Source organism: Phalacrocorax carbo, chromosome 3 (genome assembly GCF_963921805.1).
Source record: "Phalacrocorax carbo chromosome 3, bPhaCar2.1, whole genome shotgun sequence".
NCBI classification, from domain to species: domain Eukaryota; kingdom Metazoa; phylum Chordata; class Aves; order Suliformes; family Phalacrocoracidae; genus Phalacrocorax; species Phalacrocorax carbo.
The window spans coordinates 36,816,814-36,944,226 of NC_087515.1; the positions used below are offsets into that span (position 1 = coordinate 36,816,814).

Here is a 127,413-nt window from a genome sequence, read left to right on the forward strand (position 1 = left end):
AAGGCAGTTGGAGACCCAGTGCTCAGCTGAACACAAAGGCAGATACAGCGTGCGGTGCCTACCCAGGTGCAGCGTGCAGCACCAGGACCAAGAAGCAGAGCCCAGCCCTGCACGAAGAAGCTGGAGAGTGCAGACATCTGCCGTGCAAGGTCTGGCTGCAATGCACAGCGCAGCACAGGGCATGGCTGCCACACGCACGGTGGTGGTGCACAGTGCAGGAGCACCCCACAGGGAGTGGGCATGGGGGTGCCTGGTGCCCCTCCAGGCTGTCTGCCCAGAGTGCGCGGAGGGCACGCTGTGTTTGGCATCAGAGAGCCAATGCCTCAGTGGTACTGCTCAGAGCCTGGCATCTACTGCAGAGTCAGCTTCCTTCTTCTCTGGAGACTCCCTGCCACCACTGGTACAGTATCACACTGGGGCAATCAGCAGCAAAAGAGATCATTGCTCTTTCTGGGTATCCTTCCCTGCTAGTGCCCATACTCTCCTTTTCACTTGTCATTCGCCTGCCCAGGCCACCAGTTGTCCTATCCACAAGGGTTTCCTGCTCAAGGCTGGATTTCAAACCAAAGGAATTCAGTGCTGTGTTGATACTGATTAACACTGAACTTTCCTTGCCATTTGACTCCTCTCCTGCACCACCAGTCTGCAGTGTTTTTGCTATGTGCTTTGTTCCAGAAAGTCCTTCCTGACGAACATCCCCATCATGCTGGCTTCTTCTAGAAGAAGCCCCCCTATCCTAAGGGGGGACTGACGGCTTCAGGACCAAACCCTTCCATCCCCTCCAGCTTGGTACTGATGCTTTAGGTTCGGTGTCCACATGTGGCAAAGGCCCACTCATGGGCATACAGTTGCCCTGGGGGGAAAAAAATGAGGAAGTTAAGAAGCCTCCAGCTCTCACTTGACTTCTACTTCAGCTCATCAAGTGGTATTGCTTTCTCCTTCCAATTAAGGTCAAAGAGACACAAGTTGCAACATAACTGTGATTGCATGAAAAACTGCTTTCCTGGGAGAGGGGTTGAGGAACCTAGAGAGGCTGTGGCCTCTCCATCCCTGGAGATCTTCCAAACTGGGCTGGACAAGTCTCTGTTCTAATTCTGAAGTCAGTCCTGCCAGCAAGGCAAAGCCCTCCCCAGCCAGGGCCCAGTATTGCGGTACCCAGGCAAGGTGGATGCAGCAGTGGTAGCCAGGTTCAACCAAGAACCCAAGTCCTCAGGCAAGTTTGCGGTGATGAGGCTTGTGGAGGGGGTCAAGCCAGACAGTCAATCTACAGACCAGAATCAGGTCCAGTGATGGTAGCCTGGCTCAGACACTGTCCAGTGATTCCTGGGCAGGCCCACAGTGACAAGACAGCTTCAAGCTCAAGCAAGGAAGTCCATCCACAAGTCAGGGTCTATGGAAAGGTACAGCTGTGGCTGAGCTGGAGATCAGCACAGCATTGCTCAGGCAGGGACTGAAGACTAAGCTGAAATGGAGATCATGGGCCCATGGGCAGGGTGTGGGTAGAGCCTCCAGTGAGGCTGGTAAGGGCCATTAAGGCCTATTAGTACTCTCAGGACTATGACAGTCTCTTCCAACCCAACTCTGCTGCTGGGTCTCTGCTTGGCGCAGGACCCTGCCCGCGGCCACACGGGCTCCTTCCCCCCAGCAAGTGCCAATGTAGATGTTGGCAGCAGAACATGGCATCTCTGGCTGGGAGCTCCTCCCCTGGTTGCATCCCTCCATGGGGAAAAGCTCTGCCAGGACCTTGGGCATATCTGAGAAGCAGCCTGGGAGAGCGGTCTACAGCAGAGACGTCTATGGGGCAGGTAGAGTGCTGAAAAAGAGGCCTGAATGGCACTGAGAAGCATGTGAGGGGGCCTTTGCAGGGGAAGAGAGTTCCCCCAACTTCTCCCTTTGCTTTGCCTGCTTCCCTTGAGCCTTCTCAAACCCAACACCAGGGGCCAGCACCCAGGGACACAAGTGATGGGGACTAGCCTTGCAGCACAGAAAGCGCATGCAGCAACTGTCAATCATAGACCTAGAATGACAAGGTCCAACTGCCTGTGAAGGGTTGTGTTACACCCTGGGACCTGGTGGATGAGCTGCTGCAGGGCTGGAGACTCCCTGGAGCCTCTGCAGGATGCTTCCACTGAGCAAGTCCTCAATGCAGTGGGAGCAGGGCCACTTCCAGCCAGCGGAGAAACATCACAGGGGCCTGGTAGCCCTGTTCCTCTGGCCTGAGTGGCTGGGGGTGGCCATGGCTATGGTGGATCTACCTTTGCATGTCAATCTTCATAACGTATACCCTTCATTACCACCCTGGCCCCAAGGGGCTGCTTTGGGAGGGAAAGAGTCCTGGCTAGGAGGCATGTCCCACAAGGGACTGGGGAGCATCACAGCCCTGTGGAAGCTGGTGTGACCTCCCACACACGAGATCAGCAGTGAACCTCCAGCTAGGGACCAACAACTGTTTGGGTCACTGATGGGGACAGGGAGAAGACATGGGTGCATTGCAAGTCTGCTGAGAGGGTCTGGGAGCAGCACTCTCTGCAGTGCGTTGCGTGAACGTCTATAGAGCACAGGACAGTGCACATCCACAGTTTGGGGAACAGGTACAAGTTACTGCTGGGGATATGGGCTATTTGCAGTGCACATCTGGGATGAAAGGGAACAAGAAAGCATAACGGCACACACTGCACAGCACATCCATGCTTATCTGCACTCCGAGTACAATGTGAGTAGCAGTGAGCTGGAGCATGGAGGACAGCATGTCCCTGGAGCACGGGCACAGCTGCGTACCTCAGGGTGGGGGAACAGGGAACTGCCTGGGGACAGGCGCAGTGCTCAGTGCATGCAGGGAGAGGTTCACTTGCGTGAGCCATTTCTGCATGTGGTGCAGTTCTGGTTAGCACTGGTGCTCCGCCTAGCTGTGGACTGCAGAGCCTGTTCCCAGGCCTGGCAAGGCAGGACCCGGCCCTGTGCAGATGGGGATGGTGCTGGTCCTGGCGGTGCAGTGTCTGGCCCAACGCTGGTGGTGCTGGTCCCGGTTCCAGCCCAGACTGCGCTGGTGCAGCCACTGGCAGTGTAGTGTAGTGCACCAGTCCCTTGCTGGTGGTGCTAGAGCTGGTCCTGGCCCTAGGGCACTGGAGTAAAACACCCCTGGCCAGCACAGCTGCGGCTGCCTCCACTGCCAGCTGAGGGCAGTGCCAGCCCCACACTGATGGCACCGCCAGTCCCAGTGCAACACAACGCCCAGCCTGAGACACGTATGCTGACTCTGGCCTTGGTCCCAACAGCACTACACTGAAGGTGCTGGTGACAGTCCCAGGCCCAGTGGGACAGCCCTGGTGGGACAGTCCCAGACCCAGTTTGGTCCCAGTCAAAGCGCAGCACCTGGCCCTTTGCAGACGGTGCCAGCGCCGGTGCCAGTCCCCGGGCCGCGCAGCGCCCAGCCGCATGCTTGGAGATGCCAGTGCTGATCCCAGCAGCACAGACACCGGCCTCGCAACAGACCCCGTCCCGGCAACGCCTGTGCTCGTGCCGGCGGCGCCGGCGCCGGTGCCGGGGCGGGGCTACGCCGTGCCCACCCCCACGCCGCTGTGCTGCCCAGCGCTCGTGTCCCGGCGCGCTGTAGTGCGCAGCCCCGTGTGCCAGCAGTCGCGGTAACCGGTGCCGGTGCGGCGCCCAGCCCCTCGCCGGGGTCGGTTGCCGGTGGCAGCGGGGCGGGCCCGGGGCGGGCCTGGCCGGGCGGGGGCGGCCCGCGGGTGATGTCAGGCTGATGCTGTCTGTGCGGCGCGCGGTGCATTGTGGGCGAATCCCGCCGCCCGCCGCGGCTCCGAGGGGGAGGATGCGCCCGGGGCCGGCCCGCCCCATAGCCGCACTCGCAGCGCGCCGGGCAGGCGGCACCGAGCCCGGCGAGCCGCACTGAGGGGCGCGGGGCATGCGCTGCCCGCGCCGGCCGCAGCGGGAGGCGCCGGCGGCGGCGAGGCCAGGTGAGGCGGGCCGGGCCGGGCCGCAGCGGCCGTTGCGGTCATTGGCGGGGGATGGGGCGTCCCGCTGGCGGCGGGGGAGGTGTGGGGACGCGGGCCGGGCCGGGCCGGGCCGCCCCGGGGCTGTGCGCGGGGTACTGTGGGAACTGTAGTCCGGCCCTCCGCCCGGCGCCGGCTGCGGAAGAGGAATGGTCCCGCGCGGAGGACTCAGATTCCCAGCATGCCGACGGGGCTGGGCGGGCCTCAAGCGGAGTGACGGGCGGGTGCCACCAATGAGAAGGCGGACCGGGGTGGGGCGAACCATCTGCCGAGAGGGGCGGTGGGGCGGGGGGGGCGGTGTGCCGGCAGCTGCAGTGCAGGGGCGGACGCGGCCACCTCCTCGGCGGGGGGAGGCGGGGCGGCCCGAGGTGAGGGGCAGGGCGGGGGGGGCTCGGCGCGGCGGCGGAGGCTCCCGTTCCCGGCTCTCCGCGCCCTGCCGCCGCCCCCTTCCCGGGCGGGCGGGTGCCGGGGCTCAGGGCGAGGCCCGGAGGGTCGCCCGCCGCGGGAGGGGAGAGGAGGAAAGGGGCGGGCGGTGGCCTCGCAGGGGCGCGGGCGCCGGCAGCGCGGTGCGGGGCGGCGGGCGGCCTGGGCGGGGGTACCCCCGGCCCCCCGCGCCGCCAAGGGCTCCGCAGTGGGGGGAATGGCCCCGCCGGGGCGTGCCGGGTGCCCCCGCCGCCCGCCCGGTGCCGGGGTGAGGGCAGAAGTGCGAAGGCAGCCGGCGGCCTTGTGCCGGGCGGCCGGGCCGGGCCTGGGGGGACCTGTCAGGGGAACCGGGGTGGGGGTGGGGTCAGGTATGTCGGTGAGGCCCCGCTGCCACCCGGGGCTCAGGGACGAGCACCCTTCCAGGGGTCACTAGGTGGTTGTTCAACCGAACGTTAGAAAGCCAGCCTGTTTCATAGGGGCTTTTGGGGAGGGAGCATTTTTGTTGTGTTATTTTGGGATAACTCTTCGGTCCTTGGGTTTGAGGCAGGAGGCTGAGAGTTTCTCCTCATGAGCTTTCACAGAATGGGAGATTTTACTCCTGTGTGCATTGCCGTGTCTTCTGCAGCTTTTTAGCTTGAAGTCTCCTGCCATTGTGTCTTCATTGCTTGTGGTGCCCAAGTATGCACTGGTGACTGTAGTCACTGCGCTTTCCAGTATCCAGTAACCGGGGTCTGACCCACTGAGGACTTCCAACATGAACACCATGACCTTGAAGTGCATCGTGTATTTAGCGAGGAACCAGTATGCTATATGAAGCACTGGAGTGACACTGCCATTCCATCGGTGTTGCTGAACTACCTGCATGCCAAGTTCAAGACCCGCTGTGGTTTTTGTGGGGTGCGGATTTCAGTACCTGTTGGTGTCGTGTTTCTGAGCAGTCCAAACCAGCTGTATATTAAAATCTTCCTTCTATATTTTTGAATTTCCTTAGGCTTTCAAGGAGGAAGTATAGACAATTTGATTGATAAAAGGTTTCCTAATTTTACCACTGCACATGAATTTCTTTATATTGCTTGTACTATTGCTGAAAATGCTACCTTTTAGCAACAAGCTTCTCAGCGAGTCACAACAGAGGTTTTCAGCCTGAGAACTTCTTTGTATGAGTGAAATTTAACCTCATGTTGCATGTGAAATAGGGCATGCTAATGCTCCCTCAACACTAATGCTTGTAGGTGCTGTGCCTATACAGGGTGCTATGACTAAAGGGCAGTCTGCAGCAGTACTGTCTCACCAGTAGTTACTCACCACATTTGAGCATATCAGCTTCTCTTGAGACTATCTCTTGGTAAAAGAGGGGCAAGTTAGGAATTATGTGTCAATGTTTTGTCTTTTTTTCCTTTGTGTGCCAGTGATCATCTAGCTCCTAACAAGCATTCTCATGCTAATGTACGTGGGATCAGAAACTGTCGACATGGGATGCTCGTGAATGGTGTATGCGTGTCCAGTGCTGTAACTTTTGTGTTCTGTGTGCTTTTGCATGCTTTATGATAATCTCATTCCTTCAGGAATGGTCAGAGTTCCTCTTTTCTGACTGACAAAAGAAAGACACTGGAATTATCATTGCCTTATGGGACAGTTTTATCAGGATCAGTCTTGGGGATACCTGCCTAACCATTTTTTGTTGGAGTAGTTAGCAAGAGGAAGGTCAGATTCCCATGAGTGCTCTTGGTCCTTCAGAAAGGAGTGTCTCTGGTGTTAGGAAATCTGTTTCGCCAGCTCTCAGGGTTGACGCTGATGAAGTGGCGCTCATGGCCCACATGTGGATTTCTTTCCCCTTCCCTCTCTATCCCAATCCCAGTGTTTGGTGGTGAAGGCAAGTGTATCTCTACGCTGCAACAGGCAGCATGGAGCTGTCCTCCAATGGAAGCAGTGGGTACTTATTTGTTTTCAAAAGCAGGAGTGATCAGACAGATCTGAATCCGTCTTTCTTCCATATCTTTAGTGCTGGGATCCCTTCATGCTGTTTCTTGCCATCTCTTACAGAAAGATTGCCATATTACTTTATTGCTTATTAGGTATATAGCCCACTACTCTCTTGTGGGCCTTGTGGGCCCACCTCTTCAATTGTGTCCTGTCAGTTTTCTGCCTTGGTCTTATTTATGTATCTGTCAATGTGCAGGGTCCAGATAAACTCTGCAGGAATGTCTCCCCATCCTGGGAAGGTCCTAGGTCAGATTCATTTGCCAGAGCTCCATAGTGACCTTCCAGTAACATTGGTTCACGCTGAAAACAGAGATATGACTGAAAATAGAGCCTTTTAGAGGAATATGTCTCTATAAAGTCTTCAAGGGCTTTGTAAACTGTTCCCCCCTTTTTAAGGGTTTGTTGGCTTTGTTGGTATCTTCTCCTTTGAATGTTGCAAGGCACAGCCCAATTTTTGCTGGAGTGATTGTGGAAGCATTTACTAAAAGGGTGTTTAAGCTCTGCTAGTTTACTGAATAAGATACAGAATGGGCACAGCTAGTGCCTCCCTCCCCTTCTTCCATCAAAAATAACCAAAAAGCGGGTATTCCTTTGAAACATCCTGAAATTCCCTTAAATGTCATTATGGGGCACCATCCAATGGAATAAAAGTTGAAATTACTTTGGGAGAGAGTAATAAGGAAGGCTAGCTATGAGGCCTCCCTCCCTAGGGCAGAGGGAAAATGAGAGAATTATTGAAGCATTAGGAAGGAGAGGTGGGAGGTGAGGGAGATGCTGTGATTTTTACACCATGCATATGAACCCAAATTGAGTGTCCCTTGCCTTCAGGAGTCTTATCAGCTACAAACTAGGCAATGGCAGTCCTCTATGTCACAAAAGACCAACTCTGGGTCTTCTCCACAACAGTGCCTGCATACAGCCTGTGTATCACACTGTAGAGACCCACGACAGTTATCCCAGAAAATATGGGAAATAATCTAGCAGTAGCAATGTGACTTGGAGCTCAGTGTATCAAGTCTTTTTTCAGACTAACTCTTCCATTTTTTAGAGACCAGTAGATAAATCAATATATTAGGCTTGATGTGGGGAAAAAAAATATGCCACGCTAGCTTTTTTTGTCAGACTCTTTGGTCTTGGACTCCCTTTTGGTCTTACCCAGTTCCACACTGTTTTCCATTAAGTCGTCTTCACTACTCAAGAGCCATTTACATGGTAAAGGGGTTTTTTTTTGAGTTGAGAAGGAAGATGTTGACAGCGTAATGGGTTGTAGATGTAATAAAATAAGACTCACTTGGAAAGCCTTTCCTTTTGGTGTCAAGCTGTGTCATCTTTAATTTGGTGAACAATATGAAAGGAACAAACTGCAGATCATGGGCTGGCTCCAGCTGTAAAGGCGCAACGGAGAGCAAAGAGAATGCTTGTGGGCGCAGATTTCCTCTTCTCTGGAGAAATGGGGCAGCCTAGCGTTAAGAAAGAGACTGTGTCAGCCATGACAGATGGAAGCGGATTCCTCGCTGTCTGTGAGACAGTAAATGTTAGGAGGCTCACCGTCAGCCTGTGTAGAAAGCTTTGGTGGCCTACGAATCAGATATGAAGATTGCAAAAGGGATAAGGAGAAGTTGATGTCTAGTGAAAAGGTTTTGATTATAGGATTATAAACCCAACTGCTCAGGCCAAAACACTGTATTGCTCCAGTCCTTTTTCGAACAGTGACCAAAAGATGAAGCTTAAGGAAAGGCTAAGAGGACACAAATAACGTGCTTACCCTAGTTAAACCCTTCTTGGTGTTGCAGCCTTATTTGTTAGCCTGAATAATTTTGTATGTACACAAGGTGTGTCATTCCACTGGTAACAGCACTCTGTTGTGAAATCTAGCTATGCATTCCTGTGTGTTTTCCTCTCTCTTAGCCAGTTATTAGTTTTACAGAAACTTTAGTTTTATCCTGGGACATCTTAATTTTTAAGGCCTTTGGTCTGATACCACACCAGAAGGTTTTGACTGTCCAGAGACATGGTTATTAGTGAGATGGCCCTATCTGTGTGCTTGTTGAGTCTTCCTAAAGGCACCTAGCCTTTCCTAATAGGTCTATAAACCATGACTCCTCCCCCCACCTGCCAGTTAGTTTTCTTTTTAATTTTCAGTTTTCCAAACATGTCTGGTGCAGAAGTGAGACTCTGGTTTTCCAGATCCTCTGCAGAGCTCTTTAAAATAAACAACAACCCAAAATTCTTGGCATCTTTTTTCTTATATTTTCTTTATTCAGTCTTTCTATTTCTTCTCTGTCTGTCATCCAGCAGGCTGGTTGGCTGGCCTCTGGTCAGGTATATGTGGAAAATATGTAGTTTTTATCTGTAGAAATTTGTTTCATCTCTTTAAAATCATCAAGGAAAAAAAAATAATCATATTTAACCTGGAAGAATTTGTGCTGGTTTCTCCTTTTGCACAGATCTTCTATTTTTGAAAGACTTTACTGTCTTTAAAAGACTTTAAAGTTTGTACAATAAGTCCATTATAATTAAAATGAAGCAGTTTAAAGGACCAAGCAGAAGTTACACTGGCCAAATATTTTTTTAAGGGTGATATATTTCTCTGCTTACCCAACAGAGTTGAGTTACTGTTTAGTTATAAAATTACTATTTAAAATTTCATCTTGGTGACATGTCCTGACGTCCATGAGGAAACTGAAGTTCCCCGTTGCTGCCTATTTTCTAAAGGCACAGCCCACCTCTTCTCCCATTGCAAGTCACCGTTGCTGCTTTATTCTGGTCTGATGGGGTAGTTTTACCACTACATTTTTTCCATATAGGCTTGATAGAATTCATTTATCTATATCCTTGTAGTCTATTTTTTTCTTTTCAGCATGTAGTACTGTTCCTCCCATTGAGTGACCTGGCCTCCTCCTGTGTACCTTGTTCCCTGGAGTGCCAGAGAATGCTGCCCTGTTAACAGGTTCCTGGGGTACATGTTACCTCCATGTTCGCCCTTGAATCCATGCATCCTACTTCCCCACCTTCTGAGACCTATTTCATCTCTTTGTTTTTTTGGGTCCCATTTAAATATCACATACCCCCGAAACTGCTCTTTGGCGACTGGGGGGTGGGGCGGGGAAGTGTGTTTCTTCTAAAATTCTGCCCATTTTTTCTGTACCCTGCATCAGAAGTTTCAGAACTTGGGATTTTATCCAGGCTATCGTTCTTGGCCTTTATACCATTGAAAGCCACATGGATCATGCTTGCCAGCTTCACCCTGGGGTGATATAGAAATGGCTGTTTTAGATTAGGCCAGGTGGCATGTTACCTGTGACCGTGACCAGCGCTGAATGCCCAGGGAGGAGCTGGAGGTTGGAGCTTGTGGGCAGTACCATTTTCCTGGAGTGCACTTCCAGTACTTAGTCACTTTCAGTTCAGCCATTCTTTTGGCAGAGTATTCAGTTGTCCAGGTTTCGGTCAGAGTATTTGGTCATTGCATTCAGTTGTCCTCCACTGGCTTATTTCGGGGGTTGCTTTGTTTTGTTTGTTTTTCTTAGTTGTTTTTTTTTTTTTTTTCTGTGAATTTTTCCAGTTCTTTGGACTGACTGTAAATGCTAACCTCCACTGTGTCTTGCAGCAGGGCATTGCACAACTCCTCTGTGCTCTGCATTTGTTTCAAACCTGCCACATGCTAGAGTTGCCTGCTGCTGCTTCCTTAACACACTGGAAAAAGCGGTGAACAGTCATTTCTTGTTCAACTTCTCCATGCAGAACCTGGTTGTGTAGACCTCAATCATACTGTGCCTCAACTTGTTGTTCTTTGTAAGAATCTGTCTCCCAGCACCTGGTGGGGCACTTTTGCACCAGACAGACAGCTGCCGCGCTGTCCTTTCACCTCACAAATTCAGCTCTTTGCTTGACCAGTATCTGAGTTGCCTCTGTGGCCTTCCTTTTCCTTTGCCCAGCAGGTGGGTATTTCTGGTGCAAGAGGATGGGATACTGCCATCCGGTGAGGAGGTTTCACCAGCAGGGTGATTGCTAGTCACCCTAAAACCTATTTCCCCTCTCAGTAGGAGAATAGTCTGAAGGCAGGAACATATCTGAAGTTCTTTTCTTCCCCCTCCCCAACCCCAATTTGTGCAATTCATCCATCCCTAAACTGAAAAAGCAGTACGTTGCTTTTGAGGACCATGAGGTATGCATACATCTATTCAGAGGTAGGCAGCTGTAAATGCAGTGCTTGAAGCAGACCATAGTCCTCTCACCTTTCTGTTGCACTGCTGCCTTCTTCCCAGCTTCCAGCCTTCTTGGGGGTAGTGGACAGCAGTCAGTAGGTAGTTCTGTTGTTTCCCTCTTCTTTTTGCATAACTTTCTTCAAATTTTACTTCTACATTTAGGGACTAGGAACTTTGTAGTCTTGACATGTAGCTTAAGTTCTTGATACACGTTCTGCTCACTCAAACAAGGGGACGGTGTAGCTGTCTGATACTTTCACCTTCATACAGGCATCAGCGCAATGCTCCTTTTGACTGGACACTCCATTAAATTGTGTTTTGTTTCCCTCATTTCATGAAGAATAGAATAGAATTATTAAGGTTGGAAAATACCTCTAAGATCAAGTCCAACCGCCAGCCCAACACCATCATGCCTCCTAAACCACGTCCTGAAGTGCCACATCTACACATTTGTTGAATGTCTCCAGGGATGGTGACTCCACCACCGCTCTGGGCAGCCTGTTCCAGTGCCTGACCACTTTCAGTAAAGACATTTTTCCTAATATCCAATCTAAACCTCCCCTGACACAGCTTGAGGTGATTTCTTCTCATACTATCACGAGTAACTTGGGAGAAGAGACTAACACCCACCTCACTGCAACCTCCTTTCAGGTAGTTGTTGAAAGTGGTAAGTTCTCTCCTCAGCCTCCTCTTCTCCAGGCTAAACAACCCCAGTTCCCTCAACCTCTCCTCATAAGACCTGCTCTCCAGACCCTTCTCCAACTTTGTTGCCCTTCTCTGGACATGCTCCAGCAACAAAATGTCCTTCTTGTACTGAGGGGCCCAAAACTGAACTCAGTATTTGAGGTGTAGCCGCACCAGTGCTGAGTACAGGGGCACAATCACTTCCCTCCTCCTGCTGGCCACACTATTGCTGATAAAAGCCAGGATGCTGTTGGTCTTCTTGGACACCTGGGCACACTGCTGGCGCATGTTCAGCTGGCTGTCGACCAGCACCCCCAGGTCCTTCTCTGCCACGCAGCTTTCCAGCCACTCTTCCCCAGGCCTGTAGCGTTGCATGGGATTGTTGTGACCCAAGTGCAGGACCTGGCACCTGGCCTTGTTAAACCTCATACAACTGACGTTGGCCCATCGATCCAGCCTGTCCAGATCCCTCTGCAGAGCCCTCCTACCCTCAAGCAGATCAACACTCCCACCCAATTTTTTGCCATCTGCAAATCTACTGAGGGTGCACTTGATCCCCTCATCTGGATCATTGATAAGGATATTAAACAAGACTGGCCCCAAAACTGAGCCCTGGGGAGCACCGCTTGTGACCAGCTGCCAACTGGATTTGACTCCATTCACCACAACTCTCTGGGCTCAGCCATCCAGCCAGTTTTTTACCCTGCAAAGAGTACACCTGTCTAAACCATAAGCCTCCAGCTCCTCTAGGAGGATACTGTGGGAGACAGTATCAAAGGCTTTACTAAAGTCCAGGTAAACAACATCCATAGCCTTTCCCTCATCCACTAGGTGGGTTACTTGGTCATAGAAGGAGATCAGATTGGTCAGGCAGGACCTGCCTTTCACGACCCCATGCTGGCTGGGCCTGATCTCCTGGTTGACCTGCACATGCCTGGTGAGCTCACTCAAGATGTATCACTCCATAATCTTACCTGGTACTGAGGTCAGGCTGTCTGGCTTGTAGTTCCCCAGATCCTCCTGGCCCTTCTTGTAGATGGGTGTCACACTGGCAAGCCTCCAGTCACCTGGGACCTCTCCTGTTAACCAGGGCTGTTGATAAATGATGGAGAGTGGCTTGGCAAGCTCCTCCACCAGCTCCCTCAGTACTCAGAAAGTTGCTTGTTGAATGCTTGTTGAAGTACCTAAGTCAGAGACTAGAAGTCACCTTTGTGCTGACATTGTGTTAGGAGACCTAGAGCTTTGTGGTTTAATTTTATCTTGAATTATTTAAACAGAATCTAGCTGCATTCGACTCTAAAATTTACTAGTTTAGGGGTTGTGTAAGTAAGTTATCAAAGCTAACTGGTTTCTTTAAATTTTGCCTTCCTTGAAAAAAACCTTGGCCTCAGGCAGAGTTACTCCACTGCTTTTAAGCTGAAGTGGCTTATCACAGAATCCTGTGATCTCATGGAAGGCCAAGGGCTTCCTGCTGTGGAGACGACCAGGGAGCTCAGGTCGACTGAAGCTGAAATGGATCTGAGGTACCACTCCTCTACTGTGCCAGCCACTTGCATTTGACTGACCCTACAATGAACCAGTTCAAGGAGCTCTTAACCAAGCAAATCACCTTATTTATTAGGAAGAGGGATAGTTTTTGTGCTGGTACAAGTCACTGAACTGGCCCATGGGGAATCCTACGTGCAGGAGTTCAGAGCTGACAGGACAGAGTGGAACTGTTTGTCTTCATTGCAGGTAGGTTTTTAGATTGGCTAACCAGGAACTTGAAGCTGTGGATCCAGGATCAGCATTTGTTTGTAGGCTTTATGGAGGACGGAATGTAGGTAATGTGGTGTAACAGTGCTTCCACTGATTCTCAGCTTTCATTCATTAGTGTCTAAGCACGCAAAAATGTGAGTTTTGGTCTTGGTTTTTTTGTTTGTTTGTTTTTAGTAAAATTTGCAGTAGCTAAAGCATGCCTTTTTACAGGTGCCAAGCCTTGATCAGGAAAGAGCATGCAGTGCCCAGCCTTGATCTGAAAAGAGCAAGAGATCTAGAATGCACCATCTCCCTTGTTGTAGGTCCTGTCTTTAAGGAAAACTCCCATGAACAACCAGTTTGCAGTTGTCAGGCTTCAGCTTCTGGCAGAAGATGAGCTGGTATGGGAGAGCCCCTCAGTTCCTTAAATTCTCATCATAGGGAGATACTTCTACGCTACATTAATTTGCTTTTCAGTGTGCCTTTTGGATAAGATACATGCATTTTAAAGAGTTTAGTTTTCAGGTGGCTGGAAGGCATCTTTCAGCCTTTTTTCAGCTCCAGCTTTTTTAGTGACCATGAGGTATGGATGCTGGCCCTTTATCAGACTCCACTGTCTCCACAGTTGTAGACAAGAACGGAATTGCCTCCCTTTTTTTCTGCTTCTCTCTGTGGCAATGCTGTGCTCTGTATGTATGAGCTGTATGACTTATTCATAGGTGTCTGAGCATGAGTTTGGTTGTATTAAGAAACATTTTGTGGAAGACGTACTTTTTCTTTCTGCTGTTCTCCATGTCTAGAGAGGATCAGAGGCAGTTGCTTATCAAGCAGAGATGAGGCTTAAGGGGCTTTGTCCATTGAGCTGAGGGGAAGAAAACCCACAAACGTAAAAGGTGCAAATGCAAAGGGCAGGTGATCAAGTATTTTCTCAGTCTTGTGACAGTTGATGTGCGGGAAATGGCAGGAGGCATTTGGGTTCTAGGACTCAGGTCACGTAGGTCTCTGCAGCCTATTTTCAAGATTGATGACAACTCAGAAGCTGGTATTTTTAGTGTGGTTGTTGCTTCTTTTGCAAAACAGATTTTTTTTGACCTTGCTACCTGTGTTTGTGATTGTGATGAAATTATATACATTTTTCCCCCTCCAAACATCCTAGGCTGGACTTGAACCAGTAGTTGTTCTGTCTGTGGAGTATTATTAGAAGCATTTGCTGGCAGCCAGCTTACTCTGGCAACCTGAGCACGGAATGCATAATTACACATTTCAGGTTGAGATCAGTTTGAAAAATTGTTATGAGCTTTGGCCAGCTCAGGTACAAAATTCAGTTTTCCATTACTTTATTACAGCTATGAATAGAATTAAGGTTATTTTTACATTCAACATATGACATAAGGTTTATGATGCTTTTTTATAGAAACAAATTCTGACCATCTGTGTTCTGTAATAGGAAATTGTCAGGATCCAGTTACCTGGCATAGCACTGGCAAATTAAGGATCAAAGTAGAAATATGGTTTATTACAATGAATCTGCCCTGAAGAACACATTTTGAAGAGGTTTTTTTTTCCCCCTGAAAATAATATTCAAGTGATTTTTCTGTCAAGCATAACAAGCTGGTGTAAGGTCTGATAGCAGAATGAGAAGACACATGCCTAAGTCATACATCTGCCTAATTCAACAGATAGATAGGAAAATTTATGGATAGGAAACGACTGTTTGTGTGGGCTGGCAGAATGCAAGCAGATAATGACAGTTGTGGACTAGATAGCATCGTTGACACAAGTGGACACACATAGACACAATCCTGACCAGCTTGTAAAACTCTTTCATGATCTTAGTAACACAATTTCTCCTTGGAAACTGACTCACACAGCAGTGCAGAAAGAAATTAAACAGACCAATCTTGCATATACAAGAGTTTTCATATATCTTTCTAGGATGTTAACGTATAGAGAGAAACAGGTGCAGGCAACAGATAATCTGCCTTGATGTTATTGTTTCCTTTGTTAATATTGTCTTTAGTTATTAACTACCAAGGAAGCAAATTCCTCTAGAACTGTAGATAATTCAGATAACAGTGAAATTTGAGCTTCTAATCTAAAACCAAGTTTTACACTTCTGGGGATTTTTGTCTTTGAGAAAAAGGCTCAGGGAACTATTGAATATGGTTGAGAAAGCTCTGGGATTTCCCAAGGGTAGAAGAAAAAGTGGGTCAGCCATGAGGACATCACCTTCGGGCAAGTCACCAGCTGTCTGCAAACTAAAAATTGGTGAGGCTGCAGATCAGAGAATGAAACTGTAGATTTGTAGGGGCAGAGGAAGGTTGAGTATGCTCCCTGAGCATGCTGCAACTAGGGGCGAGAGTTCCTTACAAAAACGGGACAAATGGCTACAGAAGGGCTGGCTGTACAGAGATTATTTAAGTGACTAACAGTTGGCATGATAAAATGTTTTTGTCAGTCCCAGGAGATCTCTTCTGTGTAATTACAAACAGAATCTCTGCTGTTATCAGCAGTGGACTTGAAAACATAAAACTTTTGTCCCATTTAGTCTCATTTAGTCTGACATGACGTATCAGTGCAGCAAGTGGCAGTTGCCCCACTTATGCTAATTTTTATTAAAATTCAGAAAGTGCTTGGTAATATGAAGCCTATCTGGCAAATCTATAAATATGTGATTTTCCCCTGCAAAATACTCAGTCTTCCAGAATTTGAATAAAAATATCAAATCTCTGATCAGGAACTTACTGTTACGTTCCTAACCTCTGAATAGTATTTTGACAAGTTTATTTAATCCTTAGTAATTATGGTGACTCTGTCTATTGTAAAATTATTTGAATGGGTAACATGAGCATCATTTCGCCTGGAATGGAGGTTTAAAATGATTGAACTGAGACTGTGGGCCTTTTAATAACCTAACGTAATAGGTTATGTACAAGACCATTGAGCAACAGGTGTTAGTTTGCTGTATGGCCGAGTTGGTTATTCAAGGTGAAATACTGTTTTCCCAGAATAAGGACTCAAGGAAAGTACTGTTGACCACAGCTACAAAAAGCAACTTGGAGTGGCCATGTTTGAAGGAAGATGAGTAACAGGCTCCCCACAAAAGCATCTGCAGGGAGAAGGGAGAGGACTTGCTTAAGAGGGACACTTCATGTTACTTAAGGATCAATTAAACAAACTGGTCCAGCATCAGGTGATGAAAACATACCTCTGTATGGTGTTTCTGGTGGTGTCAGGTGTAGTTATGCTATCAGACTCAGTCTATAACCTCTGCTTAGTTCTTGCTTTTATTCAGGTATATTTGTTTTGGCTACCCACAGACTACTCAAGGTTTGCAAGTAGTGGATCTATATTGACTTTGCAGGTAGATACACTTAAGATGCAGTTAACTGTTTATTGTAAGCAGACCGTAATGTTTGCCTGTTAAATTAGTAGAGGTTAAGCTGGTTATGATATTAGAGGGATTTCCTGGTGTTGGATTTAATTTTCTGCTTGGATCAATAATTGGAGGGACTCTGTCAAGGAGATTGGTGGAAGGTAATGGATTTTTCTCTCAAACTCTCCTGATCCCTATTTTTTTTTTTTTTTTAGCTTTGCTGCTGAGATGTAGTTGAAGAGGATTAGGATCACATAAATTGCAGGCATGCTTATCTGGTGTGCTTTCCTAATGATTTGTTGTCATAATTAACTGTGCTGATTCTCCCTGTAGATAGGTGGTTTTGGCACAGAAATCACTGGTGTGTCTGCTCTGTAATATATGTGAATACAGCCTCTGGCAGTATGAAATTATGTGTTTGGGGGTTGTGTTTGTTTTGCTTAGGTCGTATGCTGTTACTCATAAGTCACTGTGCAAGCAATAATACATTCAGTTGGCTGTGCAGCCAGGTAGCCACAATAATGCTGTCAAGGTGCATCTGTTACCATACTTAAAATATTTATGTATGCTCTGTTCAATGCAGTCTTGTGTTAGCAGAGAATCCAGACCTGTCTGTCTTGATTGCAGCTTTTTTTGGGGTGGTTTGTTTGTTTTGTTTTTTTTTATTTTTCCCAGTCATAGCTACATGACTCCTTAATGGTCATAAACCTTTCAAAGATGAAAAACAGTCCCAGTGTCTTCCAACCTCACCTTTAGATGTTTTGTTTTTTACAGAAATGAAATGCTGTGAATAGCAAATCCAGAATTTCTAAGGCTGATGCCCTTGCATGCCTATAAGAAGAGTATGTCACAGAGGAGACTTTAAGCCGCAACTGCTAGGAGTTGAGCCTGCTCTCTAAGCAGGGTTTGCTACAGCAGAGGCAGGCAATGAAGGAAGATATGTGTCTTCAAGGAACAATTCAGAACCTTTCGAGCTCCTGCTGTCAGACCTACCCTAACAGTGTATGACTTGTTTTTAATTGCTGTTTCAAGTTCAGCAGGAGGTATGACGTATTCCAGGGCTGAGGGCCTGTTAGTCCAGTGCATTCTATTTTTTTAAATCAACTTGTTTCCTGTACTGTCTTATGCATTTCTACCCTAATAACAAAAGGCTCGTGCATGGTACAACTTATTTATGCAAAGATTTAAGGGGGGGTTTGTTTGTTGTAATGTGAGGGATTTAATTTTTATAATTGGAATTGTGCAGTGGAAGCAAGTGACGTTTGTAAAACCATGAGGGACACTGAGCGCATGCAGTTAATGCTGCCATTAACTGTGCCCCAGTTCCGCTGCTCAGTTGCACTTGGAAGCTCCACTGTTTTTCTTTCTTCTAAGCACTGTTAATCCTACTTGTTATATTCTCCTCTTATTCCCCACCCCATCTGTTTCATTTTGGCTTAATGCCAGTAAAGTTCATGCTGGGAACAGCTAAGTTATGCCAAAATTAAAAACTTATTTTTTGTTTGTTCCTGCCATGCAAGTATTGGACAGGGAGATTGATCAGATTTCTAGATTGCAGATTACTGGGTTTACTTCTTTTGTTTTTGCAGATGTCCAGCGCTGTCTCACCTAAAAAGCTGTAGTTTGCATCAGCTTTCTAAAGCACCATTGGGATCTGCTCTTAAGGTGGATCCCCTGTTCATGGTGGGGAATTTGATGAAGTAAAGAAGGACATGGGCTATAGCAGTCTAAATAAACCTTACTTTTTCCAATTGTTCTAATTTGTAGGCTTCCAGAGGTGAGGATGTGGCCTGAAATAAAGTGGGATATTGCAATGCCTCCACAGTGAGATTAAGACACTTAAGATTATCCAGGACCTTTAGTAAGATGGTGAGAGACAGACCTCCATAGCTTTGTTCTGCTGTTTAATAACCACCTTGTGTCTGATGAGTTTTCAACTTGATGTTTTTTGAGTTTGGCTGTATTCTGAACACTGCTGCCACAGTATATTGAGACTGAAGTAAGCTAACATGGAAAAGACCTCATATATACATTAGGAATTTCCACAGGGAATGCTCCATATTTTTAAGTTTAATTTTAAGAATGCCATGATCCTGTAAAATTAGGAAATAACTTTCCCAGTAAAACTGTTCAAAATGTTGCTTGCATGAAAGAGAACATTGTAAGATAGGTAACTGGGTTGTGTATATGAGACTTTTTGATTGATTCTTTTTTTTTTGGTCTCTGACCTCCTTGAAGGGATAAAGGAGACATGTACCTATACATACATATATATATATACACACATATATATACACACACTAATTCATTTGAAAGTAACTGATAAAAACACAAGTCTGGTCATACTGAGTCATATCACAGGCCCATCTAGGCCAGTATCCCATCCTAAGTTGGCCAAGAGTGGATATCTAGGGTAGAGAATAAGAGCAGGGAAGGTATATAGAATGGCTCCACAGAATGCTCTTAGCACCTTCAGTGATTTGTAAATTGAAGGCTTCCTAAGCTAAAGATGGAATATTTGTATGTCACTGCTTAATGGATTTTTTATTATTATTATTTTTAGTGAATTTGTCAAGTCGCTTTTTGAATCTATGTAAGCTTTTAGCATTTGCAGCAAAGATTTCTTCAGCTTAACAACTTGTATGGAGTTACGTTTGCTTGGTCTAGTTTGTCTCATGATGAACACACATGTGAACAAGGCAGATGCATTTGATGTAAGACTCTGCCACGCTAATTGCAACATCAGGCCTTGCACTGAAATTCTTGCAGACTTTCCTCTGAAGTTTGTTACTGTTGCCTATCCCAGTCATGCTTCTCTGCCGACTCTTGATCTTCATGTCGGCTAAATAATTGCTGCTATAGTGCATCAGATTTTTGTAAGCTGCCTTAAAAATAAGGAGACTATTTACCCATGAGTGCTATTGACTGGAACTGTCTTGATTCCAAGTAGAAGGAACAGCTAGCAGAGCGCTGTGTCAGAATATATAGTGGGGCTTATTAGCCTGTTAAAGCATGGTTGTTTGGATTTCTTGTGGTTTTTTTAAAGGCCAAGACTAAATTTATAAAACTATATAGATTCCCCAGTATGGGCTGGAAGAGATAGCAGTATGCAAGAGCTGGTTTCACACTTCTTCATGCTGAGTTGGCCAAGAGATGGGACCTGGTCCTCTTGTTGTCACTGTTGCTTTCATTTCTGCTTCACTCGCTACTTCTAGGAAGCCAGTTTTACAGTATCTTAGGATTGCTTGGCTTTCTTGCCTGTCTTCATGGGAGAGGGGTACAATAATTTCTTGGCATCCTGTATATTTCCTATAGGAAAAGACAATCTGAAAGTCCTTGTCTTCTCAGTCACTATCTTCAAAATTATGTAACTTTACATTCTACAATCTGTACATTTTAAAGCTAAAAGCGATGCAGATGTGACAAAGTTCATACGCTTGGTCACCCTCTGAATCAGGAACAGCTTTACTGGAGTTCAAGAGAGATATAATCCCTCCATTTCTCCTCCTGTTTCCCATAATGGCACTTAACATTTAACATGCAGAAATGATGTTCTCTGCTGCATGTTGGGGAGGAGATGGTAGTGCCTTACCTTTCCCCCACTGACCATCCGTCGCCACCTCCCTTCTGTAGCTAAATTAGCAAATTCAGCTTGAGCAGGGGGCTGGCTGAAGGCCTTGATGCTAGTCAAACAATATTTATACTACATTTTGTTGGTTTAGAAGGAATTACAACAATGCACAAGTTAAAAGAATCATTTAAATGTGCTTATGTTTTCTGCACAAAGGCAACTTCACCCTTTCTTTTGCCCTTTTTTTGTGATGCCTCTGGAGATCTAAGTTAACACATTATGTGACTCCTTTAAATAACAAACATGTTATCTTTGTATACATGTATTATAATATTGATGAAGGAAAGCGGAATACTGCACGAGGGAAAGCAGTTCTACTTTACCTAGCTTTGAGTGCTCATTTGTGCTCTGTTTCTCTTCTAAAATTATTCCTCGGGATTGCTTTCCATGACTTGTCACTAAACTGAAATCTTATTATGCACATGCATTGCTAACGCATACATCATGTACCATACTTTTTAGGTGTTTTGCCTCAAAGTGAAAAATAGTGCATGGCTGACTTTCTCTGGAAAACTAAACTTCTTTCTATGTATCTTGTTGCTACTGCCACCACACGTACTGGATCTCTAGCTGCCTTTGTATCCCCTGCAATCCAGACCTTGCATTGTGCTGTACTTGTCTTCATGAAGTGATGACAAGAGACTTTCAAGAGTAGGGAGGGGATACCTGCCTCCGTACCTGTGCGTTAATGTTGTGGGTTTTATATTTTTGTAATGCTGAGGGTTTGAGACAGTCTGTAATTAAATGACTGTACTTTAAATAATATAAGAAAAGCCAGCCTTAGAAGAGATTTTTGCAGGGATTCTCTCTCCTGTGCAGTCTGCGGTGATGTGCAGCAAGGCTTGGTGCAGAGCATATGCAAAGCTCACTGGTAGCTTAGGGGTGGTCATTTCAGATGTTCTGGTGACCATAGAAGAGCCTGGGAATGGCATTAGACTTGCTCATTAGGAAGAAGCTGCACAAATGTGCTGCCAAACACAGCAGGTACTTTCTCGTTGGAGAGCTTTCCAGGTTCTTACTTCAATACCTGGTGACTGAAAGGGCTGCTACTCCATACAGATGAAGGCTCTTTCCATGAGAATTCAGAGCATTTTGCAGCACCTTTCTTTGGAATTTCTTTAATATTCAGTTTCTTCTTATATCTCTTCTATCATTTTGCTTGTACTTTAGCAGATGTTGGGTAGTGTGAACATTTCTCAGCAGCCGCCTTACTGCGTTAGTCTGCTGCTCCTTTTTTCTATGTAGTTACCTTCTATATCTAGAATGCAATCTTTTGTGAAGATCTTTTGAGAATATCTCTTTGAGATCTTTTGCTCATGTTTTGTTTGATCATCCTCTATGTCTTGCACTTTTGATATACTCCTGTCTGCTGTGTCCTTGTGCACACTCCATGCTGGTCACTTCCTATCCTTCCTTCCCAGTCCTTTTATTGCTAGGGAATGAGCTCTTTTCTCTACTTGAGCTCATAATTCACTGGTGACTTTTTCCCTTTTTTGGGGGCCTGAAGAAGTGTGATAGTTGAATGTCCAGCTCTAGTCTTTTTTTTCTAATTTGGTATTTATGTTGTTAATCTTAAGTCTGCAGTCAGTGCTACAGTAACACCCATTTTTAGGAAGGAAAATTTTTCATGTTTTGCAGGAGGACAATAGAGCTGCCAAGAAAGCTTAATAAAAGATCCAGCCTACTTCTAAAGCCAGAAAAATATCTTCCAGGAAGAGACGAAATGCATTAGGAAGATCTTTTATTTGTCCTGTTTCAATTAATTTTCTTCCAGGAAAGTAGAGTTAATGTGTATCTGCAAGTCATTATTGTAGAAGAATTATAAACAAAAAACCTCAAACCAAAATTAATTTTGGCAAAGGCTATCTGGAGCTCCCTATAAAAGCAGGAAAAAGGGGCGTGAGGTAGAATGTAAACACCATAGGAACAAGATATCTCTCTGTATTTTAATTTGATAATTTTTAGCACTGTGTGTATGCTATGAGGAGGACTAATTTTTACATGGCTGAAGCCCTTTCTAACCATCCCCATCTTCTTTGCTTGGCTGTTCATCACAGTGATAGTGTCTGTAATCCTGGCTCTGTAAAGGCCCTTCTACCCTATTCAGATGCTTTTAGGCTTATTGAATGCAATACCTGGCAAACCTTTCTGATTCGTGTTGGATGTTGTCCAATGAAAACCATGAAAACTGCCTATTTAGCAGCTGCTCTGTTAAAGCAAGACCTTTTTGCCTGGTAACAATAACAGCTCTTGCAGAATTTGGCATTGGATTCTCTTTGACTTGTTGGCTGTCAGGCGCAAGAGCACTGGACTCCTGCATGGTATAGCCAGTAATTGTCACCCTTTTAGTTTGTGCTGCTGACTTGAAGCATGGTTGCGTCTGCCAAGTTTATGCATGGAGTGAGCTCAGGTGTTTGCAAGGTGAGTTTGCCTTCTTTCCTAAGAGACCGGTTCTGATTTAGTCCTAAGCAAAACCTGTGGAAATGTATCGTGTACTTCTGCTGTGACCTGTACTAATTTTGTCATTCCTTCCCCCTGCCCCTTTTTTCCCCAGATAAATGGCTCATTTAAATTGGGAGCTACTAAAATACTCTCTGGCTGGCAAATGCAGTGCCTAGCAGCAGTCATCAAGGACGAACCAAACATGAGTGGAGGAGGGGAGCAGGTCGACATTCTTCCGGCCAATTACGTGGTCAAAGATCGCTGGAAAGTGGTGAGTAGCTTTGGCTTTGTGCATCCTTTGGTGGCCCAGAAAGATTTCTTCCTCTTGTAGTAGTGTAGAAACTCGTCTAGTTAATCCCAGGCTCCAGCAAGCAACAGTGGAGTGGTGTGGTTTGACATGTTAGTAAGATACCGCAAGAAGATGGTTAGTATTGCTCTAGTGGTTTTTAGACTGTCTGGTATTTTTAGAAGACTAAACCTGCCATGGATTTTTAGGTAGGATTGAACTGTTGCAGCAGGTTTAGTAATCTTTTAGTTAGACACTTAGATTTCAAGTTACTGTAGCAAAGAATACTACAGACATGCCTATAAATAAATTGCATTACAATAAAATAATGTAAAAGCAAATGTTTAAGGTTGGAATGTCAGCTACTTCAGAAGTCAGAAATTCCATAATTAGCTTGTTGGTACAACTTTTGTGTAAATGTATTAGGATACTTTTTAAAATTCTATCATCACCTGTTAGGAGTTTTAGCTCATCATGGGAAAACCATCTCATCTGTTGTGCAAACTGGATGGGGTACACTGAATTAGTAACCATTTCCTCTTCTATGCATTCATTGTATGGCTGCAGATCTCACTGTCCATTTAAATTCATGGCATGAGTTTGCCATTTCAACTCAGCTCTTTGTGTTTCTTATTGCTGTATTATCTGTGTCAAATATTTTTTTTTAAATTCGTGCTTTTACCAGGTGCTAGAAGATAGAACTATTACCTCGCTTTTACAGATAGGGTTTCAAATTCAGTTAGATCTTGATTTTTATTATATTTTACAGACTGCTTAATATTTATGACCAAAGTACAATTCTGCTAGACATCATGGGCATCTAGGCATGCTCATCACTTCTGCAGATTGCACCTGGCCCACTTGCCTTACGCACTCAGCAGATGAGCATGTGGTTAGTGATGGCTTGTGAGCAGAGACTTCAGCAGCTTGGCAGAATCACGCCAGAATGCTGTGGCAGGGACATGGGGAGAATCTCATCCACTAGACATGTGTTTCATTGCCACCAGACTTGTTTGGAGGATGCGGTTCCTCTTGTGTGTAAGGCTTTCTCTTTAGTCATAAAGTGAGGTCTCTGGGATGGTGGGGGAAGTAGCATTACATTATCACCTCAGTTAAAGACACTAGAATATAACACATGAAAGGATCAAGTGCCTTTATACTTCTTGAAATGCTGTATGTTTTTTCTGAGGGTTTTTGTTTTCTGGTTTTAAAAGCTTTGCTTTTAAAAAGCTGAAAATATGTTTAAATCCCATATGTGCTGTTGTGTCCATTTTTAACTTGGATTACCAGCAGTGTCTGAATCATTAAACTCACAGCAGAAGCCTCCCTAGTTTGAACTGCAACTAATTTGTAGTAGTAGCACTAAGTTGTTTCTCTGCTAACTAGCTGTGGTACAGCTGCCCTGTGCATTTCGCAGTGGGCTATGAAGACCAGAGGACTCTGAACTCGCTTCAGTTTCAGGCTGATAGGTTGTTTTTTTGGTGTTTGGTTTTCTTTTCCTTTTTCAACAGCCCACTTCAGACAACATATTATCCTTTCATTAGACTTGCTATCACCCTGGACAGTTCCATCTTGCTCTGTTCTTGCTACTCCCCCATTGCCGGCCTCTCTTCATCCTAGCACTTTGCTCCTGCTTTCTCCACAGCCTTCCTTTTTCTGCCTGGCCTATCCCTGAACAGCCTATTTATATTTAAGCAATTCAAACTGTTCTTCATTCTCCATGCTTCCTGAGAGCAGATGGAGAATCTCAATTTTCTCTGTGATTAGATACCAAAACGGAGACAATCCCTATCCCCCTCCCAAAGCTTTCTGGCACAGTTGAAGGAAAGTCTTGCTGTGCTCTTGCAGCTCTGGGCTGGAGCGCTATCCTTGTTTTGGCAGGATGAGGCATGTGCAGGTTAACTGACGTATAGGACTTGAAACATGCTCTGTGCTTATGGACTTCTCAGGATATAACACTTGCAGCTTTTATCTGACCCTCCCTACACTAATGGAAATTTCCTCAGAGCCTACATTTGGTCAGATTGGTGCATGCTCTTTGCAAAGCTGAATTTAGACCCTCTCCTGATGCTAAGCCATTGCTTCAAGTGCATGGTTGCAAATAGTCATTCCTCTCCATTCTCCTTTACCCTAGCTAGCTTTGGCTTGTAGCATTCCTAATATTCATCAAATTTTGAGTTTCTCCTTCACAGACAGGAGTAGTAAAACTTCTGTAAATGATGGGAGTATATTTTTTTTAACACAGTCTAAACAAAGTAACTTTGTTCTTGGAAACAGCAGAACTCCAAAACTCCAAATAAAGCCTAAAATATGCTCAGTTATGCTCATAGGGGAACATTTCAAACTAATTTTAAATCTGGTAGAGGCACTAAATGTGGGATTCAGTGACTTCATTGTTGCATGAATCTGTGACTGGGGACTGCTAGAAGCTCTGCCCACTAACTCTGCCTTACAAATACAGAAGTGTGCAGCTATATTGTCAACAACAACTACCTCCAACTAGAGAAACAGCCTTTTATGTTTTCTAGTGTTGGCTTACAGTAGTCTTCAATACTGCAGTGAGGTCATTACCCCACTTGAAGGCCCTGAGAAATTACATGACTTGCCAAAGGGCATAAACAGCAATGAGAAAATCTTAATTTAACCTAGTGCTAGCTGTGAAGTGTGCTGTGAACCTTCATTGAACAGTCATATCTGCCTCCCAAAAAAGTGCACGCACTTTAGGCAGGCTTTCTGTGCTGTCCCCTTGGAGTGCTTGATGTTGGTGTGGGATCAGTCAGAGCTGTGAGCTGTATGGGGCTCAGAGTAGTCTGGGGAAAATATAAAAATACCTCTGTTGGCCCAAGGAAATGGATAGCATAGGATCAAGTGACAGATAAAAAGGCAGTGTACCTTAAAGTAAGCATACAGCTGTAACATCAGTAGCAGCATTTCTTTCTTTATCATAGACCTTTCTGAATCTAACCCATAGCATGCAAGCCAGACAGTCCAAGCTTTACTGTGAGTGATGGATCCTGCTCAAGCAGGTGTGTGGCATATTTATGTGATGCTGGGGTTCAGCTGCCAGAAGGTTTTTTGTGTAATTTGTCCTCCCATTGTGACTGTCTCTGGCTGGGCATCTGCTTGAACCTTGTAGTTCTTAGTGCTGGCATGCTTCCAGTATTGAGCCAATTTCTAATTTTGGATTGGTGTAATGTATTCCTTGAATTCCTTTCTTCCTCTCTCCTATATGCTGGCTGACAAAGTTCTGACAAATGAAAACGTTGATTCTCTGCAGTTAGCCCATTGGTAGTTCATTTTCCTGTCGCTCCAAGTCAGTAAAGTTTGTCTGTCTGACAGCAATGATATTTTTGTTCTTATTTTTTGAGAAAGGCGTGGACAGGGAGTGGTTGTGCTTTTTATCAAAACTTGGACTTGAAGAAGCATTCGAGTCATCATTCTTTACTTGCAGATATTTTTGATGCTTTGATTGGATGCAGTTTGGGCAGTACTGGAACCATGTGGCTTTTACTGAGACCCCAGAAGGGGAATTGATCCACACGTGCTCTGAATGTTGTGAACTGCTTTGTTCAGGAGAGGGAACAAAGTCAAACATAACTTGTACTTGCTTTGAACTAGGTACAGATGTTAAGGCTGAATCGATATATCTCCTTACTTCACCTAAATGCTTTGTATTGGGGATTCACAGCTGAGACTTATTAGCAAGACAGATTTGGCAGCTCCTGCACTGAGCTTTGAATACAAGCGGTGACTCGTATACAGATGTATGCTCTTTTGTCAGGTGCAATCCATCCTTTGGTTTCTTCCAGGTTTCTGAGGTTCTCGAACTGACGTTTTGGTATACTTGTCCTTTTCCTGTTTACTTCGGAAACCTTTCTTGAAGCCCCACAGACTTTTGTGGACTCTTCACCCTGTCTTGATCACAAAGGCCTTTTACTGTTCCAAGAGGGAACTTTGGACGAGGAAGGTGCTTTGTCAGTCTTAGGGCCTGTTTTGGTCTCACTCTGCAGAATTGCTTTATGTGGGCTTTGGCAGGTGTTCAGGTGATTTAGGATGTGGCTTGTTGACTTCTTGATTGGCTTCTCAGTTCGTGCCTGTTCTATATGAGTTAGTTTTCCCTTGAGATCAGTATAAGTCCGGTCCTCCTAAGCAAGTTGAGTGGACTCTGAGAGTTTAGTGAATGTAGTTCCACTCTTCCTCACCTGTTGTTAAGTCAGATGAGGCCTGCTAGCTATTTCTGGGTCAAGTAGCCCATTGAGTTGGGCTGCAGGAGTTGCAGGTTTGACTATACAAGTGCTCCTAAAAAGCAGTCACGGTAGTCACTGTTTGACCTTGTCAACGTTCAAAGCCTGTGGGTGATAACCTTTAGCCTAGCTGAGTTCACCATAGGTCGCTGGCACTCGGTTTGGTCCTTCGCTCTGGATTCAGAGCACATGTTCTTGTTCCTGACCTTGCCACCAGTCCTGAGACTGAACCACTTGTGCTTTAGTCGTGGAGCATTTTCCTGGGAAGGTCTAGTTTTTACATGATATCCTTGGAAGGCAGACTTTGTTTAGAGCAGTGGAGTCTTATACGCTTGCTGAATAAAAGATTAAATTTGTAATTGAAGGCTATTTTTGTTTGGGGGTGTGTGTGTTGCCTTGGTTTTTTGAAGTGATCAGTGAGTACTGATTTCTGCTTAGTGGGAAGGCTGTGTGGTGGGTTTTGTTTTTGTTTGGTTTTTTTAATAGGCTCTGGAGGATTGTGCTGCAAGAGTCTTTTCAGGATAAATCCAAAATATTTCAGGCTATTTAGAGGAGGCTTCAAAGGGAGCCATCTGTGATATACTGAAGAAAAGGAATTTTCTTCTAAGTAATAACAATGAACCACATGAGCCTGGCAAAACAGAATTTGGTGGCCAGAGAAGAGAGCTGAGAGATAGAGAAGCATTTGTTTTACAACTATATCCTTGAAGAAGAACTGAGAGACTCATAAAAGGGAACATTCCACCTCAGAAGACACCGAAAGCTGGGTGATAAAGTATATGGTCAAGGAGAACAACTAATTGGGATGTTGATAAGAACTAAAACTAAGTGTCCTTTAGGTGAACTATCCTCATTATAATACTAAAGATCATGCTCATACGCCAGAAAAACCCCTCTCAAATAAGCCCCTTACTCTCTGAGCATGCGTGGCAAATTTAAAGGCAGCTGTATCTTTAAGGTGAAATGCAAAAGAAACTAACCAATGATTAGCTGAGGGACATGAATATGAGCTGTTAGTGACACATTTAACTGTGTGAATACCTTGTAGTTTCTTGGTGTGGTGTGCTAGCTTTGTGGAGCTACTACCTAGCACCCATCTTTGCGCAAACATGAATTTAATAAAATACCTCCTCTCTTTGTGTAGTTTGGCATTTTGCACAGAGGGTGAATGAACCCGCTTTTCAGGAAAACATCTGTGTCCTGTGTAACTACTGATATATCCAGAGGGGCTTTTGGGAGTGGCTTCCCACATCAGGACATGGATATTTTGTGTCGGTAGTCCTGAGGGACAGTCCAGTTTGGGGAATTCCTGGAACCCCCTAGCTGGAGACTGACACAGAGAGAGGTCGAGTAGAGTGACTTTTCGGTAACAGTTAACTCCAAGGGCCTAATGTGGTGTGAAACCTCTTAGAACATGGAAGAAGCACTGCAATGAGCTGTATGATACCAAGCTGGGAGGAGTGACTGATACGCTGGGAAGCTGTGCTGCTATCCAATGAGACCTGGACAGGCTGGAGAGCTGGGCCAAGGGGAACCTGATGAAATTCAGCAAGAGGAAGTGCAAGGACCTGCACCTGGGGAGGAACAACCTGCACCAGTACAGGCTGGGGGCTGAACTACTGGAAAGCACCTCTGTTGAGAAGGACCTGGGAGTGCTGGTGGACAGCAAGCTGACCCTGAGCCAACACCATGCCCTTGTGGCAAAGAAGGCCAATGGTATCCTGGGGTGCATTAAAAGGAGTGTGGCCAGCAGGTTGTCGGAGGTTATCCTCCCCCTCTACTCTGCCCTAGTGAGACCATATTTGGAGTACGGCGTGCAGTTTTGGGCCCCCCAGTTTAAGAAGGACAGGGAACTGCTTGAGCAAGTCCAGCAGAGAGTTACCAAGATGATCAGGGGACTGGAGCATCTCCCTTATGAGGAGAAGCTGAGAGACTTGGGTTTGTTTAGCCTGGAGAAGAGAAGACTGTAAATATCTAAAGGGTAGGTGTCAAGAGGATGGGACTGGCCTCTTTTCAGTGGTGCCCAACGACAGGACAAGGGGCAATGGGAACAAGTTGGAACACAGGAAGTTCCAGCTAAGCATGAGAAAAAACTTCTTTCCTGTGAGGGTGACAGAGCAGTGGAACAGGCTGCCCAGGGAGGCTGTGGAGTCTCCTTCCCTGGAGACATTCAAAACCCACCTGGATGTGGTCCTGTGCACCCTGCTGTAGTTGCACCTGCTCAGTCAGGGGGGTTGGACAAGATGATCTCCAGAGGTCCCTTCCAGCCCCTACCATTCTGTGATTCTGTGGTTCTGTATGGTCGTGTGGCCATTAATGGGATGCTAAAAGGACTGAAATCATGCCTGAGATGCAGCTTACTTAATTTTAGTTGTCTGTGTGCAAGTCCAAATAGATACCTGTGTTTGATCAGATGAGTTGTTCACTTGACTCCACAGGCTGTGATGGAAACCGGGACATTCAGCTCACATACACACTCGTGCATTTTGATAGAATGAGTCCTGTTGGTGTTGTCAGCCTGTATCCCAGTCTTAAGAGTAAATGGACTGGTGGAAGGTAGGAAACAGGATGAGAAGAGAATATTTCCAGAGCAGTGAGTCTTAGCATGGGCTGGTGACTCACGATTACCACTTAGGTGATTCTCATTAGGTGTCCCCTTCTTTCTTAACTTTGTGTTTAATGGTTTAATTATTAGTTTATTTTCTGGACTAGTATATGCCCATCTCTCCTTTGTGTCCAGCAGAAGGCTATGCTGAGTTCACCTTAGACACTGAACTCCCACAAAGTACCCAAGCAATGAGGAAATGCCTGTGTTAAGGACCTGACCTCAACCAAGACCTTGAGTTGCAAGATAACAACTTGCTCTAGAACAAAGACAAGGAAATGGCTGCTGATGGCCTCTGGATGTTGCTGAAAAATCAAGGAGGATGGCAGTGCTGGTAATAATGAATAGGACCATCTGGTGTGCTGGGAAAAGTATGCCAGAGGATAATTTCCATAAGAGGGTGAGAAAGGATGTGAGGAAGCAGAGGCAGTTTGAGGGGTCTTGGACAGTGAGGTGCATCATTGGCTGGAATGTGTGTATAAAATCAGTTTTCTGATTCAGCAAGAAGCTCTGATCTTGATCTCGTGTCATCTCACATTTGTTGCTCTTTAGACTTACAGGGGTCCTCCAGTTTGGCTGTTTTCCCAGTGAGCAGTCTCAATAACTGTACTTTTCTTCCTGAACCTGCTTCTCTGGTGCACATGTTTGCTTGTTCTGAGGTAACAGTCTTAGTCAGTCCTTGGTTTTTCCAGGCTCCTGATCATTCTCGTCATCCTGAAATGAACCACTCCTAACTCAGTGAGAGCCCCTAGCAGGAGGGTGATTGATATTGTGCATGACTAGACCTCCCTACAGATCCTTATAGTGCTGCTATCCTTATCATATTGCAGTGTTGTTCCATTTATATTGTAGTAGCTTTGCATTTTTACAACTGTGTTGGACATGGGAGCTGTCCCTGTTAACGCCAGTGAATGGAAAAGTATAATTGTATGCGTCTGTGCTGGCTCAGCAATATCTCTCCCCAGATCCATTTCTTGAATTTGCAACCCAGTGAGATTTTGGGTAGCCTGTGTTTCTTCTCCATCCCAGCTATGTTGTGCTATATTTATTAGTGTTGAGTTTTCCTTGTTATGTTACCCATTTTCCCACAGAGACTTTTAAAATCTTCCTCAAAGTCCTTCCAGACCCCAAATAAACTTTTTGCCTTCTGCAGCTTTTACTGTCTCTTTCCTGTCTGTGTTGTTAATACATCAGGCAACAGAAGATCTTGTGTACTGAATCCTGAGGTGTTAGCTGGCATGTTGTTACTATGCTGAATGTAGCATTGTTTTGATAGAAAGATGTTTAATAGCCAGCCCACTTATTGTGAATTTCCAAGTAGAAGTAGGGCTGCACTGAAATAATTTATGAATAATATGTGGTGACCTAGTTCTTGGGCTGTTTACTGTACGAATATGCCTCTTAGCCCAGTGGAAGGTTGTAAGGAAAAATAACAAGTAAAAGGAGAAGAATAATGGTTCTGGACAGCAACTCTGAAAGGGTTATCAAGCTTCAGAGGCAATAGTTGGGCTGTTAATACAGAACGTACTACATTCTTCATGCAGAGCTGTTTTTCTTGACCTGGGAGCCAGAAAAGCAAATGGGTTAGGTTGCTTTAAGAAGAAGAAAAAACTGCCCTTGAGAGGTAGGGCCCTTTGTTCAGTAAATTGGACAGATGCACAGGACAGGCCTTCTGTGGTGCAGAAGACACTCAATTACCATCAAAAGTCATTAAACATTGTGCAAGATACATATTTGGCTATCTGCCTGGTTCAAATTTCTTTTTCTCTTCAAGTGTTATTGCTGCTGTTGGAAAGAAGCAGTACTGAGGGCTTCCTGAGCAGTTGCGAACACAAAATGCTGAAGGGAAGGGCTGCAGCTAGGTTCAATGACCAAGTGCTAAGCAGATCAAAGGAGCTCTGATCTAGCTCTCCTGTAAACCTGAACTTGTTCCTGGGCAGCATAGTACGCTTTAAATATATCTAAGAGAAACAAATATAAAATCATTTTCCTGGCATAGACATTGACACTTGCAACACATTAGGAGTCTGTCTTATACATGCATATGTATAACTATATGTGCATATGCTGTCAGGTCTCAGCAGAAGGAGAATCAAGGAATCACATTCCAGGAAAGGCAGAGGATCCCAGCTTGCTCTCTGAGTGGGTGGCTACTCTAGAACACGTAGACAATCTATCTCTAGTAGGTACATATCAAATATGCTGAAATTTAGTCATCTTTAGGTTTGAGTTTATGTCGATTGAAATGGTTTTGATTTTTAAGTAGTGTTATCCTTCAGTTATGAAGCAGTCTTTAATTTTGCTCAGAGACACAAAAAGCATCATTTTGTGTGGTTTAAAATTAAAAAGAAAAAAAAAGAGAATGAGAAACAAAGGAGCTGTACTGGTGGCTTGTACATAACTGTTTTGACGTAATGCAGTTGGCAGTTCTCTGAAATATAACACTTAACCTCACTAGCAGAGCAGCTCAAGCATCTTGTAAAATATTCCAGTGGATGTTTTGTTCTATCTTTAAAATCCTGTGAATGAGATGTAAACTTCATTTAACTTATTTCCTGAAAGCATTAGTTCCAACTACCACAGCTGTGGTACTGGTTCTACTACCTCCTTGAAGGGTCTTTCCTTGAATTTTGGCAAGAATGTTATTGAGGTAATAAGCATTATCATTTGATTTTAAATGTATCACATGTCATCACTTGCTAGGCTTGTTCTTTGTTGTTGCAGCAAAGAATTTTATACATAGCACAGTCAAGTGGGTAGCTGGACATTTGCCTAGCTGTGCAGTGAAGGGATTCAGGCATAGCACAAATTGGGAGCTGAGTTTGTTCTCCCTATGCAGTAAAGAAGCTAATGCCTGGCTCTGTGAAAGCTAATCTGATGTTGTCTCTCTTGTACATTGTACCAAAACTCTTTGTACTTTTCTAGTTGAAGAAGATTGGTGGTGGTGGCTTTGGGGAGATCTATGAGGCAATGGATCTGCTGACCCGTGAGAATGTGGCCTTGAAGGTGGAATCAGCCCAGCAGCCCAAGCAAGTTCTCAAGATGGAAGTGGCTGTCCTGAAAAAGCTACAAGGTAAGGCAGAAAGCTCTTTGAAAGTGCTAAAGGTCGCTCTGTTAACAATTAGAATCCAAAGTTGCAAATGTTTTGTATGATTTTCTCTTCAGCTTCCATCTGTATGTGATGTTACATTAAGTCATTCAGCTCAGAAAGTTATTACATTCTGCAAAGCGTCCTACTCCAGTGAGTTCCAACTACAGGGCCTGTTTGTGTCCAGCAGGCTGTAAGAACAATAAGGATACTTAAACTGAACTATTGGTACACTGGTCTGTGTGGTCTAGTGATACTCATTAGATAATAAGGAATAGAGCAAGCAATGTCTGACTAAGAAATGAAGTTAGCTGGTTGCCTCCCAGAGGACCAGAAAAATGTTTGTGACTATAGCACCGTGACCGTGACTGAGTGTCCAAGTAAGATCGTTGACTAGTAGATGAGTGCAAAAAGTGTATAATGTGAAGTATAGGCAAACTGGCAGTTAGTTAATTTTTCATGTACCTGACTGTCCTGAAGGGAAAGCATGAAGTGATTTTTAGGTCTTCTAGTTTTGGGAGTGGTGGTTTTGAATTATGTTAATTTGAATGATATGCCTATTCTTGATTTTCCCTAACACAGCTTTTTATTGGTTTGGGTGTGGAAGGTCAGCCCTGGGACCATCAATTCCTATGGTGGAATGTGGCAAAACTTATAAGCAGGTTTCAAACTGACTGGGAAGCAGCAAAATGGGAGCCTTCCTTGATGCATGTCCAACCCTGCTTCCACTTAAGAAATTACACTGAAGGGGGATTTGCCTTAAGCCAGGATGCTGTTTGTTCAGATGAAACTATAAATAAGGCTAAAAGTTAACACTTCCTGTGCTGATCTTTGAAGTCACAGTCATTCTCAGGAGCGAACTAGTAGAATAGGGTGAAAGAAGCCAACAAATATCCCAAACTGATCAGATACAGTTTAACACCAAAGGGTGCAAGGTAGCAGTCTTTCTGCAGTTGTTCCTTGCTGAAGGAACAGTGAGGGGGCTTCTACTAAAAACTGATTCCTAGAGGAGGATGTAAACAAGGAATTTCCAAATCTGCCTTTGAGAAACCTAGAACTGCTGCTTTCTGAAGCGCATGGATTTCCTTGTGAAGGCAAGACCAGCTACTGACAGGTACAGTTTACTTGTTCTAGTATAATATACCTTTGAAGTGATGTTCCTTTTCGTAGGATTCCCACTTGGGCTGAGAAAACACCTTCCCGTGAAGCAGTGAGTAGTATCCTTATCACCAGTGCTCATGCTTCAGAGGCAGTGTTGTGGCCTTGTGTCTGTGTCTTTACCTCTGCCCTTGCCAAATCTCCAGAGAGATGATTGTATTAGACGGTGAGACTGTTGCAGGTCTTGTGAAAGAGACCCAATGTTTGTGGCAGATCGCCTCTAGGTAGAAATCAGTGAATAATTTTTGAAGGTCAAATAGCTTTCCACAGTTCAGCTCTTCTAAGAGGAGGACTTACAAGGCCTTTTTTGAATACACTGTATTGTAATAGATTCAGCTGAGCTGAGTGAAGAGAATCAAATCAAAGGAGAAATCAGCACAGGTCATTAGGAGGAAGTTTGCTGTTGATCTGTGAAAGGCCTGGATGCACAGAGCTCCCAGAGAAGAGCAGAGCAGGTGGCTAAGGTCTTAAGCAAGCAAGGCAGAAGTTTAGATCTTTGCATTTGGTTGTACACTTGGAACTGCTACAAATTGAGTGAGGATGTGACTCTGTAGAATGGTGGATTATTAGAATACCAAGAGCCGATGCTGTCGTGCTGGCTAGTGTCAATATATGTTACATCCAGGGTAGGGAATGCTTGAAAAGCATGACTTGAAGTCACCAAATCAGAACTAGCATCAGAAAATGTGCAAGGAGTTGACTAACACTTGTGCTTTGTCATCAGTGTTTATTTCTGGAAAATAATTGAGAATACCAAATGCTTGAAAACACACCCACAGTTGGACACAGCATGATCCTGGTAATTGGGAGAGAGAGTGTTGGTGTGTGGAATTAGGAAAGTCCCTTGGCAAAGCAGTTAGCAAATATTAAGGGACAGAAAAGACAGAAGAAGCAGAACTGGCTCTGCATCAGCTAGCCTGCCTTTGAGAATGACAAATTATTTCAGTTGTATTTTTACAAATCCAGCTGTTCTGTGAAGAATTTAACTTTTTTTGGTTCAAGGTTATGATAAGGTTAAAATAAGAAATAAGGTTGAGAGATTTGGGAATAATGCATTGTGTATGTTTTCACTGTGAGCTGTTGTGAAGAGGTGAGAAACATTTCAGAAAGGGAGATGCTGACTTTATCCAAACAGGTGGTGGATGGAGAAAGTTGGTGGTATTACCATAGGTGATATAGTCGGTTCATGGTTTTCCAGGTAAAAAAGCAAGGCACCAGTGTTGTCTAAAATTCCTCTGTACTTTTCTGGTAGAACTGAACATTACAGTCGCTCTGAAATAGTACAGCTTTATTGTTTTCTATTTAGGTATTACACTAACATTAAAAGAGTAATGAGCTGCTGCTCTTTTCAGAGCTTGTGATCAGGGTCTTGCAAGTTGCTAAGAGCTTCACAGAATTTGGGATAGAGAAGGCTGGCCATTAGCCCATACTGCAGATCTACTTCAGGACCTGATTTGGGTGCAGCCTGACCTCTCATTGCAGTAGCTCCTGATCAGTTTGGACTGCTGGCTGTTGCCAACAGTCAGACTTTCTGGGACACTTTCTGGAACAGCCACATAAGGAACACAGCTGCAGGTCCCACACAATGTCCTTTCTGCACTGGCAGTCCACAGAACACACTGGGGAACTAATCAGTTTATGACTCTCTAGAGAGTGTCTATACCTTCTAATAAACATTGTGTAGTTTTCTACTGGGAGGGTGGTTACCTTCTGGTTTTTTGTTTGTTTGTTTTTACTGTGAGGGTGGTCAGACACTGGCACAGGTTGCCCAGAGAGGTTGTGGAGTCTTCATCCTTGGAGACATTCAAAAACCAACTGGATGTGGCCCTGGACAACCTGCTTTAGCTGTCTCTGCTTGAGCAGGGTGGGTGGACTAGATGATCTCAAGAGGTCCCTTCCAACATAAATGATTCTGTGATACTTGTGCTTGGCTATGTGAGATCACTGCCACTTCAGTATCTCAACTGCCTTGTGGAGTCAATCTGTTCTGCTCTTACTTGATTTGATTTTTCTAGATGTATAGGTCTTTTTCTTTATCTGTTTAGATATTAATGTCTTTGTCAAAGGCAAAGTTCTTTCTGACTTCTATTGTCACTTGCAAGGATTGTAGATCATCTTCTGACCAACTTTCCAAATCATTATACTGTCCTGGGGCTGGGAAGCACTAGCAGTCGTGCCCTCTTAGGCTTTGGGTTTGTCCTGTTGTTGCACATTTACCCAAAAAATTGCCAGCAGAATTTCTGTCTTTTTCTTGCCTTCCATGGACTATTTTAGTGAAAATAAAAACCTCTTGGTCCCACAGAGTTGCTGTAGAGTATTTCCTTGTGCAGGCTGGGCTTAGGATCAGTACATTCTGTCTGGGTGCTACTCTGTCTGGCCAATTTTAATCAGAGTACCACAAGATAACCTTTTTCTCATCTTTGTCAAGCACTGTTTGGCTTACATTGTCCTGTTGCTCCCCTCTTCGGGCAGGGCCTTGGCACTGTTGGACCAAAGCCATTTTCTCAGTGTGTGTTGGTAAGCTTACCTGGGGAATAGGGAAGTTGCATTCTCTTTTTGGTACCATTAGGAATGTTGACCTCAGTATCACAAAGTGTATTACTGTCCTTGCTGCTCAAGTAGGCCTGCACCCTCCATAGTGCCTGATTGTACCCGTATCATTGCAGCATGAGCAGCTGGCATCCTCCATGATGCCAGGCCTCTTCCATGAGGAGTCACCATTTGAAAACAAGTCTTTCTTTACAAATCCTCACTACGTGGTGGCATTCAGGCAACCATTATTTGTTGTAGAACCAGTGGCCACTGCAGATTATGACCTTGGACCTCTCTTTTACTTGAGATCACACCATGTGTTTACCCACTGTCTGCTGTAGGTAAAGTCCTCTGCAGTTTATCAGCACCAACCTGAGCAACCCTTCTGGCCTGACTACAGGAGTTGCTCACCACTCCTGTCGAGCTTGATTATCTCTGGCTTATCTGTCTTTTCCATGGATGAGGGAATATGCAGGACTAAGTTTACCTGGAGGATCTGAAAATTATCCTTCCTTGAAGAAGGCTGCTGTGCAGTTCCCAGCTACTGCAGTTCCCCAAGGAACCACATCAGAGAGTAGACTTTTGCAGTAATAGATTCTTATGTATGTATTTATATCTAAAATATGCAATAAGTAACAAGCAATATGGAAATGATGACAAATTAATGGTGGACAGCAATAAGAAATGTATGTATGTAGTTGGTAAGGATAGGGATAATAAAGTAATAGTATGAAAAAAGATAATAAAAATTATTTTATAGACAGCTAATAGAGAATTACCCTACTAGGGACAAAAATCTTACCTGTAACGAATTCAGAAACTGATTCAGGGATAGTTTGGCACATCTGCACAGGGAACTTCTGCACAAATACAGCTAGAAGAATACTATTTTAGTGCCAAGCCCTCATTTTATTACCTGAATCACTACTGTATAATTATCTTTAAGGAGATAATTGTATGTGATAGTGCCATTTGCACATAATTTTAACCTATTGGGCTTTTATACTTTGCAGTCAAGCATTTTGAAACTAAGCCTAAGCTGCATTGGTAAAATACCAGCAGATACAACTGGTCTGCAGCAGAGAAGGTGGCTGGTTTAGTTGTATCTGCAGGTGTTTTGCTGTGTAGATAAGCCTTTTGGTCACGTACGTTAAAAAGCGAATTGAACTAAGGTCTGTATGGCTAAGTGAATTAGCAACTTGCTTATCCAGAGAGCAAGAAGGGCCTTTGGATTTTCCATGTTTTACCATCTTAAGCTATGTCTACATCAGTGAGCAGTACAGTACCAGCAGATCAGTGGATAGAAGCAGTTGCTCAGGCCTATGCATCTGCAGCATATATGACTTGGGGATTTTACACTATAAACAGCATGTGTTTGGGGTACTCTGCTTTACATTAGTTTTAATCTGTTGCCCCTGTCTGAGGGACCAGTTGTTGGTTTGGTCTGTCTCCTTTAGGATTTGGGTACTACTTGCTGTGCACCTGGGATGGAGCTTCTGGGTCTGTTTGCTCAGAAAAGTTTACATGACCCAAAGCCACTCTGTGAACAACACTGACACATGGTAATTGCAATGATTTAAGGCAGTATGGGGGCTTGCTTTAAAACCTCTGTTTATAGCAGTTAAGCCCTATTATTTATGTAGGATTTAGAGGACTCTTGTTCTTTGGAATCATGGGGAGAAAGAATGGGATGGTTTCCTCTCATTGAACACACGGAAGGAAAAGTCCTGTGACTTCTAGAAAAGCAGATGTTTTTCCATATCTTCAATGCTTTTCTAACCCTTTGGTGTAGAGATAGACAGAAACCTGCCTGCTCATTCTGTTACTTTTTGCCCACCCTGGACTTGCTTTGGAGTAGCATTCAGGTGGCAAAGGAGCATCTGTGAAATACTATCCAGACTCTGTCTCCCACCTCTGAGGTCTTTGAGGTTAATCAAAACACAACGGCTCTATTAGAACAGCTCTTGCACAGCTTTTGAGGTGCTTGTCTTGGACTATCTTAGTGTCAGTCTGCCTTTCCAACAGCAGCCTTAACTGCAGAAATAGTAAACCAGTATCCCTGATTAAATCCAGTGGATTTTTTTCTAGCTTTTGAGCTGGTGCAGAGAGGAGTGTGGAAACCATCTTTACATGCCAAACCAGGCACTGTGTCTGCTCTAGATGCTCAACTGGAGCTGTGCAAGGCCCAGCGGCAGATGCTTTGAATTCAAAAGTGTTCTCCCTGTCCTTACCCACTTCTTGATAGGTCTCTCTGGGAGCACTCTGAGGGCTTGTGAGACTAGGATGGTGCAGAAGGGTGGCTCATGAGGCATGCGCTTCGGATGCCTTCTGGTCCACAGGCTCCCCAAGATATGGATGCGGCTGCAGCATTCAGTTTCCTTTGCTGGGATTCTCCTAGCAGTCAGATTGTCAGTTAAAATGGCCAGATTATTCTGGTATTGAGCACTGTGTTCTGTTCATCTGCAGTGGCAATTTCGCCCTGGTGTGAGGCTAGAAGGCCCCAGGTACTTGCCTTTGACCTCACTCAGCAGCCAAATATTCCTAAGCTCTCTTCAGTGTGCCGTTTTCTTTGTAAATGCCTTCTTTTCAGTGTAACCAATCTCATTGTGTAGGACTCTGATTAATTTTATTCTGCAGTGCAGAGATCTTCTGCATATTGAGTAGTTGTGCAAGATGCAGCCTGGTCACAGGCATTCTAGTTTTTAAGCACCTGATTTTATCACAGTAGATAGTGAAGCAGGTCTGTGTTGCTTGTTCCCTGTTTACTGCCAGGGGTTGGACAGGTAAGGGCTTCCTAACAAAATAAGGAAAGGGATCTGTCTTGTTTCTGCTCTTTTGCCAGCCCTAGTCTTGTCTTTTTGCATATGTGAGTTTTTCATGTTAAAGTGGTGCCTTAATTCTCTATGATTCAATTTCTCTAACTTTTGTGGACACATTTTGTATGTTTCTACAGTATTTTTATAGGCTGATGTAACCAAGCTATCTGTAAAGGCTGGAAAGCAGGGTAAATTACCCTTGGCAGGTTTTTAGGCTATCACAAAGCAGCAGATTCAGACACTTGATATAGTTCTAGCCTCTCTGCCCAGCACTGCATTTTTCCATGTGGAAGAGTCCTATGGTGTTTGAATGAACTGGCATTTATCTTTTGCTTTTTGATTAGAAGATCATGACCAGCCTTTTGGTTTTATGTCCATTAATTCATTCATTTATTACAGAAGCACTAGCAAGATTAACCCAGCTGATTAAATCCTACTTGATTACTATTGGATAATGTGGCTATTTAAGCCTTACTTCAAGCACAGAATTTGTTTCCTTTCATGTTAAAAACTCCTTGTCTCCAGCTGAGTTGACAAGTCCCTGAAGTCAGCTAGTTTGTCTGGCCAGTGGTGAAACTCGCTAACTGCAAAGGAAAAAAAACTCTGCGCTAGTCAGCTTTGCCAAGCTACAGACAACATTTCCAAGTAAAGTTAGAAGATGACGAAAATAACTCTCACTTCATTTTCTAGTCCTGATGGGTCTTCCATTTCTTTAGAATATTGTTCAGAAGTGAGTTCAATATTCCCACAACACAAAATCTGTGATAAGCTGATAAACCTGATACTGATGTTGACAGGTGAATAAAAAAGGATAGCTGTACAACGTATATTATATCTATAATGTAGAGCACGCAAAATAGCTGCAGTTTTCCAAATGCCAGTGAGAGCAATTGTATAGCTAGACAACCACAACTGTGCATATAAAGGAGACCCTGGCAGTGCCAAGTGCTCAAGCAAATTATGTCACTAAGCACTTAGGCTTTAGGGTTGAGCTGCTGGATGGCTGTGTCATGCTGGTTATTTTTGGCCAGCAGTATACCATTGGTTTTGATACTTCATGTATTACCTGAATAAAAAGAAACTTGGCCGATGATTCTGGGATTAAGCTGATTTTGTGATTAGAGAGGTCAGAGGTTGCTGCTGATGCGAGAGGCGGGCTTTAAAGAAAAATGAGTGTTTGACACAGATAGATCCAGAGGATAATTCAGGCTGTTGGGGGTCACCTCTGGAGGTTTCTAGTACAACCTCCTGCTCCAAACAGAAATAAATAGATCATGTTGCTCTGGGCTTTTTCCAGTGAAGTTTTGAATGATCTCCAAAGATGGAGATCCCAAAGCCTCTCTGGGCCCTAGTCCCAGGCTTTGGCCACCCTCATGGTGAAAAGGAAATGACACCTAATGGGAATTTGCCATGTTGCTGTTCGTGTCCAATGCCTCTCTGTGCACCCCTGAGAAAGGTCAGGCTCCAACTTCTCTTCTGTTGGGTGGCTCCAACCAGCAGTTAGATCCCCCTCTGCTGCCTTCCTAAGGCTGAACTCTGACACTTTCTTTGAATGTCACATTCTCCTTTTCCTGAAACCATCCTGGTGGCCATGCTGGACTCATGCTGTTATGTCAGCATTGGTCTTGTATTGCAGAGGAAATGCAAGAATTCGTAAGGCAACAGTTATAAGAATAACAATACTTGCCATGAGATTTATGATAATCTATGCAGTAGAAGTTTCTTCAGTGTTTTGGGTGGACTGTTAGCAAAAAGACAGATCAGCTATGGAGATGAATCACAAAATAATTTTAGCAGATTAAATTCTTGAACTCCTCCTTTGGGGAGAGGACTCATTTGTTTTCTGCAGGTGAAAACACAGGAAATGTGGACTCAGTTATGGGGCGGGGGGGGAAGATACTTCAGGTTGCAACAATAATGTCACCTATTTATTTCTTACTAGTTATTTGATTAGTTTCGTTGCTGTATTGAAAAATACATTAGGAATATTTAAGAACTTAAACATGTAGAAGATTGGAATGATTATTGGTTTCCTGCAGTTTGAAATTGATCTGTGTGGGAAAAATACACTCCAAAAAGGATCATAATTTAATTTTTTAAGTGCTGTGTAATGAAAGTTTTTCATCTAATGAAAGTTTTCAAGTATTAACATGGGGTTTTAATCATATCTCTACAAGGTGATGGATATCTATTCTAGGGTGGAAGGGTTTTCCAGATACTTGTACTTATTTTTATACATGAGGACATGGTGATTTTTAAGTTCCTTCAGAAAAATATGGTGAAGACCATTTCAGTAACTGAAATTTTTTTATTTCTTACCCAGTATTATATGGGAGATTATTATGTTCATTTTCGTTTAAAGGCAGCAGTAGAAAGAATATTTTTGTATGGGTGAACATTAAAACATTGCCTTAATTAATTGCTTGGAAAAATGAATGCCTGTGAAGCAAAATAAAACACGTTTGTGAAACTTTTCTCAGGCAGTGTTTATGAACATCAGGCTTACTTATTCTTCCAACCTATGTTAGTTAGTTAACAGGCCAAAACTCTTTATAATCTCTTGCTCTGTTCCTTTACTTTGTTGCAAGATAACTGCTATGTTTTAGTAATAAACAAATACAGATATAGGACTTATTTTCTAAAGTATAAGCTTGTGGTCTTCTGTAATATCAGAGTGGCTGTTCAGTGGAACAGTAGCAAAGAAGTGTGATCTGGCTGTTGGGGCAGTAAAATGGTTGTGAGGCTTCCCAGACTAAGTATACGTTGAAAAAAATCCCTTTTTTTTTCTTTTCTTACTTTTCTGGGTTAAAATATTCTTTGCTGCTCTCTGTGCTATGATCTTCATTCTTGAGGTGGGTGTGTGTGAGGAAAAAGGGCTATTTCCTTCTGCCTTAAGAAAGTATGACACTCCCGTCATCCTGGCTGCACAGGAGGTTATTAACATGATTGTTCTTGTGGGCTTCATAATTCTGATCAGTCTCAGGACTGATCTGCAGGAATCCCTAAGTCACACCTGACTGCCAGCCTCCATCTGCTACTTCAGCATGACATGAACTCCTCCAAGAGAGCAAACAGTTGTAACCTGGTGCCTCCTTCAGCTGAAGTAAGAGTAAAAGCCTTGGAAACACAGAGGGGCTGATGCTGCAAGGATTTATCCCATCTATATGACCGGCTGGCTGTACATACACCACCTCTAAATGCGGCCTGCTTTCTCTACAATCTGTTATATTCCTTTTGTTTCATGCAGGAATTCGTACAGTTTTCCCTCCCCCCTCTTTCTTCTTTTCCTGGTGTTGCTTGTGTTGCAGAATAGTGCATGGGAGAGCTGTTCCAGGGAGAGCCTAAATTCCCAAGACCAACAGGTCAGGTAGGAGCCCATTTTAGGCTGGAAAGGAGGATTCAATATGAAATTAAATCAGATTGAAGATGTAGGTCAGTCAGTAATCATTTTCAAAAATTACAGTAAGCAGAAACACGGTGTTGACCTAAACATGCGTACAATTATCAAAGATAATAAATTAAAAATTTAAATGCATTTTCTCTCTGTAAAATTTTGTGATTCAGAAAACAACAATGCTATGGAGGAAACTGGTGGGGGGTGAGAAGGAAGTTACCCTTTTTACCACACAGTAGCTCTCATTGCCAACAAAAACAGTCACTGTTTTGGCTGTTGCCTCAATATCCACCTCCAGGTGCTCTGAAAGGCAAAACAAAGCAAAGTGGGACTCTCAGTGTGTCTGTCAGTAAGCCAGGCTGGTCTGTGTGAATCTGTATGGGGCTTAAAGGAGTCTGGTCTGGGATGAGCGTGGACCTGTGCTGGCCTCTCCATCCTGTCTGAGACCTGTGTAGATTGCCAGTTTGCTGAAGCACACAGGTATCATAAGCTCCTAAAGAAACATAACTGGTTCTTTCTGAGGTTATCCAGATATTAGACTGGCTATAAGGAAAAAATTTTTTACTGTGAGGGTGGTAAAACATTGACACAGGTTGTCCAGAGAGGCAGTAGATACCCTGCATCTGGAAACATTCAAGGTTAGGTTGGACATGATTCTGAGCAACCTGATCTAGTTGAAGATGTCCGTGCTCACTGCGGGGGGGTTGGACTAGTTGACCTCAAAAGGCCAACCCAAACCATTCTATGATTCTGTATGTTGACTTTGTAGCCACAAGTCTGGCTTTGAGGCTGCCTCACATCGGCAGGCAGCATAGCCATCTGTATTGGGACCCATGCCAGGAAGATGTGTAGGGCAGTTGAGGCATGCTGGCAGTCCCTGCTTGGTAATGCCCGAGCCAGGACACGTGCTACATCCAGATAGTGTCTCAAGGAGTTCCCTCAGAAAACCAAAAACCTGTATGTCAAAATCAATGCTGAATTTGCAGACAGCAGGAAATCAGTGGCACCCAGTACTCATGGGCACGCACAGGACATGGGCTGTGTGTGTGAGGAAAAAGGACCAAGGGAGAGCGTGCAGGCTGCCCTGATGTATACCAAGGAGGGTGCTTTCCTGATCTCTGAATATCTTTTCCTGAAATATGGTGGCTTGTGACATTCCTTGATGGTTTCAGCATGGTCGTGCACACTCTGGACAATGCCCTTAAGTCTGTGCCAGAGACAGGAAGCCACATAACCTTCCTGCTTATCTAACCAGATATAGGTGGATACTAGGATTGATTGATTGATTGTTTTTAAGCCTGTTTCTCCAAAGGGAGGAAGGGGCAGCCAAGGCCTCTGTCCCTCCAGTTCTGGTTGCCAGCAGCTCTGCTATCTGCTTGTGGTAGGAGAGGGAGTGTGAATGTTCTGCTCTGGGATGCTGCTGGGCCCTGGAGGGGGAATGGAGCTCCATATTCCACAGCTGTATGCATTGCTCTAGTCAAAGCTCTGGTTCTGCAGTGAGAAAGCTGCTTCTTTATCTCCTGCTGCCCTCCAGGTCCCTATTCTGTCATGTCTTGCTGTCCCCAACATTTTTTGATGCCACAGGCCTATGGTGCACACAATGAGAGCAATAGCAGGGTCCCAGGGGTGTTACAGGCAGTGCAATTACTGATTGCTGTATATGTTCATGTTCTTCCTTTTTTTATTTTAAAACTGGGAAGTATCAAACAATAAGCTTTGGTCTAAAAACTAATTAAAATCACTATTGCTCAAGTGCTACAAAGAAATAAAGGGCAAAGCTATGCAATGATACTTGCCCTCTTCCCTGCTTAGAAACCCCACCAGGAACCAAATGTTCACCACTGTGGTGTGCATTAACCTTTACGCTGTTATCAGTATCCTGCTATTAGAGCGATGCATGCGTCATACTTCCTTTTTGCTAATACACCATCACAAGTCCATTACAGATCGGGATTTTTTTGTTGTTGTTCTGGTGGTTTTGGGGTTTGTTTTGTTCCTCTGTTTGGTTTTGGGTTTTGGTTTGGTTTTCTTTGAAGATAAGTCCTGCCTGGTACCACGTGATGAAATGTAGATGTTGCAGCATCACTTTTGTACCACAGAGAAGAACCTAGAGGACTAGCTAAGCATTGCAGAGTGGATGGTTGGTTTTGATTTTGCCTGAATAGATGTAATTTGTACTTCTAACACTGTGCCAGAACTCGACATGAAATTGCCCAGGTTTATTTCCTTCTTTTATTATGAAATTGCTTTAATGTTTCAATTGAGTTTTTCCATAAGCACCCTTCTTTTCCCAGATGTTTCTGGCTATTAAAATGGGTTTGTCCATGTTGAAGTAGCATAAGTTTAACTGTTTCAGGGTAAGTAATGCTAATAGGCAACTGTAGTGGTGGTTTGTAGAAGTCGGCATTTACTGAGAAGTTAGTGTAATGACCTTAAGTGTGCTGCCAGCAAACCTGTGAAACCTCATGCTCATGTGTGCTCCCCATGGTTTAGTTCAGGGATGGTGGTGGCTGTGGTGGTGTTGCATGCCCATGGTGACGGTATAAACTGCAGTTTTGTCACACTCTCACTTGTATCTCATTTGTACCCTGTGTCAGTTTGAGGATTTGAGGATCCCTGACACCGATTTCCACTCATGGCTATTTCACAGGCAGTTTTCTTGTTGAATGTCAGTACTCTCCTGAGTTACGAGACTGGGAAGTAGAAACAAAATCAGTCTGTTCTGCAAAACTCCCTGCCTGATGCCATTATTATTATACAAGCCCTTGATCAGAAACCATTTTTCTAAAAATCAGGATCACAGGGTTGTTATCTTACGTTCCATTCTGTATGTTTCTGTTTCTTTTCAGGGAAGGATCATGTTTGCAGATTTATTGGCTGTGGAAGGAATGAAAAATTTAATTATGTGGTCATGCAGCTTCAGGTGAGTTCTGTGCTTCCCCTTCCCGCCCCGTCCCATGGAGATGGCATCACAGGGAAGGATTTACAGTGAGAGAATAAGGCTGAGCACTGGTGTAGAGACTTTGTTGTACATGGAAAGTGGGTGGAATGGGAGACAGTGAGAAGGGTGGTGTTGCTGTGATATCCTTTGGGATAGCTCCAGTTGTCAAGATGTGCTAAGATATTTCATAGCTCTGCTTCTCTGTTTAAGATGGCTTTCTGTCAATTTTCTGGGGAAAGCACTCAATTTAGAATGCTCACAGAAGCTACGCACAATATCGTGCAGCAGTGGCAGCTGTTTGAAATATTGCCTGCTGAGCTCTGTGATGCAGCATTCAAAATATGTGTCTCGTATCAGAGCTCAGAGTGCAGTGGGAGCCAGCGGTGTCACACTAGCAGCACAGTCTTCTTTATGAAGGGGAGTGACCTCTGGCTCCCCCATCCCTACCAAGCTCAGCAGTAGCTTGGCTTGTGCTGTGAAAGTGTTTTCTCCTGTTTGAACACTGCTGATATTAAGTCAGTATGCGTAAATACTTGGGTAGCTAGCACATGGTAACTGTACTGCTGGACAGCCAGCTACTCCTATCAGAGTTAGCCAGCTGAAGTCTTACATGGGTCTCTACACAAGCCACAAAATAACAGCAGGAGTTGCAGGGACCTCTGCATGGTTCAGCATGAGAGTTCACCAAGAAAAAATATATAGTTAGATCTTCAAAGCCCAAATATGATGGTACTGTCATGAAAACAGCTTTCTTTTTCACAAAAGCAGCTTTCTTTTGCAGCATGCAGTCACAGGAGAAAGAGTTGGAGGGGAACAAGTGGGAAGAGGTGGCTGAGTCAAAAACACATGGAAGAAAGGCCTTTAAGGAGAGGGAGATTGTACCTGGTTTGAGGGGAATACTTTCAAACTGAAGGTGCTTCTTTCTGACACAGTTGCCTTGGAAGCTGGCCTGTTTCAGCATCTGACATAAAAGAGTTGACAGGGAGCTTGTCCTATCTCTCTTGCAGCTTGTATGATCAGGGCTTTGCTGTACAAAGCACTGCATGATTATACAATGCAAGCCTACCCTTCCCCTGAAGAGTTTACAGCCCATGTCATGTTTCTTTATGTATAATTTGGGTGATAAAACAAGGAAAGTGAGAAGGTTGAAGCACTAAGTATTGAGAAGTAAGCTGCTGCATAAACTGGGAGGTTATTTTTTAATGAGTGAATGGTGAATGAAGTAAAATAGACACCAGCAGACCTCAGTACGTCTTTAAAATAAACTTCTGATTCTTTTGAAATGTAGTTCTACTTTGCAAGGTGGATGTATAAAACCAGTAAACTCTTGGTGCTTGGGCTTGCCTTTTATGCACCATTCGCATCCCAATCACTGTTACGGATAGAAAAAAACCTTTTGCTCTCTAACCAGCCCTGGCTATTGCTGCTGCTGCTGCAGTGTGCGTGTGAATAAGATTCTTGAAAGGGCTAATCTGGAGTTCATGGAATAACAAGGCTTCTAACTCCCCAGTCCTGTCCTTAACAAGCCTGACGAAGATGACTTCTGTGTAAAATCTCTTACTTTCTAGCCTGTTCTTGACTATGTAGCTGAGCTTGTAAAGTAGGCAGAGCTAAAAATAATTTCATTATTTGCAAATGATACTTAATGCGTTAGCTAGCTTTGCACCATCATCTTCAGACTAAAATTCTCCTTCAACTTAAAGGTCTGCTGAGACATGGTTTTTCATGTGTCCCTCTGACTGTTGTGTACTGCAATTCTCCCTTTTTCTTCAGTCACTGGGACTTGGGCTTCCACTCTAAGCTTTGCAACTCATTGCTCTGTTTCTTAGCCAGCCTGATGGTATTTATTTGGAAAATAATGTTCAATTTCTCTCTTTTCCTGGGGGCAGTATTGGACGTTCACATGCCTTGGGTTATTTCTGGAGAGCAGCTGTCTGAAACTGTCTTTCAAACCAGCTGGGGAAAATTATGGCATATTTCAGTGTGCAGCTCTGAAAAAAATTTGCCTTTCACCATTGGATGAGAGAGTTGGTGTCCAAGAAACTACTTTAGAGTGGAAAGAAAGATCTGCTGTCATTCAGTAACTCAGATCTTTCAGAATAGTGATGACAAATCTGTGTTCACTCTAGTGAACTGTCACAGAAATTAAAAAAGATAAGCACTAGAGAGGTTGTTCAGTCTCACTTTGTTCGTGCTAAGGAGCAAGCCTGGGACAGTTGCTGTGGCTTGGCTCTATCTATATTAGCTGACCTTTATCAAGTGTGGTTGTTCAAGTGACCAAAGCCCTGAAGTGAAACGTGGGTCAAACCAATTTGAGAGACTATTCATACACTAAAAGAACCAGTTGCAGTTGGCCCCTTAATGTCTGTAAATAACTTGAGAACTGGAAGCGGGTAGATGAATAGAAGGCATTCCACTGGTTTGGAGAACAATCTGTGTTTTCTCATCAAATGTTTGGAATCTTTTATATATCTTCTGTTGTGAATTTTGTTTGAATATGTCTGGACTTATATCATAAGCATGTATGTCTTTGCGGAAGCAAATAAAGAGATTCTGTAGTATAGTGATAATCAGCATGTCCCTCCAAGTTTTGTTCTTGATGCATGTTCTCTGAAACAGTGGACTCTTATTCCTGATGTTTTTGATCAGTTGATAAATGCATTAGTTCTGTAGACTAGAGGGCTACTCTACCATGGAATATACTCATTTTAACACCTTCTTTTTGCAAATCTAAAGAAGTATAGGTAAATCTGAGATGACAAAGATCAAAGAACACTGTGATTCTTCTGGTGTTTAGTCTGTCCTTCCCCACCCCTCCTCCAGATTGGCTTTATTTTAATGCACAGCTGGTAGGTTATTTTTCCCAGAAAGTTGATGAACTGGAGGTAAATTACAGATATTTTTTTTTTTAATAAGTATTTTTTAAGTCAGTGGAAGAGTCCTCCTCTCCTGATTTTGGGTATGATTCTCTTGATAAATAACTTTACCCATTGTGGCGTTGCCACAACAATGCTGACTGGAGCTTGAGCCAGAGTTGTACACTAGGGAGTTTCTGATGAAACCACTTCTATGAACTGTAATAGATAGTGGCTTTATGGCCTGCTTTTCGTATTTGTACTGCCTTAATCTTTAGATGGCTCAGAGACCAGCCAAAGGTTGTTCTTAAATCAGCCTCTGTATTGTCTGGGTTTAAGAGTAAGGAGATCCTGCGCTCATACAGTCTGAGGCACTGCTGTCCATGCCATGCATATTTCCCAAACAGTACATCAGCTGACTTCCCAAGATAATGGTATGGTATCTTCTTACCAGCAAATACATCACTTAAAAGTTAAAATGAAATACTGGAAGGTCATATACAAGAAATAAAGCAGACATAAGGTGAGCATCTGTCTGATTAGCATTTCTGCTCTTTTGGGGTGCATGTTAGAACTTGCAGCTATGAAATGTTATGCTTTAGTGTGATAATTTAAGTGTTATATCGATTGTTTCAGGGCCGAAATCTTGCAGATCTCAGGAGGAGTCAGCCGCGAGGGACTTTCACGCTGAGCACAACACTGCGATTAGGCAAACAGATTCTGGAATCAATAGAAGCCATTCACTCTGTGGGATTCCTACATCGTGACATCAAGCCTGTATGTTGTTTTGGAAATTCTTCTTTTGGTTGTATGTCTGTCTGTTCTCCTTGAGTCAATACAGACAGTCTGAATATGGGTCTCAGTGGAGGCATTTAGTCCTCCTTGTACACTCCTATTGTCTGACACATTGACTATTTTCTGTAAGTACAGAATAGTAATATAGTATTGTCATTCCTTTAAGTGCATAGCAAACTAGTTTTTATCAGCAGAGACTGCTCCATGGTGGGTTAGTAACTGTCAGTCACACTTGTACCAGTCAAGAACACATGACGAAGCAATCTAATTTTGAAAAATCAATTGTAGTCCAACCAATTATTACTATAAAAAATGTCCAGAAAGGATGTCTTGCTCTATGACCCATCACTTGAATAAATGCTATTTCATATATTTAACTTAGTTAAATAACCCTCTTAATCTTTTCTGAGCAATTGACAAAAAAATTGGATCACAGTTTCCAGTGTTGGAAACACAGTCACAATAGGTGGCTATAGGTGAGGCACAATAATTCCAGTTCTCACTGTGGGAGCTAGTTTTTCTTCCTGCAGCTTTTCACTACTTGACCTGAACACTTGTTGCTACATAGTCCTTGAGACCATCTTCCTTCCAGCAAAATAATTTGCTGCTCTTAAAATCAGCTGGGTTGGACTGGTCACATTCAGCTGAAAATCAGCCACTAATGTGACTGGCCACAAATCTCTTAGCAGCCATCCGTTGTGATAAAGGATGTAACTTTAAGACAGGGGTTGATCAAGAGCTGCTCCATTTGCTTGTTGTCAGTTAATTTACTGAGAACCAAACCCAGTGTTTTTTAGATGTCTGAATGTTCAGATAAATTTAGGTAATGCAGTACAGTGGATGGAGATTCTGGGAGTTAGGGCAGAATAATGCATGCTAGCAGCTCAACCACGAACAGAAGCATTTGTCCACAGTAACTCCAGCTTGTTATGCAAGTTATGGAGCTCTCACTGCAGAGCTAGTGGTGTTAAATGTAGCTCTTTCTCATAGCAGCTGAAATTTAGCGAAGCTAATGTGAATTTTACTTATTTTGAGACACCACAGTCACTTTTCTGCAAAATGAACCTCTTAACATGGCAGTGGTTCTCTAATCATGGTGATTAAGATGCATTTTAAAATTCTTTTCTTTGATGTATGTTTCCAGCAGAGGCATGTGGGGCTATATGACAAAGTTTTGTTAAAAAAATGGCCACTCCTACCCAAGTTGCTGGTATCAATTTGGTTTTTTTCTTTATTTCTTTCTTTGTCTAGTCCAATTTTGCCATGGGCCGCTTACCTTCAACATACAGGAAGTGCTACATGTTAGACTTTGGTCTGGCCCGTCAGTATACCAACACTACTGGTGAAGTCCGGCCAGTAAGTAAACTTTAAGTAGTTTTTTTCCCACTTCTCCAACTGCTTAGGCATGGAAAGGTTTTGTAATTTTGTTTGTTTGTGGTTGTTATGCTTGGTCATTATATTGGACTGCATTTCCTGCAAGGTGAGAAGCAGCAGATGACTTCAACTGAATCTAAGAAGGGATGCTCGCTTTTGTCTTACAGGGTGTGTGTCTTTTTTTTTTTTTTTTTTTTCCCTTTAGGATAGTCAAGTTTTCCACAGGCTTGGAATACTTACTGAGTACGTTATGGCCAAGCAAAGAGGGTGAGCCCAATGCTGGCCACCTAATTTCTGTAGTCCCAGAGGACTGGTCTAGTTCAGTTCTCTGCAATCTCGGAAACTAGGTCAGTGTGTTCTTAAAGCTTTTTATTAGAAAAATGCTAGAAGTTAGAGGTTGACCTGATCTCTGAGACTGAGCTTACCGTGAACTGCAACCTCTAATGCTGGTTGCACCCTTGCCTGGCTTTGTTTTGTGTATATTGCCCCCACCCAGATTTCTTAGCAGGAGTATTTCAGCGTGCCTGCATGGAGGGGAAGTAAGGGCAGGAGGCGTAACTTGTGCCACGTGACATGTGTTATCTTCAGTCCTTTTACCAGCACTGTGTTATCTGTGGTCACGCATAAGGATGCATGAAGCTTCAGATGTTCTAGGTATCAGTCAGAGCATTCCTAGGTTTATTTCAGAACACAACACAAGCAGCGAGGGCTTAATCTCTCTGTTTATCATCCTAGGCTTATACCTTCTGGTCTGCACATCTTTTCTATCTGCAAGATAATTGTTGTTCTGGAAAACATTGACAATGTGAGAGCTAAATTCAGAGACTATGTAGTGCAGGATATGGTTGGGGAGTGGGCAGAAAGTAAAGATCGGTGAGCAGATTTTGTGTCTTTAGCAGATGAACACAGCTGGGGGATTTCTCTTCTATTTTTTCTTCTTTTCTCATAAGTCTTTTCAGTGGGACATGGCAAGCTTTTCTTTGTAGCTGTAGATGGGAGAAGTTCCAAAGGTTGTGCGTGCATCTTATTCTTAAAAAGACACACACTATGTACTACTGGTCTTCCTTGTCAATGCTGTTTAGTTTGGGATAACCCTTCTCCATATTGCCCTTTTCAAAATGCGGCCCCATCCCTTTTCTCTTTCTGCAGTCAGAATTCAAGCCCATTATGGACTGAAACTGGCATTTGGTTTTCTGCAAAATTTCCTCATTATTTCAGTGAAGCAACTATGTTTAAAGTCTGTATTGCAAGTCCCATTGTTCTTTCTCTACAATTAAAGAAATTGATTTTTTCTGATGTGTCTTCTTTTGGATCCTCTCTTTTCTTCCTTTATCCTACAACTTTAAAATTATGTTGATTTTATTTTGCTACATCCTTAGAGAATACTCACAGGCCCTGTTTTTTGAAACGGCACTACATCTGGCCTTGGCATTTTTCAGAGCAAAAAATTCTTCAGCTGTGTGTTGCAAGCTGTGTCCTGCATGGGTTGGTGTGGGTGAGGTCGGGCTGTGATAGGACGCAAGACTTTGAGAAGGTTGGCCTTAATTCTGGTCATTCTGGTGGTTGGTTGCTTGCTTGCCACAGACGGGTCTCATAGAAGGACTAATGACACATAATCTTTTCCTGAAAAAGACATGGGGGACCCCAAAGGGGTGGGATTATGCTCTGCTGAAAGTGGTAAAATGTCTCAGTTTGTCTGGGATGTGGGAGGATCATACGAGATAACCTCTCTGCACCTAATGTACCTATTCTCCCATGCCACACTTCAGGTGGTGAGTCTTTTTAACAAAAATTATACAATAAAATAAACATAAATGTTTACTTCAATCTCTTTTAACATTATATTGTAGTCACCGGGCTGTTCGATCCTTTTGTGTCTCTGCTGCCTGATGCTACTGTTGAGTCCCACCTACCGGACTGAGACACTTGCCTGGACAAGCATAGTGTGATTGCTGCCCAAATAATGCAGTGAGGATTAGGAAGGAGACTGGGATGAAGGGCAATATGAAGACAAGTGAAATTAAATTTTTTTGCAGGATTTTTCTTTTTTTTATTTAAGAACTTCATATTTTATTTCACCAAAGAGATTATTTCAAGCCAGTAAGGCAGACTCTACTTTCTCCATTCTCTTTCAGTTCCTGTGTCTGTGAAGAATACAATTCCCAGATTTATAACATGATCATCCTGAGCCTAGTTTTTTGTGATTTGGTTCTGAGGTACAATACACAAGATAAGTAGGGGACAGAGCTCACTTTCTGTTCTTCTGGAAGCATGTCTGAATTTTGCTTTCAGTCGTATTCATTTATTAACAAATGTTTTCTGCTCAAGTAGGTTCTGTGCATGTTCCTACAGTTTCAGAAGCATTGCTGTTTTCACATCCTCTGAAATTCATAACCTCAATCTTGCTTGTAAGCTTTTCAGAAAGACTTTGAATGACTTGCTAGTAATACAGATAATGGCCCTGGCCTTTAGGATGCTGTGGCTTTTCTTTAGTTTGGTTTGGGTTTAAGTTACCTTTTGCCTTCTTATTTTTGTTTCCATTTCTATTTTGACAACACATTTGATTTTGAAAAAGGGAGAAGCCAGTGTTTCTGTGGAGCAAAATCCTCTAGAAACCTGTGTTGGCACTGATTTTATGGTGGGGTTTTTTTGCGTGCAATGCACTGATGCCAAACAATATCATTCTTTTTTATATGAAAAGGCAAGGAGCTCTTTAGTAGGCAGATAGCATAGGCTCTCACTAAAAAGGTCTCATTCTGATTTTCTAGAGATCGATTAAAGCTTCAAGGTGGGATCGTTTCTACTCTCCATGATATTCACTGAGTGTTAGTTCCTCTATCCTCAGCTGTTACCACTCTGGCTTTCCACACCTTCTTTCAAGGGATACTATGGTAGCTTTTACCTAGGGAGCTGTTACTCTGCTAAGCTTCTGAGTACTGTGTATTTCGTTCATATGTTTTTACAGAGGATACCTACTTGACAGTTCAACTTGATTGCTTAGCATTTATAAAGCTATGTGCCACGTGGCTTAACTAAATCCAAATTTATTCTGAATCTGAATTTATTCTGTGCTTCTAGGAAAACAAAACTGATCTACCTATGTGGGATGCTAATATTAGCACAAATGCTACTCTTTGGAGACAAGCCATTGTCACAAATTTGCTTTTATGGGAATAGCCTCACCCCTCTACCACTTGTCCCTTGCCAAATGTTGCAAAATCTCCTGGGTAGCAGTCTGTAGGAACTCACATTGCACTATAAAGACAGAAGATGTTTGAAGCTAGAAGGTGTGTAAGGAAGCATCAGCAACAATTTTTCCCTCTGTTAGCAGTCAGGAGAACTCAGCTGTTCCCAACAGTCTCATTACTTGTTATTTCTCTGAGAGTTGTAGAAGTCAATCTTTGATAGTTACTCCTTTGGACAGGTAGAGTAGGTGTGGATCAGTCATGTAGCTATACGGTGTCCATTGTGTGTTGAGAACTGCTTAGGGCCTAGCTGAAGGCTGTTAACTTTGGCTACCATCAGCATTTCTGGCATTTGAGTCAGAGTCAACATCCTGGCTACCGGGAAGGACTGTGGCCATTATGATTAACAGGATGAACTGCTAGTGAAAAAAAAATATTTTCAGAGGTTTTTGTTTTCAAACACTTGAGAGGACAGGGAAATGGAGGAGAAGACGGGCAGCTTGACAAAACTGCTAAAGGAGACGCTGATTTCTTTACTGATCCTCCCTGCCCCTCCCCAAGCCCTACTTTTTCCTGTTTGAAAGGTGGCAAATACTGGTTAAGATCTGTGATCTGTATTCAGTAGGGTATGTTTGACCTATGACTTCCTGCTTCTCAAGGGGGCACTGTCAGTGATAATTCACAAAGTATTCCTGGTCCATTACCCTTAGTAACATCTTTTGATGCTCAATACTTACATATTTACTGAAACAGAGAGTGGAAAAATTACTTAGTCACAGTAAACAGGGCTATTTCCAGGGCTGTGAGACTCCTGAGGTCCCTTTTCTAGGGAATATGTCTTAATTTTGTGCAAAGCTGTAAAGCTTCAATGAGAGATTGCAATACACCTGCTCCCATTCTGCCTGTGGCTTAAATACATGACATTTGTGGTACTCTGCTGACAGGTGAGAATGTAGGAACTCCTGTAGGAGATGTGGTTATTCAACCTGAGACTTCCAAACTTTCAGTGAATGATCTAATGCTGGAGAGAAGAAACTGTGCTCCTGTTCAGTGTTGTCCTTTTTTTGTGACTCTGAACCTTCATTTCTTGTTTTTCTGGTTCTGCTCAGTGCTCACCAGAAGACCCCTGGATTGCTTCACCCTACCGTATTGCCTCTCCAGGCAGGTACAAGAGTTATTGAAGCAGCCTAGGGGTACCAGGGCTTGCAATTGCAAGGCTTCCTCCAGTTGCCTAAAGAAGGCTTCATCTACTTTTTCTTCCTGATCAGGCTAATGTAAGTCAGGTTTTGGACAAGAACTCCTGGATCATTACTGGACTCTGTTCAGGTATGCTAGTTTTGTCACTAACATGCAGTACAGAAAGCATTATACTTTTTCCTCTGTATGTGACACCCTGCCTTCAGGAACATATTCCCTGTGGCTTCAGAAATATTAACTGAAAGTAGTCAAGGGTTTAGCAGCCTGGTCTTAATTATTTATTTGAAAATAGAGGAGAGACTATGTTTTTCCTGGAGTCTCTCTCCCGTTGCAGGATCTGATGCTGGGCTCTTATGCTAAGCAAGCATTTTTTTTTAGCTTAGTCAGCTGCAGCCCATTGATTAGATCTCCATCTCCTCGTGGTTCAGACTGCACTGCAGTAGTTTGCAGTGCCTTGCTGAAGATACTGTACATGTGCAAGGGCGGCTCTGTGAGTCAGTGGGCAGAAAGAAGATGCTGTAGGCAGGACAGTGCATAGCCTGTTTAGATGAGCATGATGAAGGCTGCAGAAATGTGTCAGCTAATTGAGAAAAGGTATTTATTTTCCAAATGCCTGTGCATAGTGTTAAAAATAAACTTCACTGCAGTGAACAAGGTATTAGAAAGAGGAGAGTATGGTATGTTTTTCTGCTAAGGAGTTTTTCCCCCACTGGAAAATGAGCTGTAAAAGAACATAAAGGATATTAACTCCTACATCTTAAGACCCCAAATATTCCAACATAGAACCCTAGGAGCTCTTATGCTTACTTTGTACTTGAAATATATGTAAAGCTGTAATGTTATGTAGGAGATGAACATTTTGCAGTCGAATAAACAGATCTGTAGAGCTGTAGTACTCAGAGTACTGTGTTAGTTTAGGAGGGGCTATAATTTTTGTCTTTAACTTTGTATTGTGAAAAGGTAATCAGAGAAAAGGCTGAAGCACAGCATAGTCACATTAGTTCACAGAGAGATGGGGAAAAGAAAAAAATGGACCTACATCTTTAAAAATATTGCACGTGTGATATATTTTAGAAATGCCGTTTCTGTGGGAATGGGTTAGTTATAAAACAGATTGTCATGAAAATTACATAATGGTTCTTGTTATTATTTTCTGTGTTGGAGTAGCAAATTTGGACTTGAGAAGGGAGTTCATGTTCTGGTTTAAAACGTTTACAACTACAGAAGGCTGGTGCAGTTGAAATTAAATGTATGAAAACCAGACTAGCTGATGGATTTGAAAATCTATTAGCAATCAGGGACTCGTGTATCTTGTTATAACCAGCTGTTTCTCTGCCTTCCTCCCCTGGAAGCCCTGGTTCAGTACAGGTGACCTCAGATCATCTACATCAGGTTGTTGGTTGTTTTATTTTACATAGCAGTTCTCTGGTTAGAGCTCTTGTGCTACAGGGGTGAGGGAAAAGGAAGGATAGCTCAGGCTGAAATCCCATATATGCCTTCGGGGAACTGAGATCCCTTCTTCTATTTCTAAGTGCTTTTACTGCCAAACTGCAGGGGGGATACAATACGTCTGAATGTGTCATTCCTTCTGGTCGATGCTGTTCCACTTGAAGCTCTGATTATTCTTCCCACTGGACTACAGAGAGAGGAACAGAAAACTGTTACTGTGTGTGGTGGTGAGGGAGAAGGGGTTTCAATCCCTGGGCAAGTGAATGTTGAGTTGGATTGCAGGTCGTGTCTCCTCTCCATCAGGTAAGTGCATTTGCTGCCAGGTTACAGAGTGCCTGTCATACACTTTCTCTCTCTTGGTAATAAATATTCAACTATTCTGTGCAAAAGGGATTCTTTCCAACATGGGTGTTCTTAGACTTGCATCTCAAAGCACCCTGTGGCTTAGGGGTGAGGGTGTACTCTGGAAGGAAGGAGGTGTGGCTTTCATGTCTGTCCAAGGGATGGAGAGATCTGAACTTAGCTCTGCTGCATCTCAGTGCTTGCCACGACTATCTTTTGTCTTCTTCCTTTTGCTAGAAAGGGACCATCTTCTCCATCTAACTCCAGGAAAGCATTATGAGCTGTAAATCCCAAACAAGATACGACTAATACTCCACAATGCTCTCCAAAACATTTCCATTTCAGTGGTTCCCCTGCTCTGTGTTACAGCGCATGAAAACTTCATCTTTCTTAGCACTCCCCATGCTTTCCATGGGAATATTCTGTGCTACATGTTCACCTATGGGACCAAGCATGTAAGAAACAAGTGCAGCTCTGAGGCCAAAATTCTCTTGTTAAAAGTTGAATGATAATTGAATAATAGGATTACAGCTGGAATATGCTTTTGATTAAAAAAATGCTCATTCTTAGCCCTGTTTCTAATGAGAGAAAGGCATCCTCATCTCCAGCACAAGTTCTGGTGCAGGAATTGCATGAGACAGTTGGCCCATGCTATTCAGAAAGACAAAATTATTACTTGGGTTCTTTTCTGATGTTAAAGTTCATTGGAAATTTTGAATTCTCCTGAAGTAAAGAAGGAAAGGTGGTGTTTTAACTCATCTCCATTTGGTCTTTTGCTTTGGAAAGAATAGTAGGAGACTATTAAGTAGCTTTCTCAAAACTAAATTTTGTGCAAAATCTATGGTATTCTTAGAACTTGCACATTTTTAGGGAAGAGGCGTACTGAGACTTAAGTAAGAAACTCCATTGGGTTGATTGCTTTTGATTTAGTTGATTTCTGTTGGAATAAGTATCTCTCACTTGACACCTTTCCTCAGTTTACTGAATTAAGTTTTAAGGTTATATAATATATTATAATATTAGCTCTTGCCTCTGACCAGGGTGGCCTCATGTTTCCATACTGTGCCATTCACATCTTAAGATACAGTGGTTGCTCATGTAGCCTAAAAGCAGCACTGACATTCATTCATTTCACTCTTTTCCAAACCTCCATGCTGCATCCCATCACAGACAGCAGAGGCCCCGCTGTTTCTAGGCAAAGCACTGCAGCAGCCATCAGGGAAGGGGAAGATGCTTTAAGTTGGCAGCTGTGAAACCTGTAAAGTTGGCACGGCAGTGATTGTATGGAGATTGCTGGTGAAAAAGCAAGGTGGTTGCAGAAAAAGCCAAACATCTTAGGTGGGAAACCGTAACAGTTCAAATGGGGAAGGGGACATCTCTGTTTTTAGAAACTTATGAGCTAATGTTAGAACTTGCTCTGGGTGAAAAGGGCAAATGATGAGAAGCCAATCCCCTTGCTGGTTATTAGATCAGTTTGACTGGAGGAGGAGGGGAAGTGTAGGTATCAGATAACATTAGGAAGGAAAATAACAGTAGAACCATGCAACTGACCTGTGGTTAGGCTGTATGCATCTCTGCTCTCAACTTCAGTTTTTATGCTATTAGGTGTGATATATGAGCAAGGGGAAGTTAGTCTCTAGAGGGACCCCTCTCACCACTTTACAGAGCACTCACAAACCACACAGGCTCACTCAATGCTTTGTCTAAATGAAACTAAATACAGCATGGGCCAACAGCTCTGGGAAGGATGCTGGGAGATGGCAACAGCTAAACAAGAGACCCAGGTTTCTGGAGGGATACAATATTGAACTGGTTTTTAATTTATTTCTGTTTAATTTTTTTCTCATTTTGTTGTTTTTTATCATGTGTTTCTTTGGGTTTCTCTCTGTTTTACAGTTCTTTTGGGCTCTTCTTTTGAGGCTGTGTTTGATGCGTTGGCTTCCCATCCGCTGCTCGTAACCATCTCTGCTATGAGTTGTGAGTGAGCCATCACCATGCTTCTGGGTTTTCATTTTGTTTTGTGCTTTTGTTATATATGGAAGTCCGAATTACACCTGGTTTTCTTTTTTCCCTCATGATATGTTTGTTTTTCAGCAGGATCGTGACAGCTACCTAAATGTGATGGAGAGGCCTAGAACACTTGGGATTCTGCCTGAGGGGCTGGCAGACATTTGGGTGGTGCCAGAGACTGATTTTGTCACTTCTGTGGTTTCAGAGGCAAGGGAAGGGGAGTTCTCTCATCTTACATTTTTGGCCCCAGCTCTCTGTCCATTTCTGACTCCCCATTGGGATAATATATGCTGCTATCATTAATGATTCTATGAAGTGCTGCTGTTAAACTAGCAAGTCAAAATACATATAAGAGGTGCAGAATTTGTCTCACAGAAGAGGTGGAGATGCACATCCTTGCATCTCCCCCATGAGTCTAACTGATGGAAGCAGAAGATTCCTAGAAGTCACAGAGAGATTCCTTTTAGTCCAGTTAAAGCTTCCTTTCGCTTTTCCTTCTTACCTCAACTTTTCCAACAAGTCATTTCAATCCAAGATATATCTCCAAGTACTTCCAATGATCTGTGGCATTTCCTCTCTCCCCTTACCACCTTCTCTTCGATCTGCACTAACTTTCTTTTCATTTTCTTACTGCTGGAAATCCTTTTCCTGTTGCCAGGAGAGGTGGGTTAATGATCCTAGATGACAGCAGGCCTGCCAGGGGCAAAGGTGGTGGATCTCATGATGTGTTTGCACAGGCTTCCAGAAAGTTGGGGAGGAATGAGTGGTCATGTTCCATGAGAGTACCACAGGCATAAGAAACAGCAGGAGGAAAGTACTGGCATCCAAATATAAGTTTTTAGGAAGGAAGCTGGAAACGGGGACATTCAAAATATCAGTCTAGGGACCAGTAAGGCAAGAGGAAAAGTTTTAATCTCTATGTGTGAACTTCATATTAAGGGAGACATTGTTGGCACTTAAAGAACAAATGATCATGAGTGTTTGAACTGGAGAATGATGAAAAGCTAATGGGTGCTAAAGAGCACAGTTTGGATCAATGCATCCACTTTGTACAGGATTTTGTTACCTAATTCTTTCTTTGTCTGTAAGGTTGTGTACATTGCTAGCATATTGAAAGGAACACAGAGTATAATTTTTGCTCTGTGGTAGTGATCTAACACATTCTCCCAAGCTAAAACTAATTTTAAACCAAGCTTCTAACACAATGCAATATATTTCATATCTCTGTCATCTCCCTGTGTAATAAATTACTTTAGCTTTGTGCTAGTCACAGTCTGAATGCAGGAAGATATATACTTTACCCTGAGTAACATTTTTGATAGTAATACTGATGTGGAAAAATTAAAAAATAGATCATGTATGGTTTAAAATTGTATTTCAGCTTGCTAGCTTATTACATTCTTATCATTTTGGGGATTCAAATCAGTTGTGTTATGTATGATTCCACAGTCTGAAGCTCCTAACTGTTACAAATTCAGTTTTGTGTCAAATGTGGACTGGTCTGGACAGCAAGGATGCTTTATCCAGGCTCTTTTCCACGGCTGGGCAATGCAGTGGTGGGATGAAATTCATTAACTGGAAGAAATGAAGTGTGTAAAGAAATCATCTGGAAAACTAATGCTGATGAATTCAGAAGAAAAGTCAGTAACAGTTGGGCATACAGTATGTGCTACAATAAATGCTCATGCAGAAGCTGTTTGTTTAGATGAAAAACAAGGTATCTCCACAGCCATGGAAATATTTGCTTGCAGGGATTAGTGACACGGTCAAAAGGCATGACTAATTGCCTTATGACTGACAGGGCAGTTAAATACAGTTAAAAGAGGTGAAACGTTTATGAGAAAAAGATGCTGTTAACACAGTTAGCATCTGCCTATTTTGTTCAAAGCTCTAGATGTCCTGTCAAAACAATTGCTAAGTCTTGCTCAGTTGCAGTGCTCTCCCTTCGCTGAGGCATAACATGAGAGAGGATTGTAGAGAGCACCCTTTGTGTTCAGCTGCAGGACTGGCTTGGTGAACTGTTTCAAGTTGGCTGTGGGACAGATGCACAGTTAAAAGATGGCTGGGGTTTTGGTTTGTTTCTGAAAGTGGAGTGGAATACATTTGCAAACTGCCTAGGGTTGGTTTTAGAATAGATCTAATTAAAGACTGCAAAAATAGCCTGTCTGCCAGAAATAGTAAGTATTGATCTAAAAAGATTTTCAGAGACATTGCCAACCATACTGAAACCGGTATGTGTGGTACTTGCTTCAGTACATACACAGTTGATAAGTGAAGACACTGAAGTAGGGAAAGAACATGAAAGACAAACACCCATGGACTGCAAACATGGAACAATATTTGATCTGAAAACATTACGGGTTACACACTAGAATTGTTCACAATACACTCTTATTTTATGGCTCATGAAAAGTATCCAAACGCACTGGCTTCCACTCATAATGGAAAAGAGGAATGTCCTCTTGCTTTTGAATATGGAGAGGATATTTATGGTGATGGCTGATTCCAACAGGTGTGTTCCAGTGGCCAGTATTCTGCTTTTCAGGAACTCACATCAGTGAATGCACTGGAATTCTGAAAAGTATTTTGCAGTCATTTGTCAGTGGGAATCCTAAATGTGTGCTCTGGGAGGAATGAGGTACACGATCATGAATATAATATCTCAACTACTACCTGCTGCTAAATAAGTAGCTTATAGCTCAGGGTGGTGTACTGCAAGATTAGATGTTGCATTAAGTGCATGGTGTATGCATACGGGTTCTCCTTGTGGGCTATTTGATTAATGTAAAGGAGTTGTAAGATAGACTTGTAGGTTTTTTTTGCTCGGAGTCACTATAACTTTACGAGCTGCATTATACGCCATTCAGGTGTGTGCTAGTGGCACGGTGTTGGTGAACTTCTTTAAAAACCATTTGAAGTTTGGGGTTTTTTTCTGAGAGTATCAAAACTCAGAGCAACTTCCCTGTACCCAAAAGGAAGCAACTGAATTGTAGGTATTTAAACTGGCAGAAGGGTGCCCTAAAATAAAAGTACAGAGTCTTAGGCTTAGTTCTGAAAGCACAGGCACAGCTGAAAGAACAAACATGAATCAACTGACCTAAGTGGGATAAGTTACCCAATTAGAGTCGTTATTAATGTGCTCAAATTTCTTCAAGAGTAGGATCTTAACAAGTACGTTTAGTTCTTTGCCCAAGCTTAGCCTTTTGATGGAAGATGTCTGGGCCTGAACTTGTTTTTGCCACATGAATTTTGGAAGCACTGCTGTTAACTCTGGTGCTTCTAGCTAAGCTGAAAAGATTTGGTGGACGTCATTATTTAAAGGCAATTTTTTTCAGGACAGTGACATCTTCAGTAAGTGAATTCACACGGTCCAATGTTCTTGTGGGGGCAGCATTGGAAAGAGCTGGAAGTATTGCTCAGCTCCCAGAACAAAGAAAGCCTCCAGCTTGGAGGAATAGTCACAGGAGGCCTTCTTCCCGAGGCCACTATATGAAGCCTTCACTTCCCAAGGATGCAAAGAACAAGAGAACCAGAGAAAGAGAAAATAAAGATACATAGTTTAGAATATCCTAGGAAGAATCTGGAACAAAGCAAGAACTCTGCAAGCCAGATATTCTTAATTTGTTTAAATCTTACAGAGGATGTTGACAAGCAGTGTCAGGGTCATCTGACCTGTGTCAGAGTAGGGGATCCCCATTCTTGTCCTGACTGGGCTGCCCTAAGGCTTTGCTTATCTCATGTTATTCATGACTCAGTTTTGTACTTGCGCTTCTTTACTAGCTTTTCCCTTTACCTGGAGTTTAAAAAGGAAAATATGACCTTGGATGATGTTCTTAGCTCTATGCCTAGACTATTACTATTCTAACTTATCACTGTAAGCAGCTTGCTCTCTCTGTAAAATAAGGTTTTCTAGAAACGCAGAATTGGAGAATGCTGTCTGTTTAGCTGGCTGCTAGAGCCAATGAAAGCCGTAAGAGCTTTGTGTCCCTTGGGTACATATGAAATAACAATATAGACGAGGAGTTCTCAGGAGTTAGCTGCACAGGGGATTTAGTAATCTGCTCTGTCTCTGAGATTTTCTCTTATCTCCCTTCAGCCTCGCAATGTTGCTGGTTTTCGAGGAACAGTCCGCTACGCATCAGTGAATGCACACAAAAACCGAGTGAGTATTTTTGGGTTACAAGGAGTTAACAGCAAGGTTATTTCTCCTCAGAAACCTGTTTTCAGGAGCAGAGGAGTAAGAGGCATGAGTTCTGGATTGTTACCTGTGGAAGTTAGAATATCAGATTAATTCCATTAGGTGGCCAAGGGTGCTGACTGTAAAATCAAAATTATGATTCTGTTATTGGATCCTCTGTAGTTGGCAGCCTTAATAATTGTACTTACTGCATTATCAGACACTTTTTAAGGGAAACCCCCCCCCCCAACACAAAAGTAGAAATTAGGTTAAGTGCCAGGCTGCTTGCTGCAAGTTTCTTGCAGAAGTTGGCTGTGAATTACCAAGTTCCAGGTCCTCAAATCCATTCTCCACCTGGAATTTTTAATATTAACATCATGCTGTCAGGTGAAGAGCCACCTAGTGAAAGCTAGGTTTGTGTTTCCCTGAAAAGAGACATTATTTACATAGTGTCTCCCCTGTTTCATTCTAAATGCTTCCAGAAGTCTCATGCAATATTCTTCCCCAAACACTCATTTGTCCTATTTCAGTAATGTTCCTGCGTAGACAGTAAACCCTAAGTCCTCTGGTTCTGCTGTTAAGTGCTTGCCAGATGGAAACTATCAGCCCTCCTGCATTACCTCCAGGTTTCTGGCCTTATGTGGGATGAGTCTGTAGAGTGACCTGTGACATATGAGGAAGTTTCACGTTCTATTAGGGAAAGAAGTTATTGTCTGCAGATAGAAAGTGTGATGTGGAGAGGGCAGTTGAATGCCATCATGAATTCATTCTGTTTCCTGGGAGACACTGAGAAATCTGAGGTATAATTTTTGGAAGAGCTGGATAGTGCCAGCTGTAGCTGGCATCAGCTGAAGACACTGCTAAATTTTTATATTTAGCCACAAAAATTGCTGTATAATGCATGCTGTTCTGAGGAATCATGTTCTAGACATTGGACATTGAGCACCAAAAATGACTTTGTCATGTTCCTTGACAATTTCAGCCTTGATTCCCGTGTTTCAATTTCCCATTTGCTAGGCCAGGAGGAGAGTGATATGTGGAAACGTTATAAATCTGTAAGTTGTTGTGGTGCTTGATGATGAGTGTTTTGCAAAAGCCCTTGAGTAAATGCTGTTTTGTGAAAAGAGTTTGTATGATATTTAGCTTAAAAATAATAATAAAAGAGACTTTCTACACACAGTTTGGGTTTTTTTTCTTGATCTAGGTTATTCCACATGCCATTAATAACTATTTCACTTCTGTATACTCAGTGAGGGAGAATCTTATGGAAAACTTGTGCTTTGTTGTGCAGTTAAAAAACTCCTAATATATTCACAAAACGGAAAACAAATTAGGTTATTCAGGTGACTGTATTGACATTGCCAAGTTTAAATACCTGATTTTGCATCTTTAGTCTTCAGTCTGGCTTCTTTAATAATTGAATGGGAAGTATGACTTCTCTTCCTGCTTCTTAATATGAGGTAGCTCATCTGGAGAGCACACCTGGGTTACTGAACTTTGCTCCTCAGTCTTTGTCTCTCTTTCCTCTAGGAGATGGGTAGACATGATGATCTGTGGTCTCTCTTTTACATGTTGGTGGAGTTTGCGGTTGGTCAGCTTCCGTGGCGAAAGATCAAAGATAAGGTGGGAAACCTAGTGTCTGTGCTTGTGCTTAAGATAGGGTGCTACATTTCTATTGTTATTACTCTTATTACTCCTCCTGCAGCTCAGTGCATCTTTTTGCTGAAGTAAAGCCAGAGCCTGCTTTTCATCAGATCTTGCTGCAAGATGCTAACCTGCTTTTGTGTTCTGGTGCACAGGGTGAAGCTCATCTTATTTGGAGTAGCTAGATGTTTTTTTATGCACATTGTTAATCATATTTGATCAAGCAACTTTGACTTTGTTCTTGCAAAGCAAACAACAAAAGTGGAAAGGCTGAGCTGTCCTTTTGACAAATAAACAGAGCCTTTAGAAAGGTAGGAGGATAATGCTTTGCCATGCCCAACAAGCCAAATGGGAATTGCAATTGGAAAGTTAAACAGAATAAAGCTAACTGTTCATGTTGTCTTGGAAATCCTTTGTGCTAGAGAATAAAATCTCTAGAAAGAAATAGGTCACCTGTGCAGAAGGCTCTGGTAAAGGGGCAGCTTCTGAAGAGAGTTTCTGACACAGGATTCCCCATTGACCTTTGCCTGCAGTGATCAACCTCATTTTGCCATGGACACCAAACAGGAGAAGTGTATAGGCATAGTGCTGCGTCTAAGGAGGTCTGTGTTCCAGAAAAGATAAGACTAGATGGTATTCCAGGAATTATGATACTGTACAAATATAAAGCAATAGAAAAGGTTCTTGGGCTCTGAGATATTTTCTTTTTTCCAGGAGCAAGTTGGCATGATAAAAGAAAAGTATGAACACCGAATGCTGCTAAAACACATGCCTTCAGAGTTCCACCTTTTTCTGGATCATATTGCAAGCCTAGACTATTTCACCAAGCCAGACTATCAGGTAGGAGCCTCTCTTTGTTACCAGTCTGATGCATGGCGTTCTGGATTGGCATTCGGATTTTCTAACACTTCCGTGCATGTGTTCATACCTGGCTGAGGAATACCTTTCCTTGAACCAGGAGAAAAAGGTTGGACTGTACAGTACTTCAACATCTCAAAAGTTTTTTCTTCTCTACCACCCTGTCCAAAATAATCCTGTACTCCAGACCAGAGAGCAATTCCCAAACAACGGAGGACTTTAGGCTTTCATTAAAACAAAAATTTTGAGATACTCCAAATATCATGGAATTTTAACACAACTTGCCAAGGTCTGCAAAGAGTTTATGCAAGCAGCTCAACAGGGCACACCAATCCCTTCGGTTTTTTTCCAGACTCACATGGGCTTTAGCTATTATTATCTCTTGCTTTAATATTCATCTTAAAATTTTTTTCCTCCCATTCACTGTTTACCATCAGCATATATGTGATCAGTTACAGTAGCTCCACTAACACAACATAACTGAGGCAACTTGATTCTGTGTTCCTTTTTTATCACAGTGGTTTTCTCTGTACATTAAAGCCAGAGTGATGAAAACAACATTTTATTAGCAGGTCTGTGCAGTCTTACGTGAATGCTTGCTCCTGTTGGTAGTGCATCAAGTGAGTGGGAAAATGGTAGGAGGGTGTTCTAGCAAATTCTCTCCAACAGTGCTTGTGTATTTAGCCATGTATGTGTTGCAGCATAGTAACCACAACTTCTTAAAAAAGAGAAAAAGGCAAGTACGGTCTCAATAGTACAGTGGAAAACTAACGTTTCCCACTAAGATGGAGGGCTATAGAGGGATGGAGGTGGACTGAGGACATGCTGAAGGAGCTGGATTTGTTTAGTCTGCAGAAGAATAGTCAAAGAGGGGATCTGATTGCTGTCTTCCACTGCCTCACAGATGGTTGTGGGGAGAATAGAGGCAGATCTTTCTCAGAAGCAGAAAGGAGTATTGTGACTAAATTGGGGGATGTGGGGGGGTGAATCAGACTGAGGGTTCTTAAGTCTGGAACAGGTTCCTAGAAAAGCTGTGGAATTTCCATCCTTGGGGATTTCCAAAAGGTAACAGGATGAGGAACCTGACCTGACTTTGGAATTAGCCCTGTTTTGAGCAGATGGTTGGATTAGAGGTCTCCAAAGCTCCTTTTGAACCTACATCCTCCTGTATTCTATTCCAGTTTAAAATAATTGTGTCCTAATGCTTCTGAAAAGCCCTCCTTGAGATGGGAATGGAAGAAGGTGTTTCCAGGCAATTTTAGTGCAGTACAAATCATGAACAGGTCTTTCACAGTAGCAGATTTGTCTCAAGCTGTGAATTGGCTCTTTGCCTTCAGTTCCTTGCAGGTGCAGCTCTGGGAAGAAGCCTCCAAAAGGGAACTCCCCACAAAATTCTGTCAGCGGCAACTTCCCACCAAACACTGATTTTTCTGGCTTGACTTGGAGGCCTATTCCAGCCAACAAATCCTCCAAGCATCTCAGCTTTATATTGATTTATCTGGATTTATTACTGTGAAAGATTAAAAAGAATATCAGAAGGCATCTGAATTTGACACCAGTACCAGATCCTCAGGGAAGTTAAGGAAACTGGGGAAGTATGTCTACTGATTTATATAAAGTCATGCTTCATTTAAAAATTGGCAAGATTAGAAATAAGGAAACAGAATAAAAAATATATTAATATAATTTGAAATTACAGTTCACCATTTCCCTTAGCTCTTTAATATATTTCAATTTAACATGTATGCTGATCGCCAGGTGAGGATTATGACTCTGAATGCTTTTCTGTATCTTTACTGGTTTGGTGTTTAATATAGCTATCCAGCTCTAGTCAATTTCAGAGTTCTCTTTGTGAGAAATTACAATGAAAGGGCAGCTTCACTGGGCTGGAGAAAGGTCTGTCTGGCCTAGTAGCATGTCTCCAACAGTGATGGCTGTGGAAAGATTATAAAGGAATGAGTATTCAGTGACACTTCCCCAGAAAACTCTCAAAGCTCCAGGATCAAGGATCCTAGAGGCTTAAGAATCTCCTAAACAAAAAATGTCTCTGTATCATAGCCCTCAATGTATTTGACTTCCACGAACTTGTCCAGTCTCCTCCTGAATTCCTGTAAACCTTCAGCATCCACCACGTGACAGGGGAGGCACCACAGCTTACGTGCTTGCTGTGAGAAGAACTTTCTTCTGTTTGTTCTAAACTTGCCACCTGCCGGCCTTATTTAATGCCCCTTACATCTTGGACATAACTGTGAACGCTGGTCCCTAGCCCAGCTTCCCAGCCACACAGAATCTTACAGACCTCCATGGTATTGCTCTTCAGTTACTCTTTTGCCCAGACTGAAGGATCCTAGTCTATTTACATGCTTTTTGCCCAGAAGGAAACCTTTCCACACCTTTGGTTTGTGTCCTTCTCTGAACCTTGTCCAGCTGTACCTTTGTGAGGTGAGGACTTGCCAGCATTGCATGTTCAAGATATATGTAGTCCATGAAGTGACAAACTGCAGTTACAATGTTCTGTTCCATTCCTAAGACTTTCTAATATTCTGTCTGTTTTATCCAGTGGCAATGCAGTTTTGATAGCTCCCATCTCTGCCTACCAAGTAAAGCTTTGGCTTCTTCTACAGTAGCATGAAGTTTTGGTAAAATCCTTCCTCTCCCACCTCCATCATTTTGAAGTGGGGAATGATGCATAAACACTGCATGTGAGCATCCAATAATAAGATCATTCTGACTGCTCCCTCCTCCCTTACTGTATGAATTTTAATGTATTGTCTCTCTAACTTCTCCTGTTGTATGTCTTCTGGCTTTGCAGGATACTGGATATCATAGGATGCTTTTGGCTTTAGAAAGAAATTAATGTAAGAAGAGCCATACTGGGTCAGCCCCTCCTTTCTTGCTCCTTAGTAAATGGGGAGAGACAATAGGGGACTGGCTGCTCCTGCTGTCCTCGTTGCTCCAAGTGGTCCATGCCCTGAAGTTTGCAGTCTTTTTCTTCATCTCTGCCATCATCAGCATCTGGGATTGTTTGTCTAAATAGATATGCTAGTGTGAAGGATGGGAAAGGAAGAGGGGTAAAATGCATCTATAGCCCTCACCACCATTGTGCAGCACACCTTAACTGCTGCATGAAGGAAAAAGCAACTGCATCTGCTATCTTCAGACTTGTTTTATCACTTTCACAGGAAAAAAGTTTTAGGGGTGGAAGGCAATGCAGATACTTCATCTCAGTGACCCCATGACTTCCCCACCCCCCCATCCTTCCCTCACTTTATTCTTGTTTAAAGAAAAACAACACAAAACAACCAAAACAACAAACCCCAGCCAAATTAAACAAACCCATTCCTCTCCCACCACTCAGAGCCGTATCTATCTATCTCTCTCTCCATCCACCCCCTAGCCTGGCTTATGTTTTTTTCTGCCGCTGTGTGAATTCTCTCCTCTCTGTCTCCTAGTTTTGCAATTCTCCTACTCACATGCTTGCCCCTATGTGATTGGTTTTTTCTTTTTTGCACTTGTTAGCTACCATGATTATCTCGTTTGCCTCAAGTAATTACACTACTGTCATTTCCCCTACTAGCTCTGACTGGGAAGATCATAATCCTCCTTGACACATGAAAATAATATTGCTAACACTCAGGACTGCAGCTGACGCTCTGCAGCATCCAAGTAGTCACTTGCCTTGGGGGGGAAAAGGGGATTACTCCTTCATGTGTCTGCAGCAGGTTCACTCTTACTTAGCCAGTGATCTTAGCTGGGACCAGAAGCTGATAGGATGGTCAACCTATTCTTCCTGGACCTATTCCTCATGGCGGTGAAGGTTGCCGAGATCATACTTGGTCACAGACTGTGGCTCTAGGTCCAAGGGAAGTGTCTGGTTCTTAACTATTGACATCTATGCCCCAAGTCCAAGCCATCAAAATGTGTTTGTCAGTAGTCATCTGCCTTCCCTTGCCATTTTAGATCCTCGTAAGCATACTTCATGCTGAGTGGCGATTTTATCACAGTTCTGAGCCCCTGAGAACACGTCAGGAGAGAGATACCAGGCTGTAACTGAAGGCTAAGTGTGACTGGAGACCTTTGTTGGATAGGTGGCACAAGCTTGGCCTAGGCATAGGTGAAGAGAATTATGGTACTATAAAATAAAGTTGAGCTGTCACCTGATGGATCTTACTTACACCTTGTGGTTTTGCACTTCTTGGGCTCATGGCCTCTGACATCAGGCCTGTCCCTTTATTGGATTGTTGTCAGTATTGGTTCATGGTTAGGATCAAACTTTTAGCAATTTCGCAGCAGGAAGATGCAGGCATTGGAGCAACATTTTTGGGTTTTCTGACTCATTCAACAGCAAGAGAGACATGCCTTTTCCCTGGCATACTGAAGACAAAATGTGTGAAAGGTGCATGAAAATCTTTACTACGGTTGCATGCTGGTCCAACTGGTAGAGGGATAGTTTCAGGTGTGGCTGGGGAGATGTCTGGCTTCTCTCCCCGAAGATCCATCTTTTTGCAATGAGTGTCAGAAAAGGAAAGACATTTGGCCCTGGAAGATTATAGAAATTGGCGTGCCTTTGCCTGGGAGCCCATCAGATTCCTTCACCTGGTGCACTGTGAATTGTATTTCACCCAACAAAAAGTGATCACATCACCTCTGCTTGTATAAGAGAATGGCTGTCTTGTACACGTCCAGAGCAGATGTGGGAAGGAAGAGCTTTGTGCATGGCCCTCTTCCTTTCAGATCAAGTCAATACCAGATATTGTCAGAGCGTTTGGGAAAGACTCCCTGTGGACAACCAGTGCCAGTTTGAGCTCTCTCATGCTGGCCAAGTTATTGGAAGTCTTCTATCATATGCTTAGCGTTCTTTCGCCAGGCATTGCTCTGTGGCTTACAAACACGTATCAGGAGCACTCCCTTGTCAAAAGGAGACCACTGCCACTTATGAGGTGTGCCTAATATTTATTCTTTGATACTGTGTTGGGAATTACAGTGCAGATTAGAAACCTGAGCAAGAGCAACTTGCCATGCCTGAAGTTTGTGCTGAAAGATTCCATCTTCCTAGATGAGCCCCGAAGAATTTAGGGTTGGAGCCTATGGACAATCCATAACTGTTTTGGGATCTTTTTTACCTGATATTTTAGGACTGACTGTGATTCTTTTCCTGAACCTTGGCCAGGAGAAGGCATTTGACAAGATATAGCATGACAGTTTAATGGGTTATTTCTGCACAATTGGCTGCTTCTCTTATTCTGTGAGGCATCAGCCCAAAACATCGTATGGTACTACAAAATGTGCAATTAAGCTTTATGTCCTCATGGACATTAACATCTTTAATAGAGAAACATGGTGGGCCTCTTCTTTATCCCACCAGTGGTTTTGATATTTGAAGAGTTGGAATTGCACATTGTCTTGTCGAAGTTGAAGTTCTCTGATGTGGCATGGTCTAGACCTGGCACATGGCCTGACAAGCTTTGCCCTCACCAGCCTACATCTACTGAGTCATGAGTTCTTGTCCAGTGCTAGGTGGGGAAAGGTACCACAGGGGTTTCCTAGTTCCCATTGCTATGCCAGTTTGGTTTATCCAATATATTTTCTTTACTGCTTATCCCTTTCTGTTGTTAAATCTGGCCCAGTAGGAAGCTCAGGATTCTGAACAGCTCTAAAGGGGCAAAGGTGATTCAGTCCATGCTCTGGATCAATAATATTCTGTCTCAATAACATTCTCCTGTGACTCTGCTCTGATTCCTCTGAACCTTCCAAGGGAATATTCTAAATTTCTTCTCACTGGGGTACTATGGATCTCTGCTTACCCTGTAGGTGAGGAAGAGGATCTGATCTGCATCTGATCCATTGCCTCCCTTCTCTTTCTGGACTCTGGAGAGGTGGAGTGATGCTGTACAATGCAGCTAGTCTGAATGAAATATACTGCCTTGTGCCTTTTCTGTTATCTCCTAGGGTTCCAGAATTACCAATATTTCCTTTGTATATCAGGAATTCCCAGTGAGACCTATCCAAACTGTTGGTATTCCACCACAACTTCCCTATGACTTGGAACATCTTTTCCAAGTAAGGCCAACTACAGGCGCTATGTTAACAGGTTGCTTTCATAGGTCTCTGTCTACATGTGGTGTAGACCTGTTGGGTGTACCAGAGGTTAGTCCTGTCTGGTAGCTTCATGATTTAAGCCTAATTTTTAGGTTACAGTTAGATGTACATAACTTTTTTTTTTACCTTGTCCGTGGATGACATATATACATTATTTTCAATCAGTAGAAAGAAATTGGAATATCTTCCTGCATCAAGGTAGTCTTACTGAGAAGATGTTACTTAGTCATCTACTACCTTTTCCTATGTTCCCTCATCATCTGAGCTCAGCCTTCCCTGAAGTCTCTTCATCTAGCCTCAAACCCCATCAAATGGTTGCTCATAAAGTTTTTTGAATAGAACAATAATATTGTGCCTGTATGCACACACTTCATAATCACTTTCGTTGTTTTTGTGTTCTGTCCAGACACCAAAAGGCTAGGTCTGTTACTGCCAAAAAAATTTGGCAAGTCAGCTTCTATCTCCCCTTAGGTCCATGGTATACGAACTAAAAAATTCTTAATGGAGTGGTGTATACAGGGATAGCTATGGTGGGCGTTATATTCTTGCTGAAAAGGGATGCTCAGCTCATTATGAAATAACTACTTTTGGAAAGCATGTCTAGGTACATGAAAGATTAGAAGGGGACTGGGAAGAGCCAGCATACCTGACCAACCTGACCAGTCTTCTATGGATGCAGAGAGCAGTGAATGTTATTTACCTTGACTTTACACAGTCTCTCCTAATGTCTTCGTAGCCAGATTTGAAAGAGATGGTTTGAATAAGTGGTCCAAAAGGTTGGTAGTAAATTGTCTGGATTGCTGGGTGTCAGCGGGTTGTGATCAGCAGCGCAAAGTTCACTTGGTGGCTAGCCACTAGTGGTAACTCTCAGGGAAGAGTCCTGGAGCTAAGAGTGTTCAGTGTTTTCATTAAAGACCTGGATGATGGGACATGGGGACAGAGCACGCTCTCAGGCAGTTCACAGAGGATACCAACTTGGGAGAAGCAGCTGATATGCTGAAGGTTAGTATTGATACTCGAAGAGACCTTGATGGGCTTACAGGAACCTCATGAGGTTCAGCAAAAGCAAGTACAAAGGCCTGCACTTGAAATGGAATGAACTTTTGGAACAGTACAGGCTGGGGATCAACTAACTGGCTAGGGAGGAGCTCTGCTTCTGCAGACCTGTATGTGCTAGTGGTGACCATGAAGCAGTACTGTGTCCTAGTGACAAAGCAACCTAACCACATGTTGGGCTGTATTAGGAAGAGCATAGCCAGCACTGTAAGGGAAGTTATTATTCCCTTCTGTTAGGCACTAGTTAAATCACATCGGGAAAGCTGTGTCCAGTACAAGAAAGACTGGAGTGAGCCCAGTGGAAGGCCACCAAGATGACTGGGAGCTAGAGCACATGCCATAAGGGGAGAGGCTGAGGGAAGTGGGTTTCTTTGACCTTAGAAAGGGAAGGATCAAAGGAGATCCTGGGTTTGCCTGCTTCTACCTATAGGGAAGACTGAGTTTGACTCTTCTGAGGTGCCCAGTAAAAGGATGAGATGCAATTGACGCAATCCACAACAAAGGAAATTGCAATTAGCTATATGGGAAAAAGTTATCATCAGGAGGATGTCAAACAGTAGTGGGATATTCATCCTTGGATATAGGCAGAACATTACTTGACAGGGCATTGAGCAAGCTGATCTGACTTTGAAACTGGATCTGACTTGAAAGTAAGCCCTGCTTTGAGTAAGGGGTGGACTAGGTGATTGCTTGAGTTCCCTTGCAACTTAAAGATCTTTTGAGTTCCAGCCCGATGCATCTGTAACGCCTCCTGCCAAGGCTCTTGCTGTGCTCCATATCTGACATCCTGTCTAACTGAGGGATCTCTTGTCATTTTCCTCCTGGCTCTGCCAAGGTAGCTGTTCCTGGGACCAGCAGAGGAAACTCAGTATGCGAGGCTTGCAGTGACTGTGGAAACCCTTCTGGTCCCTAATAATATTGTGTCTGCAGGCAAAGGATCCCTAAACAGGATCCAGTAACTATTTGCATGACTTCTGGGAGCAGTGTTTGTTGTTGGGACTGTTCTGTGCATTTTCCCACTCGACTTTTGTCCTTGTAAAGTTTTGACCTTTCATCACAAGTATGAACAGTTCAGAGAAAGCTGAGAAGACTCAATAAAACCATGGAATAGCTTGAGAATACTGGCAGCTGAGGACACTAGTACCCTTCAGCCTGTGAAAAAAGGCCATACAGGTAATACAATAGAGGTCTGTAAAATCCCAAATGGCCTGCAGTCAAATGCAAGCATTACAGAAGTTATAGCAGAAAGTTACAAAAGTTGTTTTGACTGAGTGGGTCCTTGACAGCATGAAGGATTGCTAAGAATAAGACAGCTGAACTTCTAATTTTAGCATGTGGTTTCTTACTTCAGACTGCTTCAGTATCAAAGGAATGGAAGGAGGCAGAAGCAGTACCAATTTTTAAATGGCTTCAGAAGATACCAGACCCTGAACCTGACAAGTACATCACAAAGAATCAGAAACTGTGATAAAGACTGGGATTAGTGGACAGATGGGTGAGGATGATCTAATGAGCAGAAGTCAGTATGGCTTTTATAAGGGCATCTGTCTACGAATATATGGCGTTCTTGGAAGGAGTCTTTGAGGATGTGGGGATATTAATGTCTAAAAGACACTTAACAGTAATTCTTGCCAAAGTAGCAGTCAGAAAGCAAATATAATCCTAAGGATGATTGGAGTAGTATTAGAGGGTAAACAGAAAATACCCTTATACTACCATGTAAATCTGTGCAAAGCATACTCTTAAATACTGTGTGTCGTTCCATTCCTGCATCTCCGAAAGGATATCCTGAAATCAAAGAAGTTGTAGGGAAGGGTAACAAGGAGGCTAGACAGAGTTTCACTTCCAGATACGGAAAGATGAATTAGAGTAGGACAGTACACTCTGAAAAACAAAGAGAGGACCGATATGTACATGACATCTTTAAAATCAAAGGCAGAATGGCAAGAAGTGTGTGGAGAATGATTGTTTCTGCTTCTTCTAATATGAAAATGAGGAACTGCCAAATGAAATTAGCAGGTAGCAGGTCTGAATGAGCAAAGAAGACAGTTCATATAATTGGTGCATTCTTTGCCATAAGACAGGTGTAGTCCAAAAGCTTATGTATTCAATAATTAGGCAAATCCATGAGAAAAGATCCATCTAAGGTTACTAAATACCAGAAATGAATTTTCTAAAAGCAAGACCTTTTAGTTACTCACATTCAGTTTTGAGCAAGAAAATCCCTGCCAGCAGCAGGGAACAACTCCCATTCCCATCAGAGGTGAAAGGGGGCATTTTGACATGAGACTAACAAGCAGAAACAGAATACTATCATATTAAACTATCACAACAGTAAAATCCCTTTCAAAGCAAAGAAGCTGTTACCACTGCTAGGTCACATCCACTCTCTGGAGAGGTCTCACCTGTTCCTTGATCTGACTGACAGTCATCTCTAGGAATTCTTTTAATCAAATGTAGTGCTACTGCAGGAGTGGAGCACCTAATTCTAGGATTCTAGGTCACAAAAAGGAGGAAAAAGACAGCTCAACTGAAAACTGCCAATTGGCATTTTACTGCAGTTTGGTGGAAGGTAGTAGGAAATGGCAGACTCTCCTAGCCTTCTGATTATGCTGATAAACAACTGGAATATAAATGCAAACAAATTTTGGAATTTTTTTGTTCATGGTAATTTTTATTCATAGCTTAGTGCTAATTCTATGCCATAAGCCAAATGTATTTGTCACCATATTCTCTCTCCATATAGACTGTAGGCTGAATCCCCACAGTTCTCCATTATTTAGCAGAATAATTTTATTAGAAATGCAGGACCTCACATATAGCTGTGTTGGCCTATAGCATCCGGTTTCCCTTTGACAGCAGAACTTCAGATTTCTGTGGGTAATGCATTGATGCACTGAGCACTGCTGCCAGTAGTTTCATTCTCTCCTGAAGAATATCTGTTCTTAGAAAGCAACAAGCATAAACCATGTCAGCATGAGCATTTGTACCTGCCATCTTATGACTAAAATTGTATCATCCCTTTTACAGTTCTATTTTCTTTCACAGTCAAATGTGGCAGGCCACATTGTGCCTAAGCATATCATAGGACTCCTGACCCAGCTGTATTTGAGCCAGACACTGCAACGAGTCTGCATCCTAGAACTGTGTTTTCTTGTTGTGTTTACATCTTCTGGCAGCCCTTGAACTTTACATATCAAATGTACTATTCTGCATATGTCTAATCTACAGGAAAGCTGAGCTGAAGTTAAGGCTTTAGAGTTACAGTAACAAGCCAACTGCAAGATTTCAGCAAATCAGCATCAAAATGTTGCATGTGCTTCTATGGTAGATTTAAATACATTTTAGTTCCTCAGCCAAAACCAGCCTGAGAAATAACTGATACAATTTTGTGATATTTGCTTTCATTTCTTGGTACCTTTCATAGGCAAGATGGAGATCATAAGCTGCACTTGGTCTTCATTCTCATACTTTGGATTTTTTGTGAAAGCCACCCTCAGTTACTTAACATAAATTGTTTTTGTAAATTTCTTCCAGCTAATCATGTCCGTTTTTGAGAACAGCATGAAAGAAAGAGGCATTACTGAAAATGAAGCCTTTGACTGGGAGAAGGCTGGTACAGATATCTTGTTGTCCACTAGCACCTCTACTCCACCGCAGCAAAACACCAGGCAAACAGCTGCCATGTTTGGGTGAGTATTGCAGTTGCACCAGTCAGACTATGGACATCCTCAGTAACAAGTTCATTTTTGAAAGACTTTAAGGTCATTACGGTCCTGGGAAGTTGGAGCTGCATGGCAGCCATCACTTGATTTGACTTTATATATATTAACACACACCTGAGGTGGTGGAATCCAGTTTCAGACCCTTGTTCTCCTGAAAACACCTTTTCTACTGTGGATATGTGTGTGGGTTGAAGTCACATTAAGGCATGTCTGGAGACCTTTGGCTGGGATTGTTGGAGTCCATATGCTTGTATATTTTGCATATTATATGGCACACATGGCTGGAGCTTCTGTGAGGCAGTTGTTGCCTTGCTGTGCGTGGGTTTGTAATTGATAGTGAGCTGAACACAGCAGAGACCATGTACTGGTCACACAGCATCTTGACCTTTACAGGGTGTTTCATGTGCTGGTGCAAAGGTACACAGGATTTGGTGCTCAGAGGTGGAAATGAGTCCAAACAAAAGTTGATAAGGCTTAGTTCACTGGTCTGTCTTGGTGCTTTTGAGGGGGCTGACATTAAGGGATAACAGTAGTCCTTAGTAACATTATAGAAGATAAAAGCTTAATACTATAGAAGTTAAAAGTTATAAGGCCTATTAAGCCTCATTTGCTCATGCAAAGAGAGGAAGTCTCTTCTAAGCTAAATATTGTACAATGGACACTTCTGAAAGAAGTTTGCAGCCTGTGTATTGAGAGTAAGAAGATGCTTTCACTGATCTATCCCACTGTCTATTCCACCTAACTATATGGTATAATGCCGGACTGCCTGTTTTTTCAACCTGGTAATACCATAAAAGCTGCTAAGGAATTTCTGTGGGGCAGTGTGATAGGCATCCTTCCTTAAGTACTAATAATTTTACCTTTCTTCGCATCTCCTCCATAGGGTGGTTAATGTCACTCCGGTACCTGGGGACTTGCTTCGTGAGAACACTGAGGATGTCCTACAGGGTGAACATCTGAGTGATCAAGAGAATGCTCCTCCCATCCTCTCAGGCCGGCCAGCAGAAGGTCTTGGTCAGGCTCCAAACACTGCTTTCAATGAGGCTGAAGTTTGGGAAGAGACAGATGTGAATCGCAACAAACTCAGGATCAGCATCAGCAAAGTAAAGAACGTTTATTTATCTCCTGTGGCAGCTGGATTTAGGGCAGTGGATTCATAGACTGCTAGAAGCTGCCCAGATCCGCTGATGTAGCATCCTATATAGTGCAGCCCAAAAAGCACTGTGGAATTTCCCTATGGAAATGGGAAATTGCAAACAATTTTTCCATAGAGTAAAAGCCATTGGTATTAATTTGGATCTTTATGCAAGTGAAATTTTGGGGACCAATAGTGCTAGAGTGAATCTTTTGTACAATCATTATATAATTATCTAGGATCTTCATACTTCACGCTGTGGAATTCTAGTCCTTGCGTAGCTGATACAATATCAGAAATGTCCCAGGTTTTAGCTTTTTAGCTTGCATAAAGGGTATATTTCAGCTGGTTTTCTCCATAATCCCTAAGCTGTTTCTCAGTCCTTTCTTGTAAATGTTATCTCATTTCTTGGAGGCATCCCCACTGAATGATGATTCCACAGTAAATGTTAAGTATGAGAATCTACCTGTTAGTTTATTTATTAGATCAACTTATGTATTGTAAGTAAATTAGTATTTGTTGTGTTGATCTCAATTCTTATTTAAACATCAGAATGTCACATAGCATGACATCAGATACATACAGAATCTGTTACCAGAGAAACCTTCATCTAACAGACGTCAAATATCAGGGCATATTGGATTCACTTCACAAACCTGTCTTTGACATTTGTGGACTAGCATGCAAAAAATCTATGGGTTTTCTGGATCTGACCAGAATTCAATTTAGTCTCTACTGGCACGAAATTAGTCCTTCTTTCAGCCCTATAGATATCTTCACTATCCTTAGTCTGATTAGAAAACATTATTCATGGACAAGAAATTGTCTCACTAACTTGCTTAAAATTCTCCAGTGCAAATAATTTGGATCACCGTGTTATCTGTATGGAACATTACCAGCAGCATTCCCCAATACTGTGAATTATAAACCAAGTTCAGATCACTTCTTGATCTCTCACTGGTAAACTTTGCATTCCTGGAAGTTCTCATTTGAAGGCACATGAAGAAAAGCCTGGTAGAGTGAGACAGTTTTGTTTCCACAACAAACAAGAAAAAGAGTATTACAGAAAAGTCCTGGTAGCGCATATGTGTTTTTCTGTTCCTTTGAATCACCAGGTGCCTTGATGCTCTTCAGTCAGATGTGCACAAGAGAGTTCTCAATGTCATTTCTGCGTGCTGGTTGTACATCATGTCTTAGGTACCCAGCACTGTCATTCACAAGCCCTGTCATAACAGCAGTTAGAGGTAAGAGAGGTTTCTACAAGGTCCACAGCATGACCAGGTGTCTCTCCTGCCAATGGATATGCTATTTCTTGTCAGTTTACTGGCAAAGGAGTTTAGGGAATTAGTCGGTGCAGCGATGAGCACTTCAGTTCTGACAAGCTCAGTAGCTATGCAGCAGTCTATGAAACAGAGCCCGGGGCATCATGTTCTCCAAAGCTGAAGAAGTCTGTCCTTTCTCTCTATGAGGGTTATTATCTTTAGTCTGACTCTTGCCTGTCCTTTTGCTCTGCTAGGCTTATTATCTTTAGTCTAACTGTTCTATGAGAGAGAATCAGTTTTTATTTGTCACAATCACCACAGAAGAAAAAGGAGGCTGCAGATTTGATAGGTAAGGACACAGCTTCACCTCTGCTTGTAATCTTAGGCATCCCTTATGTCTTTCAGAGTTACAAGGGCAGCTGGTGTGTCAAACACCATTCTGCTATTCACAGCTTCATCACCCTTCATCTTCCAGTCTTGTAGCACTAGAAGTAACTCTGGCTCTCCATGTCTTGCTCTTTGTATTTAGGTGATGAGTAGATCTTGCCACGTTTTTTCTCCCCAGTACCTCTCTAAGGTCATCCTTATTTCTCTAATCACATAGTTCAGGTGTCCTTCTGTCCCACTTCTCCCATTTCTGTGCTAAGGACAGTTTCCTTGCTTACTGTCACTGACCTTTCTAAATCCTCCTTCTGGTTCTCTTTCCTCCACTGGATCTAAGTTCTCATTCTGTGGTTTTTTTCAGAAGCCTCTGCCTTCCGTACCACACCCGTCCCCAATTCTCTGCTCTTGGATCTTATCAAGTTGCCTGTTACTCTACAGTTACATCAGCACTTTGCTCCTTCAACAAACACATTTGACCTTCCTTTGTCACTAACCTTCTCCTGGCCTGAATGGATTACAGATTAAATCATTATCATCTATTCTGCTTTTCCTCCACTCACCCTAGCTGCAAAGGCTCCTTAGTTATGCATTCAAAACCCAGCCTGGATGGTTTAGATCTGCTAATTTACAGACAGATTGACTTGCCCTATACACAGTACAGGCACAAAGGCAACTGTCTTGATCAGCAGCATTTTACTGAGAAGCCTGCTTACATTCAGAGCCTCTGGCATTAATAGAGGACAAGGGAATGTAGGACATGCTGCAGAGAAGGGTAAACATCCTCCACACTAGGAACTTGCACTGGCACATCAGTGCATGTCCCCACACAGAGGCAGTGTGTAGCAGCTGATGTTGCATGGCTGGCAGCCCAACAGGGTTGAATGCAAATCCTAGACTGCTGCTGTAGCCCTTGAACCATTCTGCCTCTATGCTTTTGCTTAAGCAGATCTTCTCTTCCAAGGGGAAGCAGCACAGTGGAAGGCGGAACGCTGCTGTGTTACAGTCACCTACTTTTGCTCCTTTGTCTGCTGCTAAATAAAAAAAAATCAAATTCACTAAGGCTATATAAAAACAGAAAATATGTCCTGGTAGAGCATGAACACTCAATGCTCACAAGTGTCCATGAGCATGTTCAGGTCCCTGCATGACCTTGGGTCTGTGGAAAGCTCTTACAGATGCTGTAGTTGAATATATGTCCTGAAGGCCTTTGTTTAGAGGACCAAGTTTTAAAAAACAAAAAACACCCCAAAAAACCCAAACCACCCTGAGAATTAGGAGATGTCTTAGTCATATGAAGTTCATCAGAAGTAAAAGTATTTACATTGCAATATAATGTATGGACCCTGCATAGACAAATGTTGACAAACAAAGGCTCTTAGACATCTTGGATAAGCAGTTAGGGTTTGTGTATGCAGTAAGTTAGCCATTGATAACTCCCTAGGATCAATTATTCAGGGAAATTGAGATGCAAAGGCCACCTTGTAAAGATGTTTAAATATTTGAATTGATTTGAAATCCATACCTTGTTTTAATACTAGATACTTGCCAGGGCATATGGGCCCTTGCATTCCTTCATACATTGCTTGTGTAGATTGTGAAAATGCAGCTGAAACTGTATCCTGGAAGAAAGCACAGAGCAGCAGTGAAGGATGGGAAATCAATGTCTTTGGTCAAGTTTTGAGGTTCTTTGTGTTTACCCCCTACAGACTCAGTGCATGGTGGAAGAGGAGCAGAGAAATGGTGTCTGCCCCAGTTCCCCTGTCCGAGTGCCTCCGGAGTCCCCTACTGCACAAGTGCGCTCCCTAAGATACCGCCGTGTGAACAGCCCTGAGTCAGAACGCCTCTCCACTGCTGATGGCAAAGCAGATCTACATGAAAGAAGGTTTGCTTACCCTTTGTAGCCTCCTACTCCTTTTAGCAGTTTCTTGAGGATTGACTGTTGAGACCAACTTAATCATTAGATCAGCAGGCACTGGAAGTTCATTTCTGGGTGGAGGTGTTCACAGGCTTAATGATCTTTCTGATGGGGCACTCATGTCTGTTAATAAGGAGAGTTAGCGCTAACGTCCCTGTCCCTGGATGGGAAAAGCTCCATAGGTGGAAGGAGGGACATTTGTCAGAGGGAAGGCAAAACATCAGATCAGAGATAACGTCATAAAGCTTTTGGCTGGCCTGAGGTGTGAGGGAAGAATGGATCTTGTTAGGATGCTTGTATTCTGGGAGCTAGCCAGCAGTTCCTGATCTGGTCGGTTTCATTATTTCATTATCTTTCCTTAGGAGTAGTAATAGTATTCATTTTTCAGCATATAGCATTGCACTTGTTTGCATGTGAGAAGTACACATTACACCCTGATTTTGAGGGTAATAGGAATACGTTTTCTCAGATCCACAGCAAAGCAATAAGCAAAAACCCAACAATAACAAAAATAATTAAAAGAATCTTTTTAAACTATTGTGTGCTGGGAAACATGTGTTACAAGACATAAGCCCTTGGTGCTGATAACCCCATAACCCCCTTCACATCCTTTGTTATTCTGTGTTTCTCTTACCATTGAAAGTCAGGGCATGGACTGTGATTGGAGGACATACTTGTCAAATGGCCCCTCTAAAAGAGGTAGGGGAGAGACGGGCCTGCTTGTCGGAGAAAATCTGACAGACTTCAGCCAAAAGGAACAGTAACAAGGAGACAGTAGTTGGAAATGAAGGAGAATAAAAAAGAACTAGAGACAGGAGGGGCCCTTAGCACTACCCCCTGTTTGTTAGGTACTGGTTTATTCTGGGTGGCTGGGGGAAGCTGCAATGCTTCTCTGTAATTCAGGAAAGATTGTTTGTGTTGCTGTTAATAATTTAGGGTTTGAATAAGAATTCTTGGGTCTTGCTTCCTCTTTTTCTTGCTCAGAAGAAAGGCTCTTTAAAATACGAAGGGAAAAAAAGCCATTTATACAGTCAGCAACTCTAGTCCTGTATATTCACCGAATGCTTTTAACTCCTTCCTTTATTTCTCCCACTATTCCTTGTCTAATCAGCATCATGCTAACTTAATATAGAAAATGTGTATTATCCAAAACACATCCCTTTATCCTGCCTGCTTCCCTCAGCTACTGTTTTTAAAATCAAGACCTTTTTTTCATCTTCCAAGTAGCCTGCACCAAGTACGGTGCAAATACAATCCCACTCTGCCACAAAGTCTTCTTTTTATTTTGTTTTCATCTATTCACAACACAGACCTGACTCCCAGCACAGGGAAATTCTTCTGGCTTTCTGGAATAAATTCTTCCACTCCAGGAGTCTCTCCTCTGCTGGGGAATGGATGAAGACATTGGCTAAATCCAAAGTTTGTTTTAATTTTTTAGTGACAGCTCTTAAAATCTATTTCTTCTTCACACATACAGTTTAAGCCACTTTTTATTCTTACTTTGCGTACTTTGTGTTCCCTGTTCTCAATAATATATGTTTAAGACTTTAATAAATACAGCCTTGCTTCTTTTAGATCCATCAGATGGCTTTTGCTGAGATCTTTGTTTTTGCTCACAACTTCCTCAACATCAACATTTGGTTCACCTCCTTCTCTGATTCCCCTTTCTTCATTAAGCTTGTAATTCTTTCCATCTCAGCTCTGACCTGCCATTGTGTTATTAAAGATACCCAGTTTTGCTTAGCAACCCTCACCCAATGGTCAGTCACTTCTCTGTTTCCCCTCATGCTTTCTCACATATGGAAGACTTTTCCCAGAAGAGTCTACAAGGCTCCTGTATGGTCCGTGTTGAAATCCTTTTGTAAAATACACTGCAGCTGACTTAGGATCCCTAACTTTAACCACAAACCTGGTGTATTTTTAATGGCTTCATGTTCTGTCTTTAGATCTCGAATGGATTTACCTGGCTCTCCATCACGGCTTGTATGCTCCTCCCAGCCAGCCCAGATGCTGTCCATTGATACTGGCCAGGCTGACCGGCAGGCAAGTGGTAGGATGGATGTGTCTGCTTCAGTGGAACATGAAGCCCTCAGCAATGCTTTCCGCTCAGTGCCGCTCGCGGAGGAGGAGGACTTTGATAGCAAGGAGTGGGTTATCATTGATAAGGAGACGGAGCTGAAGGACTTTCACCCAGGTGCTGAGCCAAGCACCTCTGGAACCACGGATGAGGAGCCTGAGGAACTAAGACCTATTGAAGAGGGTGAGGAGAGAAGGCGCTTGGGGGCAGATGCTGCAGTCAGGCCGAAGACACATGATGGGCGAAGTCGGGGTATGCAGCCTGTGACTGAGGAGGACAGTTCCCACAGACATGAAGGACCTTCTCAAACAGTATCTGACAGTAAACATGAACAGCAGACAGGAAGTCCAGCCCACTCCCCCCTACATTCAGCACCAGCTATCCGACAAAGGAGACGAGAATCTGAACCTACTGGTCCTCAGAGACAGGTAAGATCCCTTGGTCTGTATCTTGTTGCCTAGCATAGCTTCATCTTAGGAAACTTCAGCTGTGCTGAAGAAGGCTGTGATTCCAAGCATGGATGCTCTTGTGAAACTCTTTCCAACAGTGCTTGCAAATGTTGTGAACACCTTGGAAGTGCTCCCTATAGCGAGTAACGTCCCCTACTAAGGACACACTGTTATCAAGATCTTTCAGCCATTATGGCACAGGGACAAGAGGAGAGCACAGTTGTGGTTGTGGGTATCTTTAATCAGTTCTCTTATTGCTCTCCCACGGTGTTTTGTTAATAACCACTTAGTTGTATGGAGGTGTCACTAGCAAATCTTCTCCACATAGCTTCTCAGCAGCAACAGCAGTGTATGGCAAGAGAATGCCCTTTAATGTAATCACACATCAGCACTGGACAGGCCTGCAGCAATGCAAATCATAAAATAACTCCCTGAAATTAAACTTTCTTCTAAATACCTAATAAAAAGGTCAGAGTAACCAGCACACACATCCCATCAACCTTACTTCAGTGACTGGCATCATTGTTACCAGGTATTTGCTCACAGAAATGTTCTTTACCTACTGTGTTTTTTCCAGGTAGTTCTAGAGGGCTTTTTGCTTTTGCTTTTGCTTTTTCCTGTGGTCCTCTGAAGATATAAAGAAGTTCAGTTTTTAGTGGGAGCTAATTTATTAGATTACCTGGAAAAACATGATATGCTGTTAGGCTCAGAGTTCCTCTGTCATGTCTAATCTTCATTTCTCAGACATTCAGAAAAAGGCTGTCCCAGAGTGTTCACTGTAAGAGACAATAAAATTGTTCTCCGGAGGGTTTTTTGTATTTGTATGTTAATGAAGATCTCTCATGCACGTGGGATCAGGCAAGTCATGCACACAATGACGCCCTTGTATGGCAGGCGTTCATGCAGCCGGCTTGTTCTAGAAGATGGTAACTCCATCTCCCATTCCCTCTTAAGCTTATTCTCTAAAGGAGTGTTCACTGGACTGGAGCATGTTAAAAGAATATCCTTCCGTTCAGGCTTTGCCCAGATTCTTCTCTTCTCTGGATCCCAGAGAGGTACAATGAAAAAAAGACTGTTAATTTTGGCAACAAAACATGAGTGTTACAAGGTACTATATGAAAAGAATCAAACCAAATCCTTGCCTGCCAGGCAAGGTGTTCCTTGCTAAGGTGTATGAGGCTTCAGCATTTACAGGAAAGACAGAAATACTGACAGAAGGCACTAGTGGGACTGTCCTGCTGAGCATGGAATAATAGCAGTACATGTTTCTCGTGGAGACTGCGTCCAGGTGCAAGGTTCCTAGGTGGAGGTGTTTGTTGAATAAAGCCAATATGTTGGATGCCCCAGATATCTAGAGATTGCATAGGCAGGATTGGCAGAGTTGGAAGGGTCTGTGTCTGAATTTGGCTCTGTGTGCTTATTAGGCTGGTCAGTGCAAGATCTGCAAGATCTGCAAGATTCAATAAATATGGCAAGAGCCAGGTGGTAAGAACCAACCGTAAAAACAGGCAGGCACGCTTCATTGACGTATTTAGCATAGCTAAAGAAGGCTGGAGGTACCTTCTTGGCCATAGCATGTAGTACTGCTATGTGAAATGGGTTGGGTATTATGCAGTATGAAGGCTGTTTGTCATTGCACAGTGATACCTAAAAAGCAGGCAAAAAAGGTAAATTAGTGGGACTGTGGATGATCACTGCTGATATATTAGACAGCCTTGGTTCTCCAGCAAACTGCACATTTTTTTACTCCTATGTTCTGAAATACCCTGTAGTTACTCCTGGGCCTAGCTTTGTACATGCAGACCAACACTGGACTTCTTTGGCTGGCCAGGATTTAGCTGTGCTTCCTTTGATGTCTGGATCCTTCGGTCGCCCCTATACACACAGCTTTGCAGTGATATTCATCTTTTTCCATTTTCTGTCAAAAACCAACTGCTAACTCTCAAAGGAAAAATGACTTGGTGCCTAAAGGAAGGCAGAAGCCTGTTCTCTTTAGGTACAGCAGACATGGAGGGACAGTTGGTTGGGATGCTAATAAGAAGTTGACCAAGGACTCAACTAATGAAAATACTGAAGGCCTCAGTAGCAATGATAGATGTTTCCTGCAGCTCAGGCTTGACCTTCCTCTGCATTTGATTGAAAACTGTGATTACATTGTGTGTGTGTGAGTAAACCTTCCTTATCTTTCAATGTGAACTGAGCCTTTAAGGTACATTAAAATGTCACTAAATGCAGAACTACCATGACTGAGGTCACAGGCCTTGTTCTACCAATTTGGGATGTCATTCTGATCTCCCAAAAGCTGATGATCATCCACTGGTGTCAGTAGAGGACTAAATGAAAGGAAACGGGTAATCTCTGCTCTAATGCTTTCTTCTGTTCTCCATTCTCTAGCTTCAATGTATAAGCCATTACTTGTTACTGGCAAAAAGACAGTGACCGCTGGATTATCATAGAATCACAGCACGGTTGAGGTTGGAAGGGACCTCTGGAGATCATCTAGTCCCACCCTCTGCTCCAAGACGGATCAACTAGAGCAGGACAGTGTCCAATCAGAATATATCTGAGGGTGGAGATTCCACAACCTCTCTGGGCAACCTGTTCTGGTGTTCAGTCACTCTGGTAAAAAAACTACTTTTTCTTATGTCTAAATGGAATTTCCTGTATTTCGATTTCTGCCCATTTCTTCTTGTCCTGTCACTGGGCACCACTAGGAAGAGTCTGGATCCATCTTCTTTTTCCCATCAAGTATTTATAAATGTTGATAAGAAGCCCCCCTGAGCCTTCTCTTCTCCAGACCAAACAGTCCATGCCCTCTCAACCTTTCCTCAAATGAGAGGTGCTCTAATCCCTTCATGAACTTTGTGACCCTTCGCTGCACTATGTCCAGTATATCCATGTCTCTCTTGTACAGTGCAGCCCAGAACTAGACCTGGCACTCCAGGTGTGGCCTTACCAGTGTTCAGCAGAGGTGAGAGACCACCTCCCTCAACCTGCTGGCAACAGTTCTCATCATGTAGCTCAGGAGGCTGTTGGTCCTTTTTGCCACAAAGGCACCTTGCTGACTCGTGTTCAGCTTAGTGTCCACCAGGACCCCCAGGTACTTCTCTGTCAAACTGCTTTCTAGACAGCTGGCCCCCCGCGTGTTCTGTTCCTTCCGAGGTACAGGAGTTTGCACTTTCCTTTGTTGAATTTCATTAAATTCCCTTTTGCCCATTTCACCAGCCTATCCAGGCACCTCTCAATATATCAGCACAACCGTCTGGTGTGTCAGCAACTCCTTCCGGTTTTGTATCATCCATGAACCTGGTAAGGGTACACTCTGTCCCATCATCCAGGTCATTAATGAAGTTGTTAAACAGTAGTGGCCCCGGTGTCAACCCCTGGCAACACCACTAATGACTGGCCTCCAGTTTACTGGACTTCGTTTACCTAAGCATAACACTTTGAACCCAGCAGCTCAGATACCTCACTGTCTACTTATCTAGCCCATATTTTGTCATTTTGTCTATGAGGATGTTATGGGAGACAGTGTCAAAAACCTTACTAAAGTTAAGGTGAACAACCTCCCACCCAGTCATCTCATCACAGAATGCTTATCAGGTTCATCAGGCATGATTTCCCCTTCATATATTTGTGCTGACTGCTCTCAGTCACCACTTTCTCCTCCATATGTTTGGAAATCGTTTCCAGGAGGATTTGTTCCATGCCCTTCCCAGGCTGACCAGCCTGTACTTTGCTGAGTGATCCTCATTTAGAGCTGAGATGTTTGTTCAAATGTGTGAATCTGTTGGAATAAAGATACTGTAGTGCAAGTGTGAGGGATTGTGGTGTCTTCAGGACATCTTCAGGGATTCACTATCAGGAATACTGTGGCCACTAGGAGTAGAGAAGTGATCATGCCCCTGTACTCGGCACTGGTGAGGCTGCACCTCAAATACTGAGTTCAGTTTTGGGCCCTTCAGTACAAGAAGGACACTGAGGTGCTGGAGCATGTCCAGAGGAGGGCAACCAAGCTGGTGAAGGGTCTGCAGAGCAGGTCTGATGAGAAGCAGCTGAAGGAACTGGGGTTGTTTAGCCTGGAGAAGAGGAGACTGAGGGGAGACCTTATCGCTTTCTACAACTACCTGAAAGGAGGTTGTAGTGAGGTGGGTGTTGGTCTCTTCTCACAAATTAGTAGCAATAGAACAAGAGGAAATGGCCTCAAGTTGTGTCAGGGGAGGTTTAGATTGGATATTAGGAAAAATGTCTTTACTGAAAGAGTGGTCAGACATTGGAAGAGGCTGCCCAGAGAGGTGTTGGAGTCACCATCCCTGGAGGTGTTAAAAAAATGTTTAGATGTGGCACGTCAGGGCATGGTTTAGGAGGCCTGGGGGTGTTGGGTTGACAGTTGGACTTGATCCTAGAGGTGTTTTCCAACCTTTATGATTCTATTACTCTATGATTCATGAAACTGTGTAGGTGTAAGAGGGAGCACAGTATGAACAGATGCTGCTGTGGGGAAAGTCAAGTAAAAAGGAGGCTGTAAATAGTCGGGGGGAATTTCTAACCCAAATATTCTCACATATTAGATATCTCCCAGGTTCAGCTGACAAGAAGACAGCTGCAGTGGAGAATAGGCCTCATGGGAAGTCCTGGTATAGAGGGAGAACAGGTCTTTCATGAAACTATGTCCTGTTCAAGCCCTTCTGTCTGTGCACCACTCAGTGCAGCACTGAGCACCCAGCAAGCTGTTTAACAGAGCTCTTAGGGTTTACTTTAATGTACGCACTTCAGGAATGTACTAATAAATCTCTGCTTATTTTTATGCACTATTGTGCAGATAAAGCTATAGAAATAGCTAAAAATGAGTGGGGGAAAAAATTTAACCTGCACTTCTGTTGACATATTAATCCTGACATAGGATTGCTGCTATTGTTCGAAATCATTTATATCCACACCTAGCAATATCATTTAAAAATCTGTCAAGTTCTTAAATATGCTGAGTAAATTCACTGACACTTGACAGAGGCGGCAACTTACTGCTGCCTTCTGCATTGGAAAGAAATACAAATGCTCATCTGTTTATGAGTTTTAGCAATTACTCCTGACTGTCAGTCTGTGCGCATTGGTATTTCTTGTCTCTGCATCTGCCTTGCTGCTAGTGTAACTGGCATTGTACAAGATGTTTTGAGACTTGCCTGCCTAAAACATGCCTGTCCAAGTGATGTTGCATCTGAAAAACACAAGAAAAGTGTAGAAATAGTGGGAGATTGTACTAACTCTTCCTTACCTATTCTTGGATATATTCTGCAGAGTTCAGAGAGCATTTTGCTTATGCTGTCTTACGGTCCTATCTCCCAGCGCCAAGAGTTCATGTTTCAGAAAAGGTCCCAGTGTGAAGAAGCACTGGTGTATTTCCTCACCAACTTAGCTGTGTAGTTAGAATCACTCTTAAAAAACATCTCCCTTGGTGCTATATTAGGCCTCTTTTCTCCCACATCCAGCCCTCCATAGCCAGGAGAATGCCACAAATGGATTTATTCAAAGTTGTCCGTGTCTTGACCCTGAGAGGGCAGCAGCTGTGTAGCTTATGAGCCCTTCCCAGCCATACCCCACCACTGGCATCTTTGCTGAGAGATCATACAAGGATGCTCAGTGTGATGACCTGTGTTGGTAATACCATGGGTAAGACAGGAGGCAGTCAGAAGCACATTGCAGAGGCTGCCTGGGCCAGCTTCACATGGGAGTCCAACCTTACCTATAATCACTGGTTTTCTTCTGTAAAAAACCATCCTGAGACCCTCACTGAGACAAGAAGATATTCTCTGTTCTGGTGCTGAGCCCATGGGTGCCCCCATGTTCCTGAATTTCATCACTGCCGCATCTGAGGGATGCTGTAGTTGTGTCATTGCCTGATACCCTTGGGAGCACCACAGTTGTTCAGGCAACGACCACTTCAGCAACTTCAGTATGCTGTTATCTTCCTACATTGATTTGAGTTGGTGACGATTATTCCTTAGAAAGGGACACAGAGACACAGGAGAGAGGTTTCTCACAACAAGGCCAAGGCTCTAGTGTTTTGCATGATCTGTACTGCCTTTCTGGTTCATGTGGTCTCAAGCACTGGGTTGCCCCAGGTCTGTTACCTGCAGGAACTTGGGTTGATTTGCACTGAGGACTGAAAGCTGAGCAGGGCTTTCTCTGGGCTATATTCTGGGCCCGGTGGCCTCTGTGGCCCCAGACCATGTAGCAGTGATGAGGGAAATCCTTGTCACTCCCGGAATGCCTATAGACAGCAGGAGAACAGGACAGAAACTATGACTTCACTGGCTCTGAGGGAGAAAGAAAATAATCTGGGCTGAAATAATCGAGCAATGGGTAGAAGCAAAGCACTGCAGGCTTTCAGGTTTATAACCCTGGGCAGAAGAGGTAGGCTGGGGGCAGAAGGCAGCAGGAAAAATGAGATATGAAAAGGTGTTATGTGTCTTGGTTTCCTCTCCTGTCTACAGCATCGTCTGTGGGCTGCTCTGAGGGGACCTGAGGGACCATTTCTCAGTGGTGAGAAATGGGCATTTGCAGAAGAGGGGCAGGCTCTCACTGTCCCTCATGCAGTGTAATTCCTGTTGAGCTGCTCTTGCTGTCTGTTGTAGATGATGCAATTCTTTGACATTCAGCTCCTCTGGCTTCGCTCTACATGAGAAGAGCTTGCCAGCTGATGGAGAAGGATGTATGTAGAGTTGGCCTCTGTCCCTTACGCTCTTCAGAGTCAGGGTCCCTGTCCATCGATGTGTTAGGAATAAAGGGCCAGCAAAAGGGTGATACTATAAGATAAATAATGCTCACATATACTCATGATATATATACAGGTCGTAACAATCAAAACCTTAAGCTCAGTAGAAATTCCTAATTATATTTTATATCTTTAAAATATATTGAGGTCTATCAACACCACATTTTTCTGGGAATTCACATGAGAGATGTCATACTGCTCCTGTCCAAACAGACGAGAATAGGCATGATGGAAAGTCGTCCAGCCTTATTGCTGCCAAGAGCAAAGGGATAGAAGCGGGTAGCACCCCCAACATTGACTGGGCAATTTAAGTGTAAGAGCATCAGTGAAGAGAAGTGGTGTGTCTGTAACCTCATTTTCAGCCAGGAGGCAGCAATACCTAAGTGTGCTTGCTGGCAGGGTGTTGCAATTTCCCTCTTCATTGCCTGGGCAAGGCCCTTGGTCCTGTGCTGTAAAGGAGGTCCATCTGGGTAACTGGAGTGATCCTTTTTCATCTGAGGAATCTTTACCATGTTAGGATGATATATACATCAGAAATCATACAATATACTGAGTCCAAACATGGCACAAAAAGTAATAATAAGAATTACAGTATACTTAGTTGTGCAGCCTACAAAGAGTACACCCAGGACTGAATTTCTACACCATCTATACAAAGAAGAGATGGTTGTCTTTATGAGAAATTAGAGCAGCTGTCTAGAATTTCTTTGTCTCTCTCAAATTCTCTGTATGACAGCATTACATTGTTATTACCTGAGAGTCTGATCTATGCAGTGACATGCAGTACATTTAGGACTGTGAATAATTGCTTTTCACATTTAATGCCCACCGCAAGCTAAGTAGTTCTCAGATGCTTATGAAGATAAGATAGCTGCCTCAAAGCACTGCAAAGATATTGAAGGTGACAGGAAAGAGATGAGACTGGATGAAGTTCAGCTCTTTTTCTCATATTGTCTGCAAGGGCAATGTCTCTAGTAAGGTAAGGAGAGTGGTGTTGGCTTAAGAAAATACAATATTACCTTTTCACATTTCCCAATTACATTTTGAAACCTGCAGAAGCTTTCTTGAAAAAAATGCAGCACAAGGAAAAGAATGGATTTGAAAGGAAAAATGTAATTCCAGGAGAAGTGGTCTGGTTTTGGAAATTGAGGTTGCTGACCCCTGTGAAAGCTTTAGTTTCACAGCAGAGGTAGAAAGGGGAGGAAAGGCTTAGCATTTTCAGGGTCAAGAATCTGAAGTCATTCCCATAATGCCTCTCTCTTCCATTCAGTGCGTAAAGGGAAGGTAGGGACTGTGATCTCATCCTGGCACAAGCTCTCCTGTGTGAGTATACTTTCCTCCCTCTCCTGGTCATCCCAGGATCACAGAAGCAGGAAAGGGACCTAAGAGTACATCTTCTCCTCATGTCCTGCCGTGGCTCTGTGTTTTGAATTTCTCACTGAAAGGAGAATTATGTTCTGCCTGCCTTCCCAGCTGCTGCCTGTCCGCCACTTACCAAAACTGGAAGCATTAACACTCCCCCTGCAGGTACTCAATATAAAAGTGTATCGGGAGGCCAGCAGTGTGTGAGAAAAGGAAAGTCCTCTACCAGCCCCCAAAGTTGCCTTTGCAAATCCCTGGGGTGAGCTTTAATAAGACTCATTGAAAAAGCCCCTGAGAATCCCTCATTTTTAAATACATGTAATCATTTTAGCACCAGACGTTTCACCTTTTCTCGTACACATGGTTTCCAAGTGTGTTCAGAGTTTGACTGTTACCTGTATGCAAGATTTATGAATAGCATAATGACATGTCAAGATGAGTGATGCCAGAGGAACAGAGAGGTGAGGCGTGTGGCCTGAAGAGCCAGAGGAGGGGACTGACGTAGCAGAGCCTGACACAGCTGGTGTCACTCATGTCCGCATGTGGCTGGGGAGAGCATGGCAGGCTCTGTGTAATGGCAGGCTCCCGTGGTGCCCATAGGACCCCTGGGAATTTATAGACGCAGAGCAGTAAGTAAGCACCACGTAGAGCAAAAGCATTTTTCATCCGCCGGCGAAGATGTCTGCAGCATGCGCATCACAAACCAGGGGCGAGTCAAGTCTTTGCCTGACACCTTTTCCTCCACTCTTCTTGGTCTTTTTCAGTTGGAGGAGGACAGGCCTTCTCAGCACTCCCTCCCGAGGTACAGCCCCCTGAGAAGACTGGCGTCCTCCGTTTTCTCCTCCTCAACCCTGGAGACAGAACACTACCCTCACGTTGGTGGCACTTTCATACAGCGCAGCCGTTCAGCGGAGAGCAGTCCCGTGCGCATGCCCCACCGCAGGCACATGCCCCTCACGGCAGGAAACCACAGACTCATGCCTTCCGTCCTCCGCATTTCCAGGTCCCAGCTCCAGCAGGTGTGGGCCCGCTTCACACACAAAACATAGCCTGTTCAGGGAAGCAGCAGCCTCCATAATGCAATAATAGATTCCACCTGCCCACAATGTGTCACCACTTAATGCAATATTGAATCCCAGACAACACTGGCCTAAGGTACTGTAACTTCCAAAGCCCCTGCAACAAGACCCCACAGAGACTGAAAACATCTGCCTTTCTAAACCTCCCAGCAACATGGGCAAGGGGTGGCAGCATGGCTGAAGATGAGAACACAGATGGTGAATGTGTGATGTGTGAAAAAGGTGGATGCCAGGGCTCATCTCAGAGACTCTCGCGCGTGTCCTGCAGCCTTGGGGTAGGAAGTGCAGGGCTGCCTCACTGAACACATGCAATCAAGCCACAAACATTGTCAAATTATGACTGGAATGGAAAGACCGTGGAGGTATCAGCAAGCGTTGCCTTCCCCAGGCAAATTGGTTCAAGCATCTTTGTTGGTATCTTACACTGGGCCAGATCTGTAGGTGGTTTTATTCCATCTAGATATAGGCAGACTCCCACTGGAAGCTCACCTGAGGCAGGACCTCAGGATTTGTCCCTCTTGTGGAGTTACGATCATGTATCTCTGCTGCTTTGGCTTTGGAAATCCCCTTGCTTTTGTTGCGTTTTGGTTGTTTCCGTACAGTGACCACATATTTCAGTTTCTCTGGCTTTGCCTCTGTTACATGGCAGTGGACCTGTTTGTCTGCTCTCCACTCCTAAGCTGCTCCAAATCTACCTGCCTTCCCCCAGAGGCGCTGACTGTCAAGAGCTGGATAGCAAGGATTTTCTTACTGATCCAGCTGTATATTACACTGTTTCTAAATTTCAGAAATTTTAGGCACCTGCAGCTTTTCAATGGCAGAGCAGCCCTGCTTCTTGGCCTTGCTTGGAAATGCCTGTGGTAACAGATCTCACTTGAGAAGTAAACTGACCTCAGTACTTGGTATACAGAGCCCCTGGAGCCCTTGTCTAAAACTGACTTGAATCTCAGAGGAAAAGGGAGATCAAAGCTAATTTAAATTGTCATAAGCATCCTTTTTTCCCCAGGTTGGCAGGAATATATTGCCCTTCTCAGTATAGCTACAGTGTAAAACACCAGGCTATATGAAGACCTTCTGTAGTTAAGTGAATGTAGTAACTGTCTTCAATTGAAATGAGCCTTTGGTCAGGTATTGCGGGAGAAGAGGCGGTATGGATGTTAAGGTTAAAGAAAAAGGGGTCATTGCTGGTGCTCAGGGCCTTAGGAAAGTGTGAGTCCAAAGTAAAATATTCTGCAGAAAGTATATAATCATAGGATACAGATAAGAAAACATACAGAAAGCTCAGGCAGATGTGAAAATGGCGTGGGTTAAATATGGGTGTTTGAAGAAAGTTGTGACATGGAGGTATTACTGCATAGGCAGGGTGTTTCCAGTGGAGTTACAATGAACACTTCCTTCCAAATACTGATTTCTGTATGTTTATCTGCCCTGCCTGAGGCTCCCTTAATATCAGATTCACCCTTCTATAAGCAACGCCAGACAGTGCAAGCCCAGATGGGGTAGGTGGTACTTTCTGAAGCTCGTGGGTCCTGGCCCGGTGGATCTGCATGCCACAGGGCATGCTCAGGGATGCTAGGTGTGCATTGCCTCCTGCCTGCTCACAGAACATCCTGGTGGGTGCAGGGATGGAGATGGAGGGGGCAACACACCCTCCGTGAGAAGGCTCAGTGTAGGTGTGACCAGCCTCTCTTCCCACAGTCATTCTTGAATCAGTGACATCAATTTCTTTTGATTTGCCCCAAGAACATGAGTGAACAGGACACTACTGCTCTGCCAAAATTTTTATCTGCAATTTGTTGATCAGGTTTTTTTTTAAAAAAAAGGCACTGGGCATTACCGGAAATACTTGAACTGAATTAACCAGTAGCCTAATCCTATTTGGCAGTTCTTCTCTTGTCAAGCACAGAAACCAGAAAGATCAAGGCTTTGCTTTTCTCAGTGACATGAGAAAGGATGATTTCTTTAAGTAGACTCTGCTATGATGTTATTTTTTTCCATGTTCAGTAGAGACTTTAAAAGAACAGCAGATTGCAGAAAAAATGGAATTTCTGAAAGAAGTAGATATAAAATCAACTCTTAATAATTTTTATTCAGAGTCTCCAAAACACTGATGTTCACATTTCAAGGTCAATTTTAGGAATGAAAGTTTCTATTGTTCTTTTTTTAAAAAACAATTTTTAGTTTCACCAGAAAAGGGAACAAACAGGATAACTGTGTGTTTATAAACTCTAACGTGCCTGTTTCAGAAAAAACCAACGATGAGCCGTTAAGTAGCTCCACACATAAAATCTAAAGGGCAGTAATCTATCTAATGCTACTCATCATGGTTGTATATAGAACTGTTCTTGCCAAGTAAACTATATACTCTTCTTCTTCTAAGTTCAAAAGTCTGATTGATAAAGAAGGTTGATTTATATAGACTTCAGTAAGACTTTCTTCTAGTTAAAATTATTAATAAATTGAAAAGCAACTAACCAAACAAAATATGTTTATATGTCGGTATGTCTTAAAAGTGAGGATGTTTCTTATTAGGACTCCTGATCTCCTGCCCTTAGCTCAGCACTATTCCATGCCTTTAGTTGCTGTCAAGAAGAAAAAAGAAATCCCTGAGGAGAAAGTTTGCAGTGACAGAAGGATGGATAGCTTGATAAAATAATACTGGCGGGCCAGCTCTGCAAAAAGGTCTGGATCTCTTGATAAGTTGCTTGCATTCAAACTAATCATTGCATTCAGCCAGGGACAAGGTCATGTTTCGAGTACAAAGGATATAGGTCACATGCACAGAGAGGGAGAAACTGCCCTGGGAGGTGCTGTCTCCCAAAATGAGGTGGGAGTTAGGGGAAATAATTAGCTGCATGTAAGTTCTCATTATGCTGCTATAGCAAAAAAAAAATATTCTTCTTTGATGTATCAGGAGGAGAATGAAGATGTGAGCAGATGAGAGATCTTTTGTACTGGTGAGAGCATTACCAGGCATCATATCCAAGTCTTGAATGGAAATTTTTTTAAAAGATTTTCAAAACCTGAAAAAGGAAGAGTGATACAAGAATTGTTTGATTCTGTAAAACGTGCCTTGTAGAATGAGCTTGAAGAAATGCCATCTGTCAATAAAGACAAAACAAAAAAGTGACACGATTGCTGTTAGTACCACCTGCCTGAAGAGAGCAAGACAGGTTTTTAATCTGCCAGGCAAAGATATGGGTCTAGGTGCTGGAAGGTAAAGTAACAAAGGTCAAACTAGAAGTAAGATGCTCATTTTAAAGACATAGGTGGGTGGTAAACCACTGAAATAGATTATTAATGGACACTGAGTTCTTCAATGTTCAGATTCTGTAAGGTGGGGTATCGATTTCTAAACCAATCCTGTTAAACCATCAAATTTGGGTTTTCTACCAGAATAATTGGACATGTTGCTGTTGCCTGGGTTTTATGAGAAGTTTTATCTTATGATCAATATGGCTTTTACAATTTAATTCTGAACAAATTAATTGGTGCTAATGGCTGGAATCCTGATGTTACAGTAGTATGCAAAGAGTATTAAAAATAGTAAATTTTCAGATTTTCTAACATCTTAATCTAATGCTGTAATAATTACTATGGAATTCACATATTGTTGAGGAACAGTTGGCAAATTAAATGTGAAAATAGCTCTCTTTATATATATGGAAATGTAATAAATTAATATTAAAACTAGTTACAGTGCAATTCTAAAAAAGCTCTGTAGATTACATTTATATTGCATTTATTTATTGTGTTTCATTTACAATGACTGCAATTATAAATGTAAATATGTCCAAATATGTTGTCAAAAAAAAACCCCAACAACTAGAAAGCTCAAATGAAGTGGCAAACAGCCATTTCCCATAGAACGCTGCACTTTTGTGTCAAGTTAGGGGAACAGAAGTGTCGGTTCTCTAAGAGGTACCCTCCTACCCACACCCCATCTCATCCAGCCCTTTCCCCTGTGCCAGTGCCGGTGTTCATGTGGCTGCATGGACCTGCACGGGGAGAAGGAAGGTTGTTTCCAGCTTTGTTTCATTTCCTGCTTTGGTTCCCTGTCCATTTGCACAACTGACAGCACTGGCAAGCCAGGGTCAGCAAGGAAAAAAACAACTGATGGAGGGCTGTTGGTAAGAAAAGTGGTCATGGGGCTATGGGCTGAAAAGTTAGTTGCCCTAGTTATTTTTCCTTTTATGTTTCATAAGTTTCCTTAAATTCTTCAGCTGGGGTAAGTCAATGTAAATCAATATTTGTGAAATAAAATTCCCTTTCAGCATCAGACTCTTAGGCAAATTGTGTTCATCAGAAGGGTCCAAGGACAGGGTTTGTGTCCTGAAAGAGATGTTCTTGGTTTTACTTCCCGTTGTACATAGCACTTGTTCTCCTCAGAATCCAAAATGAGGACTGAAATGAGCATTTGCTACTCCTTTACGATACAGAGATTGTTAGCATCAGAAGGACAGGTAGCTGTTGCTAGGATCTCATGCTCTACTTCAGTGAGCAAATGCACATCAATTGTATATACATACAAAAGTCATCTTTTTATATCTTCGTCTCTTGGCTCCTTTTACTTTCTATGCAGAATGGGAGATGTTTCCAATTTATCGCTCTCTCCCCAGCCTCCTTCCCATAGGAAGGAGCTAAGGAGATGTAATTTCTGTGAAAATGTTACTGTAAATGCTTGGGTTAAGCTGGCATGAATTGGGTAAATGTAGTTATGCCAGCACACATTCACTTTCAGTGGAGAAAGTTTTAGTGGGAGGGGGTTGGCTGAAAATAAGCTATACTGACAAAAGTGCAGTTTTGCAGATGCCAGTGCATCTGTATGAGGAGTATCCTGTTCATACTCCCTTGTTGACAAAGTCCCTGGTGTGAACCTGACTTTGTCTGCAATTCCCATATTTTTTGCCAGTGTTGAAGGGCAGGTAAGTGGAAGAGTTATGTTGCATCACCTCTTTCACTGTTTAAAGTCTCTTTTGTTACAGTGATGACAGAATGTAAGATAGAAATGCCCTGTAAGACAGCCATATGGGTGATATAACCCCATCCCTGTGCTACCTCTTCATGATGAAAGGTATCATTTGCTCTTCCACTCCTTCTCTTTGTTGTGGATCTGAACCTGGACATTGCGGTGGTCAAGGCTGCTGCAAGACTGTTGCTTTGAAAGGGACAAACTGGTTCAAAGTTGTATTTGTTGGGCTAAGTGTCTTTGTGATTCCTAGAGACTTCCCACCTGGACTGATGCTTTCCTTTCTGCATGACAGATGTTGACTCCAAGACCTTTCCTTCAGCTCTTTTCCTGTAGTTCACGTGATGATTCTTTAAGGGTCCCCAAGGACAGAGGCAGATCAGCCCACTTCTCAAATCCTGTGTCCAAATGACTTTTGGGGAGTGTATAGGAAGCTGCTCTAGCTGCCTGTCAGTTACTAGGTACTCAGCTGAGGGTGAAAGTTTGAGCGCACCTTCTCCCTTCCAGTGCTGGGAGGCAGCAGGCACCACCTGAGCTATAAAGGATGTTGGCAGTTACCACCTCACCAGCCCAGGATGAAGAAGCTGTACTTGGACAGCTGGCCTCCAGACTGGATTGAGAAAAGGCGGCTGGCTGATGTTCTTCTCTGGGATCTCATCCATTGCTCCATAAGCAGATATTGCTGCTCAGCTGCCACCCAATTAGCTTATGTTTAGATCCAAATCTGGATGCAAGAACAGCAGCAGTCAGCTGTAGCGCTGAGCTGTTGGTAAGCTTCACGTACAATGTGATGAGGAAGCAGAACTCCCTCATCTTCACCTCGCTGCTTGAGAAGCTCTCTTAGATCTAGGTGCCTCTGTTCCCCTACGCCTATCCAACCTCTTCTACATATGACAAAACTCTTTGTGCTCCACCCTGGTTGCCATGCATGTCCCACTCCGCACATTCACCTTCCCCCGTGGTTTACCTTCATTGCCATTGATGATATGTCATCCCTCGCATCCTGATTTCGTCCTTGGGTACCTGCACTACCTCCTGCCTTTGCTGTTCCCAAGAATATGCGAGGCTTGCCTCCTGCATCAGTTTTCTACACGTTGCATATCTGATGTTGCACTGTACAGTCCCTGTAGCTCTTTGATCAGCCTCTTGCCTTCCCTCCCTCTAATTTCCTTGGAGGAAACAGTGAAAAATGGCACATTTTGGCACTTGGAGCAGTCTCAGCTCTGCATGGAGTCTGTGTGAGGAACAGTGATCATATTGTTTAAAGGCAGTTTGATTTCAATGATAGTGGAAGATACCCTCCATTTTCAGAACAGTTTCAAGAGTTTCAAATCCTGGAATCCTTAGGACTTAGCAGACTCCCCAAAATTATTGTGTACATGAGCAGCTAAATTTAGAGAGCTGGCAAAGCTCTTTCCCTTAAGACACAGCTACCATCTGTGATTGCAAACTACGTAAATAGCTGGTTAAACACCACTTCTATTGTGAGCTTGTCTCAAAGTTCCATTTAAATTGGTGCCTGGTCTTTGTGAGTGAGAAAATGTCTCAACTCCGGTTGCAAATAGTACAAGGTCTTCCAACGGAACATTTTCTGGGCTGGCAAAAGTGGCCATCCCCATTCTCCAGCCTGGGAGTTGGGGTGGGATCCATATAAAAACAGAAATAAATAGTGTATTTCAAACAGCCAAGACAGGGCAATTTTAAGCGCAACAGAGCTGACACTTTGTTAATTAATTCTAAACTTTTAACTCGCTGCTGTTTCCTCTCGTGGCCTGTCTTATCTGGAGGTACCACAGAGTGGTAGATTTTTTCCTTGATGATTGGTGTTCTTCACTTTGGCACATATAATGACAGTTCTTTCCTCATCTAGCCTGTGCCAGTGGCATTAGGCCATCAAAGTATCTTGTTGTTTTAAACAAGCTCCATGTTTCTTATGCGATCCCATTTGGCAGCTAGCTCTCCCCAGCTGCTTCTGCGGCAGTCAAACCTGGGTGTTACATGAGAAGGCAGCATGCCTTTAAGAACAAGTCAACAATCTTTTTTCCTTTTTGAAGTGAAAAAAAATCAATTTTTGTAAATTTTTTTTTTTTTTTTTTTGCATATAGGACTTCTGGAAAGAGGCCTATTGTTTCAAACTGATCTGCGATAACAAGCAAAGGTGTCCTCAGCAGCTTCCCTAGCCTACTCACAAGGCAGAGAGGTTGAGCTGACTCTTCAGCAGCTGGGCTGCATTTCTTTTCCAACGGTGACTCTAAAGCCAGTTAACACACGCCTTCTTTTCCAACTCCTCTAGGCTGTGAGCACTTTGAGATGAGAAACAAAACAAATGTTGTTTGGGACATTTCTCTGCTCCATGTTTCAAACATTTCTTCCAAAGGGTTCCCTTTGGAGTGTTTAACTACCTCATGTGTCTTTTGTTTCACTAGCATCACCAGGCTGTGGTACCATCTTTATCACTGGCTACACTGCCCCAGGGTATACGGCCTCTTCTGGAAGACTTGGTAATTTTGTAGTAGAAGCTTTCAGCAGTTGCATGGGAAACTGGGGAAAACATCTCAGTTTAACCTTCCCAAAGTTTATTCAGAACTAACACTAATAGTCATAGTACTCATACCTTCCTGTGGCTTCTTAACCCAAAAGATCCCCAAGTGCTTTATTTTTCCTGTGAGTAACTTCCCTGCTGTTTGGCGTGGGGGACTGCCAGAGGAAGTCAGCAGCAAATAAAGCCTTTTCAGAACATGTCAGAATGAAGCCAGACATGAGAGTTTGATTGCACAGAGAGAATTTCAGGAGGCAGAATGTTATTTCATGATCTGGATATTGTCAGGGCAGTGGGTGGGACCTATATACCAAATATAACAAATATCATTGAGGCATTTCTTTGCAAATCACTAGGAACTTCACTTGCTTTCTCATATAAAAATGCACTATTTGAATCTGGTGCTGTGATCCTATGTAAATAAATTAAGGCAGGAAAATATAACCATTGCTAGTTTAGTCCTGCGTTGTAAAATAGCTCAGCAATAGGGTGGAGTGTGAGATGAAGATCAGAAAGCATGGAAAGACGTGTTCAGTCCTTTTCCTGTTTTCTAATGTCCTTCCCTCTCACGCCTCCATCAGTTAATCTTCCATGATGTGTGTATGTGGAACTTTTAAGTGCTTGGCAGTGGACAAGATTATTCTTGAAAATATAAGGAGATTTTTTACTGGTCATCTGGAGGGATTGGTGACAGATACCCACCATGTTTGTCCAGTGGCTCTAGCATCTCTTATGCTACATGGAGTCTCTGTGGTATCCAGTCACATCCATATTACAGGCAGATAATACTGCGTCAATGACCTAACTGCTGAGTTAGATGAATGTCACATTTTATTAATGGTTGTCGGTGGAGATTTATCCACACCACACTCAGAACTTTACCTGGAGCTGAGACCATTTTGCGACTTCCACACTGAATAAGAAAGGGCTCTTTTATCCCATTCTATTCAAAAGAGAAGCTTTTATTTTTATTTTTCCTTTTCTGTTTTTCATTTAGTGACTAATGGGAACGAACTATTTGGAGATATCTATCATTATATTTGTCTAGCTCTGCTTGGCAGTAACAGATGGGCTTCAAGAGGCTAGCTGAAGAAAATAAAATTGCATTTCCTAGCAGACAAGGTCTGAAGCCTTGAAAATCATGGATGATTTGCAAATCCCTAAACTCCTGTTAGTGTTCTTAGTGAATAAATTGCCCCAGATATTTCTGAGCTGGACAACATGAGGTGCTTTTCTTCTTGACCTGCTTCCCTTCTAGTCCTAGCCCTCCCCAGAGTGACTGGAGGAGATGACAGTTTCTGGAGAGACTGACCAAAGTAAGCCAGATGTGCTTCCTGATTTCACTCGTGTCCCCAGGGTGGTGTCAGGATGCTTTTTGCTGGAGCTTCCATTTCTGATTGTATGTATGTTTATATGTGTTCATGACCCACATGTGGATTGTGAATGGCCAAGCATGGTCATGCCTTACAGAAGCGTTTCTGTGCCAGTGATGGGCCACTTTGCACACATCCAAGTGCTCAAAAAGCTGTTGCAAAGAATAATTCTTAATCAGTTACAGAAAGTATCCTTGTGTGGCCTGGTTCAGATGGCACACCTGGCCTCCTTTTCATGTTGCAGATCTGTTTTCGACAACCTGGCCCAGTCCAGTTTTCTTAATTCAGTGTCTTGTAGCATACATATCCCTCCATTCGCCATCAGCTGGTGGCAGAGAGTTCTGGCGATAGGAACAGTGCTGCCACTTGGGACATAATTTATTAGTATGCAACCACCTATTTTGGGTAATGTTAAAACATTAAATAAAATGTGTAAAGGCTGATCATTGTGGTACTACCTTCCTTTTTGTTGCATTTTTATACCATGTGTTTCGGTCACTATAAAACACAGACCTGCATTTGCAGTTCTATGGGACAGCGCAAAGCTTAATTTCTGGGAATTGTTTCTAAGTATTACTTGATGTATTGCAACTCCTTTGTATTACACCTGCCATTGAAAAAAAAAGATGTTACAATGAATGTACATTTTAAACAAGCTGCTAACCATGTAACCTGGGGATTGGAAGCAATCCCCATTTTACATTCACTTGCATGTCTTCTAGTGTTTGAAAAGAAAATTGCTTTATGTTTGGAGGTTTTATTTTTTCATATGCAAAGTGTTTCAAGTCGGTTACCTCATCTAGTGCACTTGCCTCGTAAGAATCCCCAGTGCTTCCTCCAACAATTCCAACAAGTTTCTCAGTTTAATTATGAGTGCAATTAACTGATCTGGCAACATGAAACACAGTAACCGCAAATTTCCTCTGAACAAGTCGGATAAGGAGGATTTCCGTGGGGCTCTTGCCCCTTCAGCTTGGTCCTTCCTAAAAAAAAGCCAGATCAGGTTCTTATTCAGCACTGCTGACATCTGGTTATTTTTATGACTAAGGAAGATATTTAGCTTTCAGAATCTCCTGCTTCTTCTTTCTTGCTGCTATTAAGTTGCCTTTACAATTAGGGACTAGAACAATTTTTGGATTATCATTTCCTTCCACTTTGCTTGCTGTTTCCTGAGTCTTTTCTGAGTGATAAAAATGAGGTGGTCCCCGTGTCTGCTCAGACAGGGAGCTCTGCGTTGACTCTTGCTGGAGACACTGGTGGGTGCAGAGGTGGGAAGCTAAGTGGCAGGCGTACCACCTTTACAGAGCTATTGCTTCCATCCAAGATGCTAGGAAAACTGGCACAAACCTAACAACATATGAAAGCACAAATAGGGAGGAGCAGAGCACTTATCCAGCATAGGACTGGACTGTCCTATTCACCTTGGTAAAAAAACAAAACTAAGAGAAAGGCTGTGGAGCTTCTGATGGTAAGACGCTGGAAGGAAGAACATCTCTCTGACATTTATGGTGCTGATTCTTGGAACGCAGAGATCCTTCAAGCAAGCATGGCAGCTGTAGGACCCCTGCTACTTTTACCTCATCTGATGCTGGTTTGAAGAAAGAGCTGCTTCAGAAACTCAGATTCTAATTTTTTCCCACTCACTGTTGTCAATCCTGCCAGATGTCCCAGTCCCAAACAAGCTTAGTCTATGTTGGCAGAGGATAATGTCACTTCCAGGATATGCTAAGGTCCTGATAGTATCCAAATCAAAGCTGTTACAGGGAAGACTGGACTACGGCTCTTGCTGTCTGTGTGCCATCTGCATCTCTCAGGACTAAGGCCTCTTCCCATTCCCAATGGAACAATTAGTGTCATGCTGGGAACTTGATTTCTGCTTCTCGGACTTTCCAGCTCCCATGAAGAATCTCAGGGACCAGCATATCCTTCCTTTGCATTACCTTGTGTCACCTGTTAGACTTCTGTTGCTGCTAAACAGGAGAGAGTCCAAACCATATTTAACCAACTGCTATTCAAGTAGGAGGTGAATGTCGGTTTCTGTAGTCATTTCTACTGAGAGGAGACAAAAGCCGTAGGTAACCTGTTGTGCTTCCTGGTTTGCTTGAGAAACTTCATCTGCTGGGACTTTAGTTTGCTTGAAGCAGTGGATCTCAGGAAAGCCCCCTTCAAGCAGGTCTCTGGCATTAAGAGGCACAGCAGAAGGGCTTCCTCAAGCTGCCAGAAGTCCTCATCGATTGCCAGGGACAAAAGGTTTGAAGAAGCTGTGGAAGTTCGTCTCAGGGGGAGGGCAGCAGGGAGACGGAGGGGAAGCAGCCTGCTGTAGCTTTAAAGGCAGTACTGAGTAGGGAACCATTTGGAAGGACATAGTTGACTAAAGGGATCCAAAACTTGTTTTCCTTGAGTCTTTTTATTCTTCCTATATCTAATCCCTTTAGAGCCTAAGGTCAACCACTTTTTGTACTGCAATAACACTGTAATATATGCTTGCACTAATTCTTCTGGCACACCAAGCATGCAAGACCAATTTAAAGCTTTTTTCAGAAGAAAAACACTGTATTATTGTGTATATAGAAATACTGAGAGAGAATTTGAATTCTGTCTCCTGTATAAAAGCATGCATTGATTACCTGTATGTAGACCATGCTGTAAATGCTGCAGAGTACTGTAAAATCCTACACTTGAAACCACAATGAACAGGCAATGTCATCAAAAACAAACAAAACAGAAGCTGTGCAATGGATTTTGTGCCTTTTTTAAATCCATGTATGTTAATCCAGACAATCGGAAAAAAAAAAAAAGAAAGAAAAAGCTTGTATACTACCAAAACCTTATTAAAGAATCAAAGGCAGCACCTTGGTGATGGCTGGGTTTTTTGTTTGCTTTCTTGCTTTGTTTTTCTACACCCTTTGCTTTTCAGCTCCAGGAAGGTGTCCCCTGTTCATCCTTGGGTACATGGGAACACCAGGCAGGGAGATGAAGGAGCTCTTGTAGAACAGTGAGAGTTTAATTATAGTTTACTGATATGATCACTGAAAACTTGCAGTTAAGACAGAGCTGGGAATAGAAGCAAAGTTCTGTGACTGTTGGAGATGTGTTTCATGTACTTTGGGAAGGCCACACTGCGAGTGCCATTTACGTAAATTTAGGCTACTACCAATTTCACTGACTTGAATCCAATCATGTCACAGCAGCAGGTTACAACCAGCCCCAACTTATGTAACTTTTTAGACCTCTGCCTTGATGGTTGCCAGGAGCAAAACTGACTAAACTTAAGCTAGTACAATTCAACACCTACGAACACAGCAGAAACAGTTTATCACGTCCCTCTTGGTTTCTTACACTGGGCATCTTCCCCTGGCTGGCAGCACAGTGTGCATAGCATGGGTGGGTGGCTGTCTTCCATCAGACATTTGACAAAGTGTTTAAGACCATCTGGTAAACTTCCAGCCACCTCCCCCCAAAGACCCCAGGGAGATGGACGCAAAATTTTGGCTGTCCTGCAAGTAATGTATTCCTGCCTAGACTGCTCAGGGGATCCAGCCATGCTTGCCTTTCATTGTGAATCACATTTGAAAGCAGTCTCTGCTGTAGAGTGGCATATGGTTCAACCCCAATTGCTGTTGGTCTGTCTGGGATCAGGCTGGAGGAGGAAACATGGTGATAGACCCTGTCTGCTTTGGTGTGAAGTGCACAGTTACTAATTCAGTGTTTTTCTGGAAGTGGCTGGAGAGGGAGGCTGCAGGCAGTAGGTACATGCAAAGGCTCTGGTACCTGTGGAAAGGGTGGTGGAAACTTTCACCCTTGCAGGAGAAACACAAGATGCCAACTCCTCAAAGGCAGAGAGCAGTTTGTGCAGGCAGGTGACAGTCTGGGAGGAAGAGCTCGCATTAGGCTGTGGTCTCTGACTTAAAGGGTTGTGCAGTGTGTGAGTCCCTTTTTTCTCCTGGGAATTGTATGGAGGGTCAGGATTCTTCTGAATCTGCCTCTAGGAGAGTCCAAAGCCCATCTGCTCCATGATGAACACCTCAAAGTGTGTTTTGGTTTGCCTCTGTATGGCTGTTGGTATGTGGCAGATGTGTACGTCTCTCAAACATTGCAGAAGAGCACACTGATGCCGTAGTGGTAACCACGGCCTGAGACATGTTTTAGAGCATGGTCTGAAGCAGAACAGTAGATAGGAAAGATGCAGCATTTCCTGGTTTTATATTAGGAAAATATTGTGATTTTTTTTTTTCCTGTACCTGGTGTTTTTTTGGTTGGGTTTCTTTTTCACAAATGATTGCATTTAAAATGTTTAAAACTAAGAGATGGGAGAGGAAAGAAAATCCCATATTCTCCAGTGTAAGGGAAAATTGATTAGGCTCATGTGGGAGACTGTTCCCTTTCACCTGTGCTGGTGCAGAGCTGCTTGGTAGAGCAGGCTTTTATGGTGGACACTGGACCTGCTCTGTGCCATGCCACAGACTGCTCTGCTGCGGGGGCATAGGCACAGGCAAGCTATGGGGTCTCTTCTCTTTGCCTTCATAAGTCATGAGATCACCAGAAAGCCATACAGGCAGAGCAGGTACTGTCATCACTCTTCATTGCTGTAGGCGCCTGAGCAGCATGTGCATGACTTGGCATGGGGCAGGACATGTATGAGCACGTTAATGAACTGGATGCCAGTACTGCTCCTGAATCCACCAGCATGAGTCTGCTCCGTGCTGCTGTCTCAGAGGAACATATCTGGGTACATTCCTGCCTACAAGGGGATGTGGGAACTTCTAGTGTGTGGTTGTAAATGTGCTGTAGCAAAGCGGAGACTGCATCTTTGCAGATTTTTGCAGTATTTGCAGCATCACTGGGAGGTAGGAACTTTAATACTGCACATACTGGGTGAGTCTCCTCCGAGGATGTCCTGGTGCCAATGATCCTGCTAATCTGAAACCCCACCAGTTTACAGCAAAGACAGACCCCCAGACTCCACTTAGCTGTTCATGAGCACAGGGGCAGTGATGGACTTGAAGGGGCTGGTTTCTGCTTCTGCCAAATATGAGCAGGTAGATCTTTTTCTCTCCTGACTCTCCTTCTCTATATTCTACCTCTGCCCTCTGTGCAAAGCAGGGGTATTTATTGCCTTCCAAATACATATTGTTACCCACAGTACCTACTAGCCAAATTGAATTTAAATACAGTCAGGTTTTTTGGAGAGACAGAGTGTTAAAGAGGTGAAATGCATGGGGAACCCACTGAGACACATATACTGCCATACGCATTCCTGGACAATTGACTGACAAGTCAAAAGAGAGTCAGGAGTGAAGATCTGAGCCCAAGCAGGTGGGAAAAAATGGTTCACTGTCCAAGAACAGGCAGTGTGTCTTCTGAGAAAGTGAGGAACACAAACAGAGATCAGATAAACAAGATACCTTGCTGGTGGTAAAGGAAGTCCTTTTGACACATATTCAGCCAGCTCCAGTGTAGCTCTGCTCACTGTCTTTGTAGGTTTTTAAAATGGGGATGGCTGTCTCAGCTCACAGCATAGCTCCTGCCCATAGTGGAGTGAGCCTGGCAGAGGGCCACCAAGATGATTAGGAACTAGAAACATCTGACATGAGGAGAGGCTGAAAGAGCTGGGTTTTTTCCACCTTAAAAAGAGAAGGATTGGGATGGGATCTTATATCTTCCTTGAAATACTTGATGGAAGGGTGATGCCAGACTCTTCTCAGAGATGTACAGTGAAAGGATAAGATGTGATAGACACAAGCTGCATGAAAGGAAAATGTAGATATAAGAATTAGGCATAAAGAAAAATATTTTCACCGTGAAGAGCCTCAAACACTAGGTCAGGGTCCCAAAGAGGCTGTGGAATCTCCATCATTGGAGAATCTCAAAACTCAGCTGGACAGGGTCTGGAGCAGCCAGCTCTAAGTTGGTCCTGCTTTGAGGGGTGGTTGGAGCAGAGACCCCAAGAGATTCCTTACACCTTTGTTATTCTACAATTTTGAGATACAGGCTAAGCCAGATCTTCTGGCATCTTCCCACAGTTCCTCCCCATTGGTACAGCAGAGCAGAAAAGTTCTTCTCCAGCCTTTGCGGAATAGTCCTAGATCAGCTGAGTGTGCTGTAGTACAAAAGACACATGATGACAGTCAAAAGAGGACACACGCTTCTTTGGTGAGGGGTTCAAACTGGGAACACCTTGTTCAGCAGGTTGCCTGCTTGCAGACTTTCTCCACGGTGCATTTACAGGGGCAAAACAACCACAGTCTCAGGTTGCTTTAAGGAATGCAATCTTGCAATTTTGGGGTACTGCATGCAAGAGGTTAAGCAGTCCAAGTCTCCCAGAGGTAGGAAGAAGCCAAGCAATCATTGTTGTGCTTAGGGTGCAGTGTCCATGCAGGGAAATAGAAAACACATGGGGAAAATGAAATGACAGCCAGAAAGGCAGTCCATTTGCTAAATACTGCAAGGAATTTGTACAGCCAGAAATGGAAGTGCTTGGAGGTTGGAAAGGTATCTACAGCACAACTCAATGACAGCAAAGGGGGACCAGAGCAGAAGGAAAGAACCATTATTTTTATTACAGCAACATCATGCTGTCCAGCTCCACATCATACCTTATTGCTTAGTGCAATCTCATCTCAGAAGAATTTCTGATGTCTTGCAAGGGAAAGAACTGTTGAGGAAAGAGAGGTTGCTGGAGACAGGGCTGCTAGTGGGACAGATTGCAAGGCATGGAAATCATGCCCATCCTACAAAGGATGTGCACTGCAGCACTGGATTCAGTTCTCCTTGAAGCAGAAAGCAGATGAGATAACACAAGCTCCTCGGAGCTGAGAGGAGATTTGAGGGTGTACATATGCAATGAGAAACCAGCAACCCTCCAACTGTACCATCAACCACAGCATCTAGAAAACGGGGTGAAATAGAGCAGCAGGTGAACTGTTGTTGGGGATGGGATACAAATCCAGCCAACAGGCAGAATCCACTCTTAGGCTGCTTGAATGGACTAATTTGCAAGAAATGCCTGAGGGAGGAAGCCAAGTGGGTAATTTCCTTTGCAAAGCATGATAAGTCCCTCTTACCAGTCCAAGTTCCACATCTGTCATCCTGATACAAAAGGCACTGTACATAGTGGGTCAGTGAGAGCCCAAATCAGGCTCATACAGGGCCATCTTCAGGGCCAGGCTTCAGCTTTAATGAAAGAAGAGAATATTTGGACTCCAGAGGCATTGCCAAAACCAGCGTGTGTTTTAATTTATAAGATACAAAAAGAACTATTAAACAGATAACAACTTATCACCATGCATAACAGCTTGATGCCACCCACCAATCTATTTGAAATGTCCCTGTTATATGTGAGCATAAAGGTCTTAGATTTTTCAGGCATACTAATAGGACTGTTGCTCTGCACAAAATAACATACAGATTTTCAGCACAACTTGAAATTGTGTCGTCGGACTGAAAAGATATTGAGGGCTTCCCCACCACCCCCCCACCACCACCCCCCCGAGACAAAAAGATCTGTTCCCACAGCCAGGTGAATGTTGGCAGCTAGCTGTTGCCAGCTCTGTGGCCCACATAGTTGAACGGGTGCTTGTTTAGTCAAGTAGCTTAAATATCCTCTGACACTGCTTGAAATGCTGCTTGTCAAATGCCGCTTGAAAACGCAGATGTTTGGAGCCCTTCTGTTCATGATTAGGACTTTTCAAGTGTAGCATGTGATGCATTATTGACTGGTTGAGTTTATGGGGAGGTTCATTTTCCAGCCCTCTTAATAGAAGGGTGACCTAAATGTTTTTTTTTTTTAAATCCATTTTGCACGGTGGTGCTGCTACAGTTTTCATTTACAACAAATTGTTAGTTATGCCAAACTTTGATGGGCGTTTCCTATTTATTTAGCTCTTTTTTGCTTGTTTGGTCAAGTGTGTGCATGTGTGTGAGAGCTGCTGCTTTTCTGTTAGTATTATTTGCAATCATTTCACAGCCTACTCCTGGCACCTTACAGGCAGTCACCCCATCTCAGACTGCTGCTCGAGAAACACTGCCTCCACCAACTGTCCTGTCCTCCCATTGCTTTTAATGGTTGGACGCCCCAGAGTGTAATAATACCTTATACGTCAGCTTTCCTTACTTACTTGCTGATCATCTTAGTGAAAGGAAAAGCCTGTAGAAGACAGACTTAGGAGCTGTTGGAGAGAGGGAGCAGGAGGGAGGGAGGAATAGCACAGCAGGGGAACACAGGAGCACTCCAAGGGTTAGTGTATTCTTATGCAAGGATTACTGGCCCAGGGACAATGGGGGATGGTCCTGGAAAGTGATCAGGAAATTTATCTAGCCCAGAGGGACCCCTTGAGTTCACTGTGGCCTGGGAATAAAAAAGAATTGCTGAATGGTTCCGGTAAGGAAGGATTGAATGTGTAAATGCATAAATACTGAAATAAATAGATAAATACTGAAGAAGATTGGCATACATGAAAAAATCCTGAGGAATTGCCTGCAAACAGCTCTTCAAGGTCCAGGTTAAAGACTGATAACAAAGGAACTCCTTTGGCACGTGTGTTTTTTGCCTTCATTGATAAGTATCTGTGAATCGCTCCTTTCTAAGGTTTGTACTAACCAAATGATCGAGTGATCACTGCTCAAGCATGTATTTTGGAAGCCTGATGGACTAAATGCTTTCCACTGCTGCTTCCCACTGCTGTTGATCCTGATGACTTCTGTGTCACTGCTATGTCTGAATACTAACCCTTCTGTCACATCTGTCTTCTTGCAGGCATATATGCTGAAGTCGTTTGAAATGAATGGTCTGCCCAAGGCGGTGCCTTTAAGTTTGCCTTATCAAGACTTCAGGAAAGATGTGTCAGACTACTGGGAAAAGCCTAAGGTATCCCAGCGGATAAAGAAAGTTGATTTCTCGAATATTGTCTTGACTGCTCCTTGCAAACCTCTGGAACCTTATCTGGAAATGAATGGAAAAGAGGAGGAGGAAGAAGATGAGGAAGAAGACGAGGAGGAGGAAGACGAGGAGGAGGAGGCGGAGGAGGAAGGAGATGAGATTGACATGCACAGTGGTTCCAGTAGCGACCTGAGTCAAAAAAGCACAGAGCGCAGCCAGGAGTGCGCACCATCCACGCTTCTGGCTGATGACCAGAAGGGATCCAAGGGTCGAGCGTCCACTGCTGATGGTGACCTGGAGCTGGAGGAAGGCTCAAAAACACTAGTGCTGTTTTCACCAGGTGATCTGAAAAAGTCTCCGGTGACCACAGACTTGGCTCCAGAAGTTGATCTGGGCACTCTTGCTGCACTGACACCTCAGAGCGAGCGGCCACAGCCTATGGGTAGCCAGCTGGATGTATCCGAGCCAGGGACCCTGTCTTCAGTCCTTAAATCTGAACCAAAGCCTCCTGTGGCAGTGGCTACAGCTTCCTCGCCCTTTACCAAAGTTGAGCGCACATTTGTTCATATTGCTGAAAAGACCCACTTAAATGTCATGTCTTCCAGCGGCCAGCTGATGAGGCATGAGGAATACTGCCCTCCGGGGCAGTTTGAGGAGGTCATTATCGAAGAAGAGCTGGAGGACAACCTGGTGCTGGTAGAAAATGGAAGCATACATTCAGGGCTAGAAGGGGCAGAGACGGAGAGCTGCGCACTTTCAGCTAATCACATTGAAACCACCTCAGAGACAGTGGGGGAGCAGCTGGCCATTCCCAATGGTGTAGCAAAGCCTCCCGAGGACAAGCCAGAGCTCTCCAACAAAGTGGTGCTCTCACTGGATTTGGAAGAGCCTGGCAAGATGGTTACAAGGGAGCCTGACCTTGAGAAGTCAACATCGGTGGCAGAACACCTTAAGCGAGCAGAGACCCTCCTCAACACACCACAGCAGGGCCCCAGGAGACCTCTGGGCTCCAGGTATAGAAGTCGGATACCCATTTTGTTCTCTGAGGAGGACACTGGCTCAGACCTTTCAACTTCACTCTCAGCCAAAGAGAGGCTTTATAAGAGGGCAAAGCAACCTGACTTGGCTCGCTTAGTGATGGAGAAGAGGCAAAATCGCCTCCTTCGGCTGGCCTCAGGGGCCTCCTCCTCAGCGTCCTCCAGCGACGAGAGGCGGCGGGCCTCAGAAACCCTGTCAGCCACTGCTTCTGAGGAGGACACCCACGACTCTGATGACTCCATTCCAAGGAAGGCAGGGAAGGAGAAGGCTGCCCTCCTGGGGAAAGAAGAGAGACCCATAAGCACAAAGAGCAGAATTCCTCGGCCCATCACGCCAGTGAAAACACCACTAGAGGCGGCAAAGTCTGAGAGCTCCATGGCCATCACAATGGCAGTGCTATGTAGCTCCCCGCAGGATGCAGCTGTTGCCTACAGGTAAGACCAAAATGGTGAGGAATACAAAATGTTGGACTTGTTAAGGAGGTGCAGCCAGGGCTTTGCTCGCCTCCCACTGCTTTACCTTTAATTTGGCTTGAATGCATAGTCCATCCCTGTTTCCTACAGTCATGTCAGCCTACCAGTGTGTGAAATTCCCACCTCTCTGCCTTCTTTGGCTCAGTCTGGCCAAAGGGCCAAGCCCCTCTTCACTTGCCCTGCGTTTGAGGCCTTCTTCCCTTCCACAAACTCTTTCATTTTGTCTGATCCTGCTAATTGCAGATCCCTCCAGTTTGAGCTCTCAGTTTTGCAGCATGCTCAGCACAGCTGTGACTCTGTAGGGAGACCCGGCCTGGCTATTGTGATTTGAGCTGCATGGGCTGCAACATTGCCAGTTGCAATTGCCTCAGAAGATGGCCAGCATGCAAAGATACGGAGAGAGGGAGGTGCACACGCATGGGCTTTGGCAGTGACCTGGAACAGCATCGGCCACTTCCATGTGGTCTGAATTCCCTACACATCTCTGTGCCTTGATTTTTTTTTGGAGGTACCTGGCTCTCTATCAAATAAGCACAGAGATGTAAGTGGAGGTGTACCTTCTGAATTCACCAGTGTTTGGCTTTTCTGCCTGGCCTTGGGGCTGGAGGTCCAGCGCACAAGCAGAGCTGCTGCTGTGGCTCTGTCACAGGTCCAGCAAATTCTGCTCTTTCAGAGACGTGGGGTGAACAGAAAGGCATCCGTCTCCAACGTTTATCCTCCAGCACAGGCCAACTGGTGCAATCCGGCTCATGACCATGTTCCCATATATCCTGCCTTGAAAGAGGTTGCTGCATCTATGCTGCAGTCTGCTGTTAAGAACAGATATTCTTAATATATATCTGTGATATTAATATATCACAGATATGTACTATTGGCCAAACCATGCCTGCGCATTGTCCTAGAGGGTGCTGGAGGATCAGAGCAAACACTTACTAGTTAACAGCATCGAGAGTTACAAGATGGTGTTCAAACCAGTGCCCCATCTTGTTCACAGTGTAGCTCCTGTCATCCTGGTGCTGGAGACTGCTTGTAACTGCCCAGCAACATTAATCAAACCTACCAGGAGCCCAGGGCCCCTTGCAGAAATTCCCTTTCAACCTCCCTCTTCTCTTCCTCTGCAGGCTTCAGGCACAGAGACCAGCTGGAAGTGTCCCAAATGAGTGCCGAACAATGCAGATACAAAGTCGACTTCCTCCTTCACCCAGCTCCACTTCTCTTCCTCCACGGAGCAACTCACGGAGGTCCAGCTGTGCATCCCCTCGGAGCCCTGTCCTTCCTTCAAGAAACCCCAGTGCTTCCCCCAGAAGCCAGCTGCCACCTCGGAGGGAAAGTCCTTCTCCCTGCCGACAGCATAAGCCAGGGACTGCTCTTCAGCGAGTTCCTCCTTCTCCCCGACCTCAGCCCCCAGCTCAGGCCCTGGGGCCGACAGGAGATTCCCTGCCCTCTCCTGGTGTGGCCAAAAAACGACAAAGAGGAAAAACCCAGACTCAGAGTCCAGCAACCAAAGGAAAGCAGGTGTCCCTGGAAAGTAAGGCAGCTGCCAGATAATGACCTTCTTCTGCCAGCCCAACAGACTGGGTAACTTCTGCATATAGTATACACTTGAGATGCTGCAGCACAGCCTTCCATGCTGGACCCACGAGTGTATAGCAGTAGCTGTACTTCAATGCTTCACTCACACTCACCCCACACTGTCGCGATCAGCTCCCACAGGCCTGAGAGCCTCTGAGCCACGGAGCCTTCTTCAAGGGAGACTTCCAGCCCGCAGCTCACGCTTGCTAACGCACAGCACCAAGCAGTGACCCAGGCAGCCTGCCTAGTGCCTGACCCTCCTCCCTCCCCAGGCATTCCCCTCTCACTGTTAGCAATACCAGTCGCCAACACCGACCCTGGCTTTGGAAAGAGGAGCAGAGGTGACAAGAGCCAGGTCTGCTGGAGAGGAAGGCTCCTGTCCTGCAGGCAGCTCCGTCCTCTCTCCTTGCTGGGAAAACACCAGCCTTGGCCACCACCATTTACCTGAGTGTTGGCTTGCCTCCTGCCACCTGTATTAGCAAGGGATTGTCACCAGCTTAGCCAAGAGGCATGGATATGTCCTTGTGTGCTGAAATAAGAGCAGGGGTGGGGGGGGGGGGTGGGGGGGCGTCTTTTCTGTCGTTTCCAGAGATGCCTCTGCAGGTGGGAATGGGAGATAGACAGATCTTGCTGGATGCTCCTACCTGCTCCAGTGTGTCCCACAGAGGCCGTCTGGCATTGCTGCTCAGCAACACTGCTGCTGTTTCAGCAGATGCCTGTGTGGTGGGTATTTAGATGGAAGTAGGGATGTATTAGCAGCTTGCTGGGAAATCAAGAATGCTTGCTAATTGATGTAGAAGGGAGCACACTGCAGCCACTTCTGTCTGAAATACCAAACTGTGATCTTTGGAGACCACATCTCCCAACATGGGTGGTTCCTCTCAACCTGAGTGTTGTTGGTGCCACAGACCTGTAGTCCACCAAACACAGCTCCATCCTGAAGATGTGAATAGTCACTGGATGCCTTTAGCTTGGGTGCCCCTTGCACCTAAATTCCTTGTGCTTTATTGTCATGCTCTTGGTGTTTGTGAATTATGGCACTGTGGTTGAAAGTTCCCCTACACGGCAGGGTGGGAAATTATTATCCTGTAGTATACTCAAAAGCTGCTGCTTTGCAAGGAGAGGTTTGCTGGTACGCCGTGGGTACCTTGTGCATTTCTATCCGACAGTACAGTGGGTTGAGTTGTGGAGGTTGGGTTTATGTCTTTCTCTTTCTCCGTACTCAGCTCTTCCACACATTGCGTGAGAACTAACAACATGAACATAAAAGCAAGGGCTGTGCTCTTCAAGTAATATTATCAGAGCAGAAGCTTAGCACTCAGCTAGAACTAAATCAACCAACTTTTTAGCTCCCAGACTAATAAGGAAGGTTTAAAAATGAAAGCCAGGAGGACTGATACCTGTCTGAGCTTGATGAGATCTTGAAGTAGTCACAAAATTTTCCCCGCACCTCACAGGGGAAAACACTCCAGACCCAAATACTTTGGTCTTCATGCCATTGTCATGCCTAAAAGAGGCTTTGCATGAGGCAGAACAAAAATACAGCTGCTCTTTACATCCATTCCTGCAGCTGCAACTAGCTGCAAATATTTACTATTTGCAGACAACAAAGCTTGACAGAGGAATCTGGATGGTAATAACCTTGATTCATTTGAACATAGGTACAAACAGTCACACTGATGGCCATTGAGTCCGAAGAACTCTGAAGTTGTTCACATCTACAGGAATTGTTCTGGAAAGGAGCATGAGAGCTGTGATGGGTTGGCTGGGAGCACAGGGTACTCCTTGGACATCTGAACAGGGAAATTTCTAGAAATAGGTGACAGGAATTACCTCTTTATATGACAGTCTCAGTGTTGCCAATGCTAAGAATTTATTTCACCTAGCTCAAAGTTTTTGCTGTTTTCCATTGACATTGTTCACCCTGGTAGAGTAAGAAGCGCAGCTTCTAGTCTAAGAACATGCTCTCATCTTTGCAGAGAAGCATTGGGAACTCCAAGGTCAGGTTGTGGTTTGAGGGACTGAGCCAATGTTGTCACCAAAAACAGTGGTTCCTCCAAGTTCCAGCTGCTTCGTTGCACCATCCCACCCCTTTACACTGGTGCAGCTATTTGGTGAAGTGTCTGGAAATGCTGATCCTGCACGACACCAAGTGCTCTGGTTTGCTGGTTTGGTTTTCATCTGGTTCAGTTCATCCATCTGGTCCAGCATTTGGTCACACAACAGAAGTGGGGGAAGGAGAGGACAGAGAATGTGACCACTTCTAGTGGCACTATAACTTCGTGTGAGTTTGAAGTGTGGGTCAAACTACAACCTAAATATGCCCTGCATGTTTAGAAACTAGAAACAGAATAAACCCAAACACAGATTCTTTCCAGAAATATAAACTGTAATGGCAGTCCTATTAATTTGTTGGGGGACTATTCATTTTAGAATGCTCAGACGGTAAGACTTTTGTCATGAAGCCTTTACCAGATGCTCCATCCAGGTCTTAGATGCACTTGCCAAAAATGACATTGAAAGAGCTTGGGAAAAGAGCTACAGGACTGTTAACAGGGTTGGCAAACCTGCCTTATCATGGGAGGCCAATAAAGCACAATCAATGTAGTTGTTCAAGAGAAAGTTTAAAGGAGAGTTTTCCATGGCCCAGCTATACCCATGTCAGGAAGGAAGCTCCAGGGCAGAGATCTTCTGTCTGGCACATGAAAGCAGGGAAGACAGAGTAGCCAAGAATGGCAGATGAAGAAATCAGGCAGGCTTTTAGTCATGAAGCAACTGTCCAGTGAGAACTTTCACAGGAATGTGGGGACTTTTTTCTTATTAAAAGATTTTCTGAGAAACCTGTCTTCTAAGAGGTCTTCCTACCATAACCCAATCAAAAGTAGCAGGCAAGATGCTGGCAACACCAAGATATCATCGCTGTGGTGCAGTAGATTCCTGGCCCTGCCAGACACATGCCAAAGCTATCACATGTTGGAGAACCACCAGAGAGGTCCTGGAGGTTTCAGAAAGCCAGTGAAAGATTTCCTGCACAGAAAATAACAGCCATTCCCAGTGTTGTTTGACAGGGCTGGGCTGAGGGTGCAGCTGGGTCCACAGAGTTCTGGGACTGGCATGAGTTGTCTCTCCTTGTGGTTGTGCTACCAGCCTCCCTGCCCCGGCACAGCCCCAGTTCCCAGCTGTCCCTGGCGTGGAGCAGAGCAGGAGAGTGCCTCACCAGCACAGTGCTCCCCTAGTCATTTTGGATGAGAGTGGGCTGCACCATCAGGTGCGATGGCAGTGGAAGTTGGCTGACTGCAGCAATGCTTTCTCCCCAGACAGCCTGCACAGGAGCTGCCAGGCGCTGTCACTGAAAGGTTTCTAAGGGTTGTTCCTGCAAGGCTTGACTGTCCCCATGTATCCCACAGGTTTGGGTCTCTGGGCCTGCTCCCCTTCCCAGTGGCAAGTGATGCTGTGATCTTGGTTGAATGTCACATTGCCTCTTTCATGCTTTCACTGAAGTTATTTTTACAGGAGATTCAGTGCTGGGCTCTTCCAGCCAAGTGGATATCAAGAATTTGCTAACAAGAGGTGGTCCTCAGAGCTGCATTTTGCCAGCAGAGCCAGTCACAAGGTGCTGCCTGGCCCAGGCATACTCGTAAGCCCCCTGTTAGCAGCCCATGTGCTGCAGAAGATGATGCCTTGATCCCTCTTTCAGGTGTCAGCAGAGGGACTCGGGAAAGCCCCTGCCATGTGGGTGCTGCTCTGGTTCTCCTCCCTGTCTCTGATTTTCAAGGTTCTGCCCTTCAATTGCCATGGTGAGTGTGACCCCAGGGCCACAGGCGTGCTCAGCATAGCTCCATCTGCAGAGGTGTATACCCTGATTGCAGAAGTTCCCATTCTTCTTGCATGTCTCTCTGGAGGGGTTTTCTGGCATGTAGGTGAACCAACAGTGATGCTCTTTAGTGCTACTGTGACACAGATCTGCAAAAGGGTCAACAACTCCTCTGGGTCCTCTCATCCTCTCTTCTTCCTCTATCCTGCAGGGAAGCTGGAAGGGCACCTGCCATAGTTGGAGCAAATGGGAGATCATGTTTGGGGACAGGAGGGGATGAGGCCTGTGACGTTAGGGAGAGGTTAGGTGGTTGAGGGATGCCAGATGATCCAGTCTGACATTGCAGGACATGGTGGGCTGCCACATCCCAGAAAGGCAGGAGAGGGAAGACCCTGCTGTTCTCTGCCATGAAACATTGTGTGCAAGCTCTGTCAAGCCTCAAGGACATACACGGCTGCTCAAACAGCTTGGTGTGTGGTTGCGTCCTTGCTTCACTGCAAAGAAGAGAAGATTGGAATGAGGACTGAGCTGAACAGAACAGAGGAAATGGCTAGGAAGAATAAAGGAAAACTGGGGCCAGGGGAGGAGAAGTAGGCTTCCTAGTGCTTTCCTACGTTTGCAGGAATTTCTGGGAACAGCCTGACACTATGTGTCCCCATATATCCCCATGTATCCATCAGAATACATGTCCGCATTGGTGTCTTTGCTGCAGGGTCTGTCCTGGCCAGCTGCAGATAGTTGTGCCTCTGTGTATTTTGGGGGCACTCCTGGGACAGGCTGCCACCATGCCTGTGTCTGTGCATGCATGTGCATGGGTGGTAGGAACAGACGGGACTTTTTCAGGGGAGCATTGTGGTGTCCTGTGTGTGTTGGGAGCCTAAGTGTCTTTGGGACTGCCTGGTATCATGAGATGAAGCAAATACTTTGCTGAGCTTCTTCACTTTGCTGAGGTCTGTGAAGTTCCACCTGCTTCCTTATTTGCCAACTGAGAAGATGGCACTCGGGCTGTAAAAATGAGTCAATGGCTACTGTCTGGCCAGGAGATATTTGCAAAGAAACAGGGATATGGGGGTGATGTGCCAAGTGGCAAATCTGAAACACAGTTCTCAGTGCTAAGCCAGTGTGACGACAGGTTTCTGCTCGTAGCAGAAAGCAAAAGGACCGATGACACCAGTCAGACTAATGCCACGGAAGGGCTGGAACACATGGCTGGAGCTGCTTAACTTACTCGTCTGGTTGGCAGCACAATGCTTTTGCTTGTCTTAGTGCAAAAGGTGTTTCCATAGCAGACCTCTCTGAGTCAGTTGTGCTTGGAATCTGTGAGAGGCAGGAGAATTTTGCTTGCCCCTTCTAAGTAAAGAATATTATAATATATATAAAATTATAACAATATAATATAAGTAGTGCCCATTATATATAGTGGCTAAAGGTTGAAAAGGATCCTGCTACCTTCAAAGAAGTGCCCTGCTGCTATGTGACTTCTGATGTGTGCAGGACTGACTGCTGTGTGCAGTGGATGCAGATGGAGGAACAGGGTACCGCTCTACCAAAGCGCCTGTGAGCTGTGAGGCTCCATTCACCCGAGCATGAACCAGGGGCAAAACACCCCAGCTTGGACAGTTGGCAGCCGTCGTGCTTGCCATCAGAGCTGTAATAGCTGGTGGACTGCTGCACATCTTTGTGTGGCATGGATCGGGGTCTGGAGAGTCCCTGTTCACATGGCTGCCCGTGACGAACACAAGCATGGTTTGTTTGCTAGTGAAATGCGTCATTCCAAAGCAAGTTGTGTTGGGGCAAGGAAATCTTTGATATTTCTCCTTTCCAATGAAGAGGTATTTTCTCAGTGTAGATCCTCTGTAAGAAGATGGCTAAGTATCTACTGATAGCCTGACTGGCTCCAGTAGCAGTGCGATGGTCCCTTAGTACACTTCTTTCTTCCCTGTATAGTTTACTGACCCATGGCATGATCCCACCACTATTCCCTGTGTGCAGACACCAATGCCCACCTAAGGCCTTGCCCCACACATCAATCAACTGCAGTTAAATTAACTTTGTGAACACAGTAAAAGCCCCATTGTGGACATGAGTTTGGTTTCAAATTAATTTCTTCTGGCTTAACTGAAACATGCCCCTGCTCCAGCAGTGCTAGGCTGGTTTCACAAAGCACACAGGGACCACTTGGGAGTTTGCAACCACTTTTGATTCCATCTGTTTGCCAGCTACTCCGACATGTGCACGTGAGGGAGATAGCTTGAGCTCCTGTTCAGGGCCCTCCCCTCTTGTGGTGTGTGCCTGTGCCACTGATACTGAGTGGGTGCCAATGGGCTCCCGAGGTCCTCTGCAGAACCCTGAATGGTTGTTTTGCTCTTCCTCAGCCTGTTGCTGCACTCCAAGGGGCTGGGACCGTAGTAACAGCAGAGCCAGCTGACGTCAAGACAGGTTGGCAGCATCTTCATGAGCATCGGGGTTTGTATCTCTGTGAGGCCAGAGAATAGCCCTGGTTGCAGGCTGTGGTGAGCCATGATCCTAAGCACATCCAGGGTCCCTTGAAATGACAGTGATTTGTATGCCATAACTCTCCTGTCCCCTCATTCCTAATATACCTCTTCTAGAAAATCTTGTCTTCAAAGTTACTGTGTATTCCCTGCAGGTCAGTCCCTCTCTGGCTGGGGGCTTGAAGCCCTCCTGGATTTCTGCAAAGCTTGAGGCAGACTTGGCCGCCAACCTATGCAGCAGGCCCTGCGCCATGCAGAATGGTGCTCTGGGTTATAAGGAGGAACATTATGCCATTTATTTCTGGAACTGCAAGTGTCTGGAAAGCAGGTTTGAAGTATGCTTGATGCCCTCTGTGCTAAAAGGAGGAAGGGAGCTACCACAGCAAATCCGGAGGTGGGTTCCTGGTAGGGACCAAGGTGAGAACTCCTCCTGCTCTTAGCTCCTAAACCAGAGGGGGCTGCAGGGGTGAGATCTCTGCTTTGGCAAGGGTACTGCTGGGCTGGTATCAGCATGGGGCTTGCCAGTAGCTGCTCTGCCTCTGGCTTGCCTCATATTGCCTCTGCCCTGAGTGCAAGGAGGTCTGACACAGGGTCGCTGGGGAGGCAGGGGCTGACATTCACTCAGCACTTGGGTAAATGGCTGCTGGGGTGCAAGGCACAGGCTCTCGGACCATCGCCTATGGATGGTGTGATGAGCTCTGCAGGACGTGGGGGTTTAGGCGAGGAGTCCAGGTGTAAAAGTGCATGTGAAAACCAGTGTCGGCGACACTGCTGTGCGATGGGACCTGGGCTGCTTCTTCTCCAGACAGGAATTGGAGCTGGAAACGTGGATAATTTTGTATATCTCCTTTTAACACAATAGCACGTGACTCTACACTCAGACATTGTATCTGGCGCACCGACATTGTTTTCTTTCGCCTCTGGCACAGTCTGACAGCGAAGTCTTTTGGCCTGGAGACAGGACTTCTGCTCCTTGGTACTGCCTACCTGGAAATGCGACTGCGTCCCAAGGCTAAATCTCTCTACGTATCTTCTTTGCATTCTTTAGGAAAGCAGCTGGAGAATGTTTACACACTGCAAACAGAATGTATGACTCCGACTGAGGAACCACAATCCGGTTCAACTGCATGGCAAATTTCTTGGCCATAAAATCTGGCATGCATCACAGAGGCCCTGTCTGTGTACAGATCCACATGGCATTTGTCATAACTTCAGATCACATCTTTAAAAAAAATAAATTATGCCATTTCTTGTTCATATCAGACACAGTTGTCATTAGCTTTGTTATTAAAAGGGGATTCTTGATCATGCCATTAAAAGCCTGTCTACTTTTCATTGGTGTCTTCTCCCATTTATTGGTGTTGCCACATGTGAAGCAGAAACACCACCTGAACTGCTGGCAAGGGGCCTTGTCTACGATTATGCTTGGGTTTAATTCCAGCTGTGTGGCAGCTGTGGCCCCTGTTCCTCCTCTGAAACCTCCTGCAGAGCTGTGCCCCAGGTTGCCATAAAAACTCCCCACAAGGTGCATTATTTTTTCCCATATCACGACGACTCATTTGGCTGCAACCAACCCCAAAACACATGCTGGGAAGGACCAGGAGCATTCCCTTGTTTCAATATGAGCATCAACAATGCAGCTCCTGCCTTGTGCGTGTAAACAGGAATGCAAAAGCTCAGAGCTGTTTGATTTTCTGGTAGCCTTTTCCTATGCCACAGTGGTAATGCTGGCTCTTCTCTTGTGGCTTGTGACTCAAGCAAGCACGCAAGGTCAGAGGAACAGCTTGGAAGAATGCACCAGAGCAGGGCTGTTGGTATTTCTGCAAGCGTTTCTGCATCATAAAGACGTTCCTTCACCATGAATCTTGTTCACAACCACACTGCAGGCAGCAGGCTTAGCTATCCGCTTCCAAAACAGCATCTGTCAGAGAGCAAAGCCCACTTTTTTAACAAAAAAAAAAGGTGCTTTTAGGGTAAAAGCCTAGATGCCACAGCTAAGTAACATTTGTGCAGTGGTTTGCAGGACCCACACCTGGCTGGTCCATGCAGTCCATCTGGGACCTGCCTGGGGGATCTTCACCAAACTCCAGAGCTGGCCAGGGCCAGTGTTTTACACAACTGGATTCTTGCTCTTCTGCTTTAAATGGTCTTCCCAATTTGGGCACCACTGGGATCGTTACAATATTTCATTGGCCCCTCTGTGCTGAGACCGGCCAGCTGGTGCTGCAGTCGGACCTTCACGTTAATATGCTGGAAGTGGAGCAGAAGCAAACCAGTAACTTGGCACAGTTTGACATTTAACACGCTCTGACAGTCTGATACTTAAGCTGAGGACAGCTCCTACAACACTCGTCTCACCATGTGCAAGTTGCCTAGTGGCTATTGTGCACTGACCACATCCAGGCATGTGTAGTACAGTTTCTTACCTAGGTTTGGGAAGGGGTGGTGGAAGAGGGAACAGGGCAGCTATGAAGGACCATTTTTATCAACTGGTAAGTTCATACCCCTTCACCACCTTCACTTGGGCACCTTTACTGAGCACTCTGCAGGCAGGATTAGACACAGCTTGCAAGCAGAGAGCTGTCCTTTGTAGCCTGATGCAGGCAGTGCAGGGCTCAAACGTGTCAGTTGGCCAAACACTCATAAACTCACGGCCACCTTGCAGGTACACAGCAGATGTCTGTCTGGTGGCAAATGGGTGTCAGCTTCCGTGGTGCCCTGACGCAGGGTCATTCTCCTGTTGCTCAGTTGCCGTCTCAGTTTCTCTACTGGGTTTTTTTGAGGGTTTTGTCTGTGAGCCCTTGTGCTGCTCAGTGTCACGATCTTAACAATTTTACTTTTGCTTGTCTTTTTAGTTTTCCTCTCTGGCATTTCTTTAGCTCATGGACTCTCTCACAATGGTCTTGCCCACAACCTAGAGATATTCTCATTAAACTCAAACCAGGGTTTGGCATCAAATCTGGTCCTTGGCTCCCAGAAGCCTGAACCCTGGGCTGACGGGTTTGAGTTGAGCTAGCAAAAATCAGAGCTAATACACCAGTAAACACAAAGGCATTTATACATCCTGTCCCCATGGAATGGGACATGAATCTTGCTACAACCATCTGTTGAATTTCCTTTGAGCCACCTTGTGTCTGATTCAGATCACCTTGTGTGTAGCTGTGCCTGCATCTCTATGCACGTGATCCTGTTAATGTGATCCAGACTAGCATATTTCACATGGAGCTTCACAGACTGGATTTCTCTGCTCAGCTGTGTAAAGTTCCCCTTCTTGTCTTACATGTATTTACAGCTAACCGGTCTAGAGTTTCAGAGGGATGGAAATCAAGGGATGGCACACAGTACAGGAAAGGACACAATCAGGCAAAGTTCAAATATTGACCATTTGGCCATTATCCAAGGATTTGGGAGGAAGTAGTGGTAAGAAAGAAGAATGCTTGGGAGAAATTCACAAATCCTGCTGGAGTAGGAGTAGGACCCAAATATTCTTGGATGTAACAGCTGGTAGCTGTGATAGCATGGAGGTGATAATTTCCTGCAGGAAGAGGCACTGCTATTTCATGTGCTAGATTTAGACCAGTTGTTGTGATTCTGTCCCAAGATTTTTACAATTCAGACTATATGTCAAAAGACAGGTTTTAATTCTAAGAACACAGTGAGTTCTTAGCATTGGTGAGTTTGAAGGGATTTAGAGCTGAAGAACTTAAGGATGGAATCACATGTAGTAGAGGAACAAAAACTATCAGGAGTTAATATTTGGAGATAAGAGAGAAATCACCCCAGGCAAAGCTCCCTAGATGATTATATCTGAACATGATGCAAAGGACTTGAGTGCTTTGAAGTGGATCTCTTGGTGCCTTTTCCCTCAGGTCACCAGGCCAACATGAAAAGGACTTTGCACATCTAGAACATCATTGCACCTCGAAAAGGAACTAAAAGAAGGAAACTGAGAGCTGCCAGATAAGGAAGCATAACAGTTAAAGTGTTTATAAACAGCTTTCCATCCAGCTCACTGTGTGGTGAGGTCTTTCTTTTCATTGTCGCTGTCACCAGTATTTTCAAAGCGCTCCCTGGCTTGCAGCCAACTATCTACAGTACACCCAAGTCCTGTGAAAATGTCTCTTTAGGTGTCCTCTTGGATCCAGGAGCATGGCTGGTGTCTGCTCACTGATCTCTGCTGATGCTTCAGGCTCCAGCTGACAGGGACTCTCCCTCCCTGCCCACGAGCCAGCACAGGTCACCCCCAGGCAGGCTCAGCTGCTCTTACAAACAATGCTCCCAGGAAACTCTCTCCCCATAGAGTCCCACTTGGTGACCCCTAAGGCATAAGGAGTGAGAATGAGGCTGACAGCACGTGTCTTGGCAGTTGTGCCACGATTCCCGTTTCATTAACACGTATCATAAAAGACACGGTAAACGCAATCCAATAAATAAAGCAGATTTACTCATTGCTACAAAAAGTGAGAAATCAAGTCCATCAGCCACTGATACGGATTGCAGAGATCAAGTGGTGCAGAAATAAAGCAAGCAGAGTCAAAAGAATTGGATTTTGCAGGGAACAAATAGTAAAATTATATTCAGCTCCATGAATAAATAAAAAAGAACAACAAAAAAAGAGGCCCAGGCAGGAATAAGTGTGGCCACTAGCCAGTGAAGATTGTTAGGTATTAAAAATAATCTAAATGTGGTTAAAATCACTGGTTAAAATGGTGTTTATGATGCATTAATATGCCCAAGGCAGCAGCAAGAGGAGATGGGGAGGACACGAAATTCAAATTCACTTTGTCCTAATTTCATGACTGTGGTTGGGACTGAAATACCTTTCTGAAGCTTTTGAGTACATGTTAAAATATCTCAACTCACATCATCATGGCCTCACACACCAAATGAGTGCTTTGTCTGAGATTTCAGATGATAAAAACCCTGCAGGGTTAGAATATTATTTGTACCAGTCAATGTGATTTTCTGGAAGTTGGCTTTGTTAGGCAAACATGGTGGCCTCTTTTTTTTTTACATTGCATAGCTAATCATATACAGCATTTGACTAAACATCCCACAACACACTATGTCCACATTTATACATTGAGCTGCATAGTTCACAGGTGAGAGCTGCCAAACCCCCTGAGCCCCAGGACACAACTAAACCAAGCTGGGATAAAGTAGCCCATAGCAATCCAATTATGGAGCAACGAGGAGCAGCAGAAAGCTTAGTCTCCTTTGATTACACCAATCTGACAGGAGAACACTGTCAGCTCCTCTCAGCTTTAAAGAGCTGCTAAAAATTAGTGAGAGTGAAGAAAATAATAAAAAATAAGTGCTCCCTTGGAAAGATGTTCTTGTGATGGCAGGTTTTATTCTTTCTCCTATAGCCACAAGAAAGCACAGTTGACTCTAGTGCAGAATCTAAATCCATAGAAAGAAACACTGGGATATAAGAAGCTCCTTAAAGTCCGTGTCAGGAACAGGCAGATGAAAATTAAAGCTGAGCAGCATCAGCTGGGAAATTAAGTATTTGAGAACCTCATGGACTAGCTGTTAGCAGGAGAGGTTTCATTACTCTCCCCTTGGTGGTGAAATGAGAGGTCCTGTGGAAGGTGTGTTTGTCAGATGCAAGGTGCTGGGTACAGTCTTGGCTCTCAGTGCTCTGCCTTTGTCAAATGAAAAAGCAAGTGGAGAAAGAAACTAAACCAGCTGCTCTTACTGAAGCAGTTTCAGGAAATATGAAAAGACAGGTTTGTAGGAGGAGGTGATATTTTTTCTTGCACCAACTGATACAGCTGGAAAAACCAAAGAGGCTTTTGGGCACAGAGATCTTTCTTCTGCAGACCTGATGCAGCCACCTTGAGATATTTCAAGACAAGAAAAGCCCCAGTGCAGACAAGGCAAGCCACAGAAGTGCCTCAGCACTGTAGGGGAAGCCTGCACTGCAAGGAACTGCAGCTCCTGCTTGTTATTCCTGGCCTTGCCTTCATCTACCCTCAAATGTCAGAGGGTAGCTGCAATGGACTCTAAACGGAGCTCTGGAGTTAACTAGACCCAAGGACCACTAACATGAGAAAGGGTCCTTCAAGCCTGTCGCTTGAAGGAAGCTGCTAAAATGTGTCTGGTTGGCACCTAGAGACTGACAGACACTTACTGCATCTACACAGGTTTCATTACTTACAAAAAAGCTCAAAGAGAAAGAAAATAATGCAAATGAGTCCAGCTGTTTAAATGCACTAATTCATATTTAAAAGACAATGAGGTAAAGCCTCAGGTTTAAAATAACAGGCTAAACTAGTCCAATACCTTGTGGTATAATGTTCATAGGCTCATAGGATAATTCAAGCTGGAAGAGACCTTGAGAGGTCTCTAGTCCAAGCCCCTGCTCAGAGCAGGGTCAGCGCTGGGGTCCCACCAGGTTGCTCAGTGGACTAGGGGGAGGCTGCACGTGTGACTCCCAGCCTCTGAGGCTGGGGTGGAGATGCAGAGCACAACAGCGGCTGAGGAGTTCATCCTACACTGAAAGCAAACCAAACAAGCCAACCTGCCAGGGCCCGTCCCACAGCTGCCTGGGGGGAACGCTGACTGAAACGGAGCCATCGCTGCAGACCCAGATCCATCACCATGAGTCCTGTAAATGCATGGACTGATGAGGCCGAGGCAAGTTTTTCTTTGGTATCAAGAGGCCACCAAGCTCTAATTTCAGCAACAAATAGCAAAAAAAAAAAAGATATCCCAGCTGCATGAGGTGCAGACCCAAGGCAACAACTCTCCACTCAGGTAAGGCTGTTGACAGGAAGGAGTCCAGCAAGAGCTGCCTGTTGGTGAGCACGCCTGCAACAGACAGGCTGGGCATGGTGCAGGCAGCTGACAATCTTCCCTGCTTCGCCGCCACCTCTGCAACCCCAGCGACTGCTTAAGGGGATGCCTTGTGAGCAGGCGGACACCGAGCTCGTGAGGGCAGGAAGAGCATTTTGGAACAGCCAGCATTACCAAGGAAGGGCCACAGAGTGGCTTGCACCAGAGAGCTCCCTATAGCCACATTCTCTGACATACTCTCAATGCCATGTGCAGGACAGATGGACAGGCAGACTGACAGGGGGTGTAAAGTTTTAATGCATGGCTCAGAAGATGCGGTGCAAAAAGAGACGAATTGAGGAACTTCAGAAATTTGTGTACTGGGATGAACCAATATAAAGACATGAATGGCATGTCAGCAATTACATACATGATATCACATGACATTACCCTCAGCAGTTACATACAGGACAATACAACCTGTCTGCAGGCATAAAAAATTACCTAAAACCAAAACTATTTTGGAATTTTAACCCAAACCATAGATGCAAATTGCAAGCTGTCAGTAAGCATCCAGTTTGGGACAATGCATCTAATAGGAGCAATAGGGCACAAAAAATGCATCCTCAAACAAGGAGCAGGTTGGAGGCAAGAAGACCATCTGGAAAGTAAGTCTAGATAAATACCCTGTTTCTACACTCTTTCCCAGGCTTCTTGGTAATGTTGGAG

At 44.0% G+C, this 127,413-nt stretch overlaps 1 protein-coding gene and 1 long non-coding RNA gene across 7 annotated transcripts; both read left to right on the forward strand.

Annotated features, from left to right (window-relative positions):
- The first annotated feature begins 3,607 nt into the window (after positions 1-3,607).
- On the forward strand, positions 3,608-114,143 carry TTBK1 (tau tubulin kinase 1). 6 transcript variants are annotated; one of them, XM_064446509.1, is made up of 16 exons: positions 15,944-17,458; positions 18,183-18,284; positions 22,601-22,759; positions 32,549-32,696; positions 45,461-45,534; positions 49,044-49,184; positions 50,454-50,558; positions 62,856-62,921; positions 64,467-64,559; positions 65,295-65,420; positions 76,131-76,285; positions 77,202-77,421; positions 80,806-80,981; positions 82,961-83,519; positions 110,390-111,984; positions 113,145-114,143. In XM_064446509.1, exons 2-16 carry the CDS (start codon positions 18,282-18,284, stop codon positions 113,569-113,571), a joined length of 4,047 nt encoding a protein of 1,348 aa, XP_064302579.1. In that variant the 5' UTR covers positions 15,944-17,458; positions 18,183-18,281; the 3' UTR covers positions 113,572-114,143. The 6 variants fall into 6 exon arrangements, with proteins under 6 accessions (XP_064302580.1, XP_064302581.1, XP_064302579.1 ...); XM_064446510.1 differs by lacking the exons at positions 15,944-17,458; positions 18,183-18,284 and adding an exon at positions 3,608-3,971; XM_064446511.1 differs by lacking the exons at positions 15,944-17,458; positions 18,183-18,284 and adding an exon at positions 4,324-4,375.
- Positions 114,144-114,167: 24 nt separating this feature from the next.
- On the forward strand, positions 114,168-121,239 carry LOC135312512 (uncharacterized). The gene is made up of 2 exons (XR_010372081.1): positions 114,168-117,392; positions 119,785-121,239. It is a non-coding gene; the product is annotated as an uncharacterized LOC135312512 (long non-coding RNA).
- The last annotated feature ends 6,174 nt before the right edge of the window (positions 121,240-127,413 follow it).

Excerpts from the sequence above, each read along its gene's own strand:
- TTBK1 (XM_064446509.1), top strand. Across the intron at positions 64,560-65,294 it reads GGCGAAAGATCAAAGATAAG|GAGCAAGTTGGCATGATAAA; the intron begins GTGGGAAACCTA and ends TCTTTTTTCCAG. Across the intron at positions 111,985-113,144 it reads GATGCAGCTGTTGCCTACAG|GCTTCAGGCACAGAGACCAG; the intron begins GTAAGACCAAAA and ends CTTCCTCTGCAG.